The 144,179-nt window shown below is 41.3% G+C and overlaps 4 protein-coding genes across 6 annotated transcripts; all 4 read right to left on the minus strand.

Moving 5' to 3' along the window:
- Window positions 1–26,259: 26,259 nt before the first annotated feature.
- On the minus strand, window positions 26,260–69,297 carry tafa4b (TAFA chemokine like family member 4b). 2 transcript variants are annotated; one of them, XM_083939758.1, is made up of 6 exons: window positions 69,195–69,297; window positions 51,634–51,784; window positions 50,132–50,247; window positions 42,831–42,986; window positions 28,597–28,721; window positions 26,260–26,358 (listed from the first exon to the last, which is right to left on the minus strand). In XM_083939758.1, exons 3-6 carry the CDS (start codon window positions 50,244–50,246, stop codon window positions 26,347–26,349), a joined length of 408 nt encoding a protein of 135 aa, XP_083795884.1. In that variant the 5' UTR covers window position 50,247; window positions 51,634–51,784; window positions 69,195–69,297; the 3' UTR covers window positions 26,260–26,346. The 2 variants fall into 2 exon arrangements, with proteins under 2 accessions (XP_083795884.1, XP_083795885.1); XM_083939759.1 differs by lacking the exon at window positions 69,195–69,297 and adding an exon at window positions 66,140–66,260.
- A 1,067-nt stretch (window positions 69,298–70,364) lies between these two features.
- eogt (EGF domain-specific O-linked N-acetylglucosamine (GlcNAc) transferase) lies at window positions 70,365–93,009 on the minus strand. The gene is made up of 16 exons (XM_083939778.1): window positions 92,961–93,009; window positions 90,329–90,570; window positions 89,519–89,619; window positions 89,128–89,236; window positions 88,701–88,795; window positions 88,504–88,608; window positions 85,799–85,905; window positions 85,547–85,650; window positions 83,588–83,680; window positions 83,102–83,173; window positions 82,249–82,335; window positions 73,049–73,117; window positions 72,650–72,711; window positions 72,367–72,486; window positions 71,905–72,007; window positions 70,365–71,621 (listed from the first exon to the last, which is right to left on the minus strand). The coding sequence occupies exons 2-16, from the start codon at window positions 90,530–90,532 to the stop codon at window positions 71,475–71,477; spliced, it is 1,578 nt and encodes a 525-aa protein (XP_083795904.1). The 5' UTR covers window positions 90,533–90,570; window positions 92,961–93,009; the 3' UTR covers window positions 70,365–71,474.
- Window positions 93,010–94,190: 1,181 nt separating this feature from the next.
- On the minus strand, window positions 94,191–110,820 carry tmf1 (TATA element modulatory factor 1). Its single transcript, XM_083939761.1, has 17 exons — window positions 110,266–110,820; window positions 108,787–110,171; window positions 106,200–106,303; window positions 105,674–105,800; window positions 105,376–105,481; window positions 103,828–103,970; window positions 102,507–102,673; window positions 101,932–102,088; window positions 101,495–101,587; window positions 101,205–101,361; window positions 100,902–101,094; window positions 99,730–99,799; window positions 99,560–99,652; window positions 99,331–99,453; window positions 99,062–99,220; window positions 94,965–95,090; window positions 94,191–94,881 (listed from the first exon to the last, which is right to left on the minus strand). Exons 1-17 carry the CDS (start codon window positions 110,399–110,401, stop codon window positions 94,741–94,743), a joined length of 3,480 nt encoding a protein of 1,159 aa, XP_083795887.1. The 5' UTR covers window positions 110,402–110,820; the 3' UTR covers window positions 94,191–94,740.
- A 766-nt stretch (window positions 110,821–111,586) lies between these two features.
- Window positions 111,587–118,906, minus strand: uba3 (ubiquitin-like modifier activating enzyme 3; the record flags this gene model as incomplete). Of its 2 annotated transcripts, XM_083938478.1 has the most annotated exons (18): window positions 111,587–112,051; window positions 112,162–112,216; window positions 112,346–112,409; window positions 112,564–112,664; window positions 112,753–112,834; window positions 112,920–112,956; window positions 113,156–113,209; window positions 113,511–113,624; window positions 113,772–113,874; window positions 113,964–114,119; window positions 114,298–114,362; window positions 115,183–115,226; window positions 115,463–115,543; window positions 115,651–115,733; window positions 115,835–115,915; window positions 116,022–116,142; window positions 118,730–118,783; window positions 118,882–118,901. In XM_083938478.1, 18 exons carry the CDS (start codon window positions 118,899–118,901, stop codon window positions 111,963–111,965), a joined length of 1,404 nt encoding a protein of 467 aa, XP_083794604.1. In that variant the 3' UTR covers window positions 111,587–111,962. The 2 variants fall into 2 exon arrangements, with proteins under 2 accessions (XP_083794604.1, XP_083794603.1); XM_083938477.1 differs by lacking the exon at window positions 118,730–118,783 and having other exon boundaries at window positions 118,882–118,906.
- Between the last annotated feature and the right edge of the window lie 25,273 nt (window positions 118,907–144,179).

The following is a 144,179-nucleotide window of genomic DNA, read 5'->3' on the forward strand; positions in this document are numbered from 1 at the left end:
TAATACTGAAAGCCGGAGGAAGTCTTTTCTTCCTGTGGCCATCAATCTGTATAATTCATCTACAGGTCAGGTAAGGAACAGTGGAGACACTGTATCCTGAGAAAATGTCACTTTGTCGCTTTATATCATCCCTGCATCACTTTATTCAGTTGTACTGTCACTTACTTCAGTAAGAAATGCTGCTACACTTTACTGTACTTTACTGTAACTTACTTCAGTAAGAAAGGCTGCTACACTCCACTGTCACTTTATATCACCACTACATCACTTTATTAGTGGTACTGTAACTTACTGCTGCTACACTTTACTGTGCTTTACTGTAACTTACTTCAGTAAGAAATGCTGCTACACTTCACTGTACTTTACTGTAACTTACTGTAACTTACTTCAGTAAGAAATGCTGCTACACTTTACTGTACTTTACTGTAACTTAGTCCTGTAGGAAGTGCTGCTACATTTTAACACTGTTTCAATTATCGCTCCTTATCACTTATTTAGTTTGTACTTATTTTATTTCAATATGCTGCTAAACTGCACAGTGCGTATTGTTGTATATTGTATATACCTACGTTTAACCACAATGTCTGTTGCACTCTGTCACACTTAGTTATTGTTTGATTTATTTTATGTTAGCTTTATTTTGATTTGATTATGTTAGCTTATTGTCACTCTGATCCTTTCCCATCTTTGTATTGAAACTGTTTCACAATAATTTCCCTCGGGATAAGTAAAGCTTCTTGAATCTTGAATCTTGAATCTTAATAGCCCCATACACAACATTTTGATCACCAACTCAAAACCAAAATCACAGCCCTACCTACTCGTCAGAAACAGAATAACCGAAAAACCGTCATTGTCCTTATGTTTATGCTACACTACCTACCACTGTCCAACACCATCAAGCAAACTTATTTACATTTTTATTGATCTTATTTCATTTATTTTATTTTATTACTTTGTATTTTTATTTATGTTTTTATTATTTATTTATTCAAACCTTACCCCCTTCAACTCTGTCTGCAGTGGTACTCAAACTGAGCGGCTTGTCCACCCATAAGCTGTACACACCTCTATTTAAACCTGGCTGCGCACAATTTTTAATGAGCTGAAATATCAACTCTGGTGTCTTTCCCAGTCACAGACAGAGTTTAAGACTATACTTGATGAAACTACGGTAAAATGCTGATAACTTCAGCAGCGCTACTGTAGGCCTTAGTAGCAGACTACTTACTAATGCCACAAGCAAATGCCCACACTGTCATTCAAATTCCAGATGAGCCACCCATTTATATGACACGGCCAACACAACCCTGGGTAAATTACTATTTTCGATTAGGCGACTAGGAATAAGACCATCCTGATCTTGCGAGCGCCATTGTATTTTACTTGCAGATGAGTTTGGTAACCTGTGGCAGAGAAAATTTGGAGAAGTTTGTTTAAGCGCCTGAACCAATCAGCGTTTGTTTTGAGGCGGCTCGAAGTGTGACACAATGAGAAGCGACTGTTCAGTGTAAACAACATGGTGGCTTTCGCGGATGAGATGTGTGCAGCTATCGAAAAGTTGTTCGCTAATGCTGTTTTCTCTTGGATCCTTCTGTTGGAATATGGACCAGGCACCTGAAATTGTGCCTTTTATCCATAAATTTGCATTACACAAACGGCAAATATCCTTTACCAACATTTTGTTTACTTTCTCTACTTTCTGAGCTTTGCCTCGACATTCTGTTAGTATGTCATATGCTTCGTTGATCTGATTGGTTGATTTGGCCTGTCTATCACCAACATAGGTGATGATAGGATGGGATTTTACATGTCATGTTACACTAGCAAATCGTTGTACTGTCCTTGTCTTGATGTCAGTATATTTTAAAACCATCTAATTGTTCTATGTGTTTTTGTAATGTTATACTGCACCAATAAAAAAAACAGATCCTATACCAAAGCACAAAGTTATATCAAAAACAGAAGTGCTTGTTCTTGTGTTCAACATGATACCTAAGTTCTTGTTTTGCAAATCTGTGAAGTTATCTTTATCTGTTAAGTCCCACATCCATAATGTATTTTTTACTCAAAAATACGTTTACACACTGTAATAATTTGCCATGATGTCCTATGTCATTGTGGCCCAGTGAATGTCAGTGGGGAGCACCTTTCTACTCTGGCTGACCACCAGTAGAGTATATTGAGCTACTGCTTTAAATGACCCCTGACATTGAAGCTACTGATAGCCTATAGAGTGAACATCATAATAATATATAATGCACTTACAGCAGCAACAACTATACTTCCCTGAAGCCATAATGTACGGCAGTTATGTGAGCTTTACATTAAGTAATTTTCAATATACAAATGCTTTAATGTGAAAGGTTTAATCGGAGTGAAACGGATCCCCGGACACAGCACACTACAGACCGGTATGGGGATGTCCCCTGCCGCTGCTCTCATTTCATATAACACTGGCAATGCATTTTCCTGAACTGCTCAGAGCGAAACTATTTAAGCTCACTCCCCAAATGAACAACTTAGTAAATGAATGCCTGGCCTGTGTCATCGATTAAACAGCGCAGTCCTTCTCCTGTGATTCATAGGCAGGGTGTGTGCACTCAGCCACATAATCTCTCTTTTTCATTTCAGCATCCCTGGAATTGCCTTCTAAACACAAATAATGACAGTGGCAGCAAAGCTTTGCGAGCCTATCCACAAGCTCATATGAAATGTGTTGATCATTTGGCTGATTCATAATTTTTATCTACCCAGAAGCACAGGACTTTTTTGCAGCAGTCAGATATTTGTTTTACTGAATGCTAAATAGTAATACAGTACATTGCTACTACCCAGGGGACATATCAGAGACGAGAACATTACACCCTTTGAGTGTGCTGTGGTAATTTAAAGGACATATGTTGTCACTGTTCGGAGACCCTAACTCATCACAAAAAGTCTTAAGCAGGTCATCTTTGCCATTTTTAATATCCAGTGAGGGAGTCTACTGTTCCAATCTAACTAAAAGACACCAGCTGTTTTTACCACTATTCAGTCATTTTAATAGAGCAAAAACCAACATTGCTGTAATTAATAATACCTTGTCATACTGTCTCAAACTTCACAAAATTATGTAATGCCTGTTTCAACCATGGTGTGTATAACTTGGCATGTAATTTCAATCCCTGACTTTCTGCTGTGTAATGAAACAACTGAAAACCTTCTACCTGAACCAACCCCCTTTATTACATTAATCACAGACCTACATTAAATGAAATCCATTTAAACACCCCTAGTTGCACAAATAATTTGTGTAGCCAGGTTGAAAGAGTTGGGTGTCAAAGGCGGCATAATTAGATGGGACGATTCTGAAAGCTAATACAAGATGTAATTAAGGAAATTAATAAGGTGCCAGCCCCCTTTCACTGGGTGCTCCGCCTGATGATTAATCACAGCCTGGGCTAATTTGATTTGTGACAAGGAAAGGGATGACTTGGTAAGTCAGTTAGCAGAGCCCAGTTCGACAGCATATGACATTAATAAAACATGAATGGTGGGGGCTCAGAGAGGAAAGAAAATCCACTTGCGATCCACATGAAGCAATCAGATTTAAGAAGACTTTGGATAGATTGCCCTCTGACAAAGTCCCTGACAGGGGAGTGACTGGAAGTTAATCAGTGTCTCTGATGTTACATTATTGTTATGACTAAATAATAGGACTCAACACCTTTTAAAATGTTGACCAGAATATTCTCTTATGGTGTTGAAAATAAGAGGTGTAAAACAAAACTACATTTCAGACACAATGTGAACTTACAGTATAAGAAGATGAAAACATTATGTCATTGATCCATTAAACACTATGCTGCTTGACATAATAAAAAAGGCGGGGTGGCCCTGTCCTTTGCTACAGTATGTCATAATTTCTCTAGTGAATTTGATTTGTCCTACTGTATATTTTGGCAGGTTAGTTGCAGGGATATTGTTTGTTATTGTGTTTACCCCTCCAGAGGGCTGACATAATAGCAGAAACACCTGTATAATATGATGCAATCCTTCATCTTTAGATTAAATTCTATATTTCAGAGGGCATATGGTGTTTGATTTTAAGCCCCCTGCCTTACAGACGTTGAATCAATAGAGCTCTGTCATAAATATCACAGATACAGGTGTTGAGGTATTATAACCCATTTTAGGGTCATATATGAGGCCGTCATACGGCATGTGGTGATGCTATGGTAGAAATGTTGCTGTTATTGTTTCACCTAGATGTGTAAACAAACATGCATACAGGTATATACATGTAATAACATACAGGCACACACAAACACAAGGCATGGATGCAACTGCAATGAAAGCAATCATCCCTTTAAAGACATACTTAAATATAAGCTATATATACATACATACATACATACATAAAGATACATAGAAAGACACATAAACAACACCCCCCCCCCCCCCCCCCCTCTGTTTTACCTCCCATACTTAACAGGGTCATGGCCTCACCTGGGACCGTGCACATGGGAGAACCGCCCCTCCGAGGAGACCAGCAGCAGAATAAGAAATAGTTACAGTCATTAGCGCCAAGTCCCTGTAGGCTCTGGTGACTTGGGGAGTTTTGTCATTTACACTTACTGCAGTGATTTAGTGCAGATGCTGCTAATTAACATGTCATAAGTAGAGAGCATTATACACAGCAATGCCAGCTCTTTATCCTTTTCATTTAAAGAATAACATGTATGTGCTAAGATGTGCATACGGTGTGTTCTAATCGCATATTTATGGGTATTTATGGAAGGGAGATTTATCAAGGTTGAAGCAAAGCCTTCTGTGATTAACAGGGGAAGTTTGTTTGTTGGCTTATAGAAATAGAACTCTTTCACAAAATAACAGAAAAATCTAAGAAATTATTCCAATGAAATAAAATGACAGAACAATGTTAGCATTTCCCTAAATGTTTAAAGCCGTAAAACATTTACTGTATATATATCGTATATACAGTTGTAGGAGATTTGTTGGGATTTAAAGGGGGGGGGGGGTACCCGGTTCATTCCATTCACCCATGACTAGTGGACTGCACCGTAGTCAATTGGTTCTGTTTTTTTAAATACAGAATATTTTAGATCCAGGGAAAAAGTTTTTAAAAAATTGAAATTCTTCAGTGCCATGAATTTATAAATATGCAGCATAGTTAGGCTACTATTCATTCAGAGCCATGGTCTAGGCAATAGATTCTAACTTGCACAAACCTCAGACAGATAAAGGATCAATGAATCAGGCAGACTAGACTAACATATTCAACTATACAACCCCTCTGCCCTGGCAAGAGAGGACTGAGAGTGGGGCTGGCAGTTGAAGAATGGGCAGTCATTTTGCTAACAAGGTGGATGACAACCTAACCCCCCCCTACTGTAGTCAAACATACATGTATGTGTGTGAAAAACAGAGATGGGATAATGTCATTCTCTCTTATATACGTATATACTACATTCTTACTTTTGTTATAATTCATAATTCACCTTACTAATGGGGCCACGGGGTCACCTGGTTAACTGTAAAATAAGGAGACAACACATAACAACAAACACAGCTCAAACACCCAAATAGATGAGCTTTACATACAGTATCTGCCATTCAAGGTGTCATCTCCCCTCACTTGTAAAGCTGTGTCTACAAGCGTCTTTGCATATTTTAGCAGTTAAGCTGCCAGGGAAAATGTTATCGTAAGAAAGAATGTTGTGGCCTTACAAAGCCAGACCCCATCTTGTGAGTTCAGTTTGCCATACAAGATTTTAGTCTGGAAAACGTATTCTAAAGGGTTGATTTAGCCCAGTCAGATAACTCCTCCACCATTCAGCAAGCTGTTGCTGACATACCTCACCACCCTTTGGAACTCTCATTTCCATCCATTAAAATTTCCATAGATGTAAAGTGAAACCTGACTGTGCAAATGGCCATTTCTTGTATGAATGTATTCATGAACTGAGAACTGATGAATTTAGTAATTTGCCCATATTGCCAGAGCAACAAACCACGTTTTTCCAGTTTGAACATTCGATTACAGGACTAATGAAAGCCTATTCTACCCAAGCACATGTAGGAATGGTTTGTGTGGATGTCCATGTGAAAACAGAAAGTATGTTTCACTTGTTATATAACCTATTTGAAAAGATATCTGTCTTGGGCTTATTTACCCAAAGTCTTGGCAGATTTCAATGAAATGGCAGAAGTGTGGGTTGGCTTTGACAGGGTAGTAATGATGGCAAGAACTGTGAAAAATAAGGGTGAGGTTATGAGAAAAAGATGGACAAAATCAACTGTATCGACCAGACATGATGATACAAACTATAAGTCTGTACACATTTTTTCTCCAAAAAAAAGATGAGGCTGGAGGTAGAACCGGTCTAAGTGTTGGAATTACAGCATGTAGGATGTGAGTAGGTGTAAATAGCAGTCAGGAAATCTGGTTGAGTTGTGTTGTGCCACATCAGTTATGATAAAGAAGTAAATTTCACACTGGAAGCCACTACATGGCGACAGTTGCTCATGAGGGGAATACTTGCTTTAATTTGTAGGAGGTCTACTGTAAAGCATCAGTCAAGTATAGTCATAACGCTAACATTTACCCTGAGCAAACAGCAAAATAAGTCATATTAATGAAAGTCAATATATCTGTCTGATAGACACACGTTCTTTCAGACACATAGTCCGATTTAGCCATGACTCAGTCCGCTGCCTCCAACAGCTTCATGCAGTGATGCACAAGATGTGCTGGCAGAAACAAAAAGGTCAATAAAGCAATGACTTCTACTCATTGAAGTGAAGTGAAGAGAACTGGTGCTTCAAATAAGGATATAAGGAAGTGAAAATAAAGTAAACTTTGGGCTACATTTGCTTCACCTCAGACTCCCCAGGCAGCGGAGAAGCCTCAAGATTACATAGTGCCATAATTCAAAAAGACACCACCAATTTGAACCCCATCCACTGACTAACGCTGTCTGCAGTCTGGGGGTGGGTAAAGGGCTGAATGTATCTTCCTGTGCTGTCCATTTCCCCCCTATCCCAGATGTTGGACACCAGGGCTGCTACTTGGCAGCGGATGCAGATGCCACCATTGACTCTTTTGTCAACGCCGCCAGCTGAAGCCCTTCACCAACTCAGTGCTCTTCCTGACAGCGGTTGCAGATGCTGCCCTTACTGACGCATACAAAAGTACTTCCTCCTGCCAGACTGCATCATTACACTGCTGATGTTGTTCAGGAGAATGTATTGCTGTGACTCTTACTATTTATGTTTGTTTTTCACTGTTAGTGTTCATTTTCTGACCTGCTACACTGTCATGTTATATCTTTCTTTTGCTATTTTGTTATATTCTTTACTCTTCACACTTTTTTTGTTGTCATCCTTGAGGTGTCTTCAGGTCATCTTGCCCTAGTGAAGGGAAGGTATTGTTTACATGTCCAATGCCCACCTTTCAAAAAAATTTGAGCATTTCAAGGACATTTTGACGAGACACAGAATTAGAGTGGGGTGGCCATGGCAAAGCGACCTAAATGAATGGCATGTGATTACATACATTATTAACCAATGCAGAGATGATTCATAATTGAATTTCAAAATTCACGTTTGAATCCACTGTAATGATTGTATTCAAGAATGGGTTGATACAACCTGGAACATGCAGTTTCCATACTATTTGTTATTTTCTATTACACTTTCACTTAACACAGTCTCCTTCTGTAACCTTAATTACCTTTATTAATATTTTTAATCATTATCATGTTCAGAATCACTTATTATTAGCTTTGATACAATTTGTCTGAAATTATACTGAAATTTGATTTTTTTGTTTGCATGACTAGAGCAAAGCAAATGTTAACTGCTGGTTTCCAGTCGGGCTAGCAAGCTAGTAATGTGGAGTTTGTCTACATTTAACTACGATTTCTTCTGTTCCCTGTCAGAAAAGAGAAACACTAACAACAAAAGAATGCGGCTATTGACCAAATAGTTATTTTTAACATCAGTTCTGGCCCAGTATTTCACATCGGTGCATACCATCTTAGAATGTTGCATTTTGCATCCTTTTCATTTCTATATGTTGCTGTTCGTTGGGCTCACTGCAGCTGTCTATATGGGCACATCAATATGTTTGGCATTTTATTAAGGGAATTGACATTAGAGTCTAATAAAAACCGTTTTCATAGATGTTGTCAAAGATCACGAATAGTCTTACATATGCTTGTCCTCTGCTCAAATAGCCTTGACGATTGAAAATTAGCTATTGCTGATACAGTTAATACACTATACCGTACTGTAGACTGTTTGTGCAAATACCAAATAGAAAATGAAAATCTTTGTACAGTCTGAAATGTCAAATAAAATGTCATCCACTATAACATTTTATTTGACATCCACTATAACTCCAACCCTTAGTGAATGTTAAGTTTATTGTAATTTACACCCTTTTCTGGTATTTTTACTCTTTACTCCAAATGTTTTTTTGGACATTGATGTATTTCCCCCTTGAATGTTCAAAACTACATCAACATTGGTGATCACAAGCAAACATGACAAGTTTTTCAAATGAAGCCTCAAACTGCCTCAAGGACTCTTCATTTCCTTCAGCTTACATCATGTATAGCAGCATATCTCCCAACCCACTGGAGGTTTACCCAAGGACAATCGTTCACATGTTGATATCTGTCAAAGCAGCTGAGAACAGGACACACAGTCTAATCTCAAGGGCTTTTGGTGCATTTACACTGCTGCGGACTGCACCATTTCACACATGCAAAGGTGAAGAGAGGTAATAATGAAGAGAATGTTTATGACTTTCCCTGTGGACATCTTATGCTATTACACTGTCTAATGAGTAGTTATAGTTCCCTCGATCATGGCCTATGGTTTCCTGTGCACTACCTGCTAAGCATACAACTATCAATTAAAAAGCCCTCCTCTCATGGGTTTCAATTACAAGAAAGATGGATACTGCAGTGGAGTGGTAGGATTCATAAAGTAATGGCAAAAATTACAAAGATAATTAGTGGGATCTACATATTATAGGATTATCTACTGCCAGGTTTCATGCTGCCATGTGGGCTTTAAAATATTTTCTAGGATATCGGGTTAATTATATTGTGATTGCTGTGGGGAATCTGTAAAAATCCACATGATCCTGACTTTAACTCCACCAATTAATCTTTATTCCAAACAAGTTTTCCTGTACACCTTTGGGTGTCTATAGGGGTTTTTACACTACAGAGAAAGACAGTAATTTTCCTGCCTTTTTTTTGCGGCCTGGTCCGCAATTTCAGATTGGCAGAACTGCATTGGCTCTAATAAAAGCTTAATACTATATAGCCATCTCTTGTCAGTAATTTCCATGCATTTTTCATGGGTTTGTATTCTACCTATTACATTCCACAGTACTTGAATACATTTTACAGTAAAAAAAATATATATTTATGGTAATTACGGTACAAACACTAAAATAACAGTATATTGATAACCACAGATGAAAGTATTATTCTGTAAAGTTGACATGGTATATAGCTGTAGGATACAATGTAGGATTGCAGTAAACTATACATAAATGTAGCTGCCCATGGTTCACTGTAATTGAACAGAATTTTGTTTACAGTGTTTTTAACCCTACACTTTTTAGTGCTCAATTTCCATGTAAATAGAAGAGTTGATGCGGTTTGGCAGCACAGGTGTGATTTGGGCAGAGTTATCGATGACATGAACTGCTGAGTGACCCAGAGCTGAGAGTTTCAAAAGCAGGAAACAGCTGATCTCAGGAACGAGAGACAGGAAAATATCGACCATCGTGATGAGAAACTGGAAAGCCTGTGAAATCCTTCAGATGCTGACCATCACAGCAGATAAATTTGTGAATTATCAGGTCAACTTCAACCAACTTTGTGCTTCACGTCACGTTACATGTTTACACCTATCCCAGAAAGCCACTTTTTGGGGAATGAAGAATATTATGCCTCAGTTTCACATTGACAGGACATCAAATTGAAGCCTTTGCCTGGCTGAAAAATAGATGCATTTTCTATATAGAAATCCTTGTGTCAATGTGGTTATAAATAACTATGAACTAGGCAAAAGAGTACTAGATATTGTTATTCTGATATATAATGCTACTTTTAAATTAAAGAACACCTTTCAACTACAAAATACATGTACACGTAAATGTCAATATATAGCCATGGGGCTAGATGTATTAATGATGTGTAGGCACAGAGAACATGTGTACACCTTTTTGCCACACATAAATTGACATTTCTGATGGAACTACAGCTACAGGATGTGATGAGGACAAGATTGCACACAAAGATGGAAAATTAATTTATAAACTTAAGTGAATTTTGAGTCACTTTGTAAAGTCATTTTCAACATGAGCACTATGAATGAATCATGGATAATGAATCATCCTTAAGACGTCTCATAAAACTGATATTTGAAATTTGACAGCAATAACGGACAAATGAATGGTAGAGTGGGCACAAGTATATACAAATGATATACAAACACAGAGTTGTATGTATCAGGGCCTGATGTCCAACTAACAATAAATTACATGTGGGCCTACAGCCTGTATGTACAGCTGATTATTAATTCTAAATATACAGCAGTTTTCCTAGGTTGCCATTAGCAACCATTCTGAGAACCAGATATCAGCAATTGGTGTACTAACCTGATTGGCTGCTCCTTATCTAGCTAATTAAGCTGACTAGAAATTACCTATACTATTCAGAATATGTACTGTAATAGCTCTTTACATATAAAAATCAATACAAAAGTGAAATGATGGACCAATTTAGTATGGAAGGATCATATAGGCCTACATAATTCTCCAGCATATGGTATTATTGATATAATTATTTTATTTGGGCTTATTTCAGTGCAAATGTTGAAAAAATGATTGTATTGAGTGGAGCCCGCTCACTCCTAAACTGATTTACAGTTTGGTTAATACAAATATTAAGACAAGAAAAACATTGACAACTAATTAACTGATGTGTTAGCCACAGGCTTCGTCACCTTTTTCTCTCTATAAGCTATCCACACTATTTTCTGTGCTGCCGTCCACTGAAACTTGCATGTACTTGTTTGGCCAATTAAAACAGACCCACCAAAACCCCACTCTATACCAGCTGTGTAAACATCTGTCACACCTACAGATAGCTTAAATGACCTACCTGCACTCAAGGATGACCATGTCTCCTGGCCAAGTCTTGCATGACATCCTCTCGGGATCTGACATTGGCATTACGGCGCCTCCAGGGTGCTGCACTGATGAATGCTCATTTCAGCAAGGACCTCCCTGACAAGGTTCTAGGATGGGTGTGTATGATCATTTATGTACGAGCCTTCGTTTCAGTCCTTGACATCCCCACTGTCCCCATCAAGTCATCAGAGGACAGAATTGTGAAGGTGTAGGGCAGTCTCACAATATTCAAGTGTCAGCCCTCAATATCTCTGGGTGCATTAGCCCAGGTTAGTTGGGTTCATATTCCTGTTAGCTTATTGATGAAGGGTTAATACTTTTCTGGTAAAGACTAATGTTAAGTATGCTTGTTCTTTGACACCCATGTGTTTCTTCATCATCATTCAGACTCTTGGGAATACATTCTGATGTTAGACATCTGTAACAACAAGTCCTATCCTTTCCCACGCTGGGCCCTAGATTTCTAGCTCAGTCATCTCTCATTACATAATTGCTGATTGTATCAACTCAGTAATAAGCTATTAACAGATGATTGTGTTCTCAAAGCTTCTTTTGTTACAATAAGTGTATTAATTATTCCAGATGCAATTATCAGCCCATTGTTCTCTGTAATTAGGCTGTCACTAATGAATTTTAAGAACCTCAAAGGCGAATTGATTCCTCTGACTCTCACTAACCTCTTTAGCTGAAAATGAAAACACTCCCATTGCTGTGGCCGTAAACACCCCATATGTTCTGCGACTTCACAGTAACAACAGCATCCATTTGGTTGAGAGCTCAGTTCTCACTTTCACTGACCCTGAAATGTTTCAAGGCAGCTTTGTTCAAGTTGGCCTTGCAGTTCACCATCCCTACCAGAGGTTAAGGAAGGATATCCATACTCGGTAGAAACAACTATAAGCAGCAATGTGTGGAACATTGACAGTCCCTTTGATATTCTTTGGATGTCCCTGATTTGCTAGTGTGATTTCTCTAAGATTTATATTCGGATTCTGTGACTCTTAAAATGAAGGTGAGTTGAGATGCAGACTTTATAGTTTGCTATGTCCTTTCCTTAACTAGCTGTGTGCATGTCTCTATGAGGACCCTTCACTGGAGCCTCTCCGTGTGAGCATAGCTCTTGTTAATGAGGCTGGCTACGGCCAGTTAGGGAAATGAAGCAGATGCTTAATTTTCCCTTTCTCCTCTCCTCAGTGGATTGGCTGACTTTGGGATATTACACCCAAATTAGCGCTGTGAAGTGACAGTTTTTTCTCTCATTAGTACAGTGTCAAGTGTGAATCAAAGCGTCTACAAAATATCCTCTCAGATTTATTCAGAAACACCCATCCATACACATAGAGGGACAACTGAATCCAACAGTTATTTGACCTTTGGCAGAAGGTGTGATTTATTCTTCAGCCACTTTATGCACATTCTTACTACCAAGCTAACATCTGTGTATACTGAGTCTGCTGCACTAGCAGTCCTAAAGAGCTGTGGCTCAGATATCCTTGTCATGTAACACCTAAAGACAGTCAAAGGTCAGGCAGTTAAGGAACAGAAGGGCCACAGATGGAGCTGGACCAACTGGCCCTGCTCTGCCCCAGTGCTGTCACATCACCACGCACCTCGCCACAACCATCCCACCGTCTCACCCCCTGGGGGGCAGCTGGGGACTAGCTTCTTCACATATAAGGATACACAGGACCTACATGCACTGCTGGGTACACACTTATAGTACCACATGTACATAAGTGCACACATTGCCGCACACACATGCTGAGTGGATTAATGAGGGGGAACGTGTATTTCAGTCAGATTCCAAGGAGTTTAAGCAGAGATCTGCTGAATGTGTCCATGGTGACCTCCAGGCAGGATGGCGAGCAAGGAAGGAGAGCAGGTGGTCAGGGGTGTGGATAGCATGGCATCTCTCTCTATAACCCTCTTTCATAAAATCAAGCCCATGGCTTTCTGTCAGTGTGAGATGCATCGTCCCTTATCACGTTTGTCTCCAGGAAAATTCTGTGACCATGAGAAAAAATGTGTTTTATTACAATTTAAACCAACAACTTAAAGAGCTTTTCCTTCAACGCTGACACTGAAGTACAATCTACAAAGGGAAAATGTTTGATTTGTAATGAACATAGCAACAAAGCAACAGCTGTGGAACACTTATTATAGCTGCATCATTTTAAGCAGATTCCTCACTATAAGCCTGTGAATGTTCTCATTTGTTCAAGTCATCATTATCCCTAAAGCAATTTCAGTCAAAAGCAACTGGACTTGGTTGTTTGTCTTGGAAGACATTTCACCTCTCATTCAAGAGGCTTCATCAGTTCATGTTCGCATCTGACCAGGCTGGGACTGGTCAAACTAACTGGTGTGGAGATCCAGATATTTAACCTCTCACAAGGCCGATGATGTCACTGAAACCCTTTGTGCTCCAAATGCCAAAGACCGTCGTTAGAGTGACAGTGGTTGGTGGGAAGTTGGTTTTGACTTCATTAGTGCTCTATTGAGTCTTAACAACAGTCGTTGGAGTCACAGGAGGCCCTTTGTGAACAGTTGTTCTTTGAGGTTAGATTGTTGAATCTCCTGGGGAGGAATGAAAGGGCAGCATTGTTAATTGGAGATAAGTGGTGTCTCAGACCTCCTCCTCTGTTTAGGGATGGTTTCTCTACTTATACATAGATGGCTTCTTTTACTCCTCGTTCAAACCATCTGTCCTCTCTGTCCAGGATGTGGACATTGTTGTCATCAAAGGAGTGGGCTTTTACCCTGAGACCTAAGTGGGGGTGTCCAGGCCTGAGGAGTTAGCTCTCCTGTGTTGGGCCATGCGTTTATGCAGTGGTTGTTTTGTTTCTCCAATGTAGAGATCTTTGCATTCCTCATTGCATTGGACAGCATAAACCAGATTGCTTTTGTGGGTGTGTGATGTTCTGTCCTTGGGATGTACTAGTCTCTGTCTGAGTGTGTTACTGGATTTGAAATACACAGGGATGCAGTGTTTGTTGAAGATCCTCCTGAGTTTCTCTGATACCCCTGGAACACAAGCTTGGAGTTATCAGAACACTGCAACACAGAGCTGATAACAAACCCACAAGCTCACAGGCCCAAGGGGAAGAACGCAAGCACATAAGAGGCGCCCTCACAACTTGTGGTTACCCCAGGTGGACAAAGTGGTTGAAAAAGAAAAGGAAAACAAGAGAAACAACATAGTCATTCCGTATGTGGCTGGAAATCAGAGAAACTCAGGAGGATCTTCAACAAAAACCTCTGGTCGGTCCAAAACCTCTCTGAGGACACAGGACGCTGTGCACTTGGTCCAGGATCTAAATGATTGATCCATTGCTGCTGGCTGACTGACTGACATGGAGCTTGTCCCACACTCCCTTTTTCTAAGTGTAGTCTGGACTACATATGTCAAGTGCATTAATCATTATCAGACGGCTTAAGCTGTAAACAGGCCACATCATTACCAAGTCTAATTACATTTGGGTCCAAGGTCTTAGTGCAGACAGACACAGGCACTCACACAAGGGCACACATTGCCAAGAGCATCAACAGGCATAAACAGGCCCATCGGATGTTCATATTAAACATGGCCAAAGCTTAATAATCAGTCAAAGATCTGTAAAAAATAAATAAATAACAAAATAACAAAACCCTCAGATTTCAGACCATTCTGAATTTGAATTGTCTTTATTGTCATTGTACCAGTACAACAAAATTTACAGTACAATCCCTTAAAGTGCAGAAGATAATTTAACATTAAAGGCATCAAAACACACACATGTACACACAAAGGCACACTGTAGCTGCTTAAGGAGACAAAAACAAAAAACAGTAGATTGCAGAGACCCTGAGCATTATTCTGAACACTCCATTTACAACAGTTTTTTTCTACTCTTGACTCAGGCTTACATGATTAACATGTCCAGTTGTGTAGTGCAGTATGTAAACATGGTTCTGGTAAAAATTCAAAATACAAGTATGAACCTGAAAATTAGCATCATAGTTCCCCTTTAAACTGACTGTTGATAATGTGAAAACTGCACCATTAAGCTATTGCTACAAATATTAACTTTTTTTCCCCTTGGAGTACTGCTCCCAATCTTAAAGTATACATGCACTCTTGCAACTGAGAGCCAATATGTGTATCAGAAGCTAGAGAGTGAGTGGCTGCAGTTATACAAAGTAAGTCAGTGTAACTGCAGAATACCTCAATATATATATATATATATATATATATATATATATATATATATATATATGAAGAGCTCTTTTACAAAACGAGATAAAAGCCAAATTTTAAAAAAATGAGTTTGTCATGCCACTTTGCTGTATACAGAACCTATTCACTGCTTCATCAATGTTTCATGCCAAATCGCTATATTTCCTTGTTTAAAATGGTCCTCAAGATGCAGTTCCTTTCCAAACCGCGACCAGCGCCAAACCTATTCTTAGCCTAAATGCGATACATCCTCTCGACCAATCAGAATTCAGTGAGCGTTCTATGCGATCCAACATGGCGGCGCTCTGAAGCAGGAGAGTTTTTTGTTTCGTCCATCCTTTCAACATGTTCAGACTGAGCCATAAACAATTTTCACAAGATAAATTGAATATTAACCAAATGTTTGGGTCTAGGTAAAAAATTTAATTTTCCTGAAAACTATTCATATGGATTTATAGCGTTTTGGAAAAGAGCTCCTCATATATATATATATATATATATACATATATATATATATATATATATATATATATATATATATATATATATATACATCCCAGTGGCAGCACTGAGTCTTGGCAGCAACTATAATCTACAGTTTGGCAGGTGACATCAACAGAACCAGCGGCAGGGTTTGTCAGGCCCATGTTGTATTACACCTCGGACTTCATCAGAGTGGGAAGTCTGGATAATGATCTAATGCACAACCATTAGCAGCACCATGATTAGCACTGACAGCCTGATGACAAGAGTTGCTGTGACAGCAAAATCTGTGATGATAGACTCTGAAAGAATGACGGGGGGGATGAAAAGAATTGAGGAATAAAGTCCATAGCAAGTAACAAGAATAGGTCCCATAACAAAATTTAACATAGAAACATCTTAATTAATGAGAAAATGTGACAGAAATCATGATTGTGGGAGATGTGTGTGTGGTAAATAAAAAATGTCCATTACAGCCAGAAAACATAATCAATATGCCTTTTTATAGAGCTATCTTGCAAACATTGAGATATTCCCTGGTGCTTGATAATGCCACCGAAATTATTTCTCTTTCCATCTCCGTCTTCCTTTTCCCTCTCCTCCTTTCCCCATCTCATACACCCTAGCCGCGACAATATGTCATGCAATGGATATAATTGCAATAATGCAATTTGGTTCGGAGGCGGATTGAGGGAATAATTGGACTCAACTCCAACGAAGTGACAGACTAATGATTTAGCATGGCCACTGGCTATTGTGAGAAGCGAGCGCTTTCAACGCAACTGAGCTAATTTCCTCTGATGATGGTCTTAGCGCGTTGTCTTTGTGTCGGCACAGAGGAGCGCATGGCCATGAGGCGGACAGTTAGATGATGTAACCCACCCACCCAATGCCAAACAAACACATGTCTCTTGTCTAGGAGAAGCCACCCACTGTTCTCAGTTACTTCATCCACAAAATGGGCCTCATTTGAAGTAAAGATAAAGACAATCTCGGAGCAAGACAAAATAAAAAAAAGAGGCCTCATGTCTATTCACTTTCCCCAGACACATGAGCTCTGTAGGAAACCAAAGAGAGTTTCCAAGAGAAAGGAAAACATTAGCCAATCGTAGCTAATTGCAAAGTCTTACGGAAAGGCAAGACTCTGACTTTAAATTACTGCAGCAACTGCAGTCAGTCGGGTATGAAGAAAAATGTTCATGTGTATGACTTTGAAGTTGAAATTATTCTGCTGTTCTCTACAATATACAAGTGCAATGTTTGTGATGTTTTCTGATAAAAGCAGGCAATATATAGGCAAAGCACCTTATGGTACAGCTGCACGACTTCATTCGAAGAAAAATTTGCATTTGAATAGAGCGAGTGCCCATCACTTGCACAACAATAATAAGGCATCAGCGCTTTTACCAGTGACCAATGTTGAGAAATGTCACATCTTGACATCTCTTTGATGAGACGAGAATAAGACTTCAAGACATTTTCTTCTACTTCTGCAAAGTACAGCTCAAGTGAACCACACAACCACAGATAAGCTTGCTTGTTTCTCAGTCTGTGGACATGATGAGAATTTGAAGTGCAAAGTCAAAAGAGGCTGGGAAACAGGGTGTGCTTGTGTATTTGTGTAATGTGTAGTTTATGTGCTTGTGTGTTTACGTATGTATCTAGTGTGTCTAGTGTGAGTGTGTGTGTGTGTGTGTGTGTGTGTGTGTGTGTGTGTGTGTGTGTGTGTGTGTGTGTGTGTGTGTGTGTGTGTGTGTGTGTGTGTGTGTGTGTGTGTGCGTGTGTGCGCGTGTGTGTGTGTGTGTGTGTGTGTGTGAGTGTGTTGGCAGACTAACGCTCGAAACCAGGCTGGTGATTTTTTTATTTTATATATATATATATATATCAGCTGGTTGCTGAGTCCTGCAGTTGGCAAGATGAAAGGGTTGCTACACCATGTATGGATGTTTCAGTGTGTTTGAGAGCAGATTATTAATGACGTTCAATGCAGCTAAAGGGGGGAAATCTAACACACTTATATTAGTTGTTTTCTGACATTCTGTGCCAGAGGCAGGCATGCTTTGTTATGAAAGTGTTCCTCTACCCTTTTACTGACATAATTCTCCCCTTTCTGTATCTCACTATCCTTTTCCTGTTTGTCTATTTTGTTTCCCTCTTCTTTTTCTTGTGTAATTTATCCTTCATCTTTTCCATTCTATAATTTTTTTTTCCATTTGTCTCTCTTTTTTTCTCTCTCTTGCTCTTTGCAGCCATCTGCTCTTTTGTTTCTCTCTGCCTATGTTGTTGTAGTGCACTGGTATGATGGCTTACCCACCATTTCACATAGAAAAGCATTACAAAAGGAAAACATAGAGAGAGGCTGAAAAGGAATGGAGTCAGACAAGAAAAACTATATCTGGCACGCATAAAATCACTGTGACTGGGCGAAGTGAAGGCTAAAGGAAAGAGAAAAGCATTTATAAAGGTTAGCACCAGGAAAGCCTCCCCCCACTCACTCTCTCAGCCGGAATCAATGCTCCAAAATCCCCCAAAGCCAGATCCTCTTACATCTTATCAATTATTCAACCTGCCTCTTTTGTTCAACCACTCCTGTTTACAAGGACTGCCCGGCCAATGGTAAATGTTTGTGTGCCCGCTGAGCCCCCGATCACCTCCCAACCACACACGTTGATTACACAGTGATTTAGCTCTATTCTGCCATCCCCTGCCGCCCACACACCACTCACATCTGTGCTGATGTGGCATCTGTCAGACTGGCACAGAGGCAGCCATAGAAGCAGATAGCCCTGAGCTCTGAGGGCAAACAGGGTAGAGCGGGATGACAAGAGACGCCAGTCGACGCCTGTGGAGCTTGTCGGCTTGGCTGAGGTCTCGTTGAGGGCCCGGCATCTGGCTGCCAGTCCCGGCAGATGTGCAGACACGCTCAGGTGGCTCTGAAAATATATGTCTGAATATCAGCCTGCTCTCACTGGTGGACAGAAAATGTGTGTCTTCCTTTGATTTATAAAGAGACAATGGATTTTTTTCCCCTCATGTAACATTCGTAATTAAAAACATGACAGTCACCACAATATTACAAAAAGGATTAAAAGACAAAAATAAAGAAAAAGGGGAGGCAGAATATAGCAACAGATATTCAATAGTATCGAATTTGTTCAAGCTATCTCCACACTGGATATAGTAAAGTTCCTGGGTGGGATAATGTATGACCAACTTTCTTCAATGCCCAGGGTGTAATATAGGCCCTGTGTATTATCTTAATTTGTAAAATATAACATTTTAAAAAATCATTATATAAAATATCTTCAATTGTGCGAAAACAAGATTTATGCTTTATATGATTTTATGCTGGACATAGTTTTTGCCTTTGTCAAAAAAAGAGTTAATACACTATGGAAGCACGTTTGCCATTAAGTTCTGATCTCTGGACAGCAGGAAAGATGGCCAATATTAGCTGACATAAAAGAACAATTAGAACTTTCTCAACTGAACCACATTTCTGAAGTTCTCTCTCCATGTGTCTCTTGACTCTCTAGATGGTAAGATGACCAAGGTGATTTGTTTAGTTTTCAGTTAGTATGCCCTACTTCCTGTACAGATTACAGCCATGCGTAGCCTATAGTGCCAATTTCCAAACAAATACACTGTAGCCAAGTTTATTCACTCAAAGCTAGTTAATGGAAACATGCCATATGTTTTCATTTTTTAAACATCTCAAAAGTTTGCTTAATGCTGGTACTACCTATGAAAGAGTGAGTTAAAATATTGATGTTTGATCATTTGACCAACTAATGAAAGCACTTTTCCTTGCCTTTTTGCTGATTATTCCAATATCCATGTCAGTGGCTAGATATAAACAAGCCGCCATGTTAGTGACGATGCTGACAGCGGTTGTTGCGTTCACTTGTAATCAGAAATCAGGAACTTCCAACTTGAGTCAGGCTTGTAGTAAGAGCAGAAGTGTAATAGGAACATTGGATTAAGGTGGTTACAGGCCCCTAGGCTAAGAGTCCGCAACCTTGAAAAAACTTGTCAATTTATGAATTTTATTTAGTAGATCTTGGTACCGTTGTTCTTTCAGTCATTGGGCTTTTCTTTTTTTCCTGCTCCGCTATCGCACTTCCTTGCTGACATTTTGCGACTTTACAGTCTAGTTGCAGTAAGGGACATATCATATATCATATATAGTGACATATCACTAATCAGCCTGTGTATTAATCCGCCTCTGAGGGTAACATATAGGGGACAGACTGGAAGTAGAGAGGTAAATGTGTTTCAAAAAGTTAACAAAAGAGCAAAGTAATAAAGAAAATTGTCAACACACCGCAACTGTGAACGTGTCAAGATGGCAGGCTCTTAAGGTACAGGCTCACCTGCAATTACATCTTACTGCCAAAGAGCCTGCTAGAAACAAGATATCTAACATCTTATGGAGTACAACTTTAAAATATGCATGACAATTGAATGGAAACATGGCTTTTGTTTTCAAAGCTCACTTATTATTTTGTTTGCAACATATTTCATAACTGGTGGCACACTGCAAAAACCTTGAAGAGAGATTAAGTCTTCTTTTCATAGCCTCTGGAATGGATGTGTAATGCAATTTCTTATCGAGGGATTCTTTCTACTTTTTGTAATTTTAACAAAAGGTATATAAAACATACTACAACTCGTATGAAACCTTTCTACCAGATCTCCAAACCCCATGCAATTCTTCCAGGTTTAAAACTTTATCACTGTCTAAAAGACCACCATCTGCCCTTTCCATGGCCACTTTTACATTTAGATGGTAGCCGCATGATACTGTGTTCAGAGACCCTGAACCAACCAATACTCCCATACTGATATACCAAGTAGCCTCAGATTTGTGTTAATTTAACACTATGTGAGTACAATATAAAAAATAATGCAGTACTTCGTTGATTCTACTAAATACTAATACAGATACTAAACTGGTGCAAATTTGCAGTTATTGAAAATACTAACAGGCACTCAAGTTTCACTACACAGCAGATGCCCATTTAGTTTAGAATGTAGACATAAAACCACAGAGACATTTGTGGGCATTGCAGAAAGAGAAAACTTACTGACTTCCAGATGCAAGGACAAAGGCTAGCTATTGAAGGGGGTAGGAGTTTGGCTCTTGATTATACTGAAAAAACACTTCAGAACTTGTGAGGTCTCTGCTTTTAATGATTTTAAATGTGTAGCAGTGATGGAAACACTGGACCCAATGGTTTCTATGTGTTTGATCCTCCCTTGTTCTGTCTCATAACTCTCCCCATACCTCACTTGACAGGGAAATTTACGAGGATGTTGCGTGTCCACCCAACGTACCAGACAGCATACATTTCTCAGGAAAACAGACCATTAGTTTGGTAAATAAGGAGGAGTAGCACATTTGGATAATTAATTGTGAATAATGTATACTTAGCTGTTGTCATCATTGGTGTCACAATTGAAACACTTACTCGTATGCTATTTCTGTACTTATCATAAATTAGGGCTGTTTGTCTGACAGTTAAATTCATATTTATGTGTCATCTTAGAGTAATGTGTATGCTCACACCAGGGAGCTTGCTGCATGCTTGACAATGACAGTAAATGCAATAGAAATTAAAAACAGACTTTAAATTGTACTGTTACCATACCATATTTGCCAGCTGAGTGCCACAGGCAATGATCCACAATATGTCTCTATATTTATGCTCAGCACTGCAACTCATCATATTGTCAAGTGTATATATGCACAGTATAATATTATAGCTTCAGTAGCATGTGTAGAGCAGATACCTATAATACAATGGACATATTATGTACTGAAATGTATACAGCTGCTGTCTGATAGCTGCCTATCTACTACATCAGTGTTACTGCATTCAGCTCCTGTATATTTTGCACGTTGTAGCATAAAGGCAGCCAAAATTACATTTATACACAGATATGAATTGCTTACATTGAAAGTTAAGTTATTCACACTCCCCTTGCAAACAGGACCACAGCAAACGCACACACACGTACAGTATCATACGGCAATACAAAAAGACTATATAAGTGCTCACTACAAAATGGCACAATGATAGCACTCAATAAATATGCATGTATGTAGCTACTGTACCTTCCCAAACACTTGCACGTGCACACCACAGGGCTTCTCTTTATCAGTGCTGCTCACATTGGCACCAACACATGCATTGCCAAGACTGCCAGGCCACGGCCATGCTAATGTAGCCCGTTAGTCTAACAAAGGCTCAGGTCAATGGAGCCTCCAGTGGCTAATTGCTTCAGAGAGATAAGTGAGTTTGACGACGCAGCAAGAAACGGCTCAGCAAGAGGAGGCAGCGAGGGGGAAGATGTTAATGAATCCCCTGTTCACTGCACCGTCAATATCGGCCCGTCGCAGGCCTGCCACAAAATGAATATTAAAGACACTTTTGATTGTTTGCTGAGGTTTTTTTGTTGTTGCTTGGATTCATTTAATTTTTATGGGCTGTGTTGTGGTGTTTTGTCACATATTCTATGCTGGGTAAGAGAGCGGAGCTAATGCAATTAATCCCCACACCATCACCTGATTGCTAACCAGCTGTGGTAGCCAATAAATTCACATGACCATGTTGCACTAATCCAGTGTTCTGCACCAGAATACTGAGTAAAGGGGACTGACTGTATTGTGTTCTTGAGTGAGCTAAGGATGTATAAAAGGCCACAATGCAATTAGGTGGGGGGTTTAATAATGTATTTTTGAGAGATTTTGTGCACACATTTGAGTAATTATATGCCGTGTTTATTGCTCTAAAGTTTGATTTGATTTGATCTATTGAAGGAAACATTGTGGGGGATTTTTGTCCTCTGAAGAGACAGTGACAAGACCAGCGTATGCCATGCAGCAAGGATAACACCGATCGGGTCTTCTTCATCAGCTAATCTCCCTCTGACTTACATTAAATCACTGTCAGTTTCAGGCAGTACGAGGTGGAGCCTTTTTCCTCTAAAGTGACAAAAAGCACTCTTTTCCTAGAGCTGACTCAAGTTGTCACACATCTTTCTGCCTCTGACAGACTCACTTCATCTGAAGATTACCATTCTCACTGAACATGAATCTTGAACCTATATTTCCTGGATATGGCTGGAGGCTAATACAAATTGGACTTGACAAAAGATGATGCATAAGCCAAGACAACGGTGTTTCATCCCTTTATTTCTCCCTCTCTAGGTACCGATTGTGTGAATTGCCGACGAGTGTGATGATGGACTATTGGAGGCGTTTGGTTTGACGATGAAAGTGGCCTCTCGGGAGCCACCCAGGCTTAGTGTATAAACAAAGACATACTTAAAATACTCTTCACACTCTCTCAGATTCTATGGCTATACCTCTCCGTATCTGTTTTTATTTCTTTTAGGTAGCTCATCTTTCTTCTGTTTCCCATTCTCACTAAAACTGCCTACCCTCTCTCATTAGCATATAATTCTGCAGTCATGTCCCCCATGCTGTTTGTTTGCCTCTCAAGGTCCTGCCCTCTGGGTCCCACCAGTTGCTAACCCGTGGAGATAATAGCAACCAGTCTCCATGGGATGTTTGGGAGGTTAGACCCATACTGACACTTTCCAGACACATCCCCTTGCACTTAGAAACAAAATTGTTTTTTACACTGGAGAATGTGTCTAACTCATACAGTGAATGGATTTCTTTGATTATTTTTGAAGCCAGCTGCTAACAAGGATGTTACCTTAATTTTTGTATAGACAATGTATAGACCCATGGAGAGGCTCTGACTTCTGCTTAATTTGGATGCTATGTAACATCTCATTAAAGGTGAGTATGGTAATACAAAATCCCTCCAAGATACCTTGAGGCTTCTCAGAGAGTTCAGTCGTCTTCTTTTCTCATAAATTGGCAAAGGCAGAGGAGTGTGCGTCTGCTCTGCTGCAGGGCTGGCCAGCTTGCACAGCAGTTGTAAATATATGTATGGTGCACTTTGCAGATTTTCTTATAAAATAGCGGTGACCTGATACGAGCTGTGAATCTGTACCAGGCAGGTCTAAGCATGGTTGTAACAGAGGTTGGAGCTGCAGCGTCAAACCCCAGCCACCAGGGAGCAGCCCAGCGCAAATTGTCCTCAAATATTGATTTTGCTGCAGAGAGCCATGTAGGACGGAGAGAGCATGGCACTAGGCTCATCTACAGAACACCAGTCCTATGGGAACGAGAGAGAGAGAGATGGAAAGAAAGAGGAGGGGGGAGGAAAAGGAAAGGAAACAGGGCCCTTATATGGATTTGATGTTGCAGGGCATTTTGCCTTATGTTGGCTGAAATTAAAGCTTTCCACGTTCTCTGCTGATTCCAGTTCTCCCACATTATTGTGGATAGGATTCCTGTGAAAGTTTGAGTTTTATTATGAATGTAGGTGTATTTGCTCTTGTGTGAATGCAGCTGCCAGATGTCATCCTATCCCCACTGTAAATGGACTATTGTTGCTGAGACGCTGCTCAAGGAAAGAGGGCATTGTGGTGTGACTGGCCTAACTGCAGTGCTGCACCGTAGGCCTAAAAATATTCCATGTCAGTGGTCCCGAGAGAAGCCCAGTGCTATCCAGGCCTCTCAGTAATGAGAGAGTGGAACTGCCTGCCACTGGTAGCCCTGCTGTCCCCCAGCTCCCTCTGGCTCAGAGCTCAGCATTGGAGCTGGAGAGGCAGCGGCTCAGCTCCCACAGATTTATCATAGCTCACAAAGCAGTGTGTCTGAAAGCAGAGGCTCTCATTCGCAGAGGAGAAGCCCCCGGCGGGATAACCCCTGGGCACACTGACCCAACACATTCACATATCAGAGAGGCAGACAGATGCAGTTTGAGAAAGACTACTTGTACTTGGATCTGTGTCTATGAGAGGGGAAAAATGTATTTGGAAGGCATGAGAGCAAAAATCAGCACACTACAAACAGCTGAGATATAAAGATAATATAGTGACAGTGTGCCATTTTTTGTATGATATGCAATGTGGCAGACAAGAGACAGAGGCACAAGAAAGGAACAGAAAGATTCGGACAAGGCGATTGAGAGGGAGTATGGACTGAGATAATTAAGAGATTTGGTTGTTGGGCGCTACGCTATATTCAGTACTGCAGTAATGATGGAGCCCTGTGGGGTGAAAACATGTTTCCAAAAGGTTGGACTTCCATTACTGATTATTTCAGTATTTATCACTGAAGCATTGGTATGGAGGAGGGTTCTGGAGGCAATCAACAGGCAATGTGTGCACAAAAACAAACTGTGCCCTACTATAGGTAAAAAAGAACCCTTTTCATACAATTGTTTTGTATTTTCAGTGCATGTTTAGAGATAGAATGAAAAAAGCATTACCAATAAAATGAAATAACAACATGAAGACAACTCGTCCTTCTTGTTTGAACACTTTATGGGCCTCCTTTTAACAGTTAACATAAGAGATGTCACAGACTGAATATAGTAGATCAAAGATATTTAACTTTGAAGGTTGAGCTTGGAAATATGTCTGCGAAAAAATGAGACAAGTGAATCACACTTGTTCATATTTTACTGGTTTGTACCAAGCAATATAAGCAAGGCTCAGCAGTTGGAGCCATTTTCAACCTATAACTACTCAGGATTAATTGAGCGTGATATATATATATATATATATATATATATTTATTTATTTATTTATCTATTTCAAGTGTCAGACATTTTACAAAATGCTCACCTTCAACTTTATGTGACATCCACGGCAAAAGATGGGAGTTAGCTAGTAAAAACAAAACATTCTCAAATGGTTTCAACTAGTGCAAATATCTTACATGAATTTTTAATATGTTGTTATGATCCTACACTGCAGTTCCTAATTAGAACTGCTAAATGACTCCTGCAAAACAGTCTTCATGGTAGTGACTTGACCCACAAGAGCAATTGGATGCTAATTTCCTATTTGCTAATTTATGAGCTGCTATCTATTTTATTTCTCCAAAATCATCTCCACTGTCTCCAGTGTCACTTCGACACGTCCGGACTGTGTCCAGCAGCACTCATCTCACACGCATCCAGAAATGCTTTGTTGAAATATATACTTTAAAATGCTTAACCACTCTTTGAAATCAACCATTTTTTCATTAATCCACACTGCGTCCATTATTGGAAAATAAGGTTCCATTTGTGTCCAGATTTACCCTGGGTGTCCAAGATTGTAGTCCATATGTTTCAACAACTAGCATACTGTGTATGCTTTATGTGTGGCTCCATGTAGCCAAGTGTATATAGTTTGTGATGAGTACATTTTATCCCATTGTTTTGTGATGGCTGGCCTGACAGTGGTCCTTTCCTTGATATTGTCCCCATCGTACAGTAAATATGTGTGAGTCATCCATCCTTTCCACATGGAGAGTTTCAGGTTTTCTCGTGGCTCAGTGGCTCTCTCGCTATCGTGTGACCTAAAAAAGAAACAATACCACAGATAAGACAAGAGCATCAGTGTCACAGATACATGTAATTATATGTCCTGCTTCCCACTCGCTGAATGAATTTCCTTTTGAAAGAGTCAATCAGAGGTCAGTGGATTACATACCAAATCGAACCTTTTCCTCTCTATTCCAGGCTTTATGCCTTATACATTGGATTGAAAATGTCTGTTTGAAGTCTGATTGCAGGGACCGTTAGTGTCTCAACTGCTGAAGTTGTATTTCATGTCTTGCAGCTGTAATGGTTTGTTAACACTTAGTATCGAAGGCGTATGATTGGAGATGTACACAGCTAGTTTTCCAACAACAAACCCTATCCAATGTGCATTTATAATAAAGAGATATGCTCATATATTGAAAAATCCTGTTTTAGTTGTGAGAATGCTGTAAATGTTTTCAACATATGAAATGGGACATGTGAAAATGTGTGCATTATAGTTAGATGTCTTTGCTCATCCTTGTTAAACAGTGTTCTGCTTTCTCAATCAGGCATCTTTCTACAGCACACCTACGCCGCGTAGGAGGAAAAGAGATGGACAGATACAGATCATCATGGTGAATGAGAAGCTGAGGTGGTGAAAGGAGGTCATGAATAGGAAGAGAGACGCAGAATAAAGAAGAGAGAGACACAGAGGGAGCAGGAGAGCAAGAGAGCAGAAGAACAGGACAGCAAGGCTGTGCGTGCAGTTGCCAGGGAATCAATGTCTCATTGCAACCATCTTCAGTGAAATCTGCCACCAAGTCTCCAAGTAACTGCTCCCTGGTCGCAAGGCACCTTACAAATGTGCAATTAATGTCAATTGATAGAGTCAGCCGTTGGCTTCTCATTCCTCTCAAAGCTGATCGGCTATACGGACATGGTGGGAGAGACAAAACAGAGAGAAAGGGTGAGAAGAAGAAGAGAGATGGTACCATGCAACAGTTGTAATTGCACCTACAGGTCCCAGAGTTGGTGTTAGGCCCAGGGTCATTAATTTCACTGCCTGTGACTGAACCCAGCAGTGCCTCTGTTTCCCAGTCTATCCCACTCACCAATTTAATTATGACTCTTAATTGTAAAGCCTCTGCGGAAGGCCCCAGCCATAATGCATTCTAATGAATGCGACAGATGTTGTGCTGTTATGGCATCTCTCGAGCAATTACTCTTATGGTGCCTACGCCGCTTCCCTCACAACTGTTTCTTTTTTATATATTTCACCTGTAAATAAACTGCACCTGCTCCATCCGACAACAAGCACTCTGCGCACATAAGGCATGCACACATCCCTGTCATCAGTCCTGCAAATTAACTTTCACACTTCAACAGCTTATAAAGGGCCATGAAGGGCTCTCATTTAAATCAATTTATCTAATCTGAATAGCGTCAGTTTACATGGCATCACACAGTGGTTGTCTGGGATAGAGAGTCTACAGAGGTTTTATGTTTCCTCCATCAGTTTTTGGTCACCCTCGCCTGAGGAGATATGGTTAAAGCAGATTAACAAATAAAGCTCACTTGGGGGCTCACTTGTTCATTAGCTCTGTGTCTGCTTCTTTGTCATTTTTTTTATTGATGTCTGAAATAAGTTCTTACATTACATTACGCTCATTTACGGGCATCTTGAAAATCCAAACAACCTCCGTTGATGAGATTATCTTTTATTTTCTCCGTAAGCACATCTGAGTTCTTTATTTTCAAACACTGTCATATACAGTATGAATAACAGCAACAAGAGTCATCTAGTTGAAAGTGTGTTTACCACACACTAATTGATGCAAAATGTTTCACAGGGAAAACAATTATTTAATTGAAGATCAAGGTCAATTCTAGCTACATCAAATATTAGTCAAACTGGAAGATGCTCAGAAGTACATTTATTTATTATTTCAGGACACCATATGTTTCTCAGGGGACTTTTTGATGTAAACACTAGTAAGGTTACATGTTTTTTTGTTGCTTACAAATGATATGTTATCAAAGACTAAGACAAAGAGAATTAGATTGGCTAGATCCTCATGTAGGTGACACCATGCAAGAACAACAGCAAAACAGCACGGTCAACACATGAAAGGAAAGAGAAGCTTGAATGAGATGGCATATGAATAACATGTACAAACATTTGATCAATGCCCATAATTCCACTCAGACAATCTAAAGAGATACATGCAAATGGATGCAACAGGCCTGCACTTGCACATGTCACAAAAAACAAACACAGGTATTCTTCTCACCTTGGTGGTTTTAACTTTGTTGCCAGTGCTGCAGGACCAGCCAGTCAGGTCAGGCAAGACCTTGCACTCCTCTCCGTCCATACAGGGATGCATCTGGCACCACCACTTCTGGGCTACGATGGAGGCTGGAGCAGTTAATGTAGGTGTAAAGGGAATGGAAGACAGCAAGTTACTAAGTGGATAATATAACATGACGAAGAACACAACACAGCGGCCATTACCTACACTCAGTAATATTGTACAGCTATGATTTCATTTATATCCACAGCCAGAAAAATGGCTGTGCTGCCCATGGTGCTGATTCTACAGCCGGGACTGCAGTAGAATCAGCACCATGGATAACACTTGTGACAAACTCTGGTTATATTCAAACCTGTATATCTAAGCAGTCGTGGGTTTTGGTTGTTTTTTTTTTCATTATAAGTGATAAGATTACTGTGAGGAGCTGAAATGTATAGCAGTTGCCTTTTTTAATTTTAATCAGATTAATGTAATCCCTAAGCATTGGAACTTAAAGCCTGCATGGAATGCGTAAGTCTGGCACCCGTAGGAGACAAAAATGAAAGAAGATAGACTCACTGTCATACCTAGGGAGCAATGACTAATAAATGTCCTTAAACTATACTGGATATAATCAATCAGCTGTGGCTACCACTGCAATGCTGCTGATGACGTAACAGTGCAGAGCTCTTTGAATAAGATACTGTATTGTCACTACTCCCTCAGGTGAATATGTGTGTATTTTTGCATTTGTTCAGAGGTGTGAGTCATTTCCTATCATTTAAATGAAATGAGTGCTGATAGCTTAACTTCCCTTTTGTTTCTGGTATTATCAGCAAAACACACAGCACATTTATATAATAAGGCAAAGAGTATTATTCCAATTGCATAATATAGAAACAAGGATAAGATTATGATGAAGAAATATTATCTATTATAACAGTCTCCTCACGAGTATTTGAGACAAGAGACACTTTTGATGTTTGTGATCTATTGTAGGATTATTGCAGGCATAAGAGCCAAGCGTCCAACTTTTTTATTTTTGCTGAAACCAAATTTCCGTAATTGTATCTAAATTTTAGAAAAAATTAAGTGATGATTTGTGGTATATCTATGTGCAAGAAAATGGATAGAGCAAATTTTGTATGATCAACACTTAAGTTTTCTCATGTCTTAGCAGCTGACACTCAAATCTTCCAGATCATCTGACCCACTGTCTAGACAGGAGACAGCCCGACAGCTGAGAATAACTCCCTCTTCCCTCTCTCCTAAGTCATCATCCATCCATCCTCCTGTCTCAAGTGTGGACGTGAGGGAGGATAAAAGAGTGCACCCATTGCTTCAACTTCATTAAACTGGTGGATTGATGGTGTTTAGAAAGATATTTTGCTCTCTAGTGACTATTGTTTCGAATAAAGGAAGGAGATAAGGTGTTGGCCGGAAAAAAGGGTTTTGACTGCATCATGAAAAAGAACGCGGGCAAATCCTCTCAAGTATCATGTAAAAGAAAAAACTGCGACTGAAAGAAAGAGAGGGGAGAGAGAGGAGGGGGAGCAGGATGAGGCTAAATAATATGTTCACGGTGAACACATCTTTGTAGTGTGGTGATGAGCAACAAAGGGAACTGAGAGAGGTACAGAGTGAAGGGTGGGGAGGAAAGAGGCTGTTTGAGGATGGCTATCATCGTGTCCGACAGAGAAAGAGCCGATTAAACAAACAGAACAGAGAGAAAGTTAGTAACTGAAGCTCAGGAAAAATAGGCAGCACAAAGTTGCCAAGTCAACACGGAAAACCTCACAGCTATCACAGGGCGTAATATTGAACACTGTTATGATGCATGAGCTCAGTGGCAGTAAGCGGTTCTAAAAACCAATGGCTGTGTAATTCTCGTTAATGTAGCCATTATGGTGACGACGGCGGTGCTTTGCACTGCAAGAGTGTTATTTAGAGCTAATGGACACGGCCTGTGAGTGCTATTATGGAGTTAGCGTTCCCTGCAGCTTATCTCATGAGGGCAGGGCGGGCATGACGCATAAGCACCTGTCTGTCATGTTAGAAAACGAACAAGCGCCGGTTCAAGGCCTGTGATGTCATGGATAGTTCAGATGTTGGACAGCACTCACAGACAGGTCTCAACAGGTCAATGATGAATAGATTACAGAGGTACTTAGTGTGTACAGTCACTCATTCTGAGATCATCACCCCAGGGAAGAAAAGTTGCTGCAGTACTGTAGCTAATGGGGATCCTAATAAACTAAACTAAACTAATTACCTATGGAACCATATTTTTTTCTGGGATCATGCAGAGTAGCTGAGTAGAGACTGGTGGTGGGGACTGGTTGGATTAAGCCCTGTGATGCGTTCAAAGTCAGCTAATGTAGAGATAGCCTTTGTGCATGGCTGTTTCTGAAAGTATAGTATTTTATTCCCACTCTGAATGGACACCTTGAATTGTGCTTGGTAGGCGGACGCTCTTTTCCGTTTTTTAAATGGATTAAGGTTGACTCAACCTTAGCAAAAAGCAGTGACGTAGGTTACCACAGTAAACTAATCAATACGGTTATGAATAATGTGAACGCTAGCACTAGCTAGCTGAGTCAATGTTAGCTGTGCCTAGTTAGGAAATACTGACATAAAGCCGAGTAATGTAACGTTGCTGCTGTGGATGCCGCGTTAGGCAACGGTAACTCCAGCAACTCTTGTGTTCTGTGAAGTAAAATTATTGTTTTTTTTTAAAAAGGGCCATCTGACGCCAAGATAAAGCTGTGAAAGTATTCTAAATATAGTATACACTTAAACCAATATAGATTTTTTTTAAAGTGCAGAAAAAAAGGTTTTTCTGCTATCCCCATCCACAGTAGTACATTTGCTCTCTTCAAAGCCACAACACAGTTTTGACAAAAATAGTAATTTTACCTCACAGAGGATGGCACTCTCTGGTCTAGAGTACTACTGCCCCGATTGGTTAGTTAGTTTTTGTATTATTATGCAACTTTTGCATTTCTGGATACTGTATGTAGCAATTTCTTCATGCAGAAAGCTATGTCAGGTCACTTTTTTGGTAAAAGAGCTTGGGAAAACAGCTTTGTAGGAATGTGTGTATTTTAATATATACAGTAAGGAACACTACAAGATACAGAATGATATAAAAAACATAAAAGAAATAAACATTGGACCCAGGTTGAACAGGAATAGTTCAACATTTTGGGAACTCCTGTATTTTCTTCCTTGCCAATAATTAGATGTGAAGATCGATTCGACTCTGCACAGTGAAGCTACCACAAGCAGCTGGTAAGCTCTGTCTAAAGGATGACATAGTTTACCTAGCAGCACATTAACATTTTGTATCTTATTATCTCTTTTTTTTTCAGTGTAAAAATGAGCAGCTGTTCTTTGGCACATAGCTCCCTGTTAAATCACAACATGTCACTTTGATACTTTCTTTTTGTATGTGTTAAAAAAACATGTTAATTTGTGAAGCTTTTGTACCTTTAGACACATCTTGTTTTGTTTGAAACACATTATAAGCTCAGTTTCTTTTAAAATGATTAAGCTCAGTTGAAGTCTTCTTAATTTCCCTGTCAAAACTTCCACTAAAATGCTCAACAAGTAAATGTGAAAATTAATCATTCTTGAAATAGAAAGAGGGTGCATATTGTTCAGGAACAATGTGTACCTCGCAGCCTACCTGCTCTAATTGGATCAGTCTCATTAAGAGTCTTATATTCACAATATGCTAATCAAAAAAGGTTTATATTTCATCACAGTTACTATCAGCTCATTACAATAGAATCTGCACTCAAAATGGCTGCCTTTTAAGTTTGTTTTCAAACTTTCAGAGCAGGATCAACTGAGGGAAAACGTCTAGACAGTGCTTTGCTTAAGGTGCAGGTGATTAGGCAACACAGGGGACTGAGGCTATGTTATTCCCCAGGTTCTAACCTAGGTTGTCTTAATAAGTTCTGCGGAGGTTTCACGCTATGTGGCTGCCTACAACTCTGCCTCTGATCGCGTCAGTCTAACACACTGCTGACACTCATCGTTATACGTTTTGTGGTTACAACTTTTCATGTGTGTATGTTTGTGTGTGTAAGCTAATGTGCCAGATGGATGAATACTCATCCCTACACAGCTGCCTCTATTAATTTCTTCTTTCTTCTCAGTTGTCATTGTAATGTTTGTGACATCAAGTGGACAGAGTTGAAATTGCAGGTCCCCTCATCCACATGATTATTCTTTATATGAACACATCATCTATGCAACTCTGACACTTGACTAAATATAAGTCTGTATGTTAAATTATTTTTACACTTGTGTGTATACAAAAGCAGTTGTTGGCCAATCAACACCTTGAGGATGCATGTTCCATTTCTGCAGGTATTTAACACTTATAATAAAAATCACACCCTGTTCTTCTAATAAGACTGAAAAGGCTTAAAGTAATCTGGTATATCTCACACTATTGTACTGTTTATGGTAAAAGTATCATCTGTAAATATACATATTTTATTTCTAGAACACACTGAATGTGGTGTCAAATCAGTCATCTCCCCTTACGATCCAACAAAGACATGGAAAATCTATATTTTATGTGATGTAATTGAATGTGTCACTCCGTATGCATTTTCAAAGGGAGTTCATTCACCTCTAACCCTTTCATCTCAAGTCACATGATAAAGAATAATAGATTAGCCTTTGATATATATATATATATATATATATATATATATACATAACATAATTGACTTACTAAAAATCCCATTGTATCATTCAGATGTAGCCTGTTTGATGTAAGGCAGGGCTTACTAATACAATATGTGCACTCAGGCGTATGTCTGTTAGAGTGCCCATTAATACTTTACAAAGGCACTGCCTGAAATCACTCTATTGAGCAACACAAACTGCAATAGGGAGTTTACTTTTACTTTGCAGCTGTGTGTGTGTGCGTGCGTGCGTGCGTGCGTGCGTGTGTGTGTGTGTGTGGGGGCGTGTGTCTATGAATTTGCATGTGTGCACATATAGAGGCCTTTGTGTGTTTTGTGTGTGTACACAGTCTCCACTGTGCAGTAAGTGTCAGGCGTAAAAGCACAATCACAAGCAGTCTCGTGCTCCCAGATCATTATTATTTAAAGGGAATATGATGTACCTCCACACACACACACACACACACACACACACACACACACACACACACACACACACACACACACAAACATGAAGATGGGGATGGACCTAGAGGTATGGAAACCCTCAGGCATTGTAACTGTTCCACTCAGTGATCCTGGAGTGCAGACGCTGTTGGAGAGAGGCATCCATCTCTTTCTACAATGATTTACTAACACACTGTATCTCTGTTGCCAGGGCTCACGCAGCCATGCAAGCACACCCAGGTATGCATGACGAGAAAACACAAGTGAAAAGTGCAGTGGAAAAATTGTCAGAAAAAGAAAACAGTTTCAAACATACACAGAAACAGAGTGACAAAGAGAAAAACTTGATATTATGGAGGACGTATTACAGTAAACAACAGAAGGTTGATGTGTGCTGTTGAAACAGTAAACTAGATTTCTTTGCCAAGTAATGAAACATAGTTTTCTGTTGCAGCATTGGGCAAATAACAAGGCAAACTAAATCCACCATTTTTATCAAATCGTTGTGCCATCAGTCTCTCCCCACCAGCAAAGAAACACTTTTTACTGGTACTCAGAATACTCCTAGACACACATAAATGTAGAGTTGTCACTCTTTATATGTCATGAACATTTTGAGGTACTTAAGTATTTCAATTATGTTAAACTTCCTCCTTTTACTCCACATTTCAGAGTATAATCATGTACTGCTACACTACATCTATCTAATGGTTGTAGTTACTACTTTGTAGACAGGACCATGGGTTAATTTAATTTGACACATTATTGTGGGTTTTACAGACATGTAATCCCTTTTGCTCTGCATGTGTCAACTACGACATAAAGGGCCCCTTATACATTAATGCATCAGTAATTTGACACTATGAAAGGAGATATTATTATAATGTGTATAATGAGTAGGTATATATACCTTTACATTTGACACACAACATTTGATTATAATACTTTGGATGCAGTTCTTCTGATAGAGTATTTCATAGATTTTAGTGACTTTAAATAAATACATGGTGGTTCTAAGAGCTCTAAAAAGAAGCACCACAAGAAGCTCACAACACAACACAGACTGTTTCCAGAGGACGCTTAATGATGCAGATGGCTCTTGGTGGATTATGAAGTTACCGAACTCGTCTTTTTGTCAGTGTTGTTGGAAAATTACCTAAAATGTAATGTTTTTTTCTTTTTTTTGGCTCATTTTAATATTGTGATTGAGTTATATGGCAGATATTTGCTGTCAACCTAGCATTAGCCTTTTGCTTATTATAATAATATGATCTGAATCATGCCTTCAGAATGACAGATAGCTGATAATAATTTCAGAAGCCAATAAGCAAGCATCTCCCAGCTGTGTTCATAACATTTTAGTGTCCAGTGGAAACAGTTTGTTGAAGCAGTGTGTTGTTCTTTCTGTGCTTTTTCTAAATGCTGCACATGTGCGGTTGAATTGGTGTTTTCATGTGTCATCGAATAGGTAAAGATGTAGATTTGCTTGTGTTTTGTCTGTTTGCATGTGTTTTAGCACCATAATTTGCGCTGCGTTGAGCTCTCAGGGTCTCCATGAATGAGTATGTTTTTCGATGTCTGCACACTACTGCGCAACAACTAATCAATGGGTAACAACCCACATAGTCCATGTGAGGATAACTTTGTTTTCGGACTTTGCACACAGACAACATTCACTCCCTAGAGGTGCTCACAAGCCCACGCCATAACCAACACTTTCCTAACCAGCCGTGTGAGCTTAACTAAATTTGGCAGGAATCCAATTGAGACTAAACAGATTGTATTTATCCTGAATGCTACTGCAGTAAAAAGAAAAAAAAACGGTGGTGCTCATTTTCGCCAAATTTGTCACAGAATGTGAAATCTGAGACACAGTCACAAAATCAAACCAAGTGCATTTCTCCTGTAGAGTATTGTAGAAAACAGATTAACCTCTTGACCTCCATCTATTGGGTATTCAATCAATTCTACATCTTAAACTCTTCACACATTTAAACTTTTCCAAATCACCTTAATATTGACACCACTAACTTCATTCACACACAACACTACCACCACCGATTTTAATGGAAAATAAAAAACAAAACACAAAGAAGATTGTGTGCTGGCGTTGTAGGAGACGGCTGCCTATCCAGTAGCTCTCCGGTTTTTAGCTCTTTTAACCCTATTTTGACCTCTTTCTTTCTACTTTGTTAGACTTCTTGTGAAGAGATTTTGTGTTTTATATATATCTTATTATAACTTTAAAATGCAACAAAGAGAAAGTTTTCTCAATTACAATAGAGAGAAACTGCTGGCTCTACACACAAAGGGACAAGCTGGTATACGACACCCCGTCCCGGCAGAGCTGAGGAGGAGGCCCAGGGGCTGCAAGGCCGGGGCGAAAATAAAGGCCGATTGAGCTTGAATCGGAGGCGCTACAAGCCATCAATTCCCTCCGTAATCATGGGGAAGGTGAACTTGCTGCTGAACAAGATCGACCAGCTGTCCGTGCTGAACAACCAGCGGATCTACCATGAGAGCAGCTTGTTCATCTTTACGGAGACATGGCTAAACCAGCTTGTACCTGATGCTAACGTGGACCTGCCGGGATTCACTGCCATGAGAGCCGTCAGAGACACAGAAGCGGTCGGGAAAAGCAAAGGTGGGGGACTCATCATGTATGTAAACAACCACTGGTGTAACCCAGGACATATCTCCGGAAAGAAAGTCTCATGTTAGCCGGACCTTGAGCTGCTAGCTGTTAGCCTGCAGCCATATTATCTGCCGAGGAAGTTCAGTCACGTGATCACCGTCTGTGTTTCCATCCCTTCGAGAGCGGAGGCTGCCACTGCCTGTGACAAGATCCACTCAGTCACTGCAAGGCTGCAGCCACAGCACCCTGAGGCATTTAGGATCATCTCTGGGGACTTTTAACCATGCAACTTGAACTCTACTTTGGCTTTTTTTCACCAGGTTGTAGACTGTCCCACCAGAAACAACAGGACAATTGATCTCCTGTATGCTAATGTAAGGGGTGCATACAGAGCGACTCCCCTCCCCCACTGGGGAAGTCTAATCACAACCTAGCTACCCTCTTGAAGACATCCTGCATCGTTCCGGTTCCCAAGAAGAACAAGCCCAGCGAGCTGAATGACTTCCGACCGGTGGCACTTACTGCACACCTGATGAAGACGTTGGAGCGGTTCTTCCTCAGTCTCCTCAGACCCCAGGTACAACCAGCCAGATGTTAGTGTGGAGGATGCCATCCTCTACATGCTGCGCAGAGTCCACTCCCATCTGGATAAGGGAAGCGGCACAGCGAGGATTCTCTTCGTGGACTTCTCCAGTGCCTTTAATACCATCCAGCTCCCTATACTTCAGGATAAACTGAACAGGATGGGAGCGGACCCCTATCTGGCGGACTGGGTCAGAGACTACCTCACTGACAATTATCTTCTTCTTTTTTTGTGCAATAACTTAATCCACCCCTTAAGTGGAATAATTTAATCTTGCTGCTCATGTCTGTCATATGCAGTCATACATATTTTATCTTATACATTTCCAATACATTTAACTTATCTGATTTAATTTTCTGTGAATTTTATTTGACCAGTATTCTTACATCTACCTATTATATATTTGACTAAGAGTTTATTGCTCACTGTTTATTGTTTTTTTTATACTTTCTGTATTTATTTAGCTAAGAGTTTATTGGTTATCCTATACTGTATTTTTTACACCTCCCTTGTGTTTTTGTAAGCTGCTGGAAACTCAATTTCCTTGCAGGAGTCATCCCAAAGGATCAATAAAGAGAAGTCTAAGTCTCTAAGTCTAAGTCTAAGTTTCAGAATTAAAATCATGAAAAAGCATATTGTGAGCAATTGAGTTGACTTGAAAAAAGGTTATCCTTACAGTTATGGGCCTCACCATACACCAACCAGTTATGGTACATGCTGCCATTTACTCCTCTTTCACTCAGCATCAATAATGTAACTCCATTTACACTGTGGCTTTTCTACAAAGGCTGGCTTCTGAGAAGGGTTGACTCCTTCCATCGGTGCTCAAGCCGAAAAGGTGAGACTAGAGTGTGTGTGGGTGTGTGCGTATGTGTGTGCATGGATGTGTGTTTGTGTGCATAAGACAGTGTTGGATGAGGTGAGATCTTTTGCAACTATGAACCCAGAGGTCAAGCATGATAAGTCATCATGAGATAAGCGCTGCTGAGCACTGGATTTGGAAGTGAGAGGTGGTGAGTCTCGGAGGTGAGATCTGAATAGGAAATTAGAAAACTTAGTTCAATAAAGGTGTGTGTGTGTGTGTGTGTGTGTGTGTGTGTGTGTGTGTGTGTGTGTGTGTGTGTGTGCGTGCGTGCGTGTGTGCGTGCGTGCGTGGGTGCGTGTGTGCGTGCGTGCGTGCGTATGTGTCCATGATTTTGTGAGGGAGACAGATCACTAAGAATTTTTCACTGAATGACACAGTAATAACCGTCTATCGGCTTCTCATCGGTGTCATTCCTTCCGCTTAGCAGAAGCAAACAAGCAAAAGTAAACCATCAGGGCAACACCTATTCTGTGAGGTTAGCAAAGCTTCATATGATTCCTTATTTATCCCAACGTTCATTACAGAGTCAATCATCTTTGGTATGGTTGCCTGCTTTTATCATTATCAAGCAATTGTTCCCATCAAGGAACTCATCAAAGAGGTTAAACAACAAATCTACTTTTTATTGGGTGAAAATAGTGTTGAAATGATCTAGCAGGTATGTTTGTGAGTTATTTGAATGAGAAAAGCACCGTCTACTGGCCACATGCAGGAATAGCAACACAGTGAATGGAGGCGGTAAGTCTGGTGCTACATGAATAGTTGTGATTGCTAAATATGGAAGGTGCTTGGTCACTCAGAGTACATGCCTGCAGCACAGGCTCTATTCAGCAGGGGTGCAAATATAAACACATCTGCTTGTTTCATTTGAAAGGAATGAAATCCCTCACTTTTAAACCAAAAGTGAAAGTGAGTAGTTTAGGGTACAAATTAAAAACTAAAATAAACAATAGTTGATTAACAAAAGTACTTTGGGTCCTGGTGACTCTGGATCCTTGTTAACCAAACAAAAATACATATTTAATATCGTTTTATCATCTTCATACCTCATGACTTTTCCTAAATGTATGAGAACATGATTTTGAATTAATGACAGGTTTAAGAAGCCTGCTCCAGAAAATGGTGCATTGCTTTTGTTTGGGGTTCCCGAGACCCCAGTTGTAAAACATGGTAAAATATATATTTTATATTCTCTGTCTGTGATTGGAGTTTACAGGTATTTGTATTCAGCACAACCTCTCCCCTAGTCTGTCTCCAAATAGATCCACTCTACGTTTGACCTCAAACGTAAGAAGCATCACCCTGTAGATAGCACAGTGTAAATGCCAAAACAAGCAGGACATATAAAACATTAAATGTGTAGTCTTAGTGTAATAGCAATACTTTATGGTTACTTCTGTATTTTGACACCTTCATTTAATGTGTAGGCCCAGTTTGTGTCAAAGAGAAGAGTTACCACTACAGTACATAATTGTATACATTGGGTTTAATAAGGTCAAAAGAAAATTAAGAAATTGTGCCAAAAATCAACCAATTATTGTTATATAATTTTACTCATACAGTAGAATGCTCCGCAGGATCCCAAACAATGGGAAGTAAACCCAATGTCACCAAAACACACCAGTTAAATTATTATCCAAATACACAAGACAACAAAAAATTAATGTGAAGTAGTTATTTCTTTAGTTTTTCGTGTGGAATAGTCCTTTTATTCATTTATTTTTTTGCCGAGCTAAATAAGTTTAAATTATTCTCGTTACCTTGCTACATTGAGTCTGTAGCTAAAGGTGAACAAACTAAAGCTATGATATGGTGAATGAGGTGCCTTTTTATAACAGAAGAAAACCTGATCAAGTTCCAAATCTGAGAATCTAACTTCGTCTTTGTCCACAAATCTCAACACAGTCTCTATTTGTATTGGTTTATCAGTCATTCAGCTCTGTGTGAGTGTGGCTTCAGAGTCCACTCCTCCGGCTGACCTTAACAGTGTGAATAACCTGTGTGCTTCAGAGATTCACTGGCTCGACTCACGTATGAGACAACTATGTATTTTCCTCTGGTAGGGGGCTAATACAGCATGATTGGATCAGGCTGGCTGACACTGAGTGTGTGCTTGTGATCTCAGCGGAGCATCTGTGGATGATAGGGGTCAGTGACACTGCTTGTTTCTTGCTGGGCAGACGCTTGCAGAGCAGACAAACAGGTGGAACAAAGGTCTATTAAAACAACCTTTCATCTGTCTGTCAGTACTACAATCACACATTTTCCTCTATATTAAGTACAATTTTACATGTATTTTTGTTTTTATAATGGACTCAACAATCTCTCACATGAATGTTATGTGCTTTATTCTTCATTATAACACAGCTTTGTTGAACACTTGGTTTTGACTGGTCAATCACGGCAGTCTACAGTCTGTTCTTTCTGAAGGTCTGATCATAGACTCTGGAGTACCATTTTTAAATCATTAAAATCAACATTTTGTGTCAAATTATGGATTATTTAGTAAGTAGCCGTGTAAAATAAGGATAATGTAGAGCGAGCGGGTCATTATAACAAATGAATCCCCTTCAGACCCCCCTGCATCAACCTGTCAGGGTTTTAATTCACAATAATAACCAGATCGATCTACATTATCCCTTACTTACTCTTAATTTGGAGCCCCATTAGTTTCCATAAAGTTGTCACTAGTCCTTCTGGTGGCAATGACTTGTTATAAAAGAGATGGGAAGAAAATACCATCCCTATCACCATCTGTGGTATCCTCAAGTGGCCCGTCTAGATAGGAAATGGAATGATGTCCCAAATAAAATCAGGCCTTAAACTGAAGTTTAAATTTCCAGTCTTGAAGCCGAGGCATGTCTTGGCCCACAGCTGTCGTATATATTTGCTTCCCCTTTCATACCGCATGGGGGAATAAGGAGGCAAGGAGACACTCGTGGCTGGGTTTCCATTACCTGCATTAGTGTCTGTTAACCTGTAACATGATATCCTTGGGACACAATGAACCAAAAACTGTTGGATCAGAAGGGCAAAGGTATACAGTTTAACTTCATCCCAAGTATTCACTGAAAAACATACCCAAAAGTGCATTTGCATATTAAAGGTTCCATATTGCAAAAAGAGAGATTTCCATGTCCCATGTTTTTTTATTATAAAGCGGGTCGAGGTGCTGTATAAATACTGTGAATGTATCAAAATGCTCAGAGAAATGGGACTTCTGTACGGTTGTGATGTCACAATACATTATATAGGTAGAAAGTGCATTACCATGTAACACTGCGGTTCAGAGTGAGACAGCATATGCAGAACAAGCCGATACACTAATCAATCGAACGTTTATGGTAGGGGGTCTTAAAGAGACGGGCACTAAAACAGAGCATTTCAGACGGAGGGTGAATACAGATATATTTAGACAGTACGAGAAAAATAATGGGTTTTTTGAACATTAAACCATGTAAACATGTTCTAGTAGAAAGTATGAACCTGAAAATTTGCATAATATGGGACCTTTCTAACAACTTTTAAATTAACTGGCATGGTTAACATAAACAAATGTGACCATGGTGGACATTTATTCATGGTCTCAATTTGAAATCATGGATTTTCTTGTTGCTCACTGTTAAGACAACATTTAATTTTTTCTTCCTTTTGATATTTGTTCATCGTCTCTCCGTCTCCTGTATTTTTTTTTACCGTTTAGCTTTGCTAAGCAGGATAGAAAGGCCAGGTGTTATTTTCAATCAGCTTTTCATGTTTTCAACCACTTATAAAAGGTGTATCTCTTTTGGAAATTTAGAGTTTCGTCTAGTCAGACAAATTAGCTATATGGTAAGGATGTCCTCTTACCTTTTCTTAGCTGACAGTAGCGGGAGAAAACAGCAGCTCTGAGGAAGGCTGAAGTACAGCTGAAACTGTCAGGTAAGAAAAGGTAAGAGGCCATCCTTACCAGACAACTAATTTGTCTGACTAGAAGAAACTCTGAATTTCAAAATGGATAAAGAAGACATTAGGAATACAATCGATCTATATAGGGTTATCTCTGTTTGTGCTCGAAGAAGAGCGTCCTCCTGTTTTGTGCCATAAGAAAATCAATTTCCACACAGGAATCTAACCTGGCAGCAATCCAAAATAAAATACATCCTATTAATCTCTCCTGCCATGGATTTATTTATGCCATGATGAATCTCGTAATGATTTGTTTTAGGTGAAATGATTCATGTAGCAAATTTAATGATGATTAAAAACATGTGGGCCTTTTTGACCCTATCAGATTAAGTAGTATGTCGATCATTGTAAAAACATGTGCAGCCAAGCAATGCCCAAACATAGAAAACATAATCAAGTTTTCAAAATATACCATACATGTCCAGCAGAATTATCCTGCTAGAGAATTGTGAGGAATATGTATAAAATGATGTACAGACAACTTGATTATGTCTCTTTATTGACCGATATAACCAGATGGTATCACTTTATATTTAGGTCCTTATATTGTAAAAAGTGTTAGTGAATAGATAATAAGGGCCTAATAAGATTCTTATTAATATTATTATGTGTTAATAATAGTATCACAAACACATTTGTTGTTAGATTCCTTGCACTTAACAGTCACATAACATAAACAGTAAACTATGCTTTTTGCAACTACCAGATCTAAAGCGAGAACAATACCTTGTTAGGGTTAATAAATCCTTTAGTGTGCACCTATAAACAGTTAACTATTCATTTTACAACTAGTGGATAGCTAACTTCTAATAAATGCATAATAATGCATTTCTTACAAGTGCCTATGAATGTATTAAAATCTAACAATAAACATGTTTATGATGCTATAAAGCATCTTATAAATACTTAAAGGTTCCTATTGGAAATTATCTGGATTGTAGGGTTGTGCAGTACGTTACTGGGATATATGAATACACACACACACACACACACACACACACACACACACACACACACACACACACACACACACATGGGTTGAAGAGTTTTTACCTTCCACACAGGAGGGTCTGGCTCTGGTGGTGCCAGCGACCTGCCCAGGGAAACAGGAACACTTGACGGTTTGAGAGCGCTCCTCAATCTTATTCTTATTGCAGCAGCGATGGATGGCCACCACCTCACATGTCCCCTGTTTCACCTGGTATGAGACTGAGAGAGCGAGAAAAAGAGGGGAAAGGAGAAAATTACTTGCTAGAAATTCATAAACTTTTAAGACGGCTTATTGCTGTTTTGATAGTTTATGGCTGCAAAAAATGAGTTTAATTTCAAATACATTCGCAGTGCAAATAACAATCAAATATATGCCAACAGCTTCTATGAGGATTAAACAAACCTGCTGAATTATTTACTTTTGTATAAACTCTTCAATTATTCCAGTTGCGTAGTCTTTGATTCATAAGTAAACACTCTTTAGTGATATTTTGCTTTTATTCTCAGCACAGTGCCCTTATTAACGTAGACACAGAGGTGGCTCTGTTGTTGTCATTATGCGAATAAGAAGGAAACAGAGCAGAAGAAATTTTGATATATATGAATAATATGAATAATAATTTCTCTTAAATCCTTTCAGATACAATAAACCACTTGATCTAAGTAAAGAACAGACATGCACATTTTATGAGTCATGTGGTAGAGCAACCTATTTATAGGTTCTGACCATCAGTGTGTGCTTGTATATTGGTAAGTGTAGACACATATATTCCCACATCTCCACATTTTATGTTTTCATCACGGTTCTTCTGTGCATTTGTGTGTCTGTGTGAGTGATCATGAAAGTTATAATTTATATGAGGTTAATTGCTTTAACCTTTAACCTCCAACACACAACTAGTGTCTAATCTTGCTTGATTATCTTCGCACTTCCTTTGGGACCTTAGTCTGGTTAATTATATCGTTCTCTTGACAGTAGTGGGACATAGGGGCTCACTTAACTTAGAGTCATTTTAACCCAAAGCTGTCTTTATGGGTCTTTGTTCGTGTGTTTATGTTCACAAACAACAGCATAAGGATGTTGCACGGATAATGTGTGAATAGGCTTATGTTGTACGTCAGTGTAGAAGTGTGTACTGTAGAATGTCTATCCTTCTGTTACATTTCACTCACACAGCACATTAAACCTATGAATCTCTTCAGAAGGCTTTTGTGGCCAAGTGAAGGAAAACACGCAAACCACAAATGTCAGGGAAAATGTTTAGTAAATCTAATCTTTGCTTATGGCTTCTGAATATATTCCAGCTGCCTTATCTTCCCTCTCAAAGCTTGTTGTGCACTCCTGAGAGTCTCTGGCACTGTTTCCCAAGCCCAGCAAACCCTGCTGGCGACATAACTACCTATAAGCCTCTTTACAGCCCTTGGAAAAACCTTGGTTACACTGTAACATAAGCCCAGATTTCATTTATGTACGTGACTTTACCCAGACTCCAAAACTTTTCATGCTCAGCTGAATGAGCTTTGCGGGCAGACACAAAAGTGCACACACACACAAACACAGTGCACGCAAAGCGCACGCACACACACACACTTTGTACAGGGTTCCATTTCTGCAGGCCATGGCCCCTCTCATCCTTTCTGATTTAAAGTTTGTTTGTTCTCTTCTCCAGAGAGACCCATCAATGATTCTAGGCTCTCTGAGGGCGCCCCTCCGCTATCATCCCTCCACTTTCATTTCCCTCACTCCTCTGTCTCTGGCTCCCTTGAGGCTGGAGCAGCTCCCAGATTACTCCCGCACACACACATGCACAAACACATATAGCATTTATCTACTGATAAAAATCTGGAATATAATACATTGAACTCAATTCAGTGAAACAAGAACAGAGCAAGAATGTGAAAAGCAAAATACAATCAAATTGCCTTTGCTTTAATCAGAGGCAGGCTCTCATTATTATTAACCTGTTCTGAAAATAAATTCTGCTACTGCGCAGCAGTGGGTGAGACTGGTCAATCGGCTCCCCCCATCCCAGAGAAAGGCAGCTTGTTAGTGAAAAAGAAAGAGAGTGAGGGGGTAGTCATACAAGAGGAGGAGAAGTGGTGTCACAGGCAGCGGAGAGAACAAAGAGCAGCTCACCTCCTGTTGGCATAATGAGGTCAGAAAGTTCACAGGTCTTCTCTCTTTATTGCCTACATCAGACCTGGCTGGGGATGTCTGTATTTTAAAACTGAAATTATTTGAGTATGTGTGTGAAGCAGTGGAAGATAAACCCACCTGAATTGCATTTTCCATATTTGTATGCTTTAATAAATCTTAATGAAGTATTAATAGGTATGGGGTAAATTCGGGCTGGTAAAATGTATGTAAGATCAGAAGATTGGAGGGCCACTGTTGGGTTTTCTTTTGATTTACATCTTAAAGAGAAAAAAGAGAAGCCAAGCTGCTTTTCAAGCAAATATAACTATCAGTCTCTATGTCACGGCCAGTTCAAAAGGACACTCAACACAACGTCAGTGTGCTTCAGATGTTGCCTGTCTCTCCTTCACCAGGGAGGAGCACAACAAGCTGCATGCAGCAGAAACACATTTTCTGCATTGATGATAATTTGTTGCTTTGTAACTGAGTTAATGTAACTATCATTAACTGGAATAAAATCATGACAACAGCGCAGCTCTTTTTGCAGTTGACAAAATGTTTCTGAAATGTCATCCCATCACTTTACACATTTAGTAAGATTTATATCAGCCTGATAAGTCAATCAAATCAAATCAAATTAAATCAAATCAAATGAGCTTTATTTATACTGCAATTTACACACAACACAGTTGATCCAAAGTGCTTTACTGTGTCTGTGTGTGTGCACACACCGACACACACAAAGGAGGAAACAAAACAAACAAAAATGCTAACATGTTGATGTGTAGCTGGACCAAAGTAGCAGGTCGACAGACAGACAGACTTTCCTATAGAGTCAATAAATTGAGTGGCTCAAAATAGAATTTGTTTAGATTGCTTTACAAATTAGAAATGTATCCTTCATTGAGAACATTTTTCAGGAGATTAGAGTTCCAGGAGTGAACAGCATACAGTTGGGTCAATATCTCGCTGTGTGGCCAAAACCAAGTAGTCTGAATCGAAAGAGTACGAAATCCCAACATCAGAAAAGTGGCCCAGAGTGCCAACTGAAGTGCTGCAGCTTCACTGAGAGAGCCCTCTCTGTATTTTTTCTTCCATCCACCAGTCCCTGCTGCCTCTCACCCCTCATCTGCTTAAGATTCATGTGTTGAGCAGTCACCCTCCAGCTATATACACATAATAACAGTGTAACTAATGTCTCAATGTTGCCTTTAAACCATTCTGTTATGGCCATCTCAATGTAATAGGGCCCAGCACACGCTGAGATGAAAAGTCTTCTCAAGCATGGCTAAATGCTTTTATTCCTGCAGCCGGCAAAGGGAGGTGGGTTGGGAGGTAAGGTGGTGGTGGGGGTGACAGGCAACAGTAGCTGGGCAGCCAACAAACCAAGCTACCTTGAACTGATGGGTTAGCCAGGCGATTGATGTATTCTGACAGACACAGGCAAGCAGGAGCATTGTGCAATTTATCAAAAAGCTGTGTCTTTGACCCATCAATATCTGACAGGCATGTCGGCGGCTATGAAAGCCCAGATATCTAGAAAATCTAAGGCGACAAAGTCAATGTAGACGGGACATACTGTACATCTCTGTAGGAACACACAGGCACAGTAAGTCTCAAGAGAGAAAGGTTATAGCGAAAGAATATGGGGGTCAAATATCTTCCTATATCCTTTCTACTACAAATCAACATATTTGCACATTTCACCTATAGGTGCTGAAACACCTTTTTATTTCATACCTTGCCTTCTTTCTGCCCTTTTAGATCATGCAATGCCCTTCCTTCCTCTCCTCCACTTTCTCAATCTCCTCCTTACCCTGGTCCTACGCATCCCATCAATCCTCCTGACATTATCAGTGTTTAACAGGCCCACAGGCTTTATGTTAATTATTTTAACGGGTCGCTTGTACGACTACCCCTGGCCAACAAATCTATGCCCGATAAAACCTGATCACTGGGCCTTATAAGCAGCCTCAGGACAGAATGCCAAAATCTAAATGTGCATGTATGCAGTTGTGTCTATAACACGTTTGCTTATATTTAAACTGCACATGAGAATAAACTTCATCTTCATGCAGAAACAGACAGGTATGTTGTTCCTCACACGAGCCAAGGAGCGCACAGAAGGCTGCAGTTACACTTTGTGAATGCATGAAGAAATATATCTTTCTGTGAATTTAAGATAGTATTTTTGATTAGCAGTATATTGAACCAGGGATTGGTTCTGGAAGCCAAAATAAAAGTAGTTTGGTTTGATATAACAAGCTGTGGAAAGTTGCAGTAACAAAATTCTGCAAGCTCGTGACTGAACTGTTGGTCTCAGATTATTAAATTTCAAGCATTCAAACAAGTAAAGAAAAGGGCTAGATTTGAAGATTTCATTGTCAGAATACAGCAGAAACCTGGAATGCAATGTGGTGTGACATGCTTATGAATCGCTCCGTGTAATTGTTATGAAATACAATAAAATATTAAATGAATAGCAGTAAAGGTGGTGTGTGGATATGGTGTGCTAAAGTATTTGTTTGCTACATTGGTAACAGCTTTTGTTTTTTTCTACACAGTCTTTTCCTACTTGAGAGGGAAAACAGTGAAAATGGCAGGATGAATAATGATTACTTTAGTTTAGGTGTGTCAAACGTACGGCCAGTGGGCCAAAACCGGCCCGCCAAAGGCTCCAATCTGGCCCACAGGATGACTTTGCAAAGTATAAAAATTAGCAAAGATATGAACTGCTATTTTCAATAAAAGTAATTGCTAATTTCATATTTGTGCAATGGGGGTCGCACAAAACACTGTCAAGCAAGCAAACTAATCATGCTGGAGCAACCAGTGTTCTTTTGCTGTCGACTCTTACTTATGACGATCGACTTACTAAACCAAACCATGGCCTTTTACTTAACCCTAACAGTCACCTTATGTTGACTTAAATCAGTCACGTAACTATGTTTTTGATGCAGTGTTGCTGTCAAATTCGGGTCTGTTACCGTCTTTCGTCCAACTTTCGCTCAACGCTTGACGAATTTCTGTGCATAGAAACAGAAAACGTTCATAGGTTTTCTTGAGAGCTACAGTTGCAGTGTTTTTCACAGTCAAAACACAAATACTGTTATATATACTATATATTTCATGAATTGAGACCATCAATTGTTTATTCAAACTGAGAGTTTCTGGCCTTGTTTTACTTCCCGAATTATACCTATACCTACATTTTAACTGTAAATGCCGTATTAAAATGAGATTGTATGTCAGGTTCATAATGTTTTGTAAAAAGATGATAATTCACTAATTGTGTCAATTGTGCAAAAAGAAAAATCAGGGGTTTTCGTTATTTGTGGGTATTAATATGCCATGACTTTACTGGTCTGGCCCACTTGAGATCAAATTGGGCTGTGTTTGGCCCCTGAACTAAAGGATTTTGGCACCCCTGCTTTAGAGGGGAGCGATGTTAACTGTGAGATTTCTCAGAATTGCGTTTGCTTTTTTATTTATTTATGTTATATCTTTAAGATGTATCTGGTACTTACCAACTGCAGGTCAGATGCAACACAACAAAAAGTGTCATAAACTGGTTTTGCAACACTTTATGGGACACCTGCCAGGTGGTCATGGGCTGAACATATAGAAATGCAAAAGTGTGAGCAGAAAGACAATCAGTGGCTCATTCTATATATATATATATATATATATATATATATATATATATACTGTATATATTCCCATGATAATGCTGCCAGAAAATAAAAGGAAAGCAGATGTTATTTTTTCCCCACATGTATATAAAATGACAGCTGTCACTTATGCTAAGTTGACATTTATTCCCTCCATCCTTATTATAGATTTGTTATTGAAGAGAGTTTCTGTAAAATGACAGATTGCCGGTGAGAATGGCATTGGGTAAATGAGACTAAAATACATATTTCTAGGTGAGCATTTTTTGACCTCTAGAGCCACCATGTGGCAGCAAATGGCACATCAACAGAAACTTCACTGATCTGCCAACAAAACAGCAATAAAAAGACTTAAGTAGAAAACACAGAAAAAGTATCTAGCAGTCACAACGTACAGCCAATTATTTCTCAGCCTCAAACCGCTGTGTCTGTCATGTTGGTATTCACAAGTCCTAAACTTCCACCAATTAGACTACACCGTCTGATAAAAAGCACCACTCGATTTGCGAGCGAGTCATCCTGTTTCACAGAGAGTGAAATAAGAAGGAAGTGGGCACCCATGCTGACCTTCACAATGCGCAGGGCCTGCAATTAGTAGTGTCCCTGCCGTAAGCAGGCTGCCTCCTTTCCGTCAAAAGGAAACTAATACCATCAGTCATCGCATAGACTGGATGCTTGTAGCATTTCTGTGGCACATAAAGGTCACCTTGCAAAACACAAGCAGTGAAAGCGTATAGAGAATAACAGGTAATTAAAGAAATTGTCATAATTAAGTGTGAGGAGGAGGTGACTTCGAGATTTTTGCCAACAAGCTGAGGCGTAAGATACTTTGACTCAGCACCAGTGTCCCTGCAGCCAGCCCAAATGAAATATTAATAAGACTGTGTTGGTCATTTTTTGGTTGGGTTAAGGCCTGTCTCCATGACTTATGTAAATTAAGGACAGAGAAGGAGTTTTGGCTGGTGGGCCTAAATTAAGTCAGTGCCGGCTATAGTTTCTATCTTTTTTCATGGATTTCTTTGGGCATAAGTGAAGTGGTGCTTTGGTTAAAAGGGGCCCTGCAGAGCTATGCATATTAATGTAGGCACTGGCAATTAGGAGCCTGAGGATTAGAAGTCATGAGCTTACATGGCCTCTTCTTCACGAGACATACACACTATTTTATAGCAAAGAATCAGGCCGCTTGAGAACAACAGCACCAGCCCTGAACTGCTGGATGTCTGCAACCACTCAGAAGAGATCAGATCACACCCATACTGATCTATTTGTGTTGACAGCTCCTGACAGCTTAAGTGCCATTTGTATCTAAATGGGCTCTATCATTCAAACCGGGGTGTGTTTGCATCCAAGCCAAAAACGAGGTCTCGTCTGGATTACATTATGTCATACTGAGGGATAGAGCAGATTGTCCCCGTTCAGCCCCCCTCCTCCAGGATCAGGGTGTCCCAGGATGAGTCAGCTACGGCCACAGGAAACATGTGTTGTACTTCTGCAGTGACAGTGTAATTAACCTATTGTGGTGTTGTAAGGGGGGGTTAGAGCAAGACCTGGTGTACCTGTTGGTCCCCGATGGTTACGGCTGCCGGCACACACCGGGTCAACGCAGAGCATCACCAAGGCAACGAGGAAGGCCACCTGCACAGGCCAAGCTGACCTCCACGACAGTTTCATCCTGAGAGAGGGAGAGAGGAAAGAAATGAGTAAAGAGGGAGAAAAGGAGGGAGAAAAGGAGGAAGAGGGTATAAGATAAGGTTAGACCCTACCATACACACACCACCACCACCAAAAAAGGCAGAAGGAGGAGGCAGAAGGGGAAAAAACAGCAAACAAAAAATATTGCTTTTCAAACAAGCAGAAAAGATGTAAGAGGCGAGCTGGCAAAGGTCAAAGGAAAAATTGACATCCCCAAGAACATAATAAATATTTTTTCCAGCAAAGACACACATAATGTAGGTATAAAGATACCATTTCAGTGTGCTACCAGCATCATTTTATGCCTTTGTCTGACTAGTATCACATTAGGATTACCTCTTCCAATTATCTTCTGGCAGCATTATAATTACAAAAAAACAATTTACAAAGAAACACAACAAAAACAATAATATGTGGCTTATGGCTAATCTTTAATTTTACTGTTGATCATTCTGTAAGTTATTTCCTTCATTCATTGTTTATATAGAAAATGTCAAAAATAGTGAAAATCACCCATCCCATCACTTTCCTTGAGCCCAAGGTGACATATTCTGTTAACTTGTATATACGAAAAAGAAGAGCAGCAGATTCTCACTTTGTGTCAAAACTGAAACTTAAATTACGTTTCTTTTTCAGGAATAAGTCCTTCTAGGCAAGGAGACATTTGATTTCTGCAATCTTTTTACCTTTATTGGATTATGGTGATCTGCTTTTCATGAAAGAAGTTGGATACTGTATACCATTGTGGTTATACGTTATATTACTGGCTGTGAATATCTTGTACACCACTATACTCTGTATGCTTCTGCTAAATAACCTTCTCTGTATGTCTGTCAATCTTCACATTGGTTGATTTATATATACAAATCTCTCCTTCTTATCTGAGTCCCTGAATGTGAAAAAAACAAAATCAGTACAGCCTGACCAATCTCCAGACGGTGGTCCCCAAAGTTAGAACAAAAGTAGACAAAAACACTTTTATATACACTGCTCCTCCGTCCTGGAATGATGTTCAGGTGATCAACTAACCCTTTTAGCTCTCATGCGTTTTTGATGTCATTACTGAAGCAACTGGTTCATAAATAGATTTAGTCGACTGACCAGAAAATGAATCGACAACAGCTGTGATAATTGCTGGCTCAAGATCCTAACGTGATTATTTATTGCTTTCCTCTGTTTTATATCCATACAGATCCATTATCTTTTCTTTTTTTTTTACTTTTGGCTGGTCAAAAAGAAGTAATTTGAAATTCTTAACTCTGGAACTGACATTTCATGGGCTCAACATGTGTTATAGTCTTTCTTAATAATTAGTTGCAAATTTTTTCCTTGTCTTTATGTGTATCCATGCAGGGTGTTTTCTTACCTGTTGGTCGTCTCTGTCTTCTTTGATCTGTCTTCCGCTCAGTAGCTCCTTTATGGACTGGGTGCACAGGCCATGGCTGCATTCACTCACACCGCACAGCCCTCCTCCTCTTCTTCCTCTTCCTCTTCTTCCCCTCAAACAGAAGAAGCTCCTGGAGAGATGAGGTACAAAGACACTTGGTCAGTGTGCCAGCCTGCCCTGGGGTTCCTCAATGGTCTCCAATGGTCTTGTATGAAGGACTATCCACGCACACACACACACACACACACACACACACACACACACACACACACACACACACACACACACACACACACACACACACACACACACACAGACTAACACCTCACACGCACACACACACACACACACACACACACACACACACACACACACACACACACACACACACACACACACACACACACAGACTAACACCTCACACACACACACACACACACACACACACACACACACACACACACACACACACACACACACACACACACACACACACACACACACACACACACACACACACACAGGGGTAGAGATGTGAAGGACTAGATTCTGTTAGATCCATTGTTTACAATAGGTTCACCTACCCCAAGGCTAAATGTGATCTCCACTCTAGATCACACAGCTCTCCCTTTTTCACTCATACACACACACACACACACACACACACACACACACACACACACACACACACACACACACACAAACTGGTACCCACACACTATCCCTCATACTCAGTCATAAGCATACACATGCAGATGGACATTCTACTGCAATGGAATTTAATTTGGTTCCAAAATGGGTTTACAAAAAAAAATCTACAGAATAGCTAAAACATTCACCGGAAGCAAATCAGATGATCAAACAGGCCATAAACACAAGTTGACGTTCTACACACACATACACTCACACACTCATCCAGTACATTTGCAGAGTGTTTGCCAGGTAAATTTAAACAGAGGACAGCAGGAGAGACTCTCCCTAATTATAGCTGAGTGATAGCTTCTGATGCATGTGCGCTTTTACACACACAGAGAAAGAGTAAATTACCATCATGTAAGAGTGTGTCAACACACCTCTCTTTACAAAGGGACTACCTCCACAATCTAAATGAAAGACAACAGATTCACATTAATAACAAAATGCTGTTCTCTTGGAACCTTCATTATTCATCATGACTCATTGATATGCAGCTCAGTCCACTGCGATGCTAAACCCTAGGTGTGGTGCCACTGCCCCCTGGTGGGGGACAAACCAACAGCAACTGCCACGATCACATCAGAGATCGAAAAGAGATAAACCAGGAACATTTCTACAGAAGTGAGAAACGAGCAGGGCAATGAAAGTAACATAAAGTTAATGTGTACTCTTTGTGTCTAATGACAAAGAATAATAGCTTCTCAAAATAACAACAAGGTGATACAGGTCAGAGAGAACGAGATATGATCATAAGGAAGAGAAAAGAGAAGGTGAATAATGAGAGGGAAGAAAATAGAGAGTGGATGAAAGGAAAGACAATGAGAAATAAAAAGTAAAATTAACTATTTATCTGTAATTTATAATAATATGTGATGTTATGTTACACTGCACACACGCACACACACACACACGCACTGCAAAAAGTAGGGGATGTGTTTGATTGTGTAGTGCCTCTTGATAGAGGGAGCAGAAAATAAATGCTATTTTGTATATAGTGAAGTGTTGTACTTCCATACCAAACATGAACTTCCGTACCCATATTTGTATATTTGTGCATTTAAAATTTTGTGCTTATTTGTTTGTGTTTAGCATGTATAACTGTCTCTATGTATTCACATGTGTGCGTGCATGTGTGTGTGTGTGTGTGTGTGTGTGTGTGTGTGTGTGTGTGTGTGTGTGTGTGTGTGTGTGTGTGTGTGTGTGTGTGTGTGTGTTTTATGCCAGTACAGTATCTGAAAGTATGCAATGTGCATGCAGTGTGTGATTAGGCATGCTGCATGGCTGCACTGTAGCCCATTTCTCATTCTCTTTTTAAAGGCTGGACCATGGCACGCATTTTTATCAGCTTTGTTCTCTGACACTCATTAAAAGAGTGTGCATGTGCATATGTGCGCGTGCGTGTGTGCGTGTGTGTGTGTGCGTGTGTGCGTGTGTGTGTGTGTGTGTGCGTGTGTGCGTGTGTGTGTGTGTGTGTGTGTGTGTGTGTGTGTGTGTGTGTGTGTGTGTGTGTGTGTGTGTGTGTGTGTGTGTGTGTGTGTGTGTGTGTGTGTGTGCGTGCGTGTGTGTGCGCGCATGTGTGCGTGTGTGCGTCAGGTCTCCAGATGCTGCTCAGTCTCCTCAGGACTTCAGGGACAAAACGTCCCATCAGTCACCTCTACTGGGTCTCACAAACACACACACATACAAACACACACACACACACACACACACACACACACACACACACACACAAACACACACACACACAAACACACACACACAAACTCGTATTGTGGCCATAAAGCATTGTGATGAAAAGGTTTAATAAAACAACAGAACAATCTGTGCTATGTGCATGAAGACACAATCTCACACATTTTCATACAAAACCTTCCTGTTACCATAAAGTCTCCAGTGAAGGAAACAGAGGTGTGTGTGGGGCTCAGCTGGTCATCACAGCTGTAAGGAGTCGTTGGCAGCAGTAAGGACACACGCACAAACATTAACAAACAGAGCACAGACATGCTCAAGATTCTCTGAGAACATCAAGTCTTGCTCTCTCTAAAATGATCCCTCCTCCTATATCACCCTCCTCACCTCATCTGTCTCTCTGTGTCTCTGTAGGCTGAGGAGCTGATTTGTGTCATTTCTTGCAGTAATCAAAAAGGAGTGACACAGAGGCTCATTGACATGCAATGACACAATCCCACCTTGGCCACAAATATATCTGTGTGCCCTGCATCCAAACAGCATCATCTACCAGCTCTTTCGAAAGCACACATGCACAATCACAAACACATGAATCTACAAAACTATACATACAAATCTTGGTGATCTCACCTGTCACATCAGGGAACATGTGTGCTATGCATCAAAAATTAAACTGTGAAACACTTTCTGCATGATGGGCATGTTACCGACACTCTGTTTGTCAGTCACAGGGCTTATATCATTTGTCAGGAGAGTACATTAAGTTCTTTTTCAATAAAACTGAGCTCCTGCGAAGAATAGAAATTGCACCATTACTTGGTAATGTTACCTGTTTATTATCTATGGGTTATCTTACTTGAAGTTGTACTTAATTATAGCTTACTACCTCTTCGGCAGTAAGATGTAATTGTAGGCGAGCCTGTTCTTTCAGAGCCCTACATCTCGTCACGTCCATGGTCACTACGACTTTTTTTTGCTCTTTTGTAAACTTAATTGACACACATTCACCTCTCTACTTCCGGTCCATCCCCTATACATATACTATCACACTTTTGCCCTTACTACAAGCCTGATTCAGAAGTTTCTTAAGGTCAGTGATGATCTTTAGGATGATGAATTTGGTGACCTGTGATGTTTGTCTAAAAAAGGAGTTTAAGGTTTTGGGCATTGTGGAGGTTGAAGAAAAAGCTGTTAGGACGTCAGTTGTTATGCAATGATGGTGTAAAGATGCAGTGTGGAAGACCTGGAAATGTTGACCAATCAGAGCAGACTGGGGTTTTACTGGAGGGGGTTTTAAAGAGACAAGTGCTAAATGTAGCATTTCAGACAGACGTGATTACAGGTATGAGAAGAATAAAGTTTTTGTTTACATTTAATCTTGTAAACATTCTAATAGAAACCCAAAATAAACTAGAAAATGACATTAATATGGGACCTTTAATGACTCTTTGATGACACTTGAATGACTCTTTCCTCTTATGCTTTGTTTAAAGCATTTCTAGTTCCATTAATGCGACAACTCTGAGAAAACCATCTCATACTGTTTGTGTCCAACACTTCTAGACTTTATTGTTTATTTATTTTGTCTCTGTCTTTTTCTAAATTAGCTTTAAAGTTTTAATGATATATTGGCTGGCTATTTGAATTGTTCAATTCAATTTTATTTATAGTGCCAAATCATAACAAAAGTTATTTGCTTAATCAACCTTCAATGCAATATCTGAGATATAAAGCAGTCACTGCCAGCTGTGTCATGTTCTGAGGATGAGGCTTACCTGACAAGTTACAAAGTTTAACAATACAGTTCAGTAACGCTGTACAATTATTTCTACACTGACAAGGGTTTATTTGGAATTTAAAACCATTTGCATTAATACAAAGTGGAATAAAGATGAATAAATTTATGTATCATAGATTTCAGTATTAGTTTTTGTGACATGGGTTTTGGTGTGTGTGAAAGCTAGAAAGAGATTGGAGACCACACACAAGTATCACCCTTGTATCTCAGCATGCTGATTTTATGTGCCCAGTCACACACCGAGCAGACAAAAAGCATATCAGTGTAAAACAAAGTGCATCTCTCTAAGGCGGAAAGATATTGAAAATGAAACGGGCGAAAGCACAAAGCTCAGTGGAATCTAATGTGAAGCGTTTCAGATTTCTGCCGATATGCACAGTATTAACATTCAGTTAGGGTGTGTAATTTTCTGCTTCTATATATTTGTCCGCCCCCGACTCTAACCCATTACAGCATGCTGCTCCTCGCCATCTCCTCTGGGTCGTCGAGCAGATAGAGCAGGTGTGTGCCCACAAATGCAGTAGCACTCTCACACACACACACACAGACACACATAAAGTTAAATTAACACACCATTGTGTAATCAGAAGCCAGAGCCCCATTTTTTCTGAACTTTTATGTTCGGCCATCACCATCTATTTTTCCTAATTCTTATTTATTTCTCCCTTTGTGTGTGGCTGTGCGTGTGTGTAATAGAACATGCATTAGTGCATATTAGCATACGCAGTAGCAGGGAAGTCGACACATGGCAGACACACACAAACCCAACTAACCACAGTTCTACATCAACGTGGAGTTAGACTATTCTGCTAATGATACATTTTTTAAGCTGTGAAATGTAAAATTGGTAGTTTGATACATACTGTATATATATGTGCAAACGATTACTCCAAGTGTAACTTGTTTACATTTTAAACATACATTGTATATCAGCATTTCACAACTTATGATGCTGATAAAATTATACTAATACTTCTTACCACTCACGTACGACAAACTATGAAGGTCACGTCTCTAATAGATTATATATATATAATAGATTAATAAACTCATCAGAAGGCAGTTTGATCCCCTTCATGCCAAAGCGAGTTTGAAAGAATCTGTATAGTGCTGTCATTTCACTTAAAGCTCACAAAGTCATGCTATAGCGTATTATTGATGCTTATTAAATTTCAGAAAGAATATATAATCTGTTTTGATACGTCAGAGCAGTTTCCTGTGTTTTTATAACCAGCTAAAGTCTCAGGACTCAGATTCTCAGTATACCTCATTAGGCTTTATGAATGCTGAGCCAATAAGACATTATGTCCACCACTTATAACACTTTATAAACCTTGTTATAATGTGTCATGCATGATTATACACATTTATAAAAACCTAATAAAAGCATTATAATGTCTTGTGAATGTGCTTATAATACAAGGTTGCATTACTTTTTTATTATCAGTTTTGTTTTTGACACACATGTCATAGAAATGTACCAGCAGGTATGAAATCGGTATGAAAGTGGCCATGATTTAGTGATAAGAACTACATTGTGTTCCTTTATATATTGTATTATATATGGTTTAACAAGAGTTTTTTTTATATATAGGGAAAGGTCAGAAATCATCTGAGGGAAACATAATAACATTGCAACTGTTTACTGCCATCCATCTGTACCACCACACCTCCCCAACTGTATTGTTTCCCCCAATAAACCAACATGCAATCAAGTGGAGGATCCTCTGTTTGGTGAAATGGCCAGATGGGGAGAAAGAGAGGAGGGAATGTTGCGAGTGAAAGTCTGAATTCAGGACCATTACCTGACTCTGGTATTGACTGCAGAGTTCAGAGAATGGCCTTGGCACTAAGGTACCATTACAGCTCAATTGATCGGCCTGTACTTTAGTCCAAATCCCACCTTGTTGCCCAAGCCATCATGTCAGGATCCAGTGACCATGAAATATATGTGTGTTTGTCAAAGTGCTCAGAAGATGTTGATGTTTTCCAAGGCTACTCTTCACTCACTTCTCATTCTCTCTATCAACTCGTTTCATGTCTTTTACTTCCTCTCTCTCTCTCTCTCTCTCTCTCTCTCTCTCATTTTTTTTCAGTCACTCTCTCTTTTGTGGATAAAAGTCAGACATGATCAGAGTCCCGGTGTGTTTTTCAGGTGTCAAAGTCACTTCAGGGAGTCTGGACCCACCTCTCCAGCTGGTGTACACATACAAACACAACAGAAAACTAATTTACAAACCTACACATATATCTACCTTCACACTGACACTTCTTATCTATTGTGAACTGACAAACACACTATTCCCACATAAATTTACACCCATTCAAACAAATCCCCTTAGACATTTTGCACAATATGAACAGCATTTGTTTCACAGTCACAGGTTTTGCTGAATGTATCTGTCACATTCACACATTGCTAGCAAGTCTCATTAAAGTATTTTAATAACCTCAGAGGAGGAGAGGCAGATGTAGGCTGTTATCTGCTGGTAAGCACAGACACTAACAGGCTAATAAACACTAGTTTACTAACACAACAAGTCTGCGACCACGACCAAGTCCCTGCTTTCCTCTTTACAAGTAAGCCGTTTAAAACCCAGACAGCCAGCATTGGGCCAGCATAGATCAGAGCAACCCTCCACAGAGCCGCTGACAGACAGAGGCAGGGCCCTGGCTGTAAATCCAGCACACTCTAATAAAGCAATAAAGGGCCATTAAAAGTCAGTGTCCCTCAGCACTGGAAGATGGATGGAAAGGTGGAAAGTAAAGGAGACACTATTAGATGGCTGTACACACCCACACACATACACATTTTGGCAGCTTTTCTTCCTCTTTTGCACTCAAGACAAACTAGGTATCTGCACTATTGATGCCTTTCTCCCATACTTGCTCCTCTTTTATCCTTGCTGACTACAGCTCGCTTTTGTGATTAAAGAAGAAAAAGTAAATACTGTGATTTAGAATGGTAAAGCACAATCTTTATGTACTGTTCTGCACACTCAGTAAGCTCCCTGTCTCCTGCCTGTGAGGGCTACAGCAAGTTCCCTGCTACAATGATTTCATTCCAGCCCACATTTTATTCACGCTATCATGCATAAATGCAAATGTAAAGTTGCCTCTCATATCTTAGTTTAACTATTTGTTGCCTGTCCCCAAATTGCGATACCAGACTTCCGTAGTAGGACAGGAATTTAAATTATTTATAAGAATACATGGGGAAATTAATAACATTTTCATTATCTAAATGTGTGTAACAGGAAGGCCAATTTTCCAGTAATGGGAAACCAACAGTGTTGTCTACAGTGTGTGTCTTTCCTTACTTTTTTTTTTATAATTTCTCTCTCTCTCTTCATTCTTTCACTGTGAACATGTTCTTTACACCAGTTCTCATACTGTCCAAGTTTTCTTTCTCTTACCCAACCTGTAAGGGGATCAAAAGGAGGAGAGGAGAGAAGTGCAGGAGGGAGACAGCACAACTTAGCCCAGTGATAAAACATGTTTCTACACAGCCAGTCATTGCTCCTTGCTCCTATCTGTACAAAGAATAAGAAAACGAAACAGATAAGAAACAGAAAAGTGTGTGTGTGTGTGTGTGTGTGTGTGTGTGTGTGTGTGTGTGTGTGTGTGTGTGTGTGTGTGTGTGTGTGTGTGTGTGTGTGTGTGTGTGTGTGTGTGTGTGTGTGTGTGGCAGTGAATTGTCAACCCAGACTGGACCCTTCCTCTGCAGCTCCTGGTATCGAGTGGCGGCCCAGAGCCAAACAAAAGCCGGCCGAGGTCCTGACAGTGAATCTCCCGAGAGCAGCAACCATTCACTGTGCTTTGTGCCCAAATTATGATTAATGGAAAATAAACAACCTTGATGTGAAGCCTGCTTTGATTTTCTATGAGCTCCAGCCTCACTTTGTAGATACTCCGCTGGCCAAGAGAAAAGCTCTAGACAAACACTCAACTCTCGGCCTCACGCCGCTTTCACAACAGCTATAAATCAATAGACACATAGATAAAGAAGTTACTTTCACAACCTCTCAGTCTCTCTCTCACTGTGTCTCTCTCTCCCTCTCTCTCTTGCTATCTCACATCCGTATATGCACAGTAACTCAAATAAGCGAACAAACCGACATCTTGATTACATCAGTCCCCTCTGCTGCAGATGACCAGCTTGCACGTAATTATATTAATTACCATACGTGCCACGCCTGTCAATTGACCAGCCAAAGGAAAAGGGAGAACTTGATACAAGTAGAAAGGAGAAAAGGAGCGTAAAGAAAGAAAAGGAAGAAAGCCACAGATGAAAGAGTTGGCGAGTGGTCAGAGTGGGGAAATGGCAGAGGAGGGAGGAAAGGAGAGAGAGAGAGGGTTGTCAGAAAAATAGAGTGTAGAGAGAGTGAGAGAGAGACAAAGACAGAGAGCGGGGTGAGAGAGTGGAAGCCTGATCAATTGTTCATTTTACAAAGTCACTGAGACGTGTCAGCAGTGTCAATAAGTGAATTAATTTGTCTGTGGGTCTCCGGAGCATGACACCGTATTCTGCTCCCCTTAGACAGGCAGGGCCTCTAACCCTCTCACACACTCACAAACAGGCACACACAGTCGCACACTCTTACAAAGCAATTCCATGCGAGGATCATACACGAATATCAGGGACAGCTGACACAGAAACATTTTCATACAAATGTTCCCATGCTTGTAGATGCATATTTTCACCCCACACACACACCACACATTTTTTTAGCATTTGGGAAGACATTACTGTTACTCAAATTCATTCCCTGGATCCTACCCCTAACCTTAGCGATAACCACAACATATTTTACCCTAACCTACACCCACCCCCACACCTAATCCTAACCACCCTCATACCTGATCCCATATCTCCTCCAACTCCGAATCACCATCGAATGGCCACCGAATACGACAAAAACCTAAACAGGGTTGAGCTACCACCTGTACTGGAGGGAAGACCACACAAGTAACATGCTGATGAAAGAGATTCATATTATTTTACCATGTGCCTGAGAACCACAAGTGACACTGCGGTAAGTACAAATCTCTTTTACGGTAACATAACCACGACACAGCTAACCCTAAGGTAAGCCCCAAAAAGCAAGTATTGACCTAAAAATTATGGATTTTCTTTTTGGTGAATAGCTTTTTGTCCCACAGGGTGGTGAGGTGGAAATGGAGGTGAGTCCCCGTAATGTCACATGGACATGAAGGCATGTAATTTACTTACTGTAACATGAATTCCATCCAATTAAAAATGTATGGCTTGATAGCAAACCATCAATTCTTCGCTATCTTATTAGGATAGGTGTTATATATACAGTATATAAAGGATACGTGTTATATATGTATACACACAGACAATAATGATTCAGCGTCATCCAAGCAACTATCCCCACTGGGAGGCTATTGTCCTCTGCTGACTGACATCAGTCACTCTCAACCACCGGCTGCCTGCTGTTTTCATTACAAAGCCATCATCTCCAGCACACACAGACACACCAAACACAAACACACACAAACTGTGTGCACCAAAATATTGTACCGACATACACATCATACCCTATCCATACTCCTCTCTGTTGAAGTCTTCCTTTCACACATCCATTCAATCCCACTCTTCGCTCATTAGGCCCTCTTCCTCTCTTTCCCTCTAGCTTTCTATGTCTTCCTCTTTCTTACGACCTTTTCATGCTCTGTGCCCCACAGGGTTGAACCACCACCCCCCCGTCACGAGGCGCAGGATTGTGATGACCACCACACGCCGCACTGCTTCCTCGGGACGGCTTCACAGCGAACCCACGCTGCAGAGCATGCTGGCAGCTTTTCATAATCCCACAAACACACTAACACTGTCGCTCACAGTTACCACCAGCACATCTGCCAGCTGCCAGAAGGGAGTGAACAGGGATACACAGATGGACACACACAAATATCTACACACGCACACACCAGTGGAAGCAGCAGATTGCATCAAGGTGATAGATAGAGCACGGTGGAAAGGAACAGTGCCTGTTCAATTACAATCATTACTATCACTTTAGGAGATTTGTCATGGTCAAAGTGAGTTGGAACTGTGGAGAAATCACCTTGAGACCTATGAAGTGGTGTAATTTTCTATTTTTATCTCAAAAGAGGTACGACGTCCTCAAGACTCTCTCCCAATTAAAAAATACTTCAATTCAACATAAAGTTATTAGTAAAATTCCAATCAGATGTTTAGAAAATAATACATCAATGGTACGACTGACTCTTTAAAAGCACTCGATACATAAAGAACAGTAATTCACAAACCCGTAATCTGTCAACTACTTTCAAGCCATAAGAGCAGTAAGTTTGAATGTGGTGGCTGTGCATTTCACTGTCTTCTCTGGGCTGGACCGGAGGAGGCCATGGCAGTGTTGGCTGTCACTCAAAGCGGGCCCTGTTAGACTGAATTAAAGAGAGACTGGATGGTGTGATGGCACCACACAGGAGACAGGGGCCTCGCTGTCACTGATTGACTGACTGACAGAGGGAAGAATGGAAGACAAGGAACACACACAGCTGAGAAGCTCTAACACGAGACCTCCACTGTTTGGACCAGTTGGTACCTGCTCTTACATAATGACTGCTGTGTGAGAGGAAAGGCCAAAGTCATTACCACACCTTTGCTTACAGGACACTCCAGGGTTGGATCAACTGTGGTTTTAGATCATTTTTAAACTAATGTACAGCGAAGTATGACCTTGTAGTTACTCCACTGTGCTCATATTTATTGGTCTGTGCTATGTTAATGAAGATAATGAATTAATGAATAAATGACAGAAAGACAGACAGACAGATGGACAGACAGACAGACAGACAGACAGACAGACAGACAGACAGATAGATACATAGATAGATAGATAGATAGATACATAGATAGATAGACAGACAGACGGATAGATAATTTGAATCATAGACCAACCATATTGGGTTTTTTAGGCTAATATTCAGAAGTCTAAAAAAATCTGATAACTTATGTCAACCAATAGTATTTTTTATATGAACAAATAAAGCTCATAATCAATCTTGGTCCGTATCCCTCACATTCATTTTTTAAGGACTGCGAACAAGATACATATTAAGCCAAACATTTTAGAGTTGAAAAATCAGCTTGTGCTTTCTTGGAGAAAAACTATGTAATGGTGACACTGTTTCTGAATAAAATCAAAGCTAGTTTGGCATTTCTGTACTGCAGGTTGTCAATTATCGGCTTACATATTCACCAATACCAATATAGCTGAAATAAGCGTATAGTCTGTCCAGCTCCAATTTTAATAAATTAGTTGAGGAGTTCAATTAGGGCTGTAAACACTATGAAAATGATTCAAATTAAGATCAAAATGTAATACATTGACTGAAATAAATAGAATGAGCCAAATTACACAAATCAAACATTTAGTAACGCATGTGGATTACGTTCTACATTAAACTATTCCGTCCTGAGCAATATGCACAACCAGGGAGAGGATGTCTGATAGCTACAGAAAGAGGGGGCAGTGATGCTCTTTCTTACTGGAGGCCTAAACCAAACACTTTTAACAAGGTATCACATGTTTCCACTCCGGACTGTCGGCAACATCTGAACTTTGACCTCTTTTTACCATCAGCCATGACCTCTGTCCAACTGCGGTTGTGGTTGAGAAACAGACACACACAATCATTGATTTAATATCCTTCTTTCCCCCATTAGAGTCATGGAGATCCTGTTTGAGAAGAGACATGAGTCACTGAGTGTACTTTCTCTGAACCTGATTTCATAAGGATGAGTGAAGACCTTATATTGTCCACTACTGCTGCATGGCGCCTACTCATGCTCTCTGAGTCTATACACTCAGAAATGCCCGAAATGAAAAGCTGCTCTAGGATGCTGTCATATACAAATGGGAGACCTTTCTCTATCTTTCTGCCCAATGACATGAAGACCTCTTCTCTCTTCTCCTCTCATCTCTTTCCTCCTCCTCCTCCTCTAAGTTGGTAAGTATCCATTCATCACAGTCAATCTGCTAATGCCAGTGTGTATGGAGGCGATCTCCAATCTGTCGCGCTGCTGTCACCTCACCAGTCCTACATGCCTGATTCCGGTTTGTTAATCTAGCATATCATCTAGAACGCCTTTCACACAAACACACACACACACACACACACACACACACACACACACACACACACCAAGGATCATCATCATCTCACTGTGTTTTCTCTTCCTCCACACATGAACAAGCACTCAAGATTCCTTTGTGCTAAAGTTCCCCCGATTACTTACAAACAGACACACACAAACACACACAGGTCATTTCACATAAAGGCAGTCTACACAAACAAACAAACAAACACACACACACACACACACACACACACACACACACACACACACTGTCTCCTTCCCTTCGCCTCATCTCTCACAGATATTTTTTCTGTCTCTCCAGCTCATTTCTCTCGTCTCCCTTACTCTCCCTTCTCCTCACCGCCGTCCGCTGCCTCTCTGTCTTGCCGTGTCCTCATGCACAATCACAAATGCATACAATCCATCCCCCGTCATCCCCAGCCAGTCATCCTGAACAGCCCTCTGTGGGGTAAGTAGATAGGAGGCTGTTGAGACATGTAGAGCCGAACGGCCCTTTGAGGATACCGGCTGTCCCACTGCTGGGAGCTACTATAGGAGGAGGGGGGGTTCAGATTAGACTGAGCCTGGAGAGAGAAGTAATTGCCAAGTGTGTTTGTGTGTGTGTATCTGTGAAAAGTGCAGTGGGAGAGAGGGTGGGTGTGAGAAGATGGAAAAGGGTGACAAAGACAGAAGAGGAGTCATCCACTGCGGACAGGAGAAGCAGCACAGCCAGATGTCAGAGGGCCACCCTCATACAGGTGTGTGTGTGTGTGTGTGTGTGTGTGTGTGTGTGTGTGTGTGTGTGTGTGTGTGTGTGTGTGTGTGTGTGTGTGTGTGTGTGTGTGTGTGTGTGTGTGTGTGTGTGTGTGTGTGTGTGTTTGTGTGTGTGTGTGTGTGTGTGTGTGTGTGTGTGTGTGTGTTGGGGGGGGTGACAGGGGGTCAGGTCGGAGAGAGTAATCTCCCCAGGATTAAGAGTGCTGCTCCTGTGTTAATGTGACTGTCAATGAGAATTAAGTTCCTGGTCCGATCCTCTCCACCCGGCTCTCCTCTCCCTCTCTCTCCTCTCCTGTCCACCCTGTCACACTAATGACACCACTTTCTGTGGAGTGCCAGTGCTGCGTGCTAAAAACAATGGGGAAATAATTACACTCTTTCAATACAGTACAAATTGCAGAGCTGAGCAGCGGGACAGCGGAGAGAGAGAGAGAGAGAGAGAGAGAGAGAGAGAGGATGGGAGAGGGAGGGGTTGAGACATGGATGACTAACAATTACAACACGATAGGGGCTGGGTCTCATTACTGCGCCCATTAACATGCACCAAGTAATTTTCCCCTCTCAGTTTATGTGTGTGCGAAAGAGAGAGAGAGAGAGAGAGAGAGAGAGAGAGAGAGAGAGAGAGAGAGAGAGAGGGTGCTGAGTGTGTGCGTCCAATAGAGTGTTCCCATTAGGTTCTGCAACACACCTCCCTGCCTCTGTGCGCAATCTACCCGGAGAGCCCGGCGGCACCTAATTTCTCTCCCATATGTCTGAGCTCCACGGGCGCTTTCCTCTCTATTCCCACCCGATCACGATCCATGCAAAGCGATTAGGAGACGCGTAAAAAGAGCTCGGTCAGCGGGTCAGCCTCGCAGATCACTCAATAGACACTAAGCAGCGCGGAGCATCGACCGATTGCTTATTTAACCTCTCAGTGGTGAAACACTGCATCAATCTCACCCAAATCCCCCCTGCCCTCACTGACAGCACGCGCTACACAGGGTCAGCGGAATGGACGGCCGTTTGAATCGGCTCATCATGTGTTACATTTTTATGACAATCACGCGCCGAGGGGGAGCGGAGTCACTTGGAGGATTAGGAGGGACGGTTTTGTTGGAAATCCTGCTGTTCTTTTTAGGAAATCGTTCATCAGCAAAAAAAAACGTGTCCGCTCTGTGCCAGAAACATCAAAGTTGCTTTTTGCTCACCAGTCATTGAGTGAACCAGTCAGCCAGTTACCACCCGTTCTCTCCCTGCTGCCGAGGCAGAAATGTTCCACATTTCTACAGTCAAAGTCCCCCTCTGACCCCTTTCTCCTTCCCTTAGCCTATTGACCGCTCGCAATGAAACTACACACTGAATTAAAAATGTGAATCTATACTCATTGAATTTGAATAAAAACACCACCTTACCTAAATCTATAAACTCGATGGCATGATCACATTAAAGGATCCAGGTGAGGTGGTAGAGCGCTTTGCCACTTTCTGCTTCAACTCCGCTGGTTTTGTTTCCCACCAAACGGGGCAATCCTTTTTGAGCCTCCTGTCCGGCTTCCAGTACCTGCGCACAAACACACTGAAGCACGGGTTGAGGTGGGCTACTGTCACGCCAGAGTACCAGCCCCCCGGAGCCGGGTGAGAAAACAGAGCTCGCGCAAGAGCGATGTGCAGTGTGCCATGATCTCGCCGCGTCCCATCTTAAAACCACACTGAGGAGAAAGTCATCAAAAGTGCGTAATACCCCCAAAGAGAGACTGGGATGATGTTTTTGGCGAAGACTCCACACAAGTTCATTCCCCCCTGCGCGCCAGTGACACTCAGAGGCGTTATAGTCGCCGGAGAGATACTGATGAGACTGATGGTATAGTGATGCAGGAGTGATAGTTGCGCTCCCGTCGCTCCTCCCGAGCAGGGATCGATTGGACATGAGGAATGCAATGCGAGCCCGTCTTCCCCATTCAGAACACGTGCAACAGCGCCCGCCCAGTTCACCAGCTCCCAAGTACACCCCTTCTTCTTCCTCACTGATGTCATGTAGTTTACAACTGTCCTGAAGGGGGGGGGGGGGGGGGGGGGGGTCTGCAAAGAGTTCATCTTAATGCTTACATTTGTGCTTTGTATGGTATATATATATATATACACATATACATACATATATATTTATATATACATACATATATATATATACACATTAAAAACAATCAAAAATCCTTTCAGGGACCTTGTATGAAATATATATAGAGATATTGATTGATTGTGTTTTAATGTATCTAAGTTTTCCTAATAGTTGTCAAAGGCTGCAGGTTCTCCATTACTTGTGTATAACTTGTGCGTGTGTGCGTTGAGTTGAGGAGGGGGTCTGATGACTGACAGCTGCTCGAGTCGATGACCCCCCCCCCCCCCCCCCCCTCATCACATAATAGCCCACCTCACCTCTCCACTTCGATCATGTTACAGATGGTGTCTGGATATCAATAGTTGGTTCTGTGCTCGGCTTTACGCGCTGATGGTGTAAATCTAACCCCCACCACCGGCACCCCCCACCACACCACGATGTTAAGGAGAATTTAATCACCGCCGCCTCTCCGTTACGCACCAGGGGACAGCCTATCAATTATTCCATCCCTAGAATATTCTAGCGTGTTGATGGCGATTGATTGCTTTGCGCTGTATTTGCAGTCGTTAAGACTTAGAGGAGGTCGATGTCTGCTAACGACCCAAGGTGAAGAGTATCCGATACGTTCAGATGTCTTGTTTTCTCGTTTCAAGCATTGGTGGGCCATACGGTCAGCCTTGCGTCTGTGAAGGCATTTTTGTTGGGAGTGATTTAGAGATACGTGTCTTTTAAGTTATCTAAGAAAAAAAAGAGCCAACCACGAGGAGTCATGAAGCACGGGCATTTATCTTACAATCATCTTGTCTCACACTGTCCTCAATCCCTTATGACCATTTTGCTACCTGTGCGTGAGTGAGAAAGTGTTATTTCCAACTGATTCAGTTAGGGTTTAATCTACTACAAATCGATCTGTCTGACTGAGCTGAGAACAAACGAGTCATTGGCGTGGGTTCACCAGCACTGAGGTAAATGCAGCCCATCAGTTGCGGGATTCAGATAAAAACGGAAGTAAAGCTGTTTCAGTTTCAGCATCACGGACAGGGCCAGATGCGCCGCATATAAATTCAGGACGCTGGACAGGTCCAGACTGTCCTGTCACTGTGCTTTTCTCCGTGCTTACTTTGCTGTCAAGCAGCTAATCCGGTTCGCAGACACAATAAACAAAGGTAGATGAACTGTGTAGAATGTAAGTGAAAAGAAAAAAAAACACCAGAAAGTTGATCAAACATAATATATCCTGTCTGCAACGAAAAGGGGATGTGTCTACTGAACCTGCGCGTCGCAATGGGGATCGGATGCCTTTTATCTTAAAGTGAGGCAGCTAATGGATGCAACAGCCCACAGCACTTATCTCATCTATCCATCCTCAGAGGGGCCAGATAGTATCAGAGGAAACCACTTCATGTGACGCAAACACCGACTTGAAAGTGTGAGGTGAGCGGAGTGAAATCTAATTTGCTCCCCTTATACTCCCCCATTACATTTAGTTACAGAGCCATCCGTTCTCTTCACATGTTTTACTGTGTGTTTGAGTCTTATGCAGGGATGGCAGGTTAAAGGTTGCAGATGCGCCCTATATATAGGTGTGGTACATACAGTATATTGCGGTATATTGAGGAAAAGGAAAAAATACAGGCCGTAGTCCTCCTGGCGTGTCATGTATCAGAGGAGCAGGGATATATGATCTCCTCTGGGATTATTACCCCAATAACCATCGCCCAGGGGAGAAAAACATTAAGGAAATATCTGCTCATAACTTGAGGCATATTTCTTCCTCCTAAATCGATATCCCTGAATTAATCCCTCTGAGAAACTGGTTTCATGAGTGGGGGCGCCTGGAAAAGTGGCAAAGGTAAGATGAGCGGGCTGTGATGTAGTTATCCGAGTTTTGTGGTGACAAATGTTTGTCTTTTGTGATCAATTATAGTATGCCGATGATCATGTTGTGAAATGCAAATATAAATGAGCGTGATATCAACATTTGGGCCATAATCAAAGACATAAAGCCAACCAATGCTAGTGTGGGACACGCAGCTGTTTAATGATGAAGCAGAAAGTTCAGAATGTAACTGCTGTTCCCGTAGAAATATCAGATAAACTAAAAAAGGACACTAACCGTAAGACAACAGCTCTAGTATGTTTCACGCTTTGACACCAAATTTTGAAGTGTGAATCAAAGCTCAAACCTGATTCTGTGACTTTAGTCACGGCTTCCACCTCAGTGATTAAACCTCAGCCTTTGCTCGGTCCTGCCACGTCTAAAGTCAATTTCTTCACAGCACGGGGTCCGCATTAAGGGCGACAGAGATAAGTAATTCAACATTTCTTCAGGGAAAACACACGATTACTTACGTCACGACGAAATAAGACCACCCCCAACCAGAAGTCTGGGTGGTAAAGCTTCAGCGGCCTGCGGGGCCTGTTCAATGATGGTAGGTGAGAGAAAGTATGCCTGCGACACCACTAATTTCACAAGTGCACGCACGATGCGCCCTGGCGGCCAATGAAGCAAGTATAAGGTTATACTCTGCGCACAACGATCACACACGCGTGCACAGAGGGAGGTTTTTTATGCTACCTAAGACTTTGTAACCTACACTGTTTTCTCGCACTTCATACTTTAAGTCGAAAGGTGTGTTCAGTGATCCGATGTGTTTCTAGCGTTCCTACATCTCTTCCATTTCGGATACATCCAGCAGGCAGGCTTTGTGCTTAAAAACAGGACTTGGTCATCGATTTGGAGCCTTCGAGAAGGTTAATGAGAAGAGACATCTTGGTTCCTCTGTTTTTGATCCCCTCCTGCATAGAGATTCTTCATTTCTTTACGAGGTCAGTGGCAGTAACCCGAGCAGGGCCATAAATAGTGTCCACCCCAGACAGGCCCGGTGTCTGTCAATACTCAGAAAGTTCAGAGACACAACATCCGCAAAGAGCAGGGAGCTGGGGCACGACTGCTGCTGACATCAAACTTGTGATATTGGAGCAAATACAGTAAAACAAACATTGTCTTCTTATGAACCATTGGATATATTTGTGAATAAATTGTTCTCACTCACTACAGTATTGGAACAAGTCTGTCAGGGGCGATCAGACAGCGCAGGGTTATGATTGGGGCCCATGTGTGGTGTTATACTGCCCCCCTATGGCAATGATGCGCCACTGTTAACTTGGTAGTTTTTGAGGTCATCCAGATTTATTATGGTGACAGTAAAAACTGAACCAGTGCCCTTTTGCCAGGAGCTCTCTCTTTCCTCAGACCTGAACTCACTAAAATAATGAAACCCACAGCAAAGAGCTGTCTGGTGTCAGCAAGAAGCGGCAAGAGGCTTCACTTTTCCCCTCCAAGGTCACACTTCAAAAGATGATTGATTAAATTAAGATGAATCTGTGATGCTTAATAAGGCCAGTACAGACAGAAACACATGCCTCAGCATTATTTATTTCAAAATATTACACAGCTTTTGAATATGAAATTGCTTCCAAACCAAGCAAAGTCCTGACCAAAAATGTCTGACCGTGTTCAACATAGTGTCATCCATAAATAAAACATCAAGTTCACAGAAAGACTTGAAAATGTAAATTGTGCTCTGTCAATTTCAGACAAATTTACTGTAAAATATCAAACTAACAGAACTTAAAAGACTTTAGGAAAGAAAACAGCAGCACCATTGTAGATAGATAGATTGTAGATAGATATCAGTATCAATGGCATGTTCCGTCAAACCAACGAGTCATTCATCATTTAAATAATAAATGTTACAACATGTATAAGAAAATCATGTAAACTGTGAATAAAGACAAAAATAAAAGGTAGATTTAAAAAGCCTGCCAGGTATTTTGGATATTTTGATGACCAAAGCAATAATACATTCATGAAGTTGCATGAAACATTAAATTGTTGAATTTTACTGATATAACACTTGAATGCATGTTTCTATTGCTGTACTTGCACACATAATGTTAATACTGATATAAAAGAAAATCCTTCTTGGCAGTTGGAATGTCTCACTTACCTTTTATCTATTACTTTTGGGATTACTAGGTTTTATTTTCTTGAGCATAACTTAAATACATATTCAAACTAACTGCAAAAAAATAGTTTATATGTGTGAATCCAGCATGTGAATACTGCACATCATATTAGACTTGTGTATGCTGGATGTGCTCAGAAACTCTGGTTTGATTGTCAATAGCTCTGAAGAGGCTCGCATCAAGGTGACACTGATCAAATGTGACAAGATGTCGCATGTGAAGGGACGCCTTAACAGCTGCTCATTAGCTAACTTTGTCGGTGTGGAATGAAGCAGACGCAGCGGAGGTAATGAAGAAACATAGGACGCGTCTTATCGCGCTCAAGCTGCTTAGACTGCACGCGCCTCGTCCTTTAACTGATTTGACACTAATGGAGCTGGTGGAAGCTATTCAACACTGAGTTGTCCGCCATATTGCTTTCACTCATTCATTCCTAATAAACCAGCGGATAGGAGGTGACAAATACTCTACCAGACCACTGATGGATGAGGTAACTTTAACAAAAATATTTAAAAGTGACTGTAAATATGAAGCGGTCTTTAGATCACAACAAACGGCAGGTTCATGCTAAAAGTTGATCTTATGTCTCATACACAGACACTAGAGTTCATTGTGAAGGGGACGACGCTTCCATTTGGGATGGTGTGTGACGTAATCAGCTGCCTCCAGTACAAGGCGCATGAACTCCCCGACATCAAAGGAGTAGTTGGTAAACTTCGGATGGTCCCCAAGGGTTGGATGGTGACCCTGGAGGGGAAGTGATAGACAAAAGTCTATACATTAATAGACATACTGTATAAAAGCATTAACAGGTGTGGGTTTGTACTGTCAGGGTGTGCTTGCAATTAGATGACAGAGCATAAGTGAGCAATGAAGTATGTGCATTTGTTCTGCTGTGCTGATAATTGCACATAATTAAATGTGCGCATGAGAGTGTTTATATGTGTGTGTGTGGGTTAGGTGAGATGAATTGAGAAAGCTCACGCTGAGGTGTCGGGGAGCTAATGGCTGGTACGGGAGTTTCCCCTACCTTGTCCTGTGGGAGCACTTTGTCCATTTTCTGCCAAGTCACGTATCGAATGCCCCGCAGCCGAGCCAAATCTCGATAGCAGCTCTCATCCTGACAATTATATCTGGGAGGGACAGATGCAGACACTTTATCTCTTGCTATCCTCGGTCTGCCACACTTTCATTCTTGCTTGCTCCATCTTTCTGTCTCTCTCTCTCTCTCTCTCGCTGTACTCACGCTTAGTTCTCGTTCTGTGTCACTTACCAAAATACACACAAAACACTCTCTCACACACACATATTCCAATCAGTTCTTCTACCCAGGGTAGCCAGGTGTGATGAATGCCTGGTTAATTAGACAGTATTTCACAGTCATACACCAAGTGTCTGAGGGGTACTTTGGGCACAGCATGCTGCCATCGCTCTCCCTGCTGACACGCGCACACACGCACACACACACGCACGCACACACGCACACTCTTACAGCTCAAAGATGACAGCCCAGTCAGGGAGGAAGAGGAGGTGTGTGAGTCCTGCCCCGTGCATCCCTATAAAAATGTCAGAGTTGCGGGTGATCCTCAACTGCACCAGGAAGGGGACATCCCTGAAAGACAGACAGGGAGTCACACATCAATCATCTTTATTGTGTAAACACTGTCGCTATTGCAGCATTTAAAAAGCTGTTTATAGCAATGTTACATCCCGGACCAATGCTAAGCAGCACTGAATAGCTCCTGCAGTAATGTGGCAAGCACTCTATAACTCACTTGTATTTGTAGTCTACCACGTTGACCTCCAGTAAAGGCACAGTCTTGAGGGCATTTACCAGCTGTAACAACAACAGAGGGACGTGTTCTCTGATCAATGAGAGAGCAAACAAGTATGGGCAGTGACCATATAAATCACAGGCCTTTTTACTTGAACTTTTTATAGCGAATAAGATTTTAAATAGGCACTTAACACATGTAGGCAGTAAATCAATGGAGGAAAGGAGGGGCTGAGGGCGTGCGAGAGTTGTTTAGAGTGAAGAAAGAGAAAGAGACAAAGAGAGGGAAAGTGAAAGACAAAAGAAAGGAAAAAGAGGACGGGGCAGAATGGAATGGCGGGAAAAGAGGACGTGTAAGAAAGTTAGAAGTAGAAGGGAGGGAGGGTGGTGCTGCACTCACCTCTACTTGGTTTAATATCCTTCTGTATTCTGTGCTGCGTGCCAGCAGGGTGACACGAACACGCCCCTCCTGAAAACAGCAATGCACCCAATAATCAATCAGCCAAGGACAGAAAAGATAGGTGTCTGGGAAAACATGATTCTCATTCAAAATAACTAAAAAGCCTCTTGTTAAAATGTCTCTTTCATACAGCACAAATGAAAGGAAATATGAGCTAAAATCACATTAGTATTCTTTCTTTAAAGTGGAATTAAATGTTTTCTTTTATGATGTGCTCTTAGTTTACATACACATAAAGTATACAGTGTGTAAAAAGCTTTTCTATAATCTTCTACTGCCACCTTGTGTTCTGAAAGAGAATTTAGACTTTGAGGCATCAACATTTATAACAAATGGGAATAACCAAAAAGGGGCATATCCTAAAATCTAATTAATGACATTTACAGCAACTTACCACCTGTACAATCTTCTGTACATAATAAACCACCCAAACTACAATACCTTACTACAAACAGTCAACGTACTGTATATGTATTCTACACAGACCTCATTTATTCTCTTCTTCTTCTTATTATTATTATTATTATTATTATTCTCTTATTTTTTTAAATGTATCGAAAAAGATGCCATTCTAAGCAAGACCACGGCAGATCAAATTATGACAAGAGAGAGATAGGAGGAGAGGGACATTAGAGGTGGATGAATAGGACACAATATGGGAAAGCAGCAGTGTGAGTGTGTGCCTGTGTCATTAATCTAGCGATGAAAGGAGAAGCTCTGGAGAGGGTCGGGGCCTAGAAGACCCCTCATTCAGTCGCAGCCTGGCTATCGCCAGAAGCCCCGTGTCTCGCTGAAAAGCCTCTTAACATATTTCCTGTGAAGGCCATGAATACCCAATGAGCTGCTCCACAGGAAAGAGAAAGTAATCGAGCTTTGCTGGTCATAAAGCTACAGTCAAGTACTTCAAACCTGGAATCATAAAAAACCTGTGAGGAGTGCTGAAGAGTTGCATATGTAGGATGAATAAGGAGTCTGGGACTGCTGTGACAGTATGTAAGTGTGTGCATGTACAGTACTTATTTTTTTCTTTTTTATTTATTCAGTTTATTTTCTAAGGGGAATTTAATAAACATTTTCTGTAAATATGCCAGAATTAGCCAGGAGGCTTGTTTTCATCTGTAGTTCCTGACCAGGTGTGAAGTTGGCAGGCTAAAATCAAGAGACAGGTTTAGAACAATAGTCACTTCAGAGATTCGATGGCTACAATCAATGAGAAGATCTTTCTCTGAGTGTATCATTGTAATGACAGTGGTACAAGTGAGCGTAGTGACTTGGCTCTCCATTGCACATGGTGGCTCATTCAGCTCTTGTGTGTAAAATGTGCTTTAACAACCTTGCAGAATGACCTTCTGCAATTTCACAGCTTGGGATCAATAAGGTATATCTATCTATCTTTGCTCAAAAAACTCAAGGAAGCCTGATCAGTAAAGATTTCCTTCTGAAAACATTCTATGTTATGGCATTGTCCATAATGTCCAGCAGTTTGTCCAGTGTCCTCCTCTCTGCCACAGTCACCAGCGAGTCCAGTTTCATGCAAACCACAAAGCCGGCCGGCCTGATCAGTTTATCCAGTCTGGAGGTGTCCTTCTTGGATATGCTGTGCTATGAAAATGCTGGGCTTTGTCCCGCCCATCGGACGCTCAGTGTCTCTGGGGGTCTATGGGACAGTGGGCTGGCCTGATGATTGGATGAGCTCTCTGAGGCGGAATCTTTTTTTGATTGACAGCTAAATGAGCCAATCAACGATCTTATAGAATAAACATCCACCAGAGCATTTTCCAAGTTTTTCATTCCGTTGTTCTCAACTGAGCAACTTTGTCTTTGTTAAAAAACGATTAGCGTTGTGTTTGGAAACTCTGTTCTGTCACTCTGCGGTTACTTTCCCCAACGAGCAGTGGCAGCTGCGGAGCTTCTCCCCGTCACTCAAACTCACAGGCGGTCACACTTCACAGTAGCATGGCGCAGCAGCTCCAGCTGGGCAAAGGCCGTTTGAGCTGCCTAGCTCTGCTGGCCATTGAGAGGACACTGGTCAAGTCCCTGGAAAAGACGACTAGTTGGTACGACAAGGTCACAGATCATCTTCTTGAAAAGGAATGAAGGGTAGAATTTACATATAAATAAACAAACACATTTGTGATGTACGTTATCAGCTCTGTGTTGCAGGGTTCTGATAACTTGTGATGACGTGACTTCCCTGTTTACCTATTCCAACCATGGAGGTTCCAATGATACATCCCTAAACAGAAGGCCAGACAATTGTGCTCCCTTACCGAGAATCGAACCCGCCAAATCCTAACCACTAGACCACCAGGGATATTTGTTGTTGGTACCTTATATCTGGAGTTTTGTAACAAAAATAATTTCCCCCTGGGATTATTAAAATATTTCTGATTCTGATATTAACCTGATCCTCCTGGGTAATTTATCAGTGCTATGGCAAGAGAGGAGTCATTATCGGATGTACATTTATGTACAGTGTTACTGCTGACCTTTTTGCAATGCAGTGATTTAAACTTGAGAAACGTAAGTAAGGATAGGTTAACTGTCACAGCAAACAACTCATAGCCTTGTTTGACAAAGTTTTGTTACCTCTATGTGCCAGTTGCTCCTTTCCCTCATGCTATTTTGGTACAGGTACTAAACTAGCAAACCTGTCTCTACTGTCTGTTGGACTGGATTTGCAAATATTGCACACCAAGTACATATTGTATGAGTGACGGGCTAAAATACAATTATAATTTTACCAAACAACGTAAGCACCTTTCACGCTGCCTGTTTAATACAGGGCTGTTGCAATTAGAATGGGGGAACCGAACTGTTGTGCCTCTGAGCCGGCAGTGGAGGGAGTCACTGAGCCAACTGATGTCTGTGTAAAAGGGACAGCCATCAGGGCAGAACAACACACAGCAGTGATGTGCGAGTCGACCCACAGGAGGGTCAAAAAGTGACAAAGCAGTGTTCAGAGACAGCTCCCAGGCTTGTTTTGTGAAATCTGTGAAGTAATTTGTCAAAGCCAGAGGAAAATACAAACATCCAGTCCACTTCTCACACTAATAATAGATTTCTTGTCAAGGCAACCCTTGTCTGCCGATAATCTGGGCGTTTTTTTTAAGAGAAGCTTGAAAATAACAATAACACTAACAGTAGTCTGGTTGCAGGTTGGGGCTTGTTTTTACCTGTCCATGCATTATTTGTTTGTTTTTATCTGTCTGAATAATGGCTGACACACAAACACCACAAAAAAAAACATGTTCACTATAAGTCATTCCCTTTTACTGTTCAGTTCACTGGATGCAAAGTATGTTCTACAAGGCAATACTTCTTATGGACTTGTCTTGTCACTTACTAAGAGAACTATGATTGTGCTGAATGGTTTATATTAAAATAAATGTAATCCATGAAAATGTATAATAACACACCCAAAATAATAAGAATGCAAGCAGCCTGACTGACACTAGCTACTATGTGGGGGACTGCCAAATAGAAAAAAATGTTTGCAATGGTTAAAGTCTCCTCATCGGTCCAGGCAACCTGCCAGGAACTGGACAGCTGGCTCAAAGCAGACAGATCTGGCCTCCCAGGCAAGTTTAAAGTGTGGATATACCAGCATGGTATATTGCCATGGATACGAGTACGGGGTCCCTATCTCCACGGTGGAGACCCTGGAGAGGAAGGTCAGTACCTGTCTCAGGAGATGGTTGGGGTTGCCCAGAAGCCTCAGCAACATCGCCCTCTACCGGAACACCACAAAGCTCCGGTTGCCCCTGAAGTCTTTGGAAGAGGAGTTCAAGGTGACACGGACACGAGAGGTGCTGATGTACAGAGACTCAGGGGACCCAAAGGTGGCCCAGGCAGGCGTGGTGGTGAAGATGGGAAGGAAGTGGAGTGCCCAGTCCGCTGTGCTGGACGCAGAATCACGACTGCGCCACAGAGAGCTGGTGGGAGAGGTGGCCCATGGAAGACCAGGCCTGGGGATGTTCCCAACACCACCTCAGCTCAGGGAGTGCAAGGGGAAGGAGGCGCGCAGGCAGATAGAGGATGAGGTCAGGACTGCAGTGGAGGAAGGAAGGAAGCGTCTGGTCTGGGGCAGCAGGGGGCCTGGACCAGATGGGAGCACGCCATGGACCGCAAAGTCACCTGGACGGACCTATGGCAGTCTGAGCCACACCGCATCAGCTTCCTGATCCGAGCAGTCTATGATGTCATCCCTAGTCCGGCGAACCTCTTCACCTGGGGGAAAGTGGAGACCCCGAACTGCCAATTGTGTTCCGCAAGAGGCACTCTAGAACACATCCTGAGCTGCTGCCGAAAAGCACTCAGCCAGGGCCGTTACACCTGCGTAATCGCTTTTGTCAAAGCAGGAGACCAGCCAAAGGCAGGCCGTAAAGAGCCACCAGCCGGGATCCTGGCATCAGCAAAAGACTGGCAGCTCTCTGTAGACCTGGAGAAGCAGTTGCTGTTCCTTCAGCACATTGTCCGCTCCGCCCTGAGGCCAGATATCCTTCTGGTCTCAGAGAGCACAAAGAACATCTTGATCATGGAGCTGACGGTGCCATGGGAGGACCGCTTGGGGGAGGCCCATGAAAGGAAGAAGACCAACCATGATAACCTGGTCAACGACTGTCGTGCACAGGTCTGGAAGGCTAGGTGTATGCCCAATCGAAGTCAGCAGTAGAGGATTTGTGGGACACTCGCTCCACAAAGCCCTAAGTGCCCTGGGCATCACAGGAACAGCAAGGAGCAGAGCCATCCAAAACATCACAGAAGCAGCTGAGAAAGCCTCAAGATGGCTCTGGATTCGGAGAGGAGAACCATGGCGAAAAGTGAATGCCACTTTAACACAAGCCCGGTTTGATCACCCGTGGGTGGGTCGCCTGAGTAGGATGTCTGACGTTTGAAAGACCCAAAACATCTGATGATGTCAGGTGACATCACTGATGATGTGTTCAGGTGCATCAGAGGACTGATGTATTCAAGAACAGAAATTAGCATGCTAACAACAAACAGGGTAAGGGACTCAAACCCGGGCTGCGGCGGTGAGAGCAACGAATCCTAACCACTAGACTACCAGGGACCATTTTTCATGACAGGGTGTAATTCCGGAACCAAATAATCCCATGGTCTCACGGCAATTACTAGAGATGCTCCGATATTGACCAATTAGCTGGATCGGATATCGGATGAATGGGGCTGATCCAGCATTCTGGTTGTGTCATTTCTTTTTTATTAATATCAAACACAGCAATACACTTACAGCGATCTAGTCACTTAAATTCTATGTTTCACCGGTTAAGGTTTTCTATTCCTTTTTTAAAATGTCTGTTTGCAGTGCACTTTACATGGAAGTGTTATTTATTTTTTTCTGCTAATGTACACTTTGTTATTTGTTAATAAATAATATTAAGTACATTTATGTCTGTGTTAATTTGTTACCTTTTTTAACAAGGCTAAAGTTTATGTCAAGCATGATGCCTTCACTCACATGGCAAGGTATACGATTAATTTATTCAGCAGTTGTATCAGATCGGTATCAGGTATCGACCGATATGCTCAGCCCAGGTATCGGACTGGATCGGGAAAAAAATGGATCGGTGCATCTCTAGCAATAAGGAATCAAGACAGTTTTTAGTGTATAAACTATTAACGGAGAAATTCGGGAGAATGGCTAACAGTCGGACATGGCTAACACTGATTAGCATGGGGCAGTACAGTGAAGGCATTAAAACAGCTTTTTTTAACCACTAATTTTGCTCAAAATAACACCAAAACCTCTGCAGTAGCATGATAAGTATCCCTACTCATAAAACGAAGCACCAACAACGTAGTTAGCAAACCCGGAGTTTATAAAGAGAGTGTTTTGAAAGACTAACCTACTGGCCCCTGTACCAGCTCCTCTCGTAGTAAAGTCTGTTCAAGTCGATAACCTAAAGCAATTGAAAAGGAAGGAGTCTATTGATAATTTATTCCAGCAAAACACATACATTATGTTGTTTGTGGCAGTTTGGCAGAATATAAGTTAGACAGCAACTTTCCCTGCAGGACCGAAATGTCATGCAAGCAGGTGGGGATGTCTGTTGCCAGAAGGGGCTACAGGTAGAGGTAACATTGACATTCTTGGTGTGCAGGCATTTTTTTAGTGTGCCTGCATGTACTGTGAGCCCATGGGCACCGAAAAAGAATGTTTATGCTGCCAAGAGAGTGACATCTTTTAGCGTAACCTGGAGTCATTGAATACCGCAAAACACTGTGTGACTGCTGTGGAGGATCCTCATCATCTATCAACCGCACTGTACTGGACCAGTTGGTAGGTCTTTCAAAAAACTCTTTTAATAAACTCCGGGTTCGCCAACTACCTTGTTGGTGCTTCGTTTTATGAGTAGGGATACTTGTCATGCTTTTACAGAGGTTTGGTATTATTTTTAGCAATATCAGTGGTTGTGTGGTGTGTGTGTTAGTCACGCCTGCCTGTTAGTCTTCCGGTTTTCTCCGTTAATTGTTTCTACACGTAAAAAAAAACGAGTTGATGGCTTATCTGATGTATGTAATTACCGAAAAAGACCATGGGATGATTTTGCGCCGGAATTACACTTACATCAGAAAGACTCAAATGGAGACTGGAATAACACCAGTCATCTACAAGACTATAGGCAATTCTACATAAGGACATATAATGTAAACAAAGAGATAAGTCAGTTAAAAAGAGTTAAATACTAATCTTCCTTTCCGTTCTATTAATCATAGTGGGTCTGTTTATGTGTCTGTGGCAGAAAGTAGCTTGCATTTTGGATGAGAACATGGCAGTGAAAATAATGCGCATGTATTTAGTCTTTATGGAATTAAAGACTGTATCCATCCACAGCACCCAGGCCACCACGGTGAGAGCACCGAATGCCAAACAATAGCCACCAGGGAACTGAGTTACTATAATAACACGCCCTCTCTGTGAAACAATATAAAATGTGTAGAGATGCAGTATGACTATTCATGGATGAACTGTGAAGAACCTTACTAATGGCTTTCCATGTTAAAGCTAATTTCCCAGAAAATGCACTCATTTTATAATACTGCAGACAATTTTGATTTGTTCCTTTCCAAGTAGTGGTTCACACTCATCCACTCAACAGTAGGCTATGACAATGACCGTGCAGAGATTTGAAGCTTGAGATAGGTAATCGATCACAGTGAATTAGTCAAAGCCTTGATTTGTTTGTCAAAGTGCTGTTATCATTGTGTGGCAGCATCTTCTTTCACTCATATAGGTTTGGGAACATACTGATTTTTAAAGAACACTAAATAAACAAATGAACAAATGAACAAATGAACAAGCGTCTATTGCTGAATATTCTGTGGCAGTTCTCCACTGTAGTCTGGGTTTAAATGTCTATCAGGGAATGTTTTATACTGTGTGCAGAGTTTAAAACCTGTTATACAATATACCATTGCTATGTCACAAACTGTGTGGTAAAGATGACACTGGCTTGTAATTTCAACAAAATGACTTTGCTTAGAGCAATAAAAGAAGTCACCTTATACTATATTGTGCTTGGTGTCACAGCAAAAGAAACCACTCTTCATCCACACTAAGTAAACAAGTCAACTCCCTGGTGCTCCATTGGCTAGGACTAGAAGCTCTCTCTGCCGTGGCCAGGGTTCGATTCCCAGTCAGGAAAAGCTCAATTTATGCCTGTTCTTAACTCTAGTAAAAACGACCACTGGCTTGTTTCCAGAAATCTGTGTACCACAATCTTGTTTTATTTGAGAATAAAAACATACACCAACAACAGAAATATAGCTTTGGCAAAGAGGAAATGCTGTCAGCAGCACAAAGCTTAGGCTGAAAGATTTCCACTGAGATAAACCATCACTTGCATGAAATTTACAATGTAAGCTTCACTTAAACCGCTTTCACACGTGCATCACCTGGCGGAGCTGTATGTGAGAACGCACATGTCCGAATCAGTTGGATCTGACATTAATTGGACCTTAACTTGCTAGCTCCCTAGTTCTAAGCCTGCATTCACATAGCCTCAGGCAACTCCGGCGAATTGGATTGTCCAGCAGTGGGAGTGACACTTATGGCACATTTGTCTGATGTCCTGTTGTGTTCTTAAACCCCCTAATGTTGCACAAGTAGACACATTACACGATTAGGCTACAGTTTTCTGTGAGATTATTGTTATGATCTCAACATTTCCAACTGTACTTAAGGCAGCTTGATTTCACAGGGGAAGAGAGGAAGAAAAGTGACGGAGAGACAGAGTGACTATGCTGAAGCTTGTTGCAGCAAATAATGAGCTGTTACAGAAACTCCTGGGCAGTTAAGTGCATTTGTTTAATTTTTTCCACACAGTTTTTTAAAATGCTCTTGTGGTAAAGATAGAGGCAGGCTGTTTACTGTATGGGACTCTCACGCCGGATAATATGAAATAAAATGAAAAGAGGGATAATATGTCAGGACATTATTTGTCATTCATTATCCAAAAAAAAGCATTCTTACACTAGAAAGTGGGCAGAATATGTTGGTCTACCATTTACAATATCAAACAACAATCCCTGGTGGTCTAGGGGTTGGGCCAGGGTTCGATTCCTAGTCGCTCCCTCTGTGTCTTCATTATGTGAAAGCTGCTTGACTGTAGCAATAATGATCTTTGGCTTGTTTAAAAACAGTCCATGTATCACAGTCTTGACTGATTTGAGAAAGTCATGAAGCTGCACTAATGGTATGAAACAGTATGTCTATAAACTTCCACATCATTAGCAAGTGAGTGTTGTAAACGCGATATGAATGGATGAAAAGTTGTATTTACATAATGTCTTTCTAAATCAATTAGTTTGTTAGAGAGTTCACAGATGTTTGTTGATGTTGGCATATCTGTGCTGCAAGATCTTGTGAAAATGTGTGCTGAGACAGACATATCATATTTTCTCAGGATTTGTCCGTCTGAAAAATGCAATTTTGGTGTCAGAATGTTCGGATGATATGTAGCTTGTGAAAAATGGTCACAAAAATATACTTCAGGGACCATGGGGTGAAAGAATCGGTCATGTTTTGGATTATAAAGGTATTCATGAAACTGTCTATCTCATGTATATAAACAAGATTATAATATAAAAGTAACAGATGTTGATGTTCTTCCTACCTTTGGCCCATCTTGCGGGATGTTCAGTCGATGGAGGACATGCTGGGAAAATGCCCTAAACATCCCTTCACTGTAGCAGGCTGAGATCTGCCATCAACACACCACAGAAAGTGTCAATTTCACTCATAAATGCAATTTATTTTTCATTCATTCAATTTAAAATAGGGTATTAAAATGACTATTTTGGTTATATATAGTCATGCAAAAATGTATCAATATTTGTACTTTTGAAAATCTACTCTGATTTGAAATGAATTGAAGGTAAATTGAATCTAGCCACACTAGTGCAATGCCCTGAAAAATATGTAAAACACTGCGGGGAATCCGAAAATTGTAAACATATTTCTAATCTCCCTGGAATGAATATCATATGAGTCTATGCATTTCTCAAGTCTAAGAATCTCACAGATACACTGCCACACTGCAGCTGTAGTGTGAGCACATGAATATAAACATGACATGTTCTGCAGGGGCAATCAAAAGCATCAGTTTGATGACCTATCAATATTTCACACCTCAAGGCTGGAGTCACAGGACAACACATATTTACATGATAGCATCTTTATTGTAATCTCCTTGGAATTATCATTTAAATAACATAAGCAATTGCTGAGCTTTTGAATATATCACATAAATATTTGACCTGAACTGTATGTTTATGACTAAACCAGATATCATTGTGCATGTAGGGTGGGGGCAACACATGATGAAAATAAATCACATAAACATTTAAATAGCAAAAAGTAGCATCGAGAGTATGAGACACTGCAATTTGTTGACAGCAAATGCATATGTAAAGTGCATCTGGTTAGTCGCTACGCACAAACACACACATACATGAGGGGTAACTTACTAGAGGTGTGTTGTAAAAGAGGCCATATCTCATTCTCGGGAGGAGGGAGAAGAAGGCATCTTTGAAACACACCTGTGGACAAGTGTGAATAGATCAATGAAGCCAGTATACAACATGGCACAGAAATCAGTTGGCGTATATGTTACAGACGCAGCACCATGCAAGCAATCTACTCGTGATTTGGGTCTACATAAACTACAAACTAATTTAACAGTTTATTACATATAGATTTCATCAACACCCTTGTTGTTGCTTGTGGATACAGTGTACATAATATTCCCTGTGTGCCATAGGATTTTTTCTGTGAAAATCCAACCAAGTACCAGGGGGCCTGCATCAGCACTCTTCAGGCTTTAAATAACTTTCATAGACTACCAATCAGTTTGGGTGGTCATTCTAAACAACCTTACAACAGTTAGTGATGAGTTCAAGACATTTACAAAGACAGGGTTCACAATGACCATCCAGAGGTGAGATTATACCTACTCTTTTTGAGTCATAGGTCTTCAGGTGGATGATGTCATACTCTGAGAAGGCCCTCCATGTTTCACCGAACAGATCTCCATAACCATAAAAACTCTGGGAAAAGACATAGAAAGGAAAGTTAATCAAATTAATGTTACATCTGAGAGGAAAAACAAACCAATAAAATGAAAATCAACTATAGCCTTTGGCAGTGCCATAGTGAGTCATCTGTTTTCAAAATTTGGTTGTATACAAAGTGTGTTATCACACTATTATCTGACAGTCTGCCACTGTTTGGATAACAGCGTGCAGATTGTGCTGAAAGGTCACTGCTTTCCTCCTCCCTGTCAGTTTTCTCTTTCCCTTTTCCGCTTTCCCTCTGTGCACAGTTGGGGGAACAATGGGCCGGATGAGGCTGTCTATAAAGCCTTCTGTTTTTCAACAGCTGTTTCCCCTAAATGTCTTCATCGGGCACATGTGCGACTGACTTGTTAAACAAAAACGGTGACAGTACTGTAGACTATAGTACAATGGAGGTACTTTGGTTCATTTGTCTTGGACACCAAACTCTTTAAATATTTGTATGACTCTTTGTTTTCATGTTATTTAGGGGACCAGTGCAAGAGAGGTTGTTTTACAGAGACAGGGCTAAAATATACTACCGCGTCTACCAAAATTCCCTTAATCAAAACAACCGTATGCATCAGCATTTTGAAATCTTTAGTTGTATCTTGTGACCGGAGAACAGATCCAATGTGTGACTCTTCATTTACTTCTTATGTAGATCGAAGAGGCAGTCACCAATTCACTGGAGGCAGGGCACATGAAAAATCCTACCTTGTGTTTTATTTTGCCAACGAAATAAAAGTATGACATAAGCATCTTAAACAATTATTCTCTTTTGTTTCAGTCTGTAAAGGTGACATAAAGGGCAGTAATCGTTGATAAATTGTTTTCATTTTCAGTGGTAATATCAGGCATGTTCCCCTATCTATGTTTCCTTAAAGTTGTAATCCATTAGAATTTAGATACGTTGTTTCTAGCGGAAGCTTTGGCGGTAAGATATAGCTCTAACTTGCGCGATGCGGCGTGATGCCTTCACATGCTCCCGGCTGCTAGGAGGGCAGACCAACCGCTGCTGACTGAGGTAAAAAGTAGTACTAACTGTGCGGCACATTTGATTTTAGAGCAGAAAAGTCACCACAGACACTCGGATCAATTTTTCTGCTTTCATATGATCAATCACCATTGTTTTAACTCACTCTTTGATAGATAGAAACTTAACAGACAATTAACTGGATGTATTACGCCTGACAACTTTAACCGTACAGTATGTGTAGATTAACCTTAGATAGAAATAACAGTATTGCTTTATATTAAGGTTCTTGTAATGAGCGTTACTTATTAAGTAATTTGGGGCCTTAAAAACCCTTCATACTATGCGTTTTAATATTATTATGTCTTAATAAGGACTATATAAGTGTTGATAATTGCATCATAAACATGTTTATTGTTAGATTATAAGACATTTATAAGCACATATTTATTTGCATATTTTTAAACACTTTTGCTGCTTGTCATCCCTGCTCTCTTTTTCATTTTATTTCAAAAAACCTGTTAGTAAGTGCATAATAAAGAATTTATTAACCCTAACAAGGCATTGTTCTCGCTTAAGATGCAGTAGCTGCTGAAAGCACAATTAACTGTTAATAAATACATAATAATGTTTCTTCTAAATGCCATTTAATCTATCAATAAATATGTTTTGATGCCATTATTTTAACACTTATAAAGTCATATTAACACATAATAATGTAAATATAAGGACTTATAATAATAATAATAATAATAATACCCTTATCAACTTACACTTATTACAAGGACATTAATATAAAGAGTAACCAAAATAACATATGAGGAAATATCTAGATTACCCCTTGCACTCCACTGAAACTATAGTGGGAGACATCAGGTACCCACCGTGTCCCACATGATGATGTTGATATCAGAGCTGAAGGAGTTGTTAATGTGCTGGGAGATGTAGAGGTTGACAAAGTCACAAAAGTGGTGGTACATGTTTACCCCTGTGATAAAAACACACAAGCATTATTTTTGTGAACATCAGTCTGTTTTTAAGTGTGGTAACTAAAAGAGGTATAACCCTCTGAAGTTGCATCCACCTGTTTTGGATGCAGGGCTTTAAATTGAGTCATTTGACTATTCATTACCTACCAGCATCCAGTTTCATGAAAACAGTGGGTTTGTCAATAACGACGTCACAGTGCCCATCCTCTATGGGATGAAAGTCCAGCTCTGTGTATGCCTGCAGCTCAGCATACCTACAAAAACAGCATAGCACATCAATTTAGTATTGTAAACAGAATTTCTGCAGTAACATGGCACAGGTGGAACACCGTGTAACAGTGAGATGACTTAAAGCTCTTACTGTATATGTATGGTTGGAAAATATGTCTTGAAGCTTGACTGAAACTGACAGACAGCAATGAACAAAAATGTGATATTTTGGATGTAACTATTGATGCTTTTATACAAAGGTTAGCGTAAGAAGGAGTGAGTAGTTTTGCCTGAGAATAAAGAAGTGATAGACAACTTAAAAATCCAGGCAGAAGAAATCAAAACTTTGTGAAATGCGTCTTTCAAGATAATGAAAGCTACGCCCAGGAAAACCATTCAAATATAAAGTGCAACTGAAGAATGCAATGAAACATGACAAAATCAAATGAATAAGGAATGATACCACAACATAGAATATGATATTAGAATATGATATTATGAATTGCTATATTAGGTGCAAATTATGAGCAAGATCACTCTGTTCACTCAAAGATCACTGTGTTCTAGTCTATTAAAGTCACTGAAGCACCCCTATGTCCACAAATGAGGAACAATGTGAGACAAGCCAGACAGCACTTCAGCCTAGAACTCTCTGTTGTGTTGTCAGATATGTTATCCATTGCACTTGTCTGCCTTACTGTAAATAGGTGAACTTTACCTTGGTCATCACTTTGAGGGAGCTTATTAGGTTAATTAGGCCTGATACCGACATAGAATGTGATTGTATTTTGGTTCAGTCAATTGAGGCTTTCACACAACAGTTCATTTCAGGTAATAATGGGTGTTGAAAAACAAACAATTTTTCATAAGGTCCCCTTTATTTGTGCTCTAAAAATTTAGCAGCGACCACATAGAGCAGTCTTAACAGAGAAGCCCAGTGGAAATGCTATTAAAGGATCAAACTTTTGTTGCTGTGGTTGATAAATATATGCACAGTAATGTTGACTTTCTACTTCTTTTAATGGGCTTCATGAAATGAGATGGATTTTCTGTAAAACAAAACAAATTCCACTTGATTTGAACTGTCATTTATAAATATGGCTTAAGGTGTAAGTAATATCATAAAAATACATTTAAATTTGAACACCTGTGTCATGACAAGGATATTTACTGGAAATCCAGGAACCTCACTTGCTGGCAGGCCCTTTAAATTAAAAGAAATAAGTCTACTGAATACAGGCTTTACAGAACCAATGTTTCAGGCAGGTCTGATTGAGATTAGGATATGTCCAGTCACCTGTGTAACAGAATCAAATGAATAATGAATGGTAGCAAAGAACATGTTTCTATGCTATTATACACAGGTCTGACAGAGAAGATTGTTTTAAGTGTTAAGAGCGGTGTGCCAAATCCAGAAGATTAGAAAAGGTACAGTCAAATGTGTACAGATGTTTACACAGCAGAGGAAAAAAGATTAACGAGCCAGCCAGGAGTCGAACCTAGAATCTTCTGATCCGTAGTCAGACGCGTTATCCATTGCGCCACTGGCCCGATGCTGCAGCTCCAGCTGCCACTGTTCTTCAAGCAGCCCCCACCCCCACCCCTGGATTCCAGATTTGCCTTGCCCCACCTCCCCTTTCAGGACTGCTTTGAGAGCTTTGAGAGACAGCAATGTGTTTTTCACTACCTTAAGAAATATGATCATGACATCAGACTTTGACATCAGACTTGAAAAGCTATGTATTAGTAAACAACTTTGCAGAATCATTTGAAAGACATCAAATTTGTATGCTGTGGTCTAGGAGTTACATTTTATTTGTCGATGAGGTGAGGAGGACTGACTTCATTAGTTCTGTTTAACATTTCAAAGCAAGGGCATGGCCGGAACTCTGTCATTGATCAAGTCTCTATAGCAGGGGAAGAGGGAAGCTGCTACAACTCTAACCGTTAGCACAGTTTGCCCTGTAATGAAAGGTGGCTGGTCTGAGACATGACGCATTCTGTGGCTGCTAATTCTCCAGGCAGGACATTAGCTACCTCTAAGCCGTTCAGCACATACCAGTAATTCCTACAGAGGCATGTTCAGCAAAATGCTGGCAAAAGTGCACAGAGCACCGCCTAGTGACAGTCTGTGTTACTACATCCAAAAAGTCCTATCCTGCCCGTTGCATGGATGCATCACACACTAACTTCCTGTGTAAGAGGTCCCTGGTGGTCTTACAAAAAAATTGAGAAACCTAGGTTAGATGTCACAGGCCCTGTCCAAAAATATACATGTTTCAGCACTTGCCGTTCACAGATCAAGGAATACACAGTAGTCCACGTGTAAATAATTCTGTGTAATTAATGCTTCAACATAGAACCATAAAAAGCAATTTAAAAATCAGCCTCATTAGGATATATAAGCTATAAGTAACCTATGTATGTACGCCGTACATTTCAAAAACTGCATTCAAAAGTTATGATTATGTTAGGGTTCAGTAATCTCCCTGCTGCAGCTGGGGTTCAATTCCCAGTCAGGGAACGTGATATTTAGCCTCTTTTTGTGATAATAAAGTTTTCTCCAATTCACAAGAGGTCATACCAAAGTCACTGTCTAAAAGTCAGTAATTTAGTGTGTGAATTTGTGTGTCCTGCCTCACCAAGATTGCAAGGGGCTCTTGTGCTCTCCCTCGGCAGCAAGTGCTCGCTTGTTCAGTCTGCAACAACCACCAATCTCCCCCTTCTGAATGAAGTCCTCCTTGTACCTACAACATAAAGATGGATGGGTTTCAAGATACCATCATATGCATCAGTGCAATGTTTTTTCATTTGCATGTCACTTTCAAAATATACTGACCTCTCATGACTTCTGCGTGGCTTACGGAGGTCCAGGTAAAGGTTAGTTACCTTACAGAAGCGAGTGTGGCTACTACATCTTAATGATGAGTCCCCCTGGAAAAACATTAAGAGTAGAATATATATATATATATAAAATACAATCACAATCTTTGTCGGTATCAGGCCAGAATATCACTTTCTTTAACTGATAAAGAATATCACTTTCTTTATCAGTTAAAAAAAGTGATATTAAATCTGGATCGTAAAGACTGTAAGTGGTCTCTGTACTATTTCTACAATACTGCTCCTGAACAGCAAATTATGCTCCAGACTATTGTCTGTGGACTGTTTTGTTCAACACTGTGAACACTGCGTCTGTTTCTACCTGTTGTTTCTTCCTGTTGACTCACTAGGCCCGTGGGAACTGAGGAAATCAGCAGACTTACTGGCTTGCTGGCCTTGCAAAGTGTTTTGAGCTCTGAGAGGCGTTCCTTGACGTAGCCAAAATCAGCCTGCTTCCAGAAAAGCTCCTGGGCTGCCTCCAGTGAACGGGCCCTGACAGATCAGAGATTTAGGAAGATCAGCAAAGCCAAATACCATAACGGTTCATCAATGATGCATGCTATGAATGAGTACAGTTTTACTTTTCTTTTGTGGTTTAGTAAATTCAATACCTATGAATAAAATATTACTGTAATTTGTTCAGCTGAGCACCTGACACATCATGGATGGCTCCCAAGAGAGTGTGCAAAGTAAATTATGTCAACTGCATCATACTTCTGAGAAGGACAAAATGAGAACATAAAGTGTGTTAGAATGGGACGTGAAGAACAGTACCATGCAGGGTCAGCTTTGGTACAGACTGGATAGCTATAGCGCTTCCCTGGATCACAGTTCTTCTCGTGGCCCCAACAGGCAGATAGATCTTGCAGTGCATCCTGTTGGAAAAACATGTGAGAGAGAGAGAGAGAGAGAGAGAGAGAGAGAGAGAGAGAGAGAGAGAGAGAGAGAGAGAGCGAGAGAGAGAGAGACAGACAGAGAGAGAGAGAGAGCGCTAACTGAGCTAACTAAACTTGTGGAGTTGCTACATATATCAATAGTACCACAACAGTAAGTATCTAAAACATGTTTTTCTCTAGTACTCCTCTTACTACAATTGTAATTGTGAAACTTGTAAAACTCCTCTCATCCATTGCTCAAGTTGGGGTAGAATAATATGCTCTAAATATTCTATTACTTTTTAAACAAGTTGCATGCGTGCTAACACACAAAAAGATAGAAAAATATGTATCTATGTGGGAAGTGCCACAGCAATCTTTCTTAACATTTCTACCGCATCCTGTATGGAGCATCAATGTGACACCACAGGCAAAGGGTCAGGATTTTTGTTTGTGTGTACTTGCAAGCTACAGGAGAGCAATGTCCTTTTGTATACAGAAATTATATCATTCAAAATTGCAACTTTAGTGCTGCCTATTCTGACCAATCATAATGTATAATGTTAATCAAGATCTTAATCTTATAGCACTTTACAGTCAATTAACAAAGTGCTTTGTGAGAGATTGTTCTCATATACAGCAAAAATAAGTAACGTGCAACCACTTTACATTGAAAACAACAGTGAACAGTGAAAAGTGCATATCTTACTTTAAAAGGGCAGAGTGGATCCAGGCGGCATTGCTTGGCGACCCTCTTGTTGTTGTAGAGGAAGTAGGGTATGTGCTCTGGCGGCAGGGAGATCCTGCTGTAGTTTAGCAGCGGTTCTGGTGGTTTGTGGTTGGTGTTCTCAGCCTCCTCAGTGTAGACCACAGTGAAAGAAAAAACTATGCCCAGCGCTACCAAGAGCAGCATAGTCAGAATCACACAGACATGTCTCTCTTCACAGCACTCTGAGGAAAAAAAAGAAAAGGAGAGACACAGACACAGACTTGCACTCTGTAATCTTGGTTACAAGCCTAACACCACAGTTTACAAGCATGTGGGCACAAGCAAGTGTGTGGGAACTTAGCTCCAGCCGGATCTGAGTGCAACATAAGGAAAGGTCCTGTTGCAGGAAGTATTACTGACCTTTTTTCCGACTGTTGTCTGGGCAATCATAATTAAGACTGAAGGGGCAAATGAAAGCTGCTGGCTGGGAACACTGACCTATGCAGCTCCAGGTGGCCAACACAGTCATTTATCCATGATCCATGCCATTTTTTGAAGCCTCAAGTAGCCTATGCATGTGCTAACACAGCCCAAAGCAACAAAATGTTACTTAGTTTAAAGTACAAAAGCATTAGCATCAAAATGTACTTAAAGTACAAAAAGTAAAAGTACTCATACAGAACTGCCTGTTTCAGAATACAACATAATGGGATTATAATTACTGAAAGATTAATGTAAATATCTAAGGTTGCAGTTGATAAAGGTGGGACTAATTAAAAAAATACTTTATAGACTGCTGTGTAGCTTAATCTATAACAATATATAATATTTTATTTGTTTATAATTTTTGTGGTTCTAATCTGTGAATTAACTAGTAACTGAAGTAAACAAATAAATGTAGTGAAGTAAAAAGTATATTTCCTCTGAAATGTAGTGGAGTAGATGTATAAAGTAGCATAAAATTGAATTACTCAACTCAACTCATTCAACCTCGCTGCCTTAAAGAACGGCACAGGAAATCATTCCTATCTGCTGCCATCAGACTCTACAACGCTTCACAGCAACGTTCAGGCTATACACTCACATAATTTAAGTGACTTATTACTTAAATCCCACCACTGTAATAAAAATGCACCTTTCTTTCTTTATCTTGCACCTTAAGACCCACTTAGTTCCATTGTGTCCAGTAATCAATATTTAATATTATATTTTATCTAGAACGGCCAAGCATCTCATTGTATATTGTATATAGTGTTTTAAATTGCGATACTGTACTTTTATTGTATTTTATATTTTGCATTTCTAATTGTATTGTACCACTGCTACGATGGCCTTATTTCCCCTCTGGATAAATAAAGTTATTTATCCATCTATCTATATCTACTCAAGTAACCTCAGATCTCGCTGCCCAGCCATGTCTCCTCTGTGGCAGTTATTGCGTGCGTGTGTGTGTGTGTGTGTGTGTGTGTGTGTGTGTGTGTGTGTGTGTGTGTGTGTGTGTGTGTGTGTGTGTGTGTGTGTGTGTGTGTGTGTGTGTGTATCTCTGTCTGATATTTATGGGGGTGGAAGGTTTGGGTTTTCATGGTGTTTCTTTGTTGTTCATATTTTGCTTTTCTTTTGTTTTGTTCTGCAACGTACTTTGTGCCACTGAAAAGTATTAAAAGTGCCACATAAATAAGGTTGATTTGATTTGATTAAAGTACAAGTACCTCAAAATTGTACCAAAGTACAGTTCTTGAGTACTGTAATGTACTTTACTTAGTTGCTTTACAACACTGCTTCTGTATAACAATGGCTGATGTTGCTGTGTATGATTGTACCAGAATTAAAAAATACTATACAGGCTATACAGTTAGCTTTGCTAACAATAGGTTGATAAGAGTTAAATTATCACTAATCATCTCAAAGGGGTCAAATACCAGTAAAAAAGCACTTTGATATGAATTGTGACAGGATGTTTTTAACTGAGATAATTCAGGAGTAAAGCTACACGTGAATACAACACGGGGCTGACGAGCTCCCGTCTTCTGGTAGCATTAGTTAAAGCTAACTATAGCTTTATATATAAGCTTTACTTTAAATATTTATGTGGCGTAAAGGGTATTTTATAATCCCTAACGTAGTAAAATATGTCCCTTAATGTTATATCCACGTATTTTCTTGTCGCAAGTGGGCTCTCAGAGAAGAAGCAAACTTAATTTAGCCAGCTAATTATGTGACGTTACCTATAAAACTTTTAGCTCGCGTCAGTTAGGTTACGCTTAAAGATAACGTTAACGTCGCAGCCCTTCAGGAGCACTTTTTAATAAATAAGGCTTCAAAAACATCTTAATGAAACACAGATAATAACACATCACTTGCTCTTTTCTTTTCCAGGGAGTAAAAAGGGAGAATACTTTATTGGAGGCTAATGTTTTACATATTTAATGTGGCGGCTAACGTGTAACGTTAGCGTTAACTACCGTTAGTTATTGACAAAGCAAACGTTCATTCAAGCTGTACCGATGTGGCGGTGAAAGAGCAGGGCAGGGAGATATAATTTATGTTTCCACGGTACTTGCAACGGGTACAAAACTCAATGTCAATGGCAGTGTAATGATGTTGGTTTGATTTTAAGTGTGAGGCAGTTTACCTGAATGCAAAGCAGCCTGCTCTCCAGACTGAAGCGGTGATGTTGCCGGTGGTCGCCATAACACCGGAAATCTTATACCGGTGTGTAATAAGTGTTAACGGGCACTGGGTGGCGCTGTGCACCACACTTTGTCTTTACATTGATTTGAAATGCTCTGCAAACTTTAGTAAAGGATCATTTTATTGTAATGTTGACATACAAAAGGCTACAGCTATGGAGTAGTGGAAGAAACTAAGTACATTTAATTTCTGTACTTAACTACAATTTTGATTAATTCCATTTTATGCTACTTTTTACTTCTACTCCACTTCATATAGGAAATATTTTACTCTTTACCCCACTACATTTATTTGGTTACTTTAGTTACTATTTACTTCACAAATTCAAATGTTCAATAAAAATATTATCAGCAAATAAAATAGATATATTGTTATTGATTAAGCTACACAGAAGTAATACTTTAAATTAGCCCGACCTTTATCAACTGCAATACTACATATTTACATTAAGCTCATGTGGATTACAATCGCATATATTATTCTGAAACAGGTTTTTCTGCAGAATACGTACTTTTACTTTTTGTACACACACTTTAGTACATTTTCATGCTAATACTTTTGTACTTTTAGTTAAGTAACATTTTGAATGCAGAATTATAATCAGAAGTACTTTAATAATCCCATGGGGAAATGATTTTAATCTTACTTTTAACAGAGTAGTTGTTCGGTGTGGTATTGCTACTTTATTTCTTCCACCACTGCAGCTATGAATTAGCAACAGGTTAAAAAAACAACTACAACTATTTATACTATTATCCGAATCTTATACAACCCCTTGTTAAGTTTATAATTGTATCCAAATGTAGCTTGTTTCACGTTATATTAAACACATCTGTTCTCTTATAGGCAATGCAGCATGTTTCATTATGTATAGTGTTTGTGAATTTTAATACAATTGTATGAGTCCCACTTTTACATACTTGTAAAAGCCTGTGTACCTGTGCAAAACATGGACTGTATAAAGAATGGACAGCTTTTTTATACAGTCTATGGTGTAAACATAGATTTATTTGAAGTTGTGCAGCATTGAGATAATGTAGTGTTTTGTATGAATGCAATGAAAATACTTTCTTTTAATGTGGAATCCACACAATACAAATTAAGAATCACAGTGTTTGTTATTCACCACCCAAATAATTGTTTATTCATTTACATATTTATAAGGGTTTTTAATCCAATCTGTAGGATTTCTCTAAAACTACTCTCAGGTCTACTCCACACTTTGTGATTTGTAATGAGTCAAGATCAATACATATATTCCTCTGTACATTTTGTTTTATATATTTCTTAAGCCATTCTGAATATGCATTAAGAAATTAACAAGGATGAATCTGAATAGTGCAAAAAACCATCACCAACTCCTACAGTTATAAACGGCCTATACAAAACAATACAATGTGAAAGGTTTAATCATCAGAAATTATGTCTGAAGTAAAGTTTGTGCCAGCAAGTCCCAAAGATTTGAAATGGACATCTGATTCACAAACTGTAGCTATCCTTCATACTGGAATAATACATTGTATGCTATGCATAATCCCAACATCCCCACTTAAAAGTAGTATGTGATAATTAATCATGATAAAATAATAGATAAAGATAAAATAATTTTCTTTGACACAGTGATTACATTTTCAGTCTTATTTTTTTCTGTGAATGCATGTGTTGTGAAGAAGGTCGATTGATTTTTTTGTAAGTCTCCCAGATGTAAAAAGTACAGTAAATTATTTCTGGTTCTTCAGCAGTTCATCAATCTGGGTTTTGTACATGTTCTTCACATCTTCTAGGTCCAGTCTCAGCTCCTCTGCCTCTTCAGCCTTTTCTCCATACATCTGCAGGATGGTGTTGTGCCTCTGCTCCAGATCCTGCAATACAAAGCAACACAAATTAGAACCACCTCTGCAAATACAGCATCCAAGTATCCTCTCTTTGCTCATATAGCCCTTACCTTGAGTTGAACTTTTAACGTGGGGATCTCCTTCACCATCTCCTCCATCTCATCGTTTTGATTGGTGAGTCGGACGAGCTCTTCTGCCATCACAGAACGACTCCTTTCTAGACTGGAGATCTCAAGCTGAAACAGCAGGACAGCAAGAAGGAAGTGAAAAACACTGGATACAGAGCTGCCTTTAAGTGCAGGACATGACTTTTTTTTCTGCAATAATGATAATTTTGCCTTTGATGTGTGTTGTTTCCTCTCCTGGAACCATCACCTTATCGTGGTGGAGAGGTTTGTATGTCCCTGTGAACCTGAGGGCTGAGTTGTCTGGAGCCTAGTGCTCCTGGTAGGGTCTCCCATTGCAAAGTGGTCTCAGGCGAGGGGCCGGACTAAGAATGGTTCACAAAGACTCAATGGACAAACAAGGAAGAGGAAGAGCGACCCTGCCCGGAGGAAGCCCGGGGCCCCCGTCTGGAGCCAGGCCCAGACAGAGGGCTCGCCGTCGAGCGCCTGGTGGCCGGGCTTGCCACGGAACCCGGCCGGACACAGCCCAGAAAAAGTGACATGGCATCATGTGGGCCCACCACTCGCAGGAGGAACCACTTGGGTCGGGTGCGCTGCTGCACGGGTGGCAGTGAAGGTGAGGGGCCTCGACGGACCAGATACGGGCAGCAGAAGCTGGCTCTTGGGACGTGGAATGTCACCTCTCTGTCGGAGAATGAGCCGGAGCTTGTGCGGGAGGTGGAGCGCTACCAGTTTGATCTGGTGGGGCTTACCTCCACACATAGTCTCAATTCCGTACTCCTGGATAGGGGTTGGACCCTATTCTTCTCTGGAGTTGCCCAGGGTGTGAGGCACCGGGCGGGTGTGGGGATACTCACAAACTCCTGGCTGAGCGCCGCAGTGTTGGAGTTCACCCCGGTGGACGAGAGGGTCGCCTCCTTACGCCTGTGGGTGGTAGGGGGGAAAACTTTGACTGTTGTTTGTGCATATGCACCGAACAGCAGTTCAGAGTATTCAGCCTTCTTGGAGACCCTGATTGGAGTCCTGCATGGGGCTCCGGTAGGGGACTCCATAGTTCTGCTGGGAGACTTCAATGCCCACGTGGGCAATGATGGAGACACCTGGAGTAGCGTGATTGGGAGGAACGGCCTCCCTGATCTAAATCCGAGTGGTCGTCAGTTATTAGACTTCTGTGCTAGTCACGGATTTTCTATAACTAACACCATATTCGAACATAAGGATGCTCATAAGTGTACGTGGTACCAGAGCACCCTAGGCCAAAGGTCGATGATCGATTTTGTAATCGTATCATCTGATCTGAGGCCGTATGTTTTGGACACTCGAGTGAAGAGAGGGGCAGAGCTGTCAACTGATCACCATCTGGTGAGGAGTTGGATCAGAGGATGGGGGAAGATTCTGGACGGACTAGGTAAACCCAAACGAGTAGTGCGGGTGTACTGGGAACGTCTGGAGGAGGCCCCTGTCCGAGAGATCTTCAACTCACACCTCCAGCAGAGCTTTTCTGGCATCCCTGTGGAGGTTGGGGGCATTGAACAGGAATGGGCAATGTTCAAAGCTTCCATTGCTGAAGATTCAGCGGTGAGCTGTGGCCTCAAGGTCTTAGGTGCCTCAAGGGGGGGTAGCCCTCGAACACCGTGGTGACTGACTGAAGAAGGAGGCCTTCCGGGATATCTTATCTCAGAAGACTCCGGAGGCAGTTGCAAGGTACCGACAGGCCAGAAGGGCTGCAGCCTCTGCTGTGTCAGAGGCAAATCAGCGGGTGTGGGAGGAGTTTGAAGAAGTCATGGAGAAGGACTTTCGGGCGGCACCAAGATGCTTCTGGAAAACCATTCGACATCTCAGGAGGGGGAAACGGGGAACCGTCCAAGCTGTTTACAGTAAGGACGGGATGCTGGTGACCTCAGCCGATGAGGTAATCCGGCGGTGGAAGGAGCACTTTGAGGAAGTCCTTAATCTGACTAACATGCCCTCTTTGTAGAGGCAGAGCTGGAGGCTGATGGGGAATCATTGTCAATATCCCTGGCGGAAGTCACTGAGGTAGTCAAAAAAACTCCACAGTGGCAAAGCCTCAGGGATTGATGAGATTCGTCCAGAAATGCTGAAAGCTTTGGGTTGGGAGGGGCTGTCTTGGTTGACACGTCTCTTCAACATGTCGTGGAAGTCTGGGACAGTGCCAAGGGAGTGGCAGACCGGGGTGGTGGTTCCTATGTTTAAAAAGGGGGACCAGAGGGTGTGTGCCAATTACAGGGGTATGACACTACTCAGCCTCCCTGGTAAAGTCTACTCCAAGGTGCTGGAATGGAGGGTTCGTCCTATAGTCAAACCCCGGTTTGAAGAGGAACAATGTGGATTCCGTCCTGGACGTGGAACAATGGACCAGCTCTTCATTCTCGCAAGGATCCTGGAGGGGGCCTGGGAGTATGCTCATCCAGTCTACATGTGTTTTGTGGATCTGGAGAAGGCATATGACCGGGTCCTTCGGGACCTACTGTGGGAGGTGCTGCGGGAGTATGGGGTGAGGGGGTCACTTCTGTGGGCCATCCAATCTCTTTACACCCAAAGCGAGAGCTGTGTCCGGATACTCGGCAGTAAGTCGGATTCGTTCCCAGTGGGGGTTGGCCTCCGCCAGGGGTGCGCTTTGTCACCAATCCTGTTCTTCATTTTCATGGACAGGATATCGAGGCGTAGTCGTGGTGGGGAGGGGTTGCAGTTCGGTGGGCTGAGGATCTCGTCTCTGCTTTTTGCAGATGATGTGGTCCTGATGGCATTGTCGGTCAGTGACCTTCAGTTGTGATGTGAAACGGCTGGGATGAGGATCAGCACCTCTAAATCTGAGGCCATAGCTCTCAGCAGGAAAACGGTGCATTGCTTACTCCAGGTAGGGAATGAGTCCTTACCCCAAGTGAAGGAGTTCAAGTACCTCAGGATCATGTTCACAAGTGAGGGGACGATGGAGCGTGAGTTTGGCTGGAGAATCGGAGCAGCGGGGCGCGGTGTTGCAGTCGCTCTACCGCAACATTGTGACGAAAAGAGAGCTGAGCCGGAAGGCAAAGCTCTCAATCTACCGGTCAATCTTCGTTCCTACCCTCACCTATGGTCATGAAAGCTGGGTCATGACCGAAAGAACGAGGTCGCGTGTACAAGCGGCCGAAATGGGTTTTCTCAGGAGGGTGGCTGGAGTCTCCATTAGAGATAGGGTGAGAAGTTCAGCCATCCGCGAGGAACTCGGAGTAGAGCCGCTGCTCCTTTGCATTGAAAGGAGCCAGTGGAGGTGGTTCGGGCATCTAGTAAGGATGCCCCCTGGGCGCCTCCCTAGGGAGGTGTTCCAGGCACGTCCAGCTGGGAGGAGGCCTCGGGGAAGACCAAGGACCAGGTGGAGAGATTATATCTCCACGCTGGCCTGGGAACGCCTTGGGAACCCCCAGTTAGAGCTGGTTAATGTGGCCCGGGAAAGGGAAGTTGCTGCTGCCCCTGCAGCCCGACCCCGGATAAGCAGATGAAGATGAGATGAGATGAGATGTGTGTTGTTTCCGCATTTAAATACTTTTATTTTAATTGTATAAAAAAACGACCATTGTAGGTATAACAAGCCTTCTGTCTGCAGACAGGCAGCACTAACATGTAGCAGGACCATCAAACTTATAAATACATTCATAAAGAGAACATATTCTATCTGAAACGCTTTGTTTTAGTGCCTGTCTCTTTAAGACCCACTCCCTAAAAATCCAAGTCTGCTGATTAGTCAGCAATTCCAGGTCTTCTATATCTAATTTCTAATTTCTAACTATTTATAGTATAGTTGTGACATCAAAACTGTACGGAAGTTCTGACAGCTTGTTTAAACGACGAAGTTTCTGAATACAGGCTGTGTGCATTTCAAAACAATTTTCCAGTCTGGGATCAATAAAGTAAGTAAGTAGTTCTATTCTATTCTATTTCTCTGTGGATTGAGTGTTTTGATACTTTTACAGTATTTATATAGCAGCTCGGCCTGCTTTATAATAGAAAAAAGATATTGTATCTTACTTTTTACATTATGGAACCTCAAAGTTACTTTATGTGGCTTTGTTCTGAATTGCTACCTGCAGTTGTGCCATCTCTCCCTCTCTGAGTTTGAGCTGAGATTGGAGGTTTTCTATGATGCTGGAGCCTCCAGACAGCCTGGCGGCCTCATACAGGTTGGTCCCGCTCATCGACAATGACATGCTCATGGTACCCAGAGAGTGGTCCAAACAGTCATCCTGTGGAAGAATGAAACAAAATACAGAGTGGGTCAAGCTACACAAATCCAAGGATGAACCAACTTAAACTAATCTTTGTTTCTAGATTTTAACATTTTTCCAGTGTGTACCTGACAAAGTATAGAGGTGTGTAGACCAGCATTATCTGCCCCACTGATGGAGCTAGAGCGGGACAGGGAGGGTGTGGAAGAGGCTGGGGGCTCTCCTACAGAGTGGGTCATGGCCTTCCTCTCCTGATAGGGAAACATTTCACAACTATTAGAGAACAGAATAAAAACTTTGTAACTGTTTAAACTGAGAAACTCTGATGAGATTAATAATATCTAAATTCTCCTTTACCTTGTCCTTTAATGCCTCTTGTGCCAAGTAGCATTTCTTCTTCTCTTGCTCCACCTTCATCTTCTCCATCTCTAACTGATTGGTCAGCAGCAGCTGGTGGAAGAAGCAAAAACATGCACATGAGGAAGCCGTTTTGTAGAGGAGAACAAGAGTAAGGAGCATAATGGTACCTTTTCTTTCTTGGCCTCTTCTAGCATACGAATGTGTTCTCCTCGCAGATTTTCCAAATCAACATGTTCCCTACATTGAGATATTGAGAAGTAAGTCACGACAAACAATCAACAGTATCATTGACACAAAACCAGTGAAATACCCTTCTGACGTACTTTTAATTAAATTAAGTCCGCATATGGTGTGGGATCTAATGGCCTCTATGAACTTTTCCACTGAAGAAGGGCTAGGTTCCTTAAGCAGCCACAAGCTGTATACAACATCAGCTTAAATGTTTATATTTTCAGACTTCCTCACACTCGTGTTAACGTAAGAGGGATTTTACTGTAGTATCAAGATATATTTTCTTCCTTTGTGTTACTAAATGACTGCACGGTACACCAAACATAATTTAAACCTTTCAGTATGAGCTAAAAGAACCGAGCCAGCCAGGAGTCGAACCTAGAATCTTCTGATCCGTAGTCAGACGCGTTGTCCATTGCGCCACTGGCCCCTACAAAACGATTTCACTTCTCACAAAACATAATCGTGTGGCACAAAGGCCATGCACTCATGCATGACTGCTTCTGTCAGGGGGACTTCCCCCCCGCTTTGACTCACAAATGGGTTTTTTGTAAAACAAAAGCACTTTCCAGGAAGCATTAGCATCACAAGAGGAGACATGGTGACTACTTTTTCTTGACACTTTCAAAAGCTTTGTCCTAAAAACTATGCCAGTTATTTTCACAAAAACATACACATATCTGTAAAACACCCAACAAAAGTGACAGATTTAGAGTGACAACATCTAGGCAACAGAAGAGATAAGTGAATGCAACATATAGTTCATTGTGTTGTCTACTAATGTTTTAAAATATGGTTTCTGGAATCAATGACGCAAATAAAACCAACTGCAGAGTCAGTTACAGAACACTTATTGATGGTTAGTTCCCTCCTTCTGTCCTGTAACTCTTTCTTCATGGTCTCATGGTTAGGATATCATTTATTAGCAACCCCATAAGCATTTGAAAACCGTGTCACAGTTTAAATTAAACCAACTAACTCAACCATGCATCCGCTGCCATTTCCATTCCTTCGTCCCAAAGGGATAAACAAAGTACACTGACATGGACAAGAAGGGAAAAGACAATGACTGGTTGATGGCTGGATGTTTTAAGTTGTAATTTGTTACCTGCTGCTCTCATCCTCCAGTTTCTCTCTCTTATTCTTCTCAGCATCCAGCTGTGACAGCAGTCGAGCCTTCTCCTGGCGGAGCAGGGAGTTCTGGGACTCCAGAGAAGCCAGCTGGGACTTGATTGACAGAAGGTCTTCTGTTGCCGATCGCTCTTTCTCCACAGCAACGGCCAGCTGTGCCTGGGCATCCGCTTTTAAAAAAGAAAAGAGAGAGAAAAAACGGATATTAAGCCTTCTGCTCACTTTGTACAATATTGTATTCAATTTTACACATTACATTCAGTTAAACTCATGCTCTTACCTAGCCTATCAGAGATGTTCTTTTCCAGTTTTTCCCAGGATGCCGTCTGTCCGCCCAATGAGGCCTGTAAATTCTCAATCTGTCGCAGTAGGGGCCGTGTTGCAGAGGTAACACTCTGACTGAGTTCCTGGTTCCTGGTCTCTGCCTCCTGAAGCCTCTGTGGAAGATGAAAATTTAAAAAATGGCACGTATTAACTAAATCCATTCACAGTCAAAATGATGGTTACATTTGCTTCTTGGGAAAAACAACCAGCCTGGTAGGACAGCAGCTAACCAACATATAATTTTACCTGCTGCAGCTGACTGATCTCTTCCCTCAGATAATCTTCTTTCCTTGCTTGCTGTTGCTCAGCTCTCTGCAGAGCCAGTCTCAGGTCAGCCACCTGTATACAACATTAAAAAGAGTTAATAAAGGATGTCCAGTTAAATTTGGCAGTCTTACTTTGTAGAAATAAATAAATTACCACATAAGTGTGCATAAAAAACATTAGTCACTGCCATATTGACATTGGTGACTGATAATTTCCACCTGGCGTACGTAGTAGTAAGCCCAGCTCTGGTAGTATCGCATGGATTGCAATTTTGTGAACGAAAGCAAGTGTATGTGAATGTAGATTTTGGTATTGTGAACTGTGAGTGAGAAACTGTAACAGTGAATTGTTTGGTTATTGGCAACAATACCTAGTGTAAAACAAAACAAATAGCAAATAGCATAAGCCTGTGTTACCTGATTGGCCAGAGCTTCCTGTTGCATCCTGGCCTCCTCCTGGGCCTTCTCAAGAGTCAGGCTCAGCTGCTCCTTGGCCTGCGTTTCCCTGCTAAGAGCTGCTTCTTCAGCCTCAGTGGTTCTGCTGACATGTGCCTTGTGAAGTTCTGCCAGCTCCCTGAAAACAGAGATGTAGAAGAAGACCATCAACATCATGACCCTATTACAGCATTGTCGCCATTTGTAAGAACAGAGGGACATTTGTTGTTGTTTGGCTTTGTACTTCAGCACACTGGACCTGAAATCGAACAATGACAATAGGGTATCTAGTATGCCAATTTGTATGATTACTTTCCGTGTACGAGGTATAGAAACAGTTACAATTTCCATACTGTTCACCCTCAAATTAAAGGTGAAGTCCACACATTTCATTGCGTCATTTCTAATCCAATAAACTAACGTAACCAAACAATAAATGTTTTTCTCTTATGAAATGTAAAGCATGATACAATCATTATCGCGTGAGAATAGGTTTTTTGAATAAGAGCTCTCATCATTAGTATTCAGAATCAACAGCAGGGTGTGTCTGTATTTACTTATAACAGTTGTCCAGAGCAGCCTGGATGCTCCTGTTCTTCTCCTGTAGCTCCTCAGAGTCTGTCTGCAGCCTGCTCTGGTCCTTCTCCTGACGCTCCACCACAGCGTTCAGCTTCTTGATGTTCTCCCTATGCTGTTTCTCCACCTCCTCCTTCCCATCGAGAAACTAAACACATAAAACATGGACAGACTTGTAGCCATGATTATACTGAAAATAGTCATTGAAGCTAATCATAACTCACTCACTCATCTCTATATAATCATGAAAAGTAACTGAGAAACAAATGTCAAGTCTTTGGGTAAAAATAAATCAAGTTTTACAGGTTTATGATGCAAGACAAAGAGATGGCAGTTATAAATAGTGGTTAACCAATTACGAGTCTCATCTGCTATTTCTAATGAAAAGCCAAAAACATTTAAAACAATAGAACAACAATATCTTCTCAAAGTAATTTTATTGGGCTTCCTAAGGCCACATTCACACAGCCTCAGGCAGAACCTGCGAATCGCCGCAGGGTTGTTCGGGGCAGTGCATGGCCTGTTTGTGTGATGTCCTGTTGTGTTCTTTAACCCCTTAATGTAGCACAAGTATACTTTGTATTTCACATAAATGTTTTCCATCTGATCATTGTGATGATTTCAACATTTCCAACCACACTTGGAGAGACAATCAGCTTTTGCAGAAACTCCTGGGCAATTTTTTACCCTCATAGTACTGTGTGGAAGTCACAGAGTAGTGGATGTATACTGTTTACTGAATGGGACCCTGCCTCAAAGCAAATCAATGAAGTCTGATTGTCGGTTACATGATTGGCCACCGCACTTTGACATCAGGTTGCGTTTCTCAAAAAGTTTAAACTGTCTCAGCTTTTCACCCCAGACCGCTGCGTTGTTGTTTTTGGCACCCCATTTCAGCTTCCACCGCCGCAGCTTAAACTCACTACCCCCATTCAAAATGAATGGAAAAATGCGCTTTCGCCTGGAACCGTCTGAGGCTGTGTGAATGCGGATTAACAATACCAAACCATGACTGGTCAAACGCCTTCCTCTAAAGTTATCAAAGTTACTGAACTTGAAAACTCAAATGCTCCTAACTGAAGCCATCAAAACTATATCCAGTTTGAACATGTTGACTGTAGTTGGCTTGTAAAAAAGAATATCCTGATAACTTGAGACTTAATCCTTAAAACCAATATTAACAATGTCTCCGTCAAAAAATGTATCATAGTAAGTACATAAATAGTCAGTTATTTCACAGTTGCATGGTAAAAATGATTTCCATTGTTAACTGACAAGTTTAAACATGTACTAAAATGTGACCTGCTGCAGTTGCCTGAGCTCCTCCTCCTGCTCCTTGATTTTCCTCTGTTGCTTGATGACCCGTGTGTCGCTGTCCTTCTCCTTCACACGCAGCTTCTTGATGATGTTGCTGTGTTGCAGCTGCTGCTTCGACAACTTTTCACCTAAAAGTGATAATAAACAAATAAACACATACTCAGCCAACTAAGGTCAAGTTAGATGCAGATGCTGAGGCGATACACACTCATACCCTATCCCCTATTTAATGTTTGTTGGGCTGTTATCTCCCTCAATACCCTGAAGAAAAGTCAGAACGAAACGTTGGTAAAATATAATTAAATAGGCTTTTGGCATGCGCGACTATCTTGACTTTCATCGTGGTTAGCACCTCTCCAATACTGGTGTCTTTTCTCATCCTTGGGACCTGACCCAAGGCCAGCATCATACCTACTCTACATTCAACATCTTAGGTCGCTTTCACACCTATAGTTCAGTGAACTCAGGGGTTCAGGGGTGAAATTGCAACATTGTTGCGGGTTCCATTTAGTTTGGTTTCCTTTAACACTGAACTTTTTTTTAACTGGACCAAACAATTCAAGCCAAACGAACACTGTAACATCACTCTGTCGATATGGCCGGGTACATACTGTAACCTACTAGAGCAACGTGCTTGTTAGTTAGAATGGTGAAATAATAGCCACATTTATGTGATGATTTTGCTTTGGTGTTCCTATCAAATAAATGTCAGAAGAACACAACCGTTTTGAGCAGTAGACAAGACAGTTATGGAGCTGTAAGGCAGCACAGAAGGAGAAAACAGGCCCTGATGATGGCGAGAGACTGAGTACTGAGACTGAGTACTTGTTACTCAGATGAACAGTGAGGTTTGCTCATAATAATTAATGGTCATTGGTGCACTGTGTAAGGAGGTGGCGCCTCAGTTGTTTAGTGTGTAGTGTGGGACATGAAAAACACACACCTCCACTCTCCCCTTAACTTCTTTCCCTTCTTGTAATATGTTGGTTTGGGAAACTGGGCCTCTGTTCTTGTATGTGTGTATACTTATGAGAGATACCACCGTGAAGACCTGTCTTGGTATGGTCTGTGTTTATTATAAATTATAGTACCGGGCAAAAATCCCACATGTTGCCTGCCAATCCCTTAGGCTAACCGGAGCTACCGCTACCATTGCCGACCATAACCTTCACCGCCCCCAACCCACATTACAAATTCATTTCGGTGCTCTTCCTGTATTGGGTCCAATATGCTTTCACACCTCAAATGAACCGCACCGAGACCCACGTTTTCAGGCGGACCAGAGTTCAGTTGAGCTTTCACACCACCTAAAACCAACCGGACTATGCACGGAAACTAATCAGGATTCATCTAAAGCGGACCCAACAGTGAAAGTGTCCTTATGTACTACTTGAGCAACTTTTTGAGAAGTTGGATATGTTAAAAGCAACTGTGGTATTTTCGTGACTGTACAGCCTGTCTAGTGGGAAATGCTGTAGGTTGGTGGAGGTAAAGAAGTATAGTCTGCTGCTACATAAATTTCAGTAGTATAACCTTCTTCCAGCAGGCCTCTGATCTGCTCTTCCTTCTCTCTGATGATCTCCATTGTATCACTGGAGTTAAGTCTTGTAGAGAGCTCTTCTCGCAAGCCCTTTATTTCCTGTAGAAAAGAGAGAAATGTGACACAGACACTTTAATCCTAAAATCCAAAACAAGTTCAAAGTAGATCCATATGGGTTAGTTAAAGATAATATGCTAACAGGTTTTTTTGTAGGTCTTAGAAAACAATCTGACAACACTGCTGATGGAGTAGAAGGAAAGCAGAGCCTCAGGTCACTAAAATGTCAATTACCTTCTTGGCGATGTCTCTTTCTTTGCAGGCCAGCTGAGCCTTCCTCTCTGTATCTGCTATGCGCTGGGTGAACTCATCCTTTAGAGACTGAACAGTGGAGCTCTCCTCCTTCAGGCTTATCACTTCGCTAGATGATGAAGAGACTCAGTGTAAAAGCTCATTGTCAAACTCTATACAGCCTCAATGCCAAGCGGGCTTTCAAAACTCTGCACAAGATTATTTTAAACATTCAACAATCAGAGTGACATGAAAACATAACTTAAATATTTCAGCAGTATTTTTATAGTAAAGTTACAATAATGATATAAAGGTATATAAATAAAAACTTTATAAAATGTTATTGTAACTTAAGAATCACAAAATGCATTGTATTAATTTCCTAGAAACAACACAATACGGCATTACCAAGTTGCCTTGTCTGATATGAATATCAGTGAGAACATTAGTTTCCTGGTAGTATTAGCTTTATTATCAGGATTAATTACAGTGCCATTATGCACCAGGAGTGTTTGTGTCATATACTCACTCTTTGAGATTGTCACACTGCTCCTCCAACCTCGCTTTGTCTTTGCTGACTACCAGCAGCTGAGCCTCTCTCTTCTCAAGGCGGCCAGACAGCTCATCAATGACCTGTAAAATGTCCACAACATTTAATTGTGTTTACAGCAGCTGCATAGAAAAGACTAGAAATCTAAAATGGACTCATAAGGAAAGTAGTGTAGTAGTGCTTCAATTTAACCCCAAAGCAATTTCAGTCAAAAGCAACTGGACTTGGTTATTTGTCCTTCACCTCTCACCCAAGAGGCTTCATCAGTTCATGTTCTCATCTGACCAGGCTGGGACTGGTCCAACTAACTGGTGTGAGATCCAGGTATTTAACCTCTCACAAGCCTGATGATGTCACTGGAAGCCTTTGTGCTCCAGGTGCCAACGACCGTCGTTAGACTGACAGTCGTTGGTGAGAAGTTGGTTTCTACTTCGTTAGTGCTCTATTGAGTCTTAATGACAGTTTTGGAGTCACAGGAGGCCATTTGTGAACAGTTGTTCTTTGAGGTCAGATTGTTGAATCTCCTGGGGAGGGATGAAAGGGCAGCACTGTAAATTGGAGATAAGTGGTGTCTCAGACCTCCTCCTCTGTTTAGCGATGGTTTCTCTACTTAACATTGATGGTTTCTTTTTTCTTCTTTTATGCGTTGTCCTCCAAGGAGTGGGCTTTCTGCTTGAGATGTTAGTGGACAGCGGAGTCCAGGCCTGAGGAGTTAGTTCTCCTGTGTTGGGCCATGCGTTTATGGAGTGGTTGTTTTCTTTGCATTCCTCGTTTCATTGGACAGCATAAACCAGATTGCTTTTGTGGGTGTGTGGTGTTCTGTCCTTGGAATGTACTAGTCTCTGTCTGAGTGTGTTACTGGATTTGAAATACACAGGGATGCAGTGTTTTTTGAAAATCCTCCTTAGTTTCTCTGATACCCCTGGAACACAAGCTTGGAGTTATCAGAACACAGCAACATAGAGCTGATAACGTACCCACCAGCTCACAGGCCCAAGTGGAAGAACTCAAGCACCTGAGAGGCGCCCTCACAACTTGTGGTTACCCCAGCTGGACCTTTGTGAAAGTGGCAGCTGCTTCTAGAGAGAAAACCAAAGTGGTTGAGAAAGAAAAAGAAAACAAGAGTAACAACATACTCATTCCGTATGTGGCTGGGGTATCAGAGAAACTCAGGAGGATCTTCAACAAACACTGCATCCCTGTGTATTTCAAACCCAGTAACACACTCAGACAGAGACTAGTACATCCCAAGGACAGAACAACACACACCCACAAAAGCAATCTGGTTTATGCTGTTCAATGCAACGAGGAATGCAAAGATCTCTACATTGGAGAAACAAAACAACCACTGCATAAACGCATGGCCCGACACAGGAGAGCTAACTCCTCAGGTCTGGACTCTGCTGTCCACTTACATCTCAAGGAGAAAGCCCACTCATTTGATGACAACAATGTCCACATCCTGGACAGAGAGGACAGATAAGAAATAAAAGAAGCCATCTATGTAAAAGTAGAGAAACCATCCCTAAACAGAGGAGGAGGTCTGAGACACCACTTATCTCCAATTTACAATGCTGCCCTTTCATCCCTTCCCAGGAGCTTCAACAATCTAACCTCAAAGAACAACTGTTCACAAATGGCCTCCTGTGACTCCAACGAGTGTCGTTTAGACTCAATAGAGCACTAACGAAGTAGAAACCAACTTCTCACCAACGACTGCCACTCTAACAACGGTCGTTGGCACTTGGAGCACAAAGGCTTCCAGTAACATCCTCGGCCTTGTGAGAGGTTAAATACCTGGATCTCCACACCAGATAGTTGGACCAGTCCCAGCCTGGTCAGAATGTACATGAACTGATGAAGCCTCTTGGATGAGAGGTGAAACGTCTTCCTAGACAAATAACCAAGTCCAGTTGCTTTTGACTGAAATTGCTTCGGGGATAACAATGACCTGGAGAAATGAGAACATTCACAGGCGTGCTTCAATTTACTTTAAGAGTTTTTCAGTAATCTTCCTCATGTAGAATTACAAATTCTGGGTTTTATGGGAGAAATACTGTCATTTGACCGAAAGTTTTTGAAATTCTGACAATGCATTGGTCGATGTTTTTAAATACATTTGTGTACAATGGTATTTGACCACATGGCAACACTGGGATTAAAGCAACTAGACAGGAAAAAGACAATGTTTAGCTTGAATTTATGAGCATTCTTTGGACGGCTTTGCAAAACACAAAGTTGGTTTAAGGGCATGTGTTGCTACTTTCACAGTATGTATTCCGTATCTCAACCTGCTTCATAATCAAGACATTCAAATCTCACTTTTTACGATATGATACCTTTAAGTCTTTTGCATAGTACTATATACACAACTTACCCTCATATTTGTTAGAGTGTTGTGGCAAAGATATATGAAGTTGAACAATAAACCAAAGTGCATTCAACATAATTCAAGCAGGTATATGCACTCCGTAAACATACATAATATATGTGAATGTACAATAAAACAAATCTTTACAACAGATACTACCAACTACATAGGAAGGAATACATCAATAATTTCTACCTTTTGGAGCTCCAAAATCTGAACTGTTGAAACACTTTTCATCTCTTCAGTGATTGGTGGAGTGATCCGTTCTTCAGCTTTGGAGGCGGGATCAGACAGTGAAACAGAGTCGGATTCCTGTTCTGTCAACTCTTCAGGCTGCTCGCAATTAACAGGTGTCGCACTCCGTCCACTCTCCTCCATCTCATCTAGCGAATGCTCCCTCATTGTTTCAGTAAAGCCCTCCTCCTCTTCCTCTTCCTCTTCTCCCTCTCCTACCTTCTCAACTAATCCATCTTCCTGCTTCTGACATACAGCTGACGACACTGTTAAAGGAGGAGGGCCTGCAGTGACAGACGCTAGCGTCCGACTGCCGGGGATCTCATCATCTGAATTGACCTCACTGACACTCCTGCTATCCAATGACTGCACACTGAATGAATCTATGCGCTCAAAAGCATCAGAGGAGGAGCCGCAGCTCTCTGTGAGCTTGGAATAGTCCTCCAGACGGGGGAAATCTCCACACGTGGAGGCAGTGAGAAGCTGAAAGGAGCCCTGCATTAGGTGAAGGCCAGCCTTGCTCTCTCCTGTTTCTTGTCTGGAGCTGGCTGAGCTCTCACTCAACACAGACTCATGGTCAAGCACTTCAATGTCACTGGTGGTAGAGGTTCCTGAGGAGAAAGCGCTGACTGGAGGAGAAGGGGTGTCATTTTGACGGTCCTCCACCTTTGAGTCTTTATGCTCTATGACTACTTCCTTAGAGAGCGTGGAGGGAGAAGGATCAGAAGGTGTTGAGGTCTTAGGTTCACAAGTGACAGCAGCTGGTTCAGAAGAATCTGTGGTATCCTGCTCGACCTGATGATCTGATGGAGTCTGTGAATGCTCTGTTTCTGAGTCTACAGGAACTGGAGAGCCAACATCTGTATTTACATTGCTCATTTTGCTGTCAGGGTTACATGGAAGATCGCTGGAAGAAGAAGCAGGAGAAAGTGGCTGCAGCAGGATAGTGTCTGAATAAGGTGCTGTTGGTAAGGGCTCTGGCTCAACTGGCTGGCTCTCAGCAACTGTCTCATTCTCGTCACTCTCATCAGCAAGAGCTGACTTTTGAGTCTCCTCTTCTTTTTGTGCCACAGCATCTTTGTTTTTCTTTTCCTTCTCCTGAGGCCGCATTTGAGACTTAGTTGGGGGTACAGATACTACCTGGATGTTGGTGATACCTTGTACGTCTCCGGGTGGCAAAAAGGCACTGAAAAAGTTTTCAGATTCATCCACAACTGTGCGGGTGACAGGTGTAGTGATGGCCTCAGAGGACGGAGGAGGAGTGGTGGTCTTTTCTACAGGGGGTGCTTCCCACTGCGTCATTCCCCATCCTCCACTTAATGACAGCTTCCCAGGTATTGTAACATCTGGCAGGAAAGACAATTGTCCCAGTTGTAGCATAAATTAGAAATATGGCATATGGCAACATTAGCTTTTACCACCCAATGTTAAACTACTTACCATCATAGGGCATCACAACTGTGTCACCCCACTGGTCCTCTTCCTTGATGTCCAGAACTCGGTCGATTGATTTCTGAGCTGTTGTCAACGCTTGTTTAGCAAAGGTGGATAGATGAGATGCGTTGAACCAACTCATGTTGACTGTTAGGCGAGCTAGCTATCACCCAAGTTCAGAAATGGTTACACGGATCTTAAAGAGGATTTGGCGTTACCACACACAGCAACGTCACTTCAAATGTCTCTGCATGTTTCTTTATAAACGACAACCTGCTTCAAAAACAATATTTTGCTATTTCAAACGTTGTTCTGTCCAAAAAAAGCTTTGTTGACAACTAGCTACGACTTAGCTATTTAGCAAAGCTGTAAGTTAGCCAACGCAGAGCACACAGGGACAGGAAAACTGGCCAGTTGGCATTCAAAAACACACAATCTCTCCTAGAAATTAATGTATCTCTAATACCGTGTCTAGGACTGTGTCACAACTGTCAAAGAAAACGCATCCCCATGCTTTATCCAATCCTTTTTTCGGCTCCTTTGCTCGGTCGTCATCGTTTGTTTTGGTCGCTCTCAACTTGTAGCCCAACTGGCATTAGCATTAGCCTGCTCGCTTCTTCCTTTCCACGTAGCATCATGACGTCACGATCCAGTCTGACAAGTCTTGCAGAGGGAAACCCATAAACATGCGAACAGGTAAACGCACATTTACATTTTTTGATTAATTGTTTTCTGTGGCCCGTTTGACCTACTGTTACTATTGTTAATTATTCATTATATATGTATATATACATGCATAATTTATTATTGTATATATATTGTTTAGCTATATTTTTGATGTATTATTTGCACACTGGTCTCATTTGTATGAATACTTATTTTTACTGATTGTCTGCTTGTTCTTAATCTGAAATAAAGATTTCTAAATTAAAAAAAGGTAAATTAATTTTCATTTATTGGCTGAAAAAAAGCGACATCCACAACATGTTTTGTTTAAATAGTTAGCTTCCCTAATATAGGATTAAGAATTTCTACATAATTGCATTAAGTTGATATTATTAGCTTGATGTACTTATGTGCGAGCGTTTTAAGATGCAGACACTTTTAAAAACAACAACATGGAAACAAACCTGTTAAGCAAGGTGGATCTTTTACAGTACAGCCTCTGAACTCTTCATACTAAACTTGTCAAGTGAATATGGTTTCACTCCCATAAATTCATGTGGGTACATAAAGAAAACAAACCTTTAAGAAAACCATTTTTATTCCAGTTCACACATCATTATCAGTGTCGATTACCACTTCAGTGGTTACTGCAACTAAAAAACTATTGGAATAAATAAATAATAAAAAAACAGAACATGTACAGAATAATATTTAGCAAAGTAACCATTTTTTGTCCCTTTGTTTGCACCTTTAGGTTGTAGTGCAGATATGCAAATCAAACATTTGCAGATAATGTATCACCAAAAGATGACAAGGTATGAACTATGATTTTCCTTTTAGTGCAAAAAAATAACTTTTGTAAAGGAGTACATTAGTACAAAAAAATTAAATTAGCTACGCTCACTTAAACTGCGGCTGAATACGCTGTAAACTGCTCTAGTTTGTAGGCCATTTTAAATACTGTATTCTCCATCAAGTCATAGTTGGCCAAGAAACAAGAACGACATCAACTGGTTGTGGGAGTGCTTGAGTTCATCCTATGAGGTAAAGAAGAGTCTGAACAACATGGTCTGGGGTGTGGTGACATCAGCGACAGCCAGCTCTTGTCCATTAGTCAGCCCCAGCTCTGGGAAAAAAAATATGTTCAGACCATAATTGAGTCAGCATATTCACTGTGTATTATCTCACTAATTAAGAGTGTAGGCATTAATATTTCAAGGTAATAAAGTACCTCACCCTTCAGGGTTTTGGACAGATTTGGCCGCGTCCTCTGTTCAATTGAAGTGACAGACTGTAAAACAAAAACCCCAACTGAACATCAGCTCAAACCAAAAACCTTGGCATGATTGCCTAATTTCATCAGGGCACGCCTCAGACTCACATGAAAACAGAACACAGTGTGAAACCAGAGGAGAATTACCTGTAAATATAATGTCTTGTTCTTTCCTTCCACTGTTGCAGTAATAGCAGGTGATTTCATTTGTCTGGAAAAAATACATTGCATTTGGTTGTTGAAGACAGTGTGTAATGCAGTACTACAAATATCACAACAAGAAAATATAACCATAAGCAGAACATAAGTAGTGGCGGTAAAGAGTAGTTATTAATAATAAATCATAAAAAGGCAGCTAAACCTACAGGGAGGCACTCTCCGTCAGGTAGTCCAACATCTCCTGGAGTTTGGAAGATGGGGAAAAGTACAAGTCCAGAGGTACTTGGCTGCAAGCTGAACAGTTTTCCTGCATCAGAAGTAAACATAAACTTGTGTTTTACAAAAGCGTTATCACTCGAGCAAACACAAGCAGAAGATGAAACTGAGGGACAAACCTTCCGTTCTGCTTCAAAAGTGTAGGTGTACAGGCCGTCCACATCATTGAAGACCATGTAGTTATTGAGAGGTATGTAGGCACTGTAGATGCAAAAGGAAATATCATGATTAACAATGCAAGGCATGCATGTTTTATACAGATCCTCACTTGAACCTGCAAACTCACCTTGACGCTATTTTGAAAACCTCGGTTGCACAAGCAGCTGTGAAAAAATATCAGAAAAATAACAGTTATGTCCGGGTAGACAGTTCTGTTTACACACAGTCAATATACTCCGTGGGGTTTATAAATGATTAACTATTACAGTATATGGTAGGCTATAAAATCTTTCTCAAAGGCATCAAGTCCACAGCTAAGTAATTACCAACACACCTTCACATTTATTTAGTCACGCTACTTACCAGCTATGACAGCATTTGTAGATGCTACGGCTGGAATTATCCTCTTTACAACACCTGCAACAATGAAATAGGATAAAGAAAATATACGTTTTACATACTTCTAAGAATAGGTGATGAAAGAAATAAAAACTATATACATCTGCTGATCAGAGAGAACATCAACAAGACATGTTTCTTATGATGGTTTACCATTTTCTGGCACAAAAATAGTGTTTTAGAGACACAGACAAAGGTATTACACTTCCAAAAAATAATTTGGATGGCAAAAGCTTACTGTGTTATATTCCTTCTCCCAGTGGAGCTGCAAGAAAAGTGACAGTATTCTGGTGGTGACATATGTGCTATGTGTGCTCACCCTGGGTTAGTCTGTATGTGACTCCTGTTATGCGGAAGTCTGCTGCCCTCTCCAGGGATCTCTGGTACACCCACTGAATGTGTTCTGGGTCATCCCCATCCAGGACCACACCATCTAATCCACATACACAAACAAGAACTTAGGTTTATTGGTTTGTAAACATATTTTAAGCCAGGAGCAGGTTTGTTGAGCCTCGTAATGATCATTCTAAACATTACAAAGACGATTCTAGAGTAATAATAACTGCAGTGTGATTCATACCTCCAAATGGTGTCTCTTTGGGCCAGAGCAGCATCCGGACATACTCAATGCAATGTTCTGGCAAACGAGGCATGGTGGCTATCGTACACATGGGGAAGTTGATCTACAAAGACAAGTGTACTTTAGTAACAACAAACTGACCAGGAGTCGTGGTTGTAAACATTATTTTATCAAAAAAAAATGCTATCTCACCTGAGGTGGGTAAAGCTCAAGGGTACAGTCAATGCAGGCAGTCATGCCAGGGAGAATGACTCTGGCATTGCCTTTAAAGCCTTCGGTCCCACCATCAATTAGAGGAATGATGGAACCTGGGTCTAAGACACCATCCTCATACACTAGCAAAGACAGCTGCACAGAAAGAAAGAGAATACCTTTGATTACATAAAACATGTTCCTTTTAGCCTATTTATAGCTTTACCATTTGGATGCAAGCATCACACGTAAAACATTTAGGGGAAAAACATGTGGCCAAAGAACTAAGAATAAAAGGACTGTGCAAAGATTGCAGTGAAGAGGAATAACTTACCAGCATACCATTCATCCACCTCCTGGCAACTACAGAGTCCAGTCCACAAACAATTATATGGAATTCTAGATGAAAACCGAGAGATGATTGAATGCAAATCTAATGTCTGGTAATGACACAGTCATGGCAAAAAATCTTGTGATGCAAAAATATAAAGCATTACAGAGCAAAAAAATGGAACGCAGTGTCATTGAAAGGTGTTGAAGGCGACTCAACAAGACATCAGGACTACAATGGCCGACTACAGAATGACTACAAAAGAAACCCAGCTATATCATTAAAAACTGAGTCCACCCTGGACACTGTCAGCTTGTCCCCCTCCCCTCTGGAAAAAGATACAGGATCATTTAAAGCACCTCAAACAGACTGAAAAACAGCCACCCAAGAGCTCTGTTCATCCCCCACTGCCAAAGACTGAAAAATTGTGCTTGCTGTGGGTAATTACCTCACCAACCCACCCAATTTTTTACACATTGCACTCTACTATCATATTTCACATGTCTACATATATGCTGCTACTGCTTTTATCACTTGTCTTTGTGTGTGTGTGTGTGTGTGTGTGTGTGTGTGTGTGTGTGTGTGTGTGTGTGTGTGTGTGTGTGTGTGTATATATATATATATATATATATATACACATTGCCTTCACTTTTATTTACTTCAACTGTTTTACTATTTACTTATACATCTATGTTGCACACTGCTGACGAGCTTCTAAACAACGTTTTAACAGTTTGATTCTATTTAAATCTTATTAGAGGCTCTGAGTGTAGACTGTAACAAACTGTGAGACCTGAATTAAACTGAATCATAAGCTGACTGAATCACTTCACCCCTTCCAACCAGACATTAGGAGAGCTGGGAGTGAATAATCTTAATGATACTTACGTCTGTAGAATGTTTCATCTAAGTCTTGAATTTTCTTAAAATGTCTGCACAAAGCATTTAAGAGAAATCTGTATTTGGATAAAATGTTCACTTTGCTTTCGTGACTTAATTACGCATGGTGTTTATTCTATATTCTTAAGTTGTGGTTTTTGATGTGGGGATTAGCTGCTTGAACATATTACACATTTTAATCATGTGGACTGTGATTTGGGGTTTTAAGCAACTGCATTTATATCAAGCAATCTCACATCTTGCAATTGTTTTAAAAACAAAAGGATACGGTACTACACAGCATCCAGGTATGCGGCTGTTGATGAAATCAGCTGCAACATCCGCTTTGGGCCTGCCTACATCTTTTGGCCTGGTCAACATCACACACACAATGAAAGAACATATCTGATTGCCTTAAACATAACATTAGTACGGGTCAGAAATGTATGTAGATTTTTTTCACATAATTATACTGACCTGAAGAGGAACTGTCGATTCAGGTTTGACACATCAATGGTGTCCATGTCGACAACATGAATGTTGTGAAATCCTGATAAAGCCTGAGCCACAACATGAACAAAAACAATCAACATGTCTTCGCCATTCACTCAAGCACACATTATACCTTCTGAGAATTTTCAAAATGTAATAGTGATCATACCAGGTCTTTTAGTAGCTCACATCCCAGACCACCAGCACCAATGACCAGGATTTTGCAGGTTTCTAACAAAAACTCCAATGACTGTGGTGAGAGGCAATAAAGACATTATATTTATCAGAGCAATACAACATGGCACATGACAGATCAAATGACAAATAATAAAAATGCAGCTTCTTGTAAGTATTACCTCTGTGCTGGGTTCAAAGTCAGGATGCGTGAAGGGCCCTGACCTTTCCAGAAACTTTTTGATATGGTTCCATCGCCCCTCCCACTCACAGGTGTGTCCACTGCCTCCATCAACCACCATCCTGAAGAAAACACCACGTCCATTTAGGATGTATCAGCAGCAGTGTTTCGTAGAAAAATGCATGCTTATAACATTAATGGTTTGATATTACACAAAAAATGTACTTCTAAAGCTATACTGAGCTCATACAAAATAACAAATCAATCAGAATCTAAACTCAACACTGCAATTAATGGTGTGTCACATACTAGTAAGGGCACTAATACAGTTCACAATAATGTAGGAGGTTCAAGAGACTAAAGGAGTACTATATTAGTAGGGGTGTAACGATAGACATATTCGTACCGAACTGTCACGAACAGGCACTTCTGGACGCATACAGAGGTGGACCGCAGCCCGTAAATGTGGTATACAAAGCGTTAAGAATGTACAGTCTTGTTTTGTGGTGCAAAACTTAAAGATTGAAGACGGAGTACCCCATGGAGCCTCCGGCTCATCTCGCACATGTGCACTGCACAGAACTTGCACACACATCTAAAAAGGCACAATCCAGGTGTTACTATCACTTTTGCTGTGGAAAAAAGCTGTGCAAACCCTGCTCGCGACACTATTTCAACAACCCACCTGGGGATTCAGAATGGGCAAATGCCATAACCTTAGTTAATAATTGCAGTTGCGATTATTTAGGAAGTATTTCATTTATTTGAGAATTGCAGCAGTATTTTTTTATTATATTTGTTATATGTTTTATTTGTAAGTTACATACTGACAGATTAAACTGTTGTGTTTAATTGTTTACTGATGAAACTTAAGTTCATTCTGACAAACATGCAGTTCTTTTCATTTTCCCTTTAAACTATGAACCGCCCTGTACTGTTCTGTGACTTTAAAACCAAGGTATATACTTAACCGTGACTTTTAAACCGAGGTATGTACCAAACTGTGACTTTTAAACTGAGGTATGTACCAAACTGTGACTTTTAAACCGAGGTATGTAACAAACCGTGACTTTAAAACCGAGGTATGTACCAAACCGTGACTTTAAAACCGAGGTATGTACCAAACCGTGACTTAAAAACCGAGGTATGTACCAAACCGTGACTTAAAAATCGAGGTATGTACCAAACCGTGACTTTAAAACCGAGGTATGTACCAAACCGTGACTTTAAACCGAGGTATGTACCGAACCGTGACTTTAATACCGAGATATGTACCAAACCGGGACTTTAAAACCAAGGTATGTACCAAACCGTGACTTTAAAACCGAGATATGTATCGAACCGTGACTTTTAAACTGAGGTACCAAACCGTGACTTTAAAACCGAGGTATGTACCAAACCGTGACTTTAAGACCGAGGTATGTACCAAACCGTGACTTTAAGACCGAGGTATGTACCAAACCGTGACTTTAAAACCGAGGTATGTACCAAACCGTGACTCTAAAACCGAGGTATGTACCAAACCGTGACTTTAAAACCAAGGTATGTACCAAACCGTGACTTTAAAACCGAGGTATGTACCGAACCGTGACTTTAAAACGGAGGTATGTACCAACCCATGACTTTAAAACCGAGGTATGTACCAAACCGTGACTTTAAAACCGAGGTATGTACCAACCCATGACTTTAAAACCGAGGTATGTACCAAACTGTGACTTAAAAACCGAGGTACCAAACTGTGACTTTTAAATCGAGGTATGTACCAAACTGTGACTTTAAAACCGAGGTAGGTACCAAACCGTGACTTTTAAACCGAGGTACCAAACCGTGACTTTAAACCGTGGTATGTACCGAACCGTGACTTTAGAACCGAGGTATGTACCGAACCGTGACTTTAAAACCGAGGTATGTACCGAGCCGTGACTTTAAAACCGAGATATGTACCAAACTGTGACTTTAAAACCGAGATATGTATCGAACCATGACTTTAAAACCGAGATATGTATCGAACCGTGACTTTAAAACCGAGGTATGTACCAAACCGTGACTTTAAAACCGAGGTATGTACCAAACCGTGACTTTATAACCGAGATATGTATCGAACCGTGACTTTTAAACCGAGGTATGTACCAAACCGTGACTTTAAAACCGAGGTATGTACCAAATCGTGACTTTATAACCGAGATATGTATCGAACCGTGACTTTAAAACCGAGGTATGTACCAAACCGTGACTTTTAAACCGAGATACCAAACCGTGACTTTAAAACCAAATATGTACCAAACCGTGACTTTAAGTGTACCGTTACACCCCTATATATTAGCATTCATTTAGCTACTCTAACATGTGGAACATTTTGTTGTTTAACCACTCCATGAAAACATTAAATCTGTAAATTTCTGACATGCAGGTGTCTCTTGGTTGTTTATCGTTGACGTCACTCTCTTGCCTGGACAGCTACTCGGCAGCTAGGCTAGCCGAAAAGCTAACACGTCTACAGTGAAAAGGTAACGTAGACATTTGCATCGAGGTGAAATACACCATCAATGCTTTAGACGTGTTAGTTACTCACGACTAGCTCGTCAGCATATGTGTCCGCACCCTATAATAGTCAGTGTACTCTCTTTACAACCACTTTCAGATTAGCTTATGCAGCTAGCCGACGTTAACCTTGCTGTCTGGTAACCTCAAACCTTCCGCCACTTCTACCAATTCATCACTAACTTCTCAGTCAGCTCCACTACTCTCCTTCTTTTCTTCTCCCTAAAAAAAGGTAGGTTTCGTAGGTTAATGAGTTGTTAAAGCATCTTTTGGGCAGTTAATGACTGTGTCTCTGGCTTGTTTCTTCGGCAGCTACTTACGGCTCATCCGCGTCCGCCATGTCTGGCTACTTAGATGCGTTCAAATGCAGAAGACAACAGTGGGGAATACAAGTTGTCTTGGTTCTTAAACTGTGGTTCTTGTACAACTAGTGGTGGTACTCAAGCTCTCTCTGGTGCTACTTGAAGGAATCTCCAAAATAACAAAAAGGAAACATGAATTACTAAATTAATATAACACTAAGAAAATACTTAAACTTTTAAGATCTGTGAAATGTAATTTAAAATAAGTTTAGCATTTCCTGTTATATTTTTGTTTCAATATCAGCCTGTTACGTAGTCACATTCATGAGTTACGAGCTAAACTGCGATGGTAAGAGAGTAAGCAGAGGTAAAATGATTGGTTTGAAAACACTGACATGTCCCTTCCTATAGCGTGGCTGTGGCTAAAGACAGTCAAAAATAAATAATATTCTGATTAGGAATAAACCTTCCCTGTTGTCTTAGTGGTGGGACTCGAGAGAGGTGGTACATCGTACAGAGTTTGAAAATCACTGTTTTAAACAATAGTTTCAAAATACTTGGTCTAAGACAAAGGTATGTTTTGAGGGTCTTTTTATTTGAGACCAATACAACTATTGTATCGTACAGCTCCGCCCTGAAGAAGGTTGGAATAAGCTATAGTTTCAGTTTATTTTCTTATTCCCTGATTGTGCTTCCAGTTGTGAAGGCAGCTTTGTCCAGTCCACTTTAAAGACGGCAAATACACCACAGATCCAACAGGTGGCAGCATTTACCCTTGGCTCAGACATAGACGACAGTCTACAAGCTCAGCTGTACAGTTCATGTACTATTGTGCACTGCATAACAACTGTAGATTTTATATATATATATATATATATTAAATCTACACATATATATGTATATATAAACATGTATATTTCTGTCTCAAATACCAATGATTAAAGAGTGTATTTAGCACAGATATCCAAATGTTGGCACTGCTTCATGCAATGTAAAGCAAGTTTAATAATTGACTCTACTAGTAATAACTTGATAATTGCTCTGCTCTTTATGGTTCAGCTCTCTAACTTTTGCAATTAGCTATAAAAAAAAAACAACAGTTACAGTCAAGGTGGGACATGGCGAGAGAAATAGTCCATTTGAGTAAAATTAACCTGTTTCAATCGCAGAAAAATCTAATTGTTCAAGATGCAAACTGTAACTTGATCAGTAATTCAATCTTGCCATTTATTTTGAGCACTTCTCCTTGTGCTCACAGCATGTGTTAAGCCTATTTGCAAAAAATCGACACTATAAAACAGCATAAAAATTATGTAACAGATGTTTTTCTCTGAGTTGCTTTAATTGTGAATTGCTGCATGAGGCACTTAGCATGGATAAGGCATGAAATCAAGGTCCTGTTATTAAGTTTAACGACTTTACTTGTGAGGGCATCTCTCTCAAGTATCAGATTTACTGTGTCCACATTTTGCTAATGAATCTTTGGTGTTTAATCTCTCATTATGGAATGATGAATAAATCTTGGATGGGCTTGTGCATTTTAAAAGGCATGCCTTTGGGCAAATGAACATAATTAATCTGGCTGTCTGCAACCCATCCGATATCATAGGAAATGTAGTAGACACCTTTTGCAGAGGTCACCAAAGATCTACCTAATGTATGCACTTATAGTCTGGGGCTCTCAAATTATTTTGTGCAGTGAGAGAGAGAGATAGTATGCACAGTAGGACGTAGAGTTTTTTTCTGAGTTTCTATGATTTGAATGGTTTGATGGACCATCAAGATTTTTTTTCCGGATTTATAATGAGATGTTCCGAATGACAGCCTCTGAAAACTGATAACTAAAAATAACTGCTGCAGCCATGTCCTTCATAGCTGACTGACTGCCATCTCAGCCCTCCTCTCTCTCTCTTTCTATCTGTTATGTCTGTCTTGTCCTCTTTTTTTAAGCTAAGCTATGCCCTCCCCTTAACCAGAAGGGGGTTGAAGATGGATGCCCATAAGACACTTAAAAACCTGTGATATTATGAATGAGGATGATTCCGGGGGGAGTATTGCTCATGGGCACTTCAGTATGTATGACTGTGCCCAGATCTTCAGGTTGAAGTAGCATCTCCTTCTTTGCTTTTTCCTTATTTTGGAAGGACTTTAAAGGTCCCATGTTGTTTTCTATTATAAAATACACAATCCACAGAGAAATGCACACAGCCTGTATTCAGAAACTGTCCCTGTAAACAAGTCGTCAGGACTTCTGTACGGAGCATTTCAGACAGAGAGTATGAGAAAAATAATGTGTGTTTTTATATTAAAACATCTAAACATGTTCTAGTAGGAACCCAAAGTACTAAAATTACAGGGCCTTTAAAGCATCACATGTTATTAAATGCAGACTGGATCTAAAGTAGGGCAGCAGAGGTCTAGAAGTCAAAACATCTTCCAATGCTGACATATTTTTATAGATTCCATTGAAATACCATCTGTCATTCCCCCATCTTAAGCAGGGACACTCTGAATGTCACTGCCATGCTTTTGAGGTGACCCAGCTCTCTCCCATCCATCACAGCTAACTACAGTTAGCATGTCCATGCAGAGATTGAAGAGTCCAGAGTTAAATAAACCATTATTTGAAATACTTAATCATAGCAGTAATGTGTCACATCCTTGCTGGGAAGAAGAACCTCTGAGGAGCTGTTGATGTTTTCCAGTCTTCTCGCTTGCTAGTTTTTTCAGAAAACCTTTTCTTTGCATTCATTGACATGGGAATCAGGGTTTGTCGGCTTTATGGCCCAATGTATCTCCATATCTATTTGCCTTGTGATGGCTTCTGTCACGACGTCCAAAGTGGTGTTGATTATGCTAATGATAATGTGTCACAGCAATGTGTCCCATGTTAGGCATAGAGTGGAGCTGCCAGCCAGACAACAAGGAGACGTTACAGGCTGATGTTGTGTTGTGCTGTAGTGATTGATGACTCTCTGCTGTAGTGCTTTGATTAAGATTCTAGTGATTTATCGCCACTGCTCACAATGCAATTAGACTCCATACACTCAACAAAACAGTGTTGACTTGCTATATGATCCCAATGTATGTGCGTGTCTGTGTGTTTGTGTTTGTGTGTGTGTGTGTGTGTGTGTGTGTGTGTGTGTGTGTGTGTGTGTGTGTGTGTGTGTGTGTGTGTGTGTGTGTGTGTGTGTGTGTGTGTGTGTGTGTGTGTGTGTGTGTGTGTGTGTGTGTGTGTGTGTGTGTGTGTGTGTGTGTGTGTGTGTGTGTGTACATTATATTGTGATGGTGTGCATCTAAATGACACACTTCTCCGTTCACCTTTTTTTGTATCAAAGCAGGAAATGTGTTGCATGTGAGGTATTTATTAAATTATTTAATATGTGATGGATGTGTTTACCTTCAACTGAAATTGCCCGGAGTGTATTGCCAAGAAGCACGATAAATAGATCTTAATTGAAAATGCAACCATTCTGTGTTAAGTGTGTTTGATGGTTCAGGACTGTAGGTTTTGGTTTGTCTTGGCAAGATAGTAGATACCAAATGTGTTTATTTCCAACAACCACTGATAATGATTTTATTTCCATATTGCTGTTCTAATACAGGTGCATTCTTTTTTTAAATTATGTATCACAGCAGTAGTCACTGTATAACCATTGAAACCTTAATTCCCAATGCCTGTCTCACCTAACGTCCCAATGTGAAGAGACTGGACCAGATCTTACATTTGGTTATTGGAACATCAACAAGGTGTTCAACAACATACAATCCATCTTCCTTGCATGAGGGGTGTGGCGTCATTGCTGGTTTGCACTTTGTTCTTCCTGTTTCTGACGGGCAGAGCCCCACAGACGATTTGTGCTCGGCACTTCCTGCCTACAGGGGTGGAGGACTAGCAATTGACCTTGCCGCACATAGTCGCCCCCCCCCCCCCACACACACACACACACACACACACACATACACGCGCGCGCAATCGCACTCACACGCAAACACAGACACACACACACACACACACACACACACACACACACACACACACGAGTGTCACACGAGTCTGTAACAAGAGTTATTCAAGATGGTGAAAAAACCTGAAGATTTGGCCTGAAAAGTGTTGAACAGTTGAACACATGGTGACTCTGCCACTATAAGCATTAACTCTGCGAAAGTTGGTGCAGAACCTGAAGGTGTCATCGGGCTTGAGCACCAGGATCCAAGGTGAGGCCCAACTTGATGATGAAGGCTCAGCAATATCATTATTTACCATATACTGTATTTCAGTTTCAAGGTTCTTAAGCTTTTCACGGTTGAAACGATAAAACTGCTGTGTTATCGACTGGGCACCCTTCACATCTATATCGTGCTCTATGAAATGTGTACGTGTAGGAGTGTCACTGAACACACAAGGATACAACACAATCACCTCTGATAAATCTGCCTGTTTAGACTCTGACAGATGACCCAACAACACATGCAAGTTACATAAGGACTCTGAAGGAACCAGAGTGGGACCTAAAGCTGGAAACCCATCCTCCACCTCAGCTGCCACAGTCTGAGGGGCATGGATAGTGGACACCCTACCTGCTGAACAAACCGGCGAGACGGAAGCTTCAGTATTCAGAATCAGAATTATAAATACTTTAATAATCCCAGGGTGATAATGTTTTTGTTTCATACTCCAGCTACACAAATAGCATATTTAACAACAACAATATTATACAGATAACAGATTTGCATAAACAGAAATATAAAACAGTCACAGAAACCCACAGTCACGGTTGACCATGAAACAACCAGTAGCTCAGTGTTCCAACATCCACAAACGGCAACTGCTATCACAACTTGAGATTGAAGAGATACAACACAAATGCCACGGCAAGGGGGAGCCAGGGTGCGAGGTCAGAGGGGAGGAAACCCCGAACAGAGATTGGGTAATTAGCCCCGATGGAACCAATAACGCTGAGAAAGGCAGCAACTGACCTGAAAGACAGGATCATGGCGAGAATGAGCACAAGACAACCCGACACAGATTACAACGGCTGAGTGAAGTACCACCTGAAAGTCTCATGGAAAGTGTGATGCAGCGGTGAGAGCCATCCCTACCACAATGATCAACTGTTTTAAGCTTCAGCAGCAGTGATCCTAGAGATGCTGGGCTATAAGAGCAACCATGGGAGCCATGAGAAACAATACCCACCATGGAAAAGAACGGTTGGAGGCTAAGATCAAGGCAACTCGGAGAGAAGTGAGCCAATTGACAGCAGCCCAGAAAGGTGCAATGAACAAACCAGTACCAAACAGGTACAGCCAGATGCCCATACCTGAAGTACTCGAAACTGCCAAACAAAGGCTGCAAGCCCTGGCCAGCCACCTACAGAGTTACACGAAAGACAATGAAGCCAGACGAATGAACAGGTTGTTCGCAACTCAACCTGCGAAAGTGTACGCTCAGTGGCAGGGTAATAACAGCAGAGCAGACCCACGAGGCTGGAAACTGAACGGTTCTAGAAGAGCATAGGGGAGAAGAAGGCAGCACATAACAACAGTGCACAATGATTGGTCTCTCTGAGAGAGGAGCACAGCAACCTTCCTGAACAGAACCCAGTGACCATCACAGAGACATTCAGGCCAAGAAATGTAGCAGAATGGTGACATGGAAAGGCAAGGTAGTCCATACCGAAGGGGTCTCATTCCCAGAAGGAACAATAGCAGACATGGAGGACAGTTAAGAGTACCTTGGAATACCACAGGCAAATGGCAACCTTGAACAGGTAATGAGGAAAGCGGCAACTGCCAAATACCTCCAGCGAGTAAGACAAGTCCTAAGAAGCCAGCTCAATGGCAAGAACAAGTCTCGGGCAATAAACAGCTACGCTGTACCAGTGATCAAATACCCTGTGGTAATAATCAGGTGGCCAAAGGACGAGATACAGACCACAGATGTTAAGACCCGGAAGCTCCTCACCATGCATGGTGGGTTCCATCCCAAATCCAGCACCCTGAGACTGTACTCAAGCCGTAAGGAAGGAGGCCGTGGACTAGTGAGCGTGAAAGCCACTATCCAGGATGAAACATCCAAGCTCCATGAATACATCAAGGATAAGCCCCCCACGGAGGAAGTACTCAGTGAATGTCTCAGACAATGGCGAGCAAATGAGGAGGTGCTAGAGGAGGAGCCAACATGGGAGGACAAGCCCCTACACGGCATATACCACCGGAACTTCAATGAAGTGGCTGATCTCAAGAAGTCCTACCAATGGCTAGAGAGGGCTGGCCTACAGGACAGCACTGTGGCACTCATCATGGCTTCACAGGAGCAGGCCCTGTGCTGCACAGGAGCAGGCCCTGTGCACTAGACCCAAGGTGTAGGTTGTGCAAAGAGGCACCTGAAATGATCCAACATATAACCGCAGGGTGCAAGATGCTGGCAGGGAAACGGCATAATCAAGTGGCTGGCATAGTGTACAGAAACATCTGTGCAGAGTTTGGACTGGAAACCCCAAGATCCAAATGGGAAACTCCTCCAAAGGTGGTGGAGAATGAGCGAGCAAAGATCCTATGGGACTTCCGGATACAGACTGACAGGATGGTAATGGCACACCAACCAGATACCGTGGTGGTGGTTGATAAAGGACAGAGGAAAGCCGTGGTGGTGGATGTGGCGATACCAAGCGATGGGAACATCCGCAAAAAGGAACACGAGAAACTTGTAAAATACCAAGGGCTCAGAGAGGAGCTGGAGAGAGCCTGGAAGGTAAAGGTGACAGTAGTGCCCGTGGTGATCGAAGCACTAGGGGCAGTGACCCCCAAGCTGGAGGAGTGGTTACAGCAGATTCCCGGAACAACCTCGGACATCTCGGTCCAGAAAAGTGCAATGCTCGGAACAGCAAATATACTGCGCAGATCCCTCAAGCTCCCTGGCCTCTGGTAGAGGACCGAAGCTTAGAGAGATGATCAACCGCGGTGGTCGAGAAGAAGATTTTTCTTTTAAGTAACTATATATATATATATATCAAATATCAAAATAACAATGGTAATATATACAGATCAAAAGCACTGTAATAATGTGCAAAGTACCGTAAAATGTGCAAAGAACAGATTGTTTAGGATTGAGTCCGTATTACAGAGAGGGGGTGATAGACTCTCCAAGGGTTGTGTTGTATAGTTTATTGACCACAGGCAGGAAAGATTTCCTGTGGCGCTCTGTGGTGCATCTGGGTGTGAGGAGTCTTCTGCTGAAGGTGCTCCCCTGCTGGGCCAGTGTGTCGTAGAGAGGATGGGAGACATTTTCCAGGATAGACCTGGACAGCATTCTCCTCTCTGCAACAGTCGCCAGGGTGTCCAGCTCCTTCCCCACAACATCACCGGCCCTCCTGATCAGTTTGTTCAGTCTGTTGGTGTCTGCGACCTTTAGCCCACTGCCCCAGCATGTGACAGCAAAGAAAGTCGCACTGGCGACAACAGACTCATAAAACATCCTCAGCACCGTCCGGCAGATGTTGAAGGACCTCAGCCTCCTCAGGAAGAAGAGTCGACGTTGGCCCTTTTTGTAGACAGACTCTGCTTTTCTAGTCCAGTTCAACTTATTATTAAAGAACACCCCCAGGTACTTATACTCCTCTACAGTGTCCACAGGGACCCCCTGGATGGAGACAGGTGTTTTCACCCTTCTTAGATCCACTACAAGCTCCTTTGTTTTAGTCATGTTGAGCTGCAGATGATTCAGCTCACTCCAAGTGACAAAGTTTCCCACAATAATCTGGTATTCACTTTCATCCCCCTTTCCAATGCAGCCAACTATTGCTGAGTCGTCAGAAAACTTCTGAAGGTGACAGGTGACAGTGCAATAGCTGAAGTCTTAGGTGAAGAGGGTGAAGAGAAAGGGAGAGAGGACAGTCCCCTGTGGCGCCCCAGTGTTGCTGACCACCCTGTCAGACAGTTCTGTAGGCGTACATATTGTGGTCTGCCCATCAGGTAATCCACAATCCAGGACACCATGGGGGCCTCTACCTGCATTGCAGCCATCTTCTCACCCAGTAGAGCCGGACGGATTGTGTTGAAGGCACTGGAGAAGTCAAAGCACATGACTCTCACAGTGCTCGCAGGTTTGTCCAAATGACTGTAGACTCTGTTCAGCAGATAGGTGATGCAGTCCTCAACTCCCAGACTGGGCTGGTAAGCGAACTGTAGTGGATCAGGGAAGGGCTTGACCATAGGCCTTAGCTGCTCCAGGACGAGTCTCTCCATGGTCTTCATGATGTGGGACACTACCGGTCTGTACTCCTGAGGGCCACTGGGACGCGGTGTCTTTGGCACAGACACGAGGCAGGACGTCTTCCACACCACAGGGACTCTCTGGAGGTGCAGGCTCAGGCTGATTACTCAGTACTCCACACAGTGGGGGGGCACAGACTTTAAGCACCCCAGGAAATATGCCATCAGGGCCTGCAGCTTTGCCAGAGTGGAATCTTGTCAGCTGTCTTCTCACCAGGTCAGGCGTGAATGACACTGTAGAGGTGTCCATTGGGGGAGGTAAGCCACTCAAAGTCTCCATCAAATGTGCCATCTACACGAAAGACAATGAAGCCAGGCGAATGAACAGGTTGTTCGCAACTCAACCTGCGAAAGTGTACGCTCAGTGGCAGGGTAATAACAGCAGAGCAGACCCACGAGGCTGGAAACTGAACGGTTCTAGAAGAGCATATGGGAGAAGGAGGCAGCACATAACAACAGTGCATAATGGCTGGTCTCTCTGAGAGAGGAGCACAGCAACCTTCCTGAACAGAACCCAGTGACCATCACAGAGACAGACATCCAAGAACGAGTCTCAGGTATGAAAAACTGAAAAGAACGCAAAATTACCGAGAGGGATGGTCAGAAAGGAAAAACATGGGTGAAAAAAAAAATATAACGATAACATCTAAAAAGCGCACTGCGCTGTGACTTTTCCCAAAGCCCATGGTGGACCAACTGCCAAGAAACATAAGGGACACCAAAACTAGGGGAACCCGAACTAACTAACTAACTAACCCGAACCAATTTATTGTCAACCAGGCAACGCCAGAGGCAGATTTGGTAAGGATTTAAACCCTCTGGTTAAGGTTAATATGGGAAAGTACAATGAATGTCTGAATTGTATGGAGAAATATATTACAATATTATTCTCTGTGTAATAAGCAAGTAGATGAGTACATTTAGTAGATAAATGATACATAAAAACTAATAAATAGATGAATAACAATAATTAATAATAATTAATTAAAGGAAAGCTCATTGTCACTCTAAATTATGAGATTTCTTGCTGGCCGCTGCAGCAAGAGCTCAGAAGAAGTACAGATGGAAAAAACAAATAGGCTGACTACAACTGTAGGCTACAGTCATGGCCTTTGAGGCACAAGTGTTTTTTGTTTACAAGTTTTACTCAGACTTTATGTTTGCACTTTTCTTGTTGCATTAATTGTGTACTATGTTCTGCTTGGTGTTGTTTTATATTAATTTATACAGTTTTAAGTTAAGCAGGAAAGATATTTATTTTATTCTATTAATTTCAATCTTCAATTCAATTCAGGTTTGAGTCAAAAAGTAACAAAAAATCGCTTCAGATATACAAAAAATGTCTAAAAAGATTCACTACGCCAGGAAAAATTAGAACACAATGAGGCAATAATGTGTCCCTTATTTTTTTTTTTCAGGGAGTTTGAAACCCTACTCATGCCTGTCAAATGTCACAAGACAAACAAATGGACCCATGTTTCCATCATGCTAATTCTTGTCAGTGTAGGTTTAATATCAACCATGATATAATCCTCCTATCAGATCATTGATATGGAGAGAGGCTTGCTCTCTGTGTCTTTCAAGGAGGAATTACTTGCAGAAGAACCTTAAGACAGTGGAACGGAAATTTTCCTCTGGCTATTTCAACAGCGTTTATTCCTGCTTTCGCTTCCTATTTCCTGTCCTCCTCAGCATGCGTCCTGCTCTGCCATTCCTACTGTTCCTACATCACTATTGTCTCCTCCTTGCTAAAAAGAGACATTGTGCATTGTGAAGACAACATCCAGTCTGTCAGCAGTCACCAAAGAATTTCCTTACAGAAGTGAAACCCCTAGAAATTAAGTGGCAAACAACTTTCTGGCCAAGAAGGATGCTGACCCAACATATCAAAAAGGACACTTTTTCCTGTTGTGTGGTGTGTTTTAAGACACTAAAAACAGTGTTCACAGTGGAAGTACAATACAGAAGTACACTTGGCCAGCAGCACTTTGTCAACGCAAATACCCCTGTAGTCATCTTGAGTGCCACTCTGACAGGGCAAAAAATAGTGGGAACATTTTTCATTCCTGCCCTTGACAGAATATGTGTTGCAGGGAATGCGGTTTTCCATTTCCATCGAAACCTCAAACCTCCCATTCATAATTACACCATACATTTTGGTGTGATAAAGTAGAGCAGTGACTCACACTCATCTGGTCATCGAAGGAACATTGCTTCAGAAATGTTCTCTTAACTTTTAATTTATAACAGGCTTGGTTGATCTTGATCAAATCAAGTAAATCCAGTCATAGCAATCAAACTCACTTAGGTTAAAGGGGTAGCTCGCTTTTTTTGAAGTGTAGGTGTAGATAATAGATGTTGACTGCTATGAACTAAAAAAAAACAGACTATTGACAAAAACAGTAATTTTACCTCACAGACCAGGGGATTTACTGGCCCACTGCTGCCTCAGTCAGTTAATTAGTTTTTTAGTTTTGTCAGTTCCATACCTTCAAAACACCAAACTTACACAATAACATAAACAACCAATTGAGGCAGCGATATGCCAGCAACTCCTGTTTTATTCAATGTAAAATCAATATTTTGCCTAAGGAGATTGGTGGCTTTGAAGGGGACACAGATACACATCAACTTCAGTTCCCTGTTGTTAGCTATCTGACAGAAAGATAAAATATGAATATAGTGAAATATTCAAAATATAGTGCACACATAAACAGATATTCATGTTTTCTTAGGTGGCTAAAATACATTTAGCTGCTACCCCTGTCTACAGCAGTACACTGTTTTACTTATGTTTCAGGTCTCCTGCCTGTTGCTTCAAACTGGGGACGTGCCGACCACCATCTACTGTAGGTAATGCACTGACTATGGATAAGTACCCCATGCAGCCACACTTAAAAAAAAACAATCCCTTTAAGACATGACAAGTTACCATATAAACAGCCATGATTTATGATAGAAAAGCTCTCCATGATGTTCCCACCCTAAGGTTTAACCCCCAGGGAGTTCCTTAGCCGTGCATTTTATGTTCTCCTCTTTCCTCTGCAGAGCATGGGGCAGGGTGGAGCTTTAGGAAGTGGGGTATATCCTTCCTCTGAGAACATAACTGAGGAGAGAGGCTGGAGGCTTGGATACTACAGATACTACTAGCAACATAGAACTTATCTCCTCTGTCATTAGACTCACGTCTTTATAAGTAACATCCATATCCAAACAGTCACAGGAGATAAAGCATCCCGAAATCCACTATCCCCACTCAAGCAATAAACAGCTGTTCACCTGGCAGCCTGTAGAGTTAAATTGCCTGTGAGATTTGCATTGTAAAAATGCCTCCTAAAAGAAAACATGTTCTTCTATCATAACAACTTGCAATATGTATTAAAATATGTTTTAGCCTTGTAACGGTGTAGTTCTCTCTAGCTGGATCCAAGTGATTCAGATGTTCCATCCGCTGAAACTGTAACTCATTTTATATGCACTTATAATGGTTTTTAATATCAACTATATCACATAATTAAAAGAGTATCATTTCTATTTGCTTTTCACTTCCATTTTTACAAATCAACAATCATAACTGCAGAGACTGATATCTGAAAGGACAATATATACATGCCATGTTGACAATCAATGAATCACAAAATTATTAATTTGTGTTTTCCTCTCGACTTTATCATTATGTTGGCTGTACATCTGCATGCAGCCCACATTAACGAGTCATGATTTTATTCATGAATATACTTACAAGTTTATCACCACATTAAACAACCATAATGACAATATGATGTGAAGGCTTGTTAACATCTCAGTGGTGGAAACAGTACAAGGCCTGTTATAATTCCTCACTCAGATGAACAGCATGGCGAGAATAATGCAGTCTAAAGAATATTTACAAAAATACCAAATTTATATCAACCTGGATCTTATTTTTGTAGTTTTGGTAATCATTCCTATTGGTAATAATTGTAAATTGTGGCAATGTGGTAACGTAGAGATTTCTGATGGGGCAAGTGAGGGATCATGTTAATCAAGCCAGTCATTATAGCGAAGATGACCCACTCAACACTATGCTGCTTGTTACACTGCTACTTACTAAAGGAATCAATAATTTAACACGTTTTTTGCCACTGCAGACATTGAATATCGTGAACTTTGGACTTACTAGATTGATAGCTGTGCTATTCAGATGTAACAGACCACAGTATGACGTAACTGACCAACCAGAATTGAGTGTGCAAAATCCGTTCAATAAACATTTCTCAACAAGCCCTTGGGTTCGTCAAACGGGTAAATGGTAGAATAATGAAATACTGTCTGTAAACACCCATCACAGTTAAAAGATGCGATAATCAATGTTGGAGCATTTATGGAGCATTTGGCTTTTATTTGAGCTCATTGTTTGGGTTTTTCGGCCACAACGTTACAGAGTAGTATATGGACTTGGATTAATATAGTGCTTTTCTAGTCATCTGACCACTGAAAACACTTGACAGTGTACTCCACATTCATTCAGATGCACATTCACACACTGATGGCACAGCCTTTGAGAGCAATTGGGGTTCAGTATCTTGCCCAAGGACACTTCAACATGCGGACTGGAAGAGCAGGGGATCAACACTGTCATTAAACCAACTGCTTTTTCCCTCTGTAGGGGATTAGTAAGAAGGGAAAGGGCCAAATGAATGTTGGTCTTTGGCTGCTTTATGTGTAAATAAGCAACTGTTTGCTAGCTGCTAATACCTAATTGCTGAAATTTTGAGTGTTGTCAGATTTAGTTTGACCTATGAGCAAAAAGACCTTTATTGACTTGTGATTCAGTTTGATCGCATAATAGTGGGCCCATCATCTCCTACTGCAGATGCAAGCAACTGGCCAACCAGTGTTGAGCTCAGCGTTCTCCTCAACCCCCCATAATGAATTCATTAGAGTGCATCTAAAATGAAACCTTGATTAAAAACAAATTGGTTGCCAACTTATTTATTAAGGAGGAGGCTGTGGTGTTTACCAGCACCTGTGGGCCACTTGGTGTAGTAATGGACTTCACTCAGTATGCTGAATGTATGATAAATGTAGAAACACAAACACTCGTATAACACTTGCAAGTGTATGTTACACACATCCCCTTTCTCAACCCAGGCCAGCTGGTGACTCATCACACCAAACTCTGTCTCTGTCTCTGTCTCTGTCTCTGTCACTGTCTCTGTCTCTCTTTCTCTGTCTCTCTCTCTCTCTCTCTCTACCTCTCTCTCCCGTGATGACTTCATCGTATGTCCCTGTCTCCCAGCATCACACTGAGTGATTGCCAGTCCTGACACCCACCTGCTTGTACAACTAACCCACCCAAATGCCCAGGAAATTAAATCCTCCGCCTAGGTAATAAAGAGAGCAAATCCTGGTTGTGTTATCTGCCGACGGCCAGGGTGTTGTGGGGGCAGGTATTACCATATTAAGCCCAGGGCAGAGAGGATCACTGCTCAGCACTGCCTCATTACACTACACCTCATAAGTGGGGATTTACCGCTTTTCCAAAAACAGCTGTAGTCTTAGCCTGTGCTGTATTCAGGCTGTGAGCCGGGCAGTTCATGTCATCATTTAGGGAAATAGTGTCATGCATTTGTTGAAAGCCCCACTCTTCATATCATTAAATATGATGTTTTAAATTATTATTTCTCCTGTAGGATTTTGTCTTTCACAGTGAGATCCAAAATATAGACTTAACCCTTGTATGGTATTTGGTTCAAATTGACCATTTCTACAAGAAAAATGGTATACAAAAGTATACATCTACCTAAAATCCTTTTTGAGTCTGATTCTGAATCTTAAAAACTCAATGGCCTTAGATTATTTGATAAACATGTACAAACAAAAGATAATAATTGAGCACACACGCTACTATTCCCCACACATTTGCATCCTTCCTATGGTCTTCGGGTCAGTTTGACCCGAATACACAGAGACATACACATACACAAAACCACAGAGACATGCACAAACACACACACACACACACATAGATAATGTTAAATATTATAATCTAAGCACAGAGAAGCTGTTTGTTTACACTATCCCCCACTCTTTACCCTCTGTCATGTGTCCACCTCCTCCACAAAAAATGAATCACACTTTCATTGTTCATTGTGTTCTAATAGAGACTGACTTCAATCATCAAACATATATATTATCTCTATTGTTTGAAATTGAGATGAAGACAATATATGTTAATGGTTTATGAAGTAAAATTTTATTTTAGACTTGTTTTTAAAACCCAAAATATGTCCCAGGTCAATTTAACCCAACAGAATCCAGATGGTCACAAAAGTGAAGACCATACAAGGGTTAAAATATAAGTACAATATAGTAATGAAATTTCATAATAGGCAACATACCTCTCAGTTCAGTATTAGTTAGTGAGGCAAGATGTACAGCTCACATAGTGACTGCAACAGCCCATAATAAAACCCATTCATTTTGAACCGATTTTCCCTCCTGATAACAGCTGCTGAGGAACGGATTAATAATGAAGTAGAAAATGAGATTATGCTGAGTCATTAAATTTATAACTCTCTGTAGGAGTAGATAATGGTTCTGCTCGTGATCATAACTGTTGGCACAAAGTCACCAGAATGCTTGATTATAATTTAACTCCTTGAAATCTCAACTGGAGACTAGATAACTTTTTTTTAATTGCAACATTGTAAAACACACACACACACACACACACACACACACACACACACACACACACACACACACACGCACACACGTACACACACACACACACACACGGAAAAGAAAAAACTGTATTATTATTATACATCATCATTTTTTTTTAAACATAGTTTTCCTTGTGAGTCGACATGGTGGTGTGGTGGTGTGGTGGTTAGCACTTTTGTTGGTGTCCTTAGATTTGAATATGAGTGTGAACGGTTGTCTGTCTCTGTCTGTCTCTATGTGCCCTACGATAGACTGGCGTCCTGTGCAGGGGGTACCCCGCCTCACAGCCAATGTCAGCTAGGATCGGCTCCAGCCCCCCACAACCCCATACAGGACAAGCGGTTGCAGATGATGGATGACGGATAGATGGTTTTCCCTGCATAAATAGTAAAGTAAGTAAGTGCTTGTGCTAGGTCGACCAGTGAAAGAGTGTTGCACATCAAGAAGATTAGGGACATTTGAGAGATTCAGCCATATATGTTTGAGCCTCACACCAATTTCATAAGTGCTGCAAAGTACCGCAAAGCTCCCTGAAGTGCTGCCTGTTTCTGTTCAACACAGTTCAGATAGGATGCGCCGCGTCAGAGCTACACGGTCTCATGATCTGCAGCAATAGTTTCAGTGTCCTGAACCTGGCATCATTCATACCCAGACACAGATGAGGTGTCTGTTGTGCACCATATTCAGTGACTAACAGAAGTATCAGAATGGGAGTGTAGTTAGTATCTATTATTTGTTAGCTTGTTAGCTTGAAGACATACAAACAAGCCATAGGCAAGAGGCAACAACACTCTCTATCCCAGAATGTTGCAGACTAAATGTGCAAATCCTACAAGTTAGTATTTGTCAAGGTCAGACATTTCAGGAGACATAAAACATAAGAAAAATACATTTTTGACTGGAGTAGATCTTTGGAAGAATCCGATAACTCGGTTCTATCATTGAAATAAGACATAAACAATCTCTTATAATTCCATCCACTTACACAAAAGAGTGTAAATGGCATTGATTTTTTAAATGTCCTGTCATGTGCATTTCATGTGCAGTCTTGCATTTCCACTCCACAAAATACATTTTCACCTCACTGAGTCTAAGACTTTAAAATTAAATCTCCTGCCAGGCCCCATTTCCACAACAACCTGCGTGCACGGGGATGTAGAACAGAATTGGCAGTTTTAAACACTCAAACACACATACACACACACACACACACACACACACACACACACACACACACACACACACACACACACACACACACACACACACACACACAAACTACATAATGTCACTGCAAACACTTAGTAAGCAGCCTAGGGTGTGCCCACTGGAGGTTTCTTTGTGTATCTATTTGCATTTTACACATTGCCAGCCTACAGTCGATCAACCTGGCTGTTTTCAGAGTGAAGTAATCTATTGGCACAGCAGGAGACAAATGGTTGTCACTGGCATTAAGTTATATTTTCAACAGATTAATTTCCCTCAGAATATGGAAATTCAGTGTAGGTCTTAAGGTTTTGAGCAAACAATGAATTTGCATTTTGGAATGCACATTTTTTTTAAACGACTGGAATCATAGAAATTAATTTCATTACTAATTAATTTAATAGATATGATTGGAACTGTGCACTAACGCAGACATATCTTACACATGACGTTAGTAAAAATATGAGGCAGCAGCAGCAGCCAGAAAATGGAAGTTCCTCGTTCAAAATACCCACCTGCGAAATTCAGCTAATTGCCTTGGCAACAATCTGTGCTGCAGTAACCAAACTGCTGTTTCTGGTTGAACTTAATAAAATTGTAATTCTAATTGCATTCAGCAAAAACAGATTTTTGGTTGCCTTTTTATTTTAAAACTAGACACATCCATGACAGTCTTTACCACAGATTTCTTCATTACACACAGCCCACAGTAAGGAAATATCTGTAAAGTGTTCAAGTTGTCAAGGTGATGATTTAACATGTAGGGTGTTGATGGAGGATCAATACAACTCTATCATGGAGCTAAGCTGCCCTGTCACTGCTAATAAACCCAAACCATTTACCACTTTATGGTGTTCAGGGACAAACTGAGTCCAACATACATTAGAATCCAGGGGCTTAACAAATAAACAGAGTGGTGCCTCTGTTTAGTACTCTTGGGATTTGATCACACACATCACAGTTTGCCATCTTGTGTTTTTTTCTGCTCAATCTGCCCCAAAATATATCCAGCATATGATGCCTCGCCTACAGCTATTATCAGCTCAGAGTGTTGAACTAAAGCATCCTCTGCTGCTGCATGAGAAGAGCAACTGTACATGCCCTGTTATGAGTTGTGAAGAAACAAATAAGAGCAGGTTTCAATGCCATATTTTTCATAATGCAAGGTATATCTGTGAGTGCAGGCCCTTGCTGAAATACAGGGACCCTTAAGCTATTGTTTGATAAGAACTATATATTTGTCTTGGTTATTTTCTTCCCATGGTGCTACTGAGAATGAAAAATCACACCATGTGTTAAAAGGAAAGCAATAAAAACATAAATGAGGTAAAACGGATAATATCATTGTTTATTGTGGTTTAGGAATTTTCATATTGCCTGGAACCAGTAACAGAGATACCCCATGAGATTTCCATAGTAGCTTATATGAAACATATATAAAGTTATCTCAGATGAGGACAGTCCTGCATGTGGGTCCAGCCTCAGGTGGATCCGCACAAGATAGGCTTTGTCTCCTGATTCAAAGCATACAGCCAGATTTACTGCATCCCCACAAAGAAGCAGCAGCACCTTCTCTCATCATTTCCTCAGTAAGCACATTTGTGTTTATAGAGAAGAAAAGGTGAAAGGCAGAAAAAACTATCGCAATTCAAAGATGAAAAAATGTGCAAGAGACAAAGTTGCTAATGGGGGTAGAACATAAATCAAACCCATGTATTTTTGAAAAGAAGGAAAGGGAAGGTGGTATTGGAAACACTTACATTAGATCACTAAGCTTATGTGCTAAAGTGGGCTGTGCCTGTGAAACACTGGTGGCTCACATCAGGTGTTGGGATTTACACCCTGTGTGGGTGACTGCTCCCCTAGGCAGTGGAAGATCCAATCAGTAGGCTGTCAAGCAGATAGAGCATTGTTATAAAATGCTTTAAAACATCACACTGACTTTGATTAGCTTGTAAATTAGCATAGACCTTTTCTGTACCACATATAATTATAATCCATCCTTCCATTTTGTCTGATAAAAATACAGCTGTTCTCTACTCACAGCAGACATTTATATGATGATTAATGTGTTCAGACATAAAGATAAGGGAATATTTTCATAATTTTTCATTTAATCATTTTGGTGATAGTTGAAAAGAGTGTAATTTATACCTTTTGTTTTTAGCCACGACAGCAGCATGGCTCAAGGGGTGACAATTACTGTCTGTGGTTCACTGTGTAGTTTGGTAACATTGTCATTGTGAGCATATTAGCATGATGACATTAGCATTTAGCTTGATGCGCGATTGGAAAAATATATTGGCTATCAGCAATTGGCTCAGTACATCGATGTATTTTGTGGTCATTTTTTGAATGCAGTAACAGCAGTGAGCGACGGCAGGGAAAACAGTATGTAGAGCCAGCATTTTTTTTTTAACATCCAATCATCTATAAATTAAGTGTTCATTTCAACCAAACCAGAGTTGGAAGCGGAGTGGAAAGACTAACCAAGATGGTTTTAGTGTGTTTGATTTAGTTTCTGTGGAATAAAGTTATAGCAAGTATTTCATATTTCAGTGAAAGAGAAATACTAAAATTCAGGTCTACAGTTAATGTTAAAGCAAACTCAAACAGAGACTACTTTCAGCTTGATCTGCAGCTTCTATGTCAACTCCACTGCGGGAGACATGCCACTGCATTACACTTAACAAATTAATGAAGGGAAGTACCTAACCGCACAGATAACCTCACTTACGGTATATAACAGTAGTTATAAACTATATAGATCAATGAGTTAGAACTTAAAATCGATATGACAGTAACACTGAAAGTAGCAAAACTGCAGAAGATAACATTTATGGTGGTTTAAAACAGAATTAACGTTAACTTAAACTCACAGACACACTGTCACAAAGCATACTGGGAAACCCCTACATCTATCCTCCCCAACACACTACACTGCTCCCACCTAGGTGGTTAGCTGTCCCCAGCAACCCATGCACCCATGACAAAGTCCCTGAGGTGTTGGGGAAGCTGGCGCTGTCACTGTGTGGTCTCAGGCCTATTGGTGACTTCAGGCAGCGGAGTGGGTAATCGAGTGGGCTGGTGCTTAGACCCCCCCCCCCCTCAGATTGGGCCAAGTGATGGTAGGGTGCAAGCCTGTCACGGTGGAGAACCACAACATGATTCCTTTTGACCAGCCGCACCCTGTACACCACGTCTGACAGTCTCTCAAGCACAGTACAAGGTCCCACCCACTTGCTCATCAATTTAGGGGAAAGGCCCTTCTTCCACTCAGGGCTGTAGACCCACACCTGCTCCCCAGGGGCAAAGTCCTGTCCTTGACAATGGGAATCATAAGCCCACTTCTGCCGCAACCCAGCATCAGAGAGGGCCTTCCTGGTCATCTCATGCTTCTGCCGCAACCCAGCATAAGAGAGGGCCTTTCTGGTCATGTCATGCATGAGTTGCACCCTCCAACTCTGGCTCAGGGGGAGGCCCGCACACCAAGTCCACAGGAGTGTGAAGCTCATGCCCAAACATGAGGACTGCTGGGGTGCATTTTGTGGATTCCTGAACCGCTGTCCGGTACGCCTACAGAACCAAAAGTAGGTGCCGGTCCCAGTCTCGCTGCTGGCGGCTGATCAGGATTGCAAGCTGGGTGGCCAGGGTGCAGTTGAAGCGTTCGACCAGTCCATCACTCTGAGGGTGCTGTGGTGTAGTCCAGGTCTCCTTGATGCAGAACCTCCGGCAGACCTCACTGAGCACTTTAGCGTCAAACTTGGTCAGTGGTAGGAAAGGGGCCAAGAATGTCTACACCCCCATGCTCCATTGGGGCCCCCACCTGGTACTGCTGCAGGGGAGCCTGTGAGTGCAGAGTCACTCTACATCCTGACGACACCCTGGCTAGTAGAATTGTGACCCGAGCCGGTGTAGAGTCTTGGCCACTGCAAAATGGCCTGCCCCCTTTGAGCCATGGACACACTGAAGGACCCTGGGGCGTAGCTGGCAGGGAATCAGGAGTTGGAAGACATCTTGGTGGCCCCCAGGGGTCTGCAAGCGACGATGGAGGAGGCCATCGCAGATGGTGAGGCTGGTCCACTGTGCGTAGAGGGCCTTGGTCTCAGGGTCCAATGCTGACACTGCATTCCATGCTGGTCGTTGGTCGGTCTCTATCCAGTCTTGGACCTGAGAGAGGACCAGGTCTTAGCTCTGGTCAAACTGGAGCTTTTGGAGATCGATGGTTTCCATTGTTGTCAGCTACTGTTGGTGCTGAGACCTGGGGCCCACTCTCGTCACCCAAGGGTATTGGCTGCAGGGCTGATACAGTTGGGTTTGCAATATCCTGGTCCTCCGCACCCTGGCAGTACCGGCACTGTTCAACTTTACAAGGGCATTAAGATAAAATATCAGCCCGGTTGCCAAAGTTGTAGTCCTGTAGTGTTTCTAACCATCGTGGAAGCTGTCCCTCTGGCTCTTTAAAGTTCAGGAGACACGTGAGGGAGGCCTGGTCATGCACAGGAGAAATTTTCTCCCATTAAGGTATGGCCTGAAGTGACGGGGCCCAAGGACGACAGCCAGTAATTCCTGACGGGTGACACAATGGTTCCTCTCTGGCCGGTTGAGGGAGCAGCTGTAGTAAGCGATGACCTGCTCCCCATTCTCTCCCTCCTGGGACAACACTGCCCCAAGCCCCACATTGTTGGCATCAGTTTCCACAATAAATGTTAGCTGGGGGTCTGGATAGGACAGTACGGGGGACCCAAAAAGTGCTGAGCGGAACTGCTCAAAGGCAACAGCACAGTCCTCACTCCACTGCAACACTTGGCCTTCCTGGGTCAGCTGATGTAGTGGGCTGGCAATGGTCTCTGACGAACCGTTGATAGTAGGAGGCAAGGCCCAGAAAGCTCCTCAGTTGTCCAACATTGTGGGGGACAGGCCAGTCCTTCACAGCGGCCACATAAGCAGGGTCAGTAGACACCCCTGCTGCACTGACGACATGGCCCAAAACAGAGTCTCTCGTTGAAAAAGGTGACACTTCTTGGCATGAAAGACAACCTCTAGGTTGGTCACAGCACTCTCAGGGCGCACTCACACTGTCCTTCCGCACCGGGCCAAAACCGTTTTTTCAGCTAAAGCCTAGTGCGTTTGAGCAGTGTGAGTGCACCTGCTCCGCGCATAACTGCGGAGAGCCTCTCTGCGGACAGCCGTGGACGGCCCGCCTGAGAGAGGTGGGCTTTTGTAGAGCCCGTTTGCACCTGTACAAGCACGAGTGCACGCACGTGTACGAGCATGAGCACGAGGCCTACGACGGTTTTGACGTAATTTATGTGCGCCTGTTCGGACATAGAAAAAAGAAGGAGGGACCATGCGCGGACATTTAACAACAACAACAATGGCAGCGAAAGGTTCACGTTGGTGTGATGCGGAGGTGGAGTGTTTACTGCAGATTTGGTCGGATGAAAAGATTTGTAAACAAAGCGACGCATTGCGATGACGGCAATCAATGCGTGTGACGTGTGACGTGTTACGGCCACCTTTAAACAAAAATAGTATTGGTAATAATTGCACAGGCAGGAGTTTTAATACTTACCAGTAACATATTGTAATGCTAGATATGACTGATAACATCACATCTGGCATTACATTATATTACTCTTCACTACGTTTATGTGCTGTGACGAACCGGGGGAGAGTGAGCACGGACTGATAGAGAGAGTCTGACTGAGAGAAAAATAATTTATTACTCTACTTAATTCTTTCAGTTATCACATTTTCTAGACCAAGTTCATTTAAAGTTAACACTGATGCTGAGTGTCCAGCAGCTTTTAAAACACAGAATTATTTGTCTTTTATATGAAAGGTTGACTACTTGACCTATTTCAACTTGCAAATATTACAGCTAAATAGGTAAATAAAAAATTGCATTCTATAAATACTATAGTGAATTGAAGACTATACTAAAAACCGAATCTGGGTTATTTTCTGTAGAGAGAAAGAGAGAAAAGACGTACAGATGGACAGAGAGACACAAAGACAGACACAAAGCCAGACAGACAGAGACACACTTCCAGAGATGCAAGCAACCACAAAAGTAACAGTAACGGTAGTGATAGCTAAAGCAATGTGAATATAACTTACAAGTTATGGCAGTTAATACAGCAGAACAGCAAGAAACAGGCACAGCCAGGGTGACAGAACATGACAATGATATGACATGAATGATACAGACAGACATAACAAAAGAGTATCAGGAACAGTATTATCAAACATTTAGCAATGTTCAGAAAACATTTAAGACGCTAATTAACTAAAAAGTATTCACTTGTTCTAAGGCTCATGGCCTGTTTGTTTACTAGGTTTCATCCAACTATATATCACAATAAACAAATATATTTGCAGTTTGTAACCTTTTTTTATTCAAATGAATGAGTTGTAGACTTTAATCTGACTTTGTCATGACAAATAATAATCTTAACCATAAACTTTCACACTGATGTCCTGTCTTAAACTGTGTGGTGAGAGAAACAGGCAAGCTGTTCCCGGTGATCTTTTTGCAGGTGTGGAAACGGAGGCAGCACAGCTCTCTGGTAGTCTTTGATGAGATGATGTGATGTGATGTTGTCCTCTCTCAGCTGCCATCTGTTCACCGGTGAATGTGGTTATACAAAGCTTAGTGGGTCTCCAACCCCCGACTTTTGGGACATTAGTACTACGTAGCGTTCCAAGCCGGACCAGCGAAATGGTGGACCCTGTATCCGCCAGGGCGCTGCATGGAGTGCCATTAAGGGCGCACTCACACTGTCCATCCGTACCGTGCCCAAAAAGGTTTTACGGGTAAAGCCTAGTTCGTTTGACCAGTGTGAGTGCAACCGCACCGTGCCTAGCTGCGGCCAGCTTGCCGGCCACGGACCGTTTGGGAGAGGTGGGCTTTTGTAAAGCACGTTTTCACATGTACGAGCCCGAGCGTGAGCACGTGTACCAGCACGAGGCCTACGGCGGCTCTGACGTCATTTTATGTGCGCCTGTTCGGACATAGAAAAAAAAAAAAAAGAAAAAAAGATGGACCATAAGTGGACATTTAAAACAATGGCGGTGAAAGGTTCACGTTGGTGTGATGCGGAGCTGGAGTGTTAACTGCAGATTTGGTCGGATGAAAATATTAAAAAACAGTCGGACAAGATGCACAAAAACTCTGAGGTCTATGGAAAGATTTGTAAACAAAGAGACGCATCGCGATGACGTCGTTCAATGCGTGTGACGTGTTACAGCGTGATGACGTATGGACAGGCAAGAAGTATTCGCGCGAGGCCCAGGTAGTGTGAGTACAAACGGGCCCGGAGGGGGGGAGAGGGAGGGGGGACAAGTACCCTAAAGCCTGGGGCACGGTACGGACGGTCAGTGTGAGTGCGCCCTAATGGTACAATCCAGGTACAGTCCATTTGTCCGGCCAAGGTGACCCAGATGCAACTGGCTTGGTAAAGTAGAGAGGATGAGTTGTGGGTGACAGTTTCCCCATTGTGCCACATTGCTTTAGTTTGACGGAGGCTGAGGAGCTGGGCTTCGTGGGGCTGGTGCTGGGTAGGCTGCTCCAATAAGTCCGTTAAAAGTCTCCAGTTGGTCCAAAATGCTGCAACTTGTGTACTGACTTAAACAAATCGAAGAGAACATATTTCTCCTGTATTAGCCTCTTTGCACTGGCTCCCTGTAAAATCTAGAATAGACTTTAAAATCCTTCTCCTTACCTACAAAGCTCTTATTGGTCAGGCTCCGTCGTATCTTAAAGAGCTCATAGTACCGTATTACCCGACTAGATTGCTGCGCTCTGAGAATGCAGGGCTACTTGTTGTTCCTAGAGTCTCCAAAAATAGAATGGGAGGCAGAGCCTTCAGCTACCAAGCTCCTCTCCTGTGGAACCAACTCCCAAGTGTTATTCGGTAGGCAGACACTGTCCCCATATTTAAGAGTAAACTTAAAACTTTCCTTTTTGATAAAGCTTACAGCTAGGGCTTACGAGCCCTCAGCTATGTAGTTATTTTTAAAGCTGATTTTGTTCTGCAAAATGATGCTGCTATAGGCCTAGTCTGCCGGGGGATTATACTTTTCCTGATACTCTGAGCTTCTCTCCTCTCTGTCTGTATCATTCATGTCTCATCAATGAATGTTACTAATTCAACTTCTTCCCCGGAGTTGTTTGTGCTTTGTCATCTCGCAGGTCTCAGCTGATCGTGGTGGTGGCTGCTGCCGTGGTCCTGCATGATGCTTCCTGCTACTACTATAACTATTAGTCATATATACTATCACTAGTCTAATAAACTATACATTTTTTAGCCATAAAACACCATCAGTGGTATGTCTCGCTGTATCGTAGCTGCTATTACCACTACTCATCATTGATCATGTTGGCCACCATAATTATTATCATTGTCATATTCTATCACCTTAGCTGTGCTTGTTTCTACTATTCTGCTGTATTAAGTGCCATAGCATATGAGTCATAATCATATTATTATAGTTACTGTTACTTTTTGGTTGCTTGCATCTCTGGAAGTGTGTCTGTCTCTCTGTCTTTGTGTCTGTCTTTGTCTCTCTCTGTCCATCCGTCCGTCTTTTCTCTCTTTCTCTCTCTCTTTCTTCCTCCCCAACCGGTCAAGACAGATGTCCGTCCTCCACAGAGCTGGGTCTGTCTGATGTTCCTGCCTGTTATAGGGAAGGTTTTCGTTGCCACAGTACTCTCCGGGGGAATTGTTTTGTCTATGTAATCTTAAATAAGTCATAGAGTGTGGTCTTTAACTACTCTGTAAAGTGTCCTGAGATAACTTTTGTTATGATTTGGCACTATAAATAAAATTGAATTGAATTGAATTGAATTGAATTGAATTGAATTGAATTGAATTGAATTGAATTGACGTGCGATGTGACCTGGCTCTCCACCCTTCCGTAGGCTGCTAGGTTGTTCTCCTGGCTCCTCGTCGGGCTCGTTGCAGTGGTGTAGTGGTGGCTTTGTGGGTGATCTCTTCATTATCACTCCCCTCGTAGGCCGCCTGACGCACTCGGTGCCTTGTGTTGGTGAGGCAGTCTACCATGGAGAGCACATGTTCAACCTGCTCTGCTTCAGTTAAGGCTGCCGTCAAGGTCTTTGG

This window comes from Echiichthys vipera, assembly GCF_963691815.1.
Source record: "Echiichthys vipera genome assembly, chromosome: X".
Lineage (NCBI taxonomy): Eukaryota > Metazoa > Chordata > Actinopteri > Perciformes > Trachinidae > Echiichthys > Echiichthys vipera.

What these genes read in the sequence shown, in the direction of transcription:
- tmf1 (XM_083939761.1), bottom strand. Translation starts at nt 110,401, where the DNA reads ATGAGTTGGTTCAACGCATCTCATCTATCCACCTTTGCTAAACAAGCG. An exon ending in AGTTGTGATGCCCTATGATG is followed by an intron (nt 110,172 to 110,265) that starts GTAAGTAGTTTA and finishes CTTTCCTGCCAG; the next exon opens with ATGTTACAATACCTGGGAAG. An exon ending in AAGAGGCCAAGAAAGAAAAG is followed by an intron (nt 99,653 to 99,729) that starts GTACCATTATGC and finishes TTCTTCCACCAG; the next exon opens with CTGCTGCTGACCAATCAGTT.
- tafa4b (XM_083939758.1), bottom strand. Translation starts at nt 50,246, where the DNA reads ATGAAACTGTCGTGGAGGTCAGCTTGGCCTGTGCAGGTGGCCTTCCTC. An exon ending in TAACCATCGGGGACCAACAG is followed by an intron (nt 42,987 to 50,131) that starts GTACACCAGGTC and finishes TCGCTCTCTCAG; the next exon opens with TCTCATACCAGGTGAAACAG. An exon ending in CAGACCCTCCTGTGTGGAAG is followed by an intron (nt 28,722 to 42,830) that starts GTAAAAACTCTT and finishes TAACTGCTCCAG; the next exon opens with CCTCCATCGTAGCCCAGAAG.
- eogt (XM_083939778.1), bottom strand. Translation starts at nt 90,532, where the DNA reads ATGCTGCTCTTGGTAGCGCTGGGCATAGTTTTTTCTTTCACTGTGGTC. An exon ending in AGACCTATGACTCAAAAAGA is followed by an intron (nt 83,174 to 83,587) that starts GTAGGTATAATC and finishes ACTTGTCCACAG; the next exon opens with GTGTGTTTCAAAGATGCCTT. An exon ending in TCTTTTACAACACACCTCTA is followed by an intron (nt 82,336 to 83,101) that starts GTAAGTTACCCC and finishes TGTTGATGGCAG; the next exon opens with ATCTCAGCCTGCTACAGTGA.